Here is a 115,432-nt window from a genome sequence, read left to right as displayed (position 1 = left end):
CCCGTCTCGCTTTCAGGCCGAGGGAGCCGGCGTTTGTCCGCAGACAGTTTTCCGGGTCATGTGGCCAGCAGGACTAAACCGCTTCTGGCACAACGGGACACTGTGATGGAAACCAAAGTGCACAGAAATGCCGTTTACCTTCCCGCCAGAGCGGTACCTATTTATCTACTTGCACCGGTGTGCTTTCAAACTGCTAGGTTCGCTGGGACAGAGCAAGGGGAGCTCACCCCGTCACGGGGATTCGAACCGCCAACCTTCGGATCGGCAAGCCCAAGAAGCTCAGTGGTTTAGACCAGTGTTTCCCAACCTTGTGCCTCCAGCTGTTTTTGGACTACAATTCCCATCATCCCATGCCACTGGTCTTGCTAGTCAGGGATGATGGGAGTTGTAGTTCAAAAACAGCTGGAGGCACAAGGTTGGGAAACACTGGTTTAGACCACTGCCTGTATGTGGAGGGAGCCCCATGGCAGGACAGCTGGTCAAGCTGCTCGTTCTGACCCCCCCCCCCAAACGCACAGAGACACTGGGACAAGCAAGCTGGATATACGTATTTAATTTACAGAGGTGGTAGAAGAATCTATTGCCATGATACCACTTGCCCAGATCAGGCCGAATCCGAGTGTTTGGGGCAGGCAGGGTGGAGAGAGAGAGAGAGAGTGTGTGTGTGTGTGTGTGTGCGTCTTGGGGCTGAGGGCCGTCACAACCCCTCACAGCCGCAGCCCCCTCCCAACTGCTCCATGTGCCAAGCTTGCAGTGGAAGGACAACTGTGGGGGGAACAGGACCCTCCATTCCCCAGAGCAGCAACCCAAGCTGAAAGACCTTCCCCTGCCCCATAGAGCCATTCCCCTTCCCCGCTCCGCAACCGTAGTTCGGGCCTTCAACATCCACCTGCAAAAAACGATGGTATGGCAAACGAGCGTCTCTTTGGTTCTGCTGGCGGGCGGGCACCGCGCAGGCCAGGTTGCCGCCTGAAGCGCAGGGGGAATGGGGACGACGAGCCGGGCTGCTTTGGCAAAGTGCACCTCGGACTCCTCAATGCCGCGATCCGAAGCGGGGGTCTTTCCTCGCTTGTCCTCCCCGAGAAACTCCCAAGAGTTTGGCACGCTGCTCCAGTGTCAAGGAAACACCCCATGCCCGACTGCTGGCAGGGGGGCCCGCAAGTCGTTCCCCGCTGCCAGCCTTGGAGCCGGAACCCCCGCGTCCTCAGCAAAGCGGCGCCACACCCAAGTTGCCCTCCTGTCCGGCCTCCGTGCGAGGAAAGAAGCGCTCCTCCTGTGTTCTGGCAGAGGCGGGCAGAGGAGACGCCGAGCTCATAAGATCTGCTCAGTGCTTGACGCAGAAATGTCCAGCAGTCTCCAGGCGGCGTAAGGGTTGAGCTCGTCCGGGTCTCTGCAGAGGGCCCAAACGTAGAGCATACGTAGAACTTTCTCCTGCAAAGGGGGGACGTTCAGATTTACAGCCAGTTCACATCACGGCATGGGCACTAGGGTTATAACTTTTTGTCTCCCTCTCCCACCAAAACCCCACAATTTCCTGTATTCATAAACACTGGGAAAGGGACTACCATATTTTTCACTCTATAGGACGCACCAGATAATAGGATGCACCTAGTTTGGAGGGGGAGGAAAAAGGAAAAAAAAATTCTGAATCCCAGAAGCCAGAACAGCAAGAGGGATCTGGCTTCTAGGGACAGCCTGCGAAGCCTCCGGAGGGCAGCAGGATGAAGGACCCCGCTGCCCTGCGGAGAGTTTGCACCACTAACCCCTAAGCTAGAACAGCGAGACGGAGCGCTGCGCAGCGCTCCTTCTCACTGTTCTGGCTTCTGGGGCAGCCCGTGAAGCCTCCCTCTCCCTGTTCTGGCTTTTGGCTTAGCCGCGCAGCCTGCATTCGCTCCATAAGACACACACACACACATTTCCCTTTACTTTTTAGAAGGGAAAAAGTGTGTCTTATAGAGCGGAAAATACCGTCATTCTTCTCAGTTGTGATAAAAGTCAATCTGGAATGAAAAGCTGGAATCGCTATGCATATAACTCATAAGTATTTTTTTAAACTGTATGGAACTGTTTAGAACTTTTGCAGCTGTCTGAGACTTCCTAAACCTGTATTGGGAGAATCGCCGGAAGCAGGAGCCATCCGAACATTCCCAAGAAGTAATCGGTGCGCACAGTGTGTGCAATCCAAGTGAGGCGGGAACATTGCGTCGCATGCAGCAGAAACAAAAGACAAACCGCCACCTCGGTTTATTCTAAGCAGTAAGAAGCGATGTACGATGTGCAAAGCGCTGTACAGGTATTAGAAAACTTGAAAGCTCCGCTTTTTCTGTACACATGCTATACACATTGGATTAATACATGATACAGTTACATATAGAAAAATGGATTCATTGATTTCGGGGTGACCTTCCACACCCCACACCAAAAAAAGATTTGGAAATGACAGTTCATTCCTTTGCTTTTAGGCAAAAGTTCATCTAGCTAAGCTGCAGGAACATGAGGCTGTAAATAGGTTATAATCGTAATGGGCAGCACCCTGCTATTTGATAACACAGTGGTACCTAAGTTTTCGAACAGCTTAGTTCACAAACAACTTGGAACCTGAGCGCTGCAAGACCGGAAGTAGGTATTCCAGTTTTTTAACTTTTTTCGGAAGCCGAAAGTGCTCCCTTTTGCATCCACTTGCGTTTCCTCTTGTGCTGTTAATTTGCATTCCCCCCCCCCAATTATAATTGAAGCCTTCCGTTTCTGATTGCAGTGTTCTAAGGTGATATTTGGAGCTTATATCTGGTGCTTTTGTTTTTGCTATTTATCTTGTGTTTTTTGTTTTGAGGCTTTTTCAGTTAATTTGTTTTTGTGACTGTGTGGATCCCAGTTCAGCTACTGATTGATTGATTGATTGATTGATTGTGTGTCTGCAGAAATGGATAAAAGCCACCCATCCAAACAATGACTATCATCAGTGCAGGTAAGGGAAAGAAATAATTTTAATTTTTATCGTCTACAATACTATTTATTTTATAGCACAGTACTTTGATTATTGCTTTCATTTTATGTATCAATGGTCTCGTTAGACAGTAAAATTAATGTTAAATTGCTGTTTTAGGGGTTGTTCTTAAACGTATGGAACGGATTAATCCATTTTGCATTACTTACTATGGGAAAGCGCACCTTGGTTTTGGAACACTTTGGTTTTGGAACAGACTTCCGGAACGGATTAAGTTTGAAAACCAAGGTACAGTGGTGCCTCGCAAGACGAAATTAATCCGTTCCGTGAGGCTCTTCGTATAGCGGTTTTTTCGTCTTGCGAAGCAAGCCCATTGACAGCTTAGTGGATTAGCGCTATTAGCGGTTTAGCGGCTTTTAGCGGATCAGCTGATAAGCGGCTTAGCGGCTTAGGAAAAGGGGGGGAAGGGGGGGAACCGCAGGAACTCGCAAGACATTTCGTCTTGCGAAGCAAGCCCATAGGGAAATTTGTTTTGCGAAGCGCCTCCAAAACGGAAAACCCTTTCGTCTAGCGGGTTTTCCGTCTTGCGAGGCGTTCGTCTTGCGGGGCACCACTGTACCACTGGAATCATACTTGCTTTGGGAACCCATCTGTCAGGAGGGTTCTGTCTAGCCTAGCCCAGCAGGTTCATTCCTTTGCTTTTAGGCAAAAGTTCATCTAACTAAGCTGTAGGAACATGAGGCTGTAAAGAGGTTATAATCCTAACGGGCAGCACCCTGCTATTTGATAATATCGTACTTTTCCGTCTATAAGACGCCCCCATGTATAAGACTATTTCGGGGGACTCAAATTTAAGAAAATGGGGGGAGATGGCCCAGAATTGTTGAGCTTTGGGGGGGCAGCTGCAAAAAATTGCTCACTCACACACGTCATCAAACCCATCTCCCATCTGTCCCATCACCGGCAGAAGCTGCCAATCGCCCGCCCAACTGCCAGAGCGTCAACCAATCAACAACACATACTGACGCAGCAACCAATAACACGCACAACAGCCGCTGACAGCCGCGGCAGCAACCAATCAAACGTCCGCCCTATGAACTGTCCATGTATAAGACGACCTCCACTTATTAGCATGCTTTTTGAAGAAAAAAAACATAGCCTTATACATGGAAAAGTACGGTAATCACAGTTGCTTTGGGAACCCGTCTGTCAGGAGAGGTCTGTGTAGCCTAGCCCAGGAGATTGGATGCAACAGAAGGTTAAATAAAGGCAGCTCACAAGACCTGAGTGCGCAAGGCAAGTTGGGCAAATTTTACTCACCGGGTCTCCTTCCACGACTTCCCCTTTCTGGTTTTTGATCACCATGACTAACTGAGCTTGGAAAGTGATGATCAACACAGGTCCCTGCTCCATCATCTTACCCATTGCGAGCTGCAAAGCGGAGAAAAACTTCAAGTTACTAGTCCATAGCGGTGCTGGGTAGCTCGGTCGATAGAGCGCAAAGCTCTTTCCCCCCCCAATTTTTTTTTTATAAATTTTCAAAAATTCAAAACAAACAAACATACACACAAACAAACATACATACATACATCCTGTAACATAATTAAGTAACTTCCTCAAATCCCCTTGGCTGAATTTCATTATATATCATTTGAACAGTTTTCCAAAATCAATTCTCACAAAAACTTAACTTGATCACTTAACATCTTTCATTCTTTCTAATTTACCGTATTTTTGCTCTATAAGATGCACCTAGTTTTTGGAGGAGGAAAACAAGAAAAAAAATATTCTGAATCCCAGAAGCCAGAACAGCAAGAGGGACCGCTGCTTTCGCTCCACAGCGATCCCCCTTGCTGTTCTGGCTTCTGGGATAGCTGCGCAGCCTGCATTCGCTCCATAAGACGCACACACATTTCCGCTTACTTTTCAGGAGGGAAAAGGTGAGTCTTATAGAGCAAAAAATACGGTAACTTTAAGCATCTTAAATCTTATGCTTATATATTTAAATCCTAAGCCTATCTATTATTTGCAAGCTTTTCCAATTAAGTTATCTTTAACATATTTAGCTAAATAGGTAAAGGTAAAGGGACCCCTGACCATTAGGTCCAGTCGTGGCCGACTCTGGGGTTGCGGTGCTCATCTCGCTTTATTGGCCAAGGGAGCTGGCATACAGCTTCCGGGTCATGTGGCCAGCAGGACTAAGCCGCTTCTGGCAAACCAGAGCAGCACATGAAAACGACGTTTACCTTCCGGAGTGGTACCTATTTATCTACTTGCACTTTGACGTGCTTTCAAACTGCTAGGTTGGCAGGAGCTAGGACAGAGCAAAGGGAGCTCACCCCGTCATTGCGGGGATTAGAACTGCCGACCCTGCGATCGGCAAGCCCAAGAGGCTCAGTGGTTTAGAGCACAGAACCACCAGCGTCCTAATGGCCTAATGGGGCAGTTGTGAGGCAATTGCGCTCTTCCAGCTCTCCAGGCTCTGCTATTAAAGCTTTGCCGCTGGACAGGAGGGAGCGAAAGAAGAAGAAGAAGAGTTTGGATTTGATATCCTGCTTTATCACTACCCAAAGGAGTCTCAAAGCGGCTAACAATCTCCTTTCCCTTCGTCCCCCACAACAAACACTCTGTGAGGTTGAGTGGGGCTGAGAGACTTCAGAGAAGTGTGACTGGCCCAAGGTCACCCAGCAGCTGCAGGTGGAGAAGCGGGGAAGCGAACCCGGTTCACCAGATTACGAGACTACCGCTCTTAACCACTACACCACACTGGCCCTTTGACTGCCAGATGTCCCAGTCCAGGCCAAGAAAGAGGGGCAAGCACTCACATCTACATTGTCGACGTCCAAAATCCTGGAGTGGAACTGAAGCCCCATCGCTTTCGCTTGTTGAATCGGGTGTGCCAGCTGGCTGTAAGTCTGAAAGAAGTTATTTCCATGGTATTATTTATTAAACTTATATATATGACCCTTTCCTTCAAGGACCTCAAAGCGGCACACTTGGGTCTCTCCCGCCCCCAATCGCCCATATCTGGGCGATATCAGCTTTTCAACACTGTGGAACAGGCAGCATCAGCCCAGCAGCCATCAGGGCTGGAAGGAGGCAGCTGGTTTTTCCAAATCTGCCCCCGTTCGCAATGGTTTCTTCCTGTAATGGCTGCAGCCAACCAACAAAAGGGAGACAATAGAGGAAACTATTCTGCCCGGTCTCTCCTGATCATAGAATCATAGAATCCTAGAGTTGGAAGAGACCACAAGGGCCATCGAGTCCAACCCCCTGCCAAGCAGGAAACACCATCAGAGCACTCCTGACATATGGTTGTCAAGCCTCTGCTTAAAGACCTCCAAAGAAGGAGACTCCACCACACTCCTTGGCAGCAAATTCCACTGTCAAACAGCTCTTACTGTCAGGAAGTTCTCCCTAATGTTTAGGTGGAATCTTCTTTCTTGTAGTTTGGAACCATTGCTCCATGTCCGCTTCTCTGGAGCAGCAGAAAACAACCTTTCTCCCTCCTCTATGTGACATCCTTTTATATATTTGAACATGGTTATCATATCACCCCTTAACCTCCTCTTCTCCAGGCTAAACATGCCCAGCTCCCTTAGCCGTTCCTCATAAGGCATCGTTTCCAGGCCTTTGACCATTTTGGTTGCCCTCCTCTGGACCCGTTCCAGTTTGTCAGTGTCCTTCTTGAACTGTGGTGCCCAGAACTGGACACAGTACTCCAGGTGAGGTCTGACCAGAGCAGAATACAGTGGCACTATTACTTCCCTTGATCTAGATGTTATACTCCTATTGATGCAGCCCAGAATTGCATTGGCTTTTTTAGCTGCCGCGTCACACTCTTGATCTATCTGATCTCGCTCCCTCCTTCCATTGTTTCTGCTCAAAAATGGGTGCCACCAACCAGCAGGGCAGAAACAAGCAAGGAAAAACACGGAAGAAAGCAAATTGACTCTGAGGTGTTTATAGTAAAGTTTGGGGATAGTTCCTTGTGTGCGGATATATGAATTTTCGCATCCTGAGCAGGAAGACAGCGGGACCCATGTGCAGTGGTGTAGCCTGGGTTGCCAGTGCCCGGTACAGCGTAGGAGGAAAATGGACTGAGTATGCATGCGCATTTAACGGCCTAACGGCGTCTGCGCCACGCAGATCACAGCTGCAGAGGTTGTCAGTCTGCATTCCTTAGTGCAGACAGTATTGACCTGATCTTTCCCATTCTAACTTAATTCAAGAGGGTTCTGGAAGCTTGTGTGAAAGGAACAAGCAGAAGGTTCGTGGTGTTTGGGTTATTCCTTCAGAGAAGCTGAGTACAGCTGGTTTAAACTGGTTCTGTTATCTCTTCTGTCATGCTGACTATAATAGTCAGGCCAGAAGGAGACTGGGTTTCACTTTCTCTATCTATCTCTTCTCCTTCTGGTGTGGTGTTCTGTAAATAGTATGCTTAACATTAAGGTTTTAGTCTTATAATAAGTTACTGTAAATTTAATTCTACTGCAACTGGATTTCTTATGGACAGGGCCAATCCTGAATGTATTGGATTTGTGACCATTATGGGCCTCGGCCCAGTATACCTGAAGGAGCGTCTCCACCCCCATCGTTCTGCCCGGACACTGAGATCCAGCGCCGAGGGCTTTCCGGAGGTTCCCTCATTGCGAAAAGCAAAGCTACAGGGAACCAGGCAGAGGGCCTTCTCGGTAGTGGCGCCCACCCTGTGGAACGCCCTCCCATCAGATGTCAAAGCGATAAATAACTACCTGATATTCAGAAGACATCTTAAGGCAGCCCTGTTCAGGGAAGTTTTTAATGTGTGACATCTTAGTGTATTTTTGGTCTTTGTGGAAGCTGCCCAGTGTGGCTGGGGAAACCCAGCCAGATGGGTGGGGTATAAATAATAATAATAATAATAATAATAATAATAATAATAATAATAATAATTTGCCTTCAGAGCAGTAAAGCTCTGCTGGGTGAAATACAATTGCCTCTAGTCTATTTTTGGGAATCCTGCACAACGTGTTTTAAGTTTTACTCTGCTAGCTATACGTCGGGGTTCTGCTCTGGATCAATACTGAGTAGAATTCCTTGACAGAGGTAAGAAAAGAAGAGTTGTTCTGTTCTCAGGAGACGTCACTGGTTCACATGGAGAAGCCGTTTTCAATGGAACTCAGCTGTATAGAGGCAGCGCCAGGTGTTGAATTTTTGCGCCCCTGACAATTCTGCACCTGGGGCAACTGCCCCGGGGGGCCCGCCACCACGCTACGCCACTGCCCATGCACACGAAGTTAAAAAGAGCATCCCTGGATGTAATCTGGCAACCTACCGTATTTTTTGCTCTGTAAGACTCACCTTTTCCCTCCTAAAAAGTAAATGTGTGTGCGTCTTATGGAGCGAATGCAGGCTGCGCAGCTATCCCAGAAGCCAGAACAGCAAGAGGGATTGCTGCTTTCGCTGCGCAGCGATCCCTCTTGCTGTTCTGGCTTCTGAGATTCAGAATATTTTTTTCCTTGTTTTCCTCCTCCAAAAACTAGGTGCGTCTTGTGGTCTGGTGCATCTTATAGAGCGAAAAATATGGTGCCGTCTTGTAGACGCCAGCCAGGAGCCTTTGGGAAGCCTGCGAGCAAGGTGTCAGCTCTCATGTCCTTTTGGGACACTCCTGAATGTCAGCATGGAAAGATCGCAATTCCCCACGAACCCCGCCAGGACCAACCACGCCATCTCCCGGGGCAAACACTCACCGCCTCGTAACACCAGTCCTTGAGGATATCCAGGTCTCCGGTTATAATGGCCTAAAGAAAAGGAGGAGAGACAACAGAGCATCACACACAAGGAGCTGCGATCACAGAGGGACAAGCAGAAGGACAACGGAGAGTACACGAAGGGCCTAAGGGCTGTAGGCTTGGAGTAGAGGGACTGCTTGGCATACAGAAGGTCCCAGGTTCAACACACACCCCAGAGAGAGCTGTGCCAGTCAGGGTAGACAATATTGAGTCACGTGGACCAATACACCTGACTCTGTATGAGGCAGGTTCCGATATTCCTAAATCTAAAACTTTCCCCAAACTCTCTTCCTTGCACCCGAGTTCTAATAAAGAATCAGAGAACTGTAGAGTTGGGACACCAAGCGGCTGGAGGAGGAGGAGCTGGCAGACGATCAAATGAAGATTTAATAAGGAAGTTGGCAGAAGAGGACATCTGGTCTTCCCAGGGCAAACTGTTAGGCCTGGGATTTTGGGGGAAGGGCGGGGGGGAAGGCAGGCAAGTGGGAGAAGCCGTCCCTTAAAGACTCAGCAAATTGCTTTCCTGCGTGAGAGTGTCCCGTTTTGCTGATAGCAGGAAAAGAGAGCAGAATAACTCAAGAGCAACATGGCAAAGTCCAGCAAGTTACTGACATATTTATGACTCGGCTGGCTGGGTGGAGAAAGGATGGTGTTTAATAGCCGGGGCGGGGGGGGGGAGCAACAAAGCTGCAGAAGAAAACAATTTGGCGGGGCCCCCGGGCTTGCTGGGCATCAACAACCGCTATTTCATGATCGATAGCAGGAATCAAAGTTTTACAGGAGGGAGCGCATGGAGGGAAGAGCTTCTGGAGGATGCCGTCGGAGGATTAAAACCTTGGGAAGCAGCTATTTTTGAGGTGCATAGCGGCCAGGAGAATTTATCTGTTTTTACACTTGGCTCTCCAAGATTTCAGGTGGGAGTTTTTCTCCAAGCGCCAACTGAAGGTGCCAAGGCTGGGTGTTCATCAGAATGCGGATGATACCCAGCTCTACCTCTCTTTCAACTCAGGACCAGAGAAGGCGGTGAAGGTCCTGTGTGAGTTTCTGGAGGCGGTTGGAGGATGGATGGCGGCTAACGGATTGTGGTTGAATCCTGACAAGACAGAAGGACTGTTTTTGGGGGACAGGGGGCAGGCTGGTGTGGAGGACTCCCTGGTCCTGAATAGGGCAACTGTGCCCCTGAAGGACCAGGTGCGCAGCCTGGGAGTCATTTTGGACCCACAGCTGTCCATGGAGGCGCAAGTCAATTCTGTGTCCAGGGTGGCTGTCTACCAGCTCCATCTGGTACGCAGGCTGAGACCCTACCTGCCCGCGGACAGCCTTGCCAGAGTGGTGCATGCTCTAGTTATCTCATGCTTGGACAATTCAATGTGTTGGTGCTGACCTTTAAACCCCTAAACGGCCTCGGTCCAGTATACCTGAAGGAGTGTCTCCACCTCCAATGTTCAGCCTGGACACTGAGATCCAGCGCCGAGGGCCTTCTGGCGGTTCCCTCATTGCGAGAAGTCAGGTTACAGGGAACCAGACAAAGGGCCTTCTCGGTGATGGCGCCCTCCCTGTGGAACACCCTCCCTTCAGATGTAAAGGAAATAAGCAGCTATCTTCTCTTTAAAAGACATCTGAAGGCAGCCCTGTTCAGGGAGGTTTTTAATAGTTAATGCTATACTGTTTTTAACACTTGATTGGGAGCCGCCCAGAGTGGCCGGGGAAACTCAGCCAGATGGGCGGGGTATAAATAAATCATCATTATTATTATTGATTCAATAAATAAATAAAAATGAATAGAGAAAGATCCTGCCTCGTCCCTCCTTTTTCTGGACTTTGACACCTTCCTGAAAGCCATCAGTTGTCTCTCTCTCTCTGTCCTGTGATGCCAGGGCCACTTCCCACATTGCCGCCTTTAAGTGAGACACCCCCCCCCTCGCTGCTTGGGCACACAAGACACCCCCACACCCCAAACCTGCCTCTAGGATGTTGGGGATGATGTCGTCCTCACACTGCTTGAGGAACCGGTCCTTGTCGAAGTTTGGGTCGACGCGGAGGATCTCAGTCAGGACCCCCGACATTTCAGTCTTGGAGAACAGCCCGCCTGCCGATACAAGCAGAGGCAACAGAGGGTTGGCATTTGGAGGGGGTTCAGAGTGACGCTGGGGGGGGGGTGAGAAACCCCCGGAAGAAGAAGAAGAGTTTGGATTTGATATCCCGCTTTATTACCACCCGAAGGAGTCTCAAAGCGGCTAACATTCTCCTTTCCCTTCCTCCCCCACAACAAACACTCTGTGAGGTGAGTGGGGCTGAAGGACTTCAGAGAAGTGTGACTGGCCCAAGGTCACCCAGCAGCTGCAGGTGGAGGAGCGGAGACGCGAACCCGGTTCCCCAGATTACGAGTCCACCGCTCTTAACCACTACACCACACTGGCCTCTCTGAGAGGGAATCTGCAATGCCCAGGATCATCTGGGGAACATCATGTGCTTTAAATGCTCGCTGGATGCACTTTAAATCATAGCATCCTAGAACTGTAGAGTTGTGAGGGACCCCGAGGGTCATGTAGTCCAACCCCCTGCAATGCAGGAATCTCAACTGACATCTGACATCCTCGACTTTAAGCAAGGGCTTGGTTCCTGGGGCCAAAGGGATCGGCGAAGATGCTGGGATGCGTCCAGGGAGATGGGGGCATTTAGCAGGCCCCCCGGCTGGCTCCAGCCACCGGCCAGCAGCAGGGCGAACTCCAGTTTTCGGAACAGCATCAATCAGCGACACAAGCCTCAGGGAGCTTTAGAGACTTGGCACGCTCTTATCAGCAGTGTGAATAAATCTTCACAACGGAGGTGGCGGACAGAGACATGTGTAAGCATTATTTACAGGCGTTTATTCAGCATAAGAAGGGACGTGGGTGGTGCTGTGGGTTAAACCACAGAGCCTAGGACCAGCCGATCAGAAGGTCGGCAATTCGAATCCCTGCGACGGGGTGAGCTCCCGTTGCTCGGTCCCTGCTCCTGCCAACCTACCAGCTCAAAAGCACGTCATAGTGCAAGTAGATAAATAGGTACCACTCTGGAGGGAAGGTAAACGGCGTTTCTGTGCGCTGCTCTGGTTCTCCAGAAGCGGCTTAGTCCTGCTGGCCACATGACCCGGAAGCTGTACGCTGGCTCCCTCAGCCAGTAAAGCGAGATGAGCGCCGCAACCCTAGAGTCGGCCACAACTGGACCTAATGATCAGGGGTCCCTTTACCTTTATTCAGCATAGTTCAGGAATAAGGGAAAAAACATGTCTGCTTCCCTTCGTGTCCAAGCAAACAACTGGATAGCAAAAGCAGAAGTTCCCAGCAAACTGTGCTGGAAGTAAACAGGCGTGTGACACACAACAGTCATGCCTGTTCCTTCTAAGGTGGAACAGAACTATATCCTAACAGAAGAATCACTCAGCGACCCAAAACTCTCAGCTTTGCTTCCCTATGTCGTGAAAAACCAAGGTGCTAGTCCTTAAGACCATGGGGTGGAGGGGAGAAACCCTGTGTGTAGCATCTGGAAGAAGCCAGAGAGGAGGAGGAGGAGGAGGAGGAGGAGGAGAAGAAGAAGAAGAAGAAGAAGAAGAAGAGGAGGAGGAGGAGGAGGAGGAGGAGAAGAAGAAGAAGAAGAAGAGGAGGAGGAGGAGGAGGAGAAGGAGGAGGAGAAGAAGAAGAAGAAGAAGAGGAGGAGGAGGAGGAGGAGGAGAAGAAGAAGAAGAAGAAGAGGAGGAGGAGGAGGAGGAGAAGGAGGAGGAGAAGAAGAAGAAGAAGAGGAGGAGGAGGAGGAGGAGGAGGAGGAGAAGGAGGAGGAGAAGAAGAAGAAGAAGAGAGAGGAGGAGGAGGAGGAGGAGGAGGAGGAGGAGGAGGAGAAGAAGAAGAAGAGGAGGAGGAGGAGGAGGAGGAGGAGGAGAAGGAGGAGGAGAAGAAGAAGAAGAAGAAGAGGAGGAGGAGGAGGAGGAGGAGGAGGAGGAGGAGGAGAAGAAGAAGAAGAAGAAGAAGAGGAGGAGGAGGAGGAGGAGAAGGAGGAGGAGAAGAAGAAGAAGAAGAAGAGGAGGAGGAGGAGGAGGAGGAGGAGGAGGAGGAGGAGGAGGAGGAGAAGAAGAAGAAGAAGAAGAAGAGGAGGAGGAGGAGGAGGAGGAGGAGGAGGAGGAGAAGAAGAAGAAGAAGAGGAGGAGGAGGAGGAGGAGGAGGAGAAGGAGGAGGAGAAGAAGAAGAAGAAGAAGAGGAGGAGGAGGAGGAGGAGGAGGAGGAGGAGGAGAAAGAAGAGGAGGAGGAGAGAAAGAAGAAGAAGAAGAAGAAGAAGAAGAGGAGGAGGAGGAGGAGGAGGAGGAGAAGGAGGAGAAGAAGAAGAAGAAGAAGAAGAAGAGGAGGAGGAGGAGGAGGAGGAGTTTGGAGTCTCAAAGCGGCTCACATTCTCCTTTCCCTTCCTCCCCCACAACAAACACTCTGTGAGGTGAGTGGGGCTGAGAGACTTCAGAGAAGTGTGACTGGCCCAAGGTCACCCAGCAGCTGCAGGTGGAGGAGCGGAGACGCGAACCCGCTTCCCCAGATTACGAGGCCACCGCTCCTAACCACTACACCACACTGGCTCTTTTGAGAGAGACCCAAGTGGGCTTCTTCCTACAGATGCCTAGACAACACTTCAACCGCTAAACCACAACGCGATACAGGCAGCCCCCCCCCCCACTTATGAGCAGTCGACCACATATAAGTGCACCACTGGGAAACAGATAAGATAGGTTTGAACCGGGAAATGGCGGGAGAGAGCTCGAGAGTCCTCGTGGCTCACGAGGAGACCCTCCTGGAGTCCGGAGAGGACGTCAGTGAGGGCAGAGGAAGCCCCAAAGGGACTGGAAGCGCCACGGCTTTGTTTACATTACATTTACATTTAATGCTCTTCCTTCTGCCTTACATCAGGGCAGATTTGAGGGTAAACCATACACAGTACGGGTCTGTCCTTATGGTTCGTTGGAAGTTGAAACTGCTTCACATGTACTATTACGTTGTCATCTTTATGAGGATATACGTTTGACTTTTATTACACCTGTTTTGCAAAAGTCCAGGAAAGAATCGGAATACCATAGTTTAAATAGTCCTCTACTGTTAGAGGACAAGAATCCCAAGACTACATTAAATGTAGCTAAATTCTGTGCGTCTGCAATCAATCGCAGCAAGCAAGTGGTAGCCCATAATGTTCAAACCTCTAAATGCTAATTACAGGGGACACGCTAACAATTAATTTTAATTCTTATATTTAGAGCCTTGTTATATTCATATTGTCCCTTGTATTTCTGATATTGTTTTATGATCTGTGATATTGTGTGTGCTGATGCTGGTCTGTGACCGTATTAATAAATTCAATTCAATTCAATACAATACATTGCTCAGCCTCCCCGCCGTCTAGCAGCTGAAACGTGGGGTAGCGCAACAGCCGCAGCCTCCTTTCCACCCATCCAGCGGTCTCCAGTCAGCCCCAGAGCTTCAACTCTAGTCATAGAGGGAGCTGTGAGCAGAGAGAGGGGGGTGGAGAGCCATTTTACCTTGTGAAACGCACGGAGACCTGAGGGCAAAGGTAAAAGGTAAAGGACCCCTGGACGGTTAAGTCCAGTCAAAGGCGACTCTGGGGTTGTGGCGCTCATCTTGCTTTCAGGCCGAGGGAGCCAGCGTTTGTCCGCAGACAGCTTTCCGGGTCATGTGGCCAGCAGGACTAAACCACTTCTGGCACAACGGGACACCGTGACGGAAACCAGAGAGCATGGGAACACCGTTTACCTTCCTGCCGCAGCGGTATCTATTGATCTACTTGTTTTCGAACTACTGGTTGGCAAGAGCTGGGATGGAGCAACAAAAGCTCACCTCACCCCATCAAACCGCCGACTTTCCGATCGGCAAGCTCAGGAGTTTAGACCACAGCGCTACCCACGTCCCTATAGGGCCAGCCAGCAGCGCTTGAAGGCGAAAGGCAAGGAGAGAGACTCACCGATGAAGTCTGTCATCTTGTCCGTCACAACGCGAGAGGCCCGGATGATGGCATTGTCGCTCTCGTCATATTTCATTTTCATTTCAAAGAAACCTGCGGAGAGGGGGAGAGAATCAGCAGCGGCCTCAGCCCCATTCCCTCCACACTCCCTCCCCCCAAAAAAATCCACTCTGCATGGGGGCATTCCTCCAGGTGAAGAGGCCCAATGAGGCCTGCCTTACTTGCTTAATTACTTACTTACTTATTTCATACCCACCTGGCTGGGTGTCCCCGGCCAATCTGGGCAGCTCTCAACAGAATATTAAAAACACGGTAAAACTTCCCTAAACTGGCCTGCCTTCAGATGTCTTCTAAAAGTCAGGTAGTTGTTTATCTCCTTGACATCTGAAGGGAAGGCGTTCCACAGGGAGGGTGCCACCACCGAGAAGGCCCTCTGCCTGGTTCCCTGTTACCTCACTTCTCTCAGGGAGGGAACCGCCAGAAGGCACTCGGAGCTGGACCGCCGTGTCCAGGATGAACAATGGGGGTGGAGACGCTCCTTCAAGTGTACTGGGCCATTTAGGGCTTTCAAGGTCAGCACCAACACTTTGAATTGTGCTGAGAAATGTACTGGGAGCCAATAGAGGCATAGCTGTCAACTTTCAGATTTGAAAACAAGGGATCAGCAGCCTCACCTGTCCCGGGGACAGTTTATGGGATATCTAACAATCCGGGATAGCAGCGGGAAGCGGTGTTGGAACAAGGGAATTTCCCACAGGGAGGGCGCCACCACCGAGAAGGCCCTCTGCCTGGTTCCCTGTAACCTCACTTCTCGCAATGAGGGAACCGCCAGAAGGCCCTCGGCGCTGGACCTCGGTGTCTGGCAGAACGATGGGGGTGGAGACGCTCCTTCAGGTATACTGGACCGAGGCCATTTTGGGCTTTAAAGCTCAACACCAACACTTTGAATTGTGCTGGGAAACGTACTGGGAGCCAATGTAGGTCTTTCAAGACCAGTGTTATGTGGTCTCGGCGGCCGCCCCCAGTCACCAGTCTAGCTGCCGCATTCTGGATTAGTTGTAGTTTCTGGGTTACCTTCAAAGGTAGCCCCACGTAGAGCGCATTGCAGTAGTCCAAGCGGGAGATAACCAGAGCATGCACCACTCTGGCAAGACAGTCCGCGGGCGGGCAGGGTCTCAGCCTGCGTACCAAATGGAGCTGGCAGGCAGCCGCCCTGGACACAGAATTAACCTGCGCCTTCAAGGACCGCTGTGAGTCCCTCACGCATGGCACTGGGCCCTGCCTAACTCAGCCTGTGTTTACAGGACCAGCCAGGGGAGATGACGTGGGGAGGAGCTTTCCCTGCAGCCGCAGCTTACGGTTGAACACCACGTTGTTGTCCTTGAACTCCTTCCACTGCTGGTACCATTTGGAGTCCTTGTGGAGTACAACGCCCATCGCCTCCCTGGAAGAAGAGGAGGAGCCAATGAAGGGGAGGGAGGAATAAAAAATAATGTTTTTTCTTATTTTTTAAATTTCCATGCCGCCCTACACCTGCAGGTCTCAGTGCGGTTCGTAGCAGCATAAAAGCACAATGTAAAAGCACACCATGCATAGCAAAAATAAAAAAAAGCAGAGCAACCCAATAATCCCTTCCTTACTCCCAGCACATTTTAAAAGGGGTATCGGATGTCAATCCGCCTGGTTAAAAAGGAATGCTTTTGCCTGGTGCCTTAAAGTGTATATCCTGCCAACCTACCAGTTTGAAAGCATGTAAAAGTGCAAGTAGATAAATAGGTACCACTCTGGCGGGAAGGTAAATGGCGTTTCCGTGCGCTGCTCTGGTTCGCCAGAAGCGGCTTAGTCCTGCTGGCCACATGACCCGGAAGCTGTACGCCGGCTCCCTCGGCCAATAAAGCGAGATGAGCGCCGCAACCCCGGAGTCGGTCACGACTGGACCTAATAGTCACGGGTGCCTTTACCTTTATCTTTAAAAGTGTATTATGAAGGCACCAGGTGTGCCTCCCCGGGGAGCGAATTTCACAGACAGGGAGCCACCACATAAAAGACCCTGTTCTTGTGTTGCTGCCCTCCAGACCTCTCAATGAGGAGGCACACGGAGCAGGGCCCCTTACGATGATTGCAGGGTCTGTGTAGGTTCACAATATGTATTTTGTGTTTTAATATTGTGATTTTTATGCTGTGAACCTGAGCCAGAGAGTGGACCTGGGGCTTTCTCTGCGCAAAGCACTTGAGCTTCTCCCCACCCCGAGAGGAGCTGCTTTTCAATAATAATAAAATAATAATAATAATAATAATAATAATAATAATAATAATAATAATAATTTATTATTTGTATCCCGCCCATCTGGCTGGGTTTCCCCAGCCACTCTAGGTGGCTTCCACAAATACCAAAAATACACTAATTTGTCATACATTAAAAACTTCCCTGAACAGGGCTGCCTTAAGATGTCTTCTGAATGTCAGGTAGTTGTTTATCTCTTTGACATCTGATGGGAGGGCGTTCCACAGGGCGGGCGCCACTACCCAGAAGGCCCTCTGCCTGGTTCCCTGTAGCTTTGCTTCTCACAATGAGGGAACCGCCAGAAGGCCTTCGGCGCTGGACCTCAGCGTCCGGGCAGAACGATGGGGGTGGAGATGCTCCTTCAACAAGTCACAGCCCCCATCCATCTGTTTCAGCCTTGCCTACCACGACCAGCAGCAGCCGTAACAAAGGGGCTCCTAGCAAAGACCGTGTCAGAGCGATCCTAGGGACCAGAGCTTGCCCCCAATCTCCATCTGGGCTCCATTGACCCCCGCCCTCTACTGCACGCTGCCGGGCCTCCGCCTTCAGGGAAGAAACTGCCAGTGCCCAGACACCCCTGCAATCCGCACCCCCCTTCCCAGCCACCACTCACTCGTTGGCTTCAAATATCCTCTCTTCCTTCAGCCTCTCGCCAGCAAATTCCGTCCGCTTCCGGAGCCTCTCCGGCCGCTTATAAGGCCCCGTTTGGCCCAGGACACTCTCGTCGATCTCTTTCTTGACCGTCTCCACGCCCTGGAAGAGCAAGAGGCGGTTACAGCGGAGAGGGCAGGAGTCCCGCAGACTCTGAGAGTGACTGGACAGATAACACCTGAGTTGACAAACCCAGCCCTGGAGGGTGCATTTGTCCATCCCACAACCGCCCTGGTGTTTCACTGTGTGGCCCGAAAAAGCCCTTTTCTGCTTTGGTTGGCTTTAAAAAAATTAGATAGATCTGCATTTCTTTTCTTCTTCTTTTTAAATGATGGTTATTGATTTTTGCACAAATTTTCCAACTCCAAAACCACGCAACAAATCTTTGGCTATCACAGCCTAAGACTTCCTTCAACCCCTTCTAATGGTTTTCTAAATTTCTCTCTAATTTTGCATTTTATTGCTATGCTTATTGCAGTGAACGCTCGGGTTGCAAACGTGATCCGTGCGGGAGGCCCAACACTAAAAAGCAAATATGCCTCTGTGTGATGTCTGCTAAAAGAGCGTTCCACAGGGGGAAACGGAAGGTACTGTCTGTGGTGTAGGACAGCCAAGCCTCTCTGTAAGGGGGACAATTAACTCTGCTCTACAACTAATCCAGAATGCGGCAGCTAGACTGGTGACTTGAGGCAGCCGCCGGGACCACATAAAGGATCTTTGCTGGCTCCCAGTACATTTCAGAGCCCAATTTACAGTGTTGGTGCTGACATTTAAAGCCCTAAACGGCCCAGACCCTGTACCTGAAGAAGCGTCTCCACCCCCATCATTTAGCCTAGACACTGAGGTCCACCTCCAAGGGTCTTCTGGTAGTTCCCTCCCTGCGAGAAGCAAGGTTACAGGGAACCAGGCAGAGGGCCTTCTCAGTGGTGGCAACCTCACTGTGGAACACCCTCCCATCAGATGTCAAGGAAATAAACAACTGTCTGACTTTTAGAAGACACCTGAAGGCAACCCTGTTTAGGGAAGGTTTTAATGTTTGACGCTTTATCGTATTTTTTATATTCTGTTGGGAGCCATTATTATTCCAGGAGCGAGTCTGCAGGCTCCAAGTTTAGGGACAGACATCTGAAGGCAGCACAGTTTAGGGACGTTTTATCGTGTTTATAATATTCTGTTGAGAGCTGCCCAGAGTGGCTGGGGAAACCCAGCCATATGGGCGGGAAATAAGTAAGTAAGTAAGTACAGTGGCGCCTCGCAAGACGAAAAGAATCCGTTCCGCGATTCTCTTCGTCTAGCGGTTTTTTCGTCTTGCGAAGCAAGCCCATTGACAGCTTAGCGGATTAGCGCTATTAGCGGTCTAGCGGCTTTTAGCGATCAGCTAAGAAGCAGCTTATCAGCGGATCAGCTGATAAGTGGCTTAGCGGCTTAGGAAAAGGGCGGAAAAAGCGGAAAAAACCCCGCGGGAACTCGCAAGATTTTTTCGTCTTGCGAAGCAACCCCATAGAGAAATTTGTTTAGCGAAGCGCCTCCAAAACGGAAAACCCTTTCGTCTAGTGGGTTTTCCGTCTTGCGAGGCGTTCGTCTTGCGGGGCACCACTGTAAGGCCTCTTCACCTGGAGGAATGCCCCCATGCAGAGTGGATATTTTTGTGGGGGGTATGGATGGAATGGGGCTGAGGCCACTGCTGATTCTGTCCCCCTCCCCGCAGGGTTCTTTGAAATAAAAATGAAAATGAAAGCAGGACCTGCCTAAAAAACGGCCTGCTGTGTGAATGCAGGGAGCAATTTACTGCATTTTTCGCTCCATAAGATGCACCCGACCACAAGACGCACCTAGCTTTTAGAGGAGGAAAACAAGAAAAAAATTATTCTGAATCAAATGTTGTTGGAAGAGACTTTGCGCAGCTATCCCTGAAGCCAGAACAGCAAGAGGGATTGCTGCGCAGCCTGCATTCGCTCCATAAGACGCACACACATTTCCCCTTACGTTTTAGGAGGGAAAAAGTGTGTCTTATAGAGCGAAAAATACAGTATCTTACAGCAGTCACGGCAGTCACGTTACCCATGCACTAAGCGAGGGTATCTGTTAACACCAGGTATGGATGGCCTTACTTGGGAGTAAGGCGGCAGCCTGCCACAGGGAAATGGCCTTGAACGTACCTGGGAAATGGCCTTGAACGCTGCCGTCCGTCCCAGCTTCTCTCCTCCTCTGGTGACCGATTCCGCGGACTGCTTCGCAGTTTTGGTGGCTTCTTCCATACCTTCCTTTATCTTCCGGCCGATATCGCTCTTACTGACTTCGTCGAAGCTCTGCAGCCAAAGGGAAAGAAGCCCTTAAACGAGGCATGCCCAAAGAGGGGGACACAGGGCCACGAGCCCCATCAAACAGCAGCCTTCACCCTACTAATGATGAGCTCCCAAATATATATATAATTTTCCATCTTCTATATACTAGTACGCCACTGGTATGCAAGACAGAAGAAGAAGAGGAGTTTGGATTTGATATCCCGCTTTATTATTACCCTAAGGAGTCTCAAAGCGGCTAACGATCTCCTTTCCCTTCCTCCCCCACAATCTGTGAGGTGTTCGCAGACAGCTTTCCGGGTCATGTGGCCAGCAGAACTAAATGACTTCTGGTGCAACGGGACACTGTGACAGAAACCAGAGTGCACGGAAACGCCGCTAACCTTCCCGCCGCAGCGGTGCCTATTTATCTACTTCCACCGGTGTGCTTTCGAACTGCTAGGTTGGCAGGAGCTGGGACAGAGCAAAGGGAGCTCACCCCTTCGCGGGGATTCGAACTGCCGACCTTGCGATCGGCAAGCCCAAGAGGCTCAGTGGTTTAGACTACAGAACCACCAGCGTCCTAATGGCCTAATGGGGCAGTTGCGACGCAATTGCGCTCTTCCAGCTCTCCAGACTCTGCTATTAAAGCTTTGCCACTGGACAGGAGGGAGCAAAAGAAGAAGAAGAAGAGTTTGGATTTGATATCCTGCTTTATCACTACTCAAAGGAGTCTCAAAGCGGCTAACAATCTCCTTTCCCTTCCTCCCCCACAACAAACACTCTGTGAGGTGAGTGAGGCTGAGAGACTTCAGAGAAGTGTGACTGGCCCAAGATCACCCAGCAGCTGCATGTGGAGGAGCGGAGACGCAAACCCGGTTCCCCAGATTACGAGTCTACCGCTCTTAACCACTACACCACACTGGCCTCTCTGAGAGGGAATCTGCAATGCCCAGGATCATCTGGGGGACATCATGTGCTTTAAATGCTCACTGGATGCACTTTAAATCATAGCATCCTAGAACTGTAGAGTTGTGAGGGACCCCGAGGGTCATGTAGTCCAACCCCCTGCAATGCAGGAATCTCAACTCAAGAACCCATGGCAAGTGGCCGTCCAGGCTGTGCTGAAAAACCTCCAAGGAAGGAGAGTCGACCGCCTTCCGAGGGTTTTCCTCCCACTGTCAAACAGGCTGAGAGACTTCAGAGAAGTGTGTCTAACCCAAAGTCACACTTTATCACTACCCGAAGGAGTCTCCAAGCGGCTACCAATCTCCTTTCCCTTCCTCCCCCACAACAAACACTCTGTGAGGTGAGTGGGGCTGAGGGACTTCAGAGAAGTGTGACTGGCCCAAGGTCACCCAGAAGCTGCATGTGGAGGAGCGGGGAAGCGAACCCCGTTCACCGGATTACGAGTCCACTGCTCTTAACCACTACCCCACACTGGCTCTCTTTCTATCGCCCACATCATTCTCACAATAGTACTATTATACATTGAAGGTATTATGTCAGTCCTGCTAGTGCCTTGACCTTTTTACAATCCTTCTTTAAATACCACACAGGTAAGTAATTCCAGAAGCACAGGTTATTCACAGGTGTGCCAGTGACAATCGAGCATCAACGAAAGCGAACAAATTTCGCCCCCCTGGGTGAACTGAAAAGAATGGCCACCAGTGAAACAGTTGAACCCAAGTATTACAGCAGCACTCAGACAATACATCTTTCTGCAGCTTAAGCATTAATCATAGTCCCAACGTTTGAGAAATGCAGGCAATGTACAGTGTTCCCAAATACAGTGGTGCCTCGCAAGACGAAAAGAATCCGTTCCGTGAGGCTCTTCGTATAGCGGTTTTTTCGTCTTGCGAAGCAAGCCCATTGACAACTTAGCGGATTAGCACTATTAGCGGTTTAGCGGCTTTTAGCGGATCAGCTGATAAGCGGCTTAGCGGCTTAGGAAAGGGGGGAAAAGGGGGGGGGAACCCGCAGGAACTCGAAAGACATTTCGTCTTGCGAAGCAAGCCCATAGGGAAATTTGTTTTGCGAAGCGCCTCCAAAACGGAAAACCCTTTCGTCTAGCGGGTTTTCCGTCTTGCGAGGCGTTCGTCTTGTGGGGCACCACTGTACACATCACAAAACTAGGCCAGGCAGCATCTGTTTTTCAGCATCGTGATACATCAGCAGCTAAATATCATAATGTACCGATATATCACAATGTCTGAAATTCTAAATTCTGTTAGCACAGCGTTGGCAGGCAAGCAGATTGGAGTGAGATACGCTGTCCTTGCAGAAGCCAGGGATCTGCAACATATCACTAGCTCAGTCTGAAACCAGTACAGTGGTACCTCGGGTTAAGAACTTAATTCGTCCCGGAGGACCATTCTTAACCTGAAATGTACATAACCTGAAGCACCACTTTAGCTAATGGGGCTTCCTGCTGCCTCTGCGCCACCAGAGCATGATTTCTGTTCTCATCCTGAAGCAAAGTTCTTCACCCGAGGTACTATTTCTGGGTTAGCGGAGTCTGTAACCTGAAGCGTATGTAACCTGAAGCGTATGTAAGCACTGAAGCATATGTAACCCGAGGTACCACTGTATTGCAGTTTGACCGTCATACCAGTTTCAGGCAATTAACTGCAATACCGCCCAGCTCTACACAAAACATATTCTGAGCAGCATATGAAAATCACTTGCTTGTGCTCATTTTACTTCAAATGTCAATTTATTCCTCCTGCAATCTGCCACAGCCTTTACAGCCAGCATCCTCAGCTAGCCGGATCCAGCACAGCGCTTGAGCAGCGAGTCGATTTAATATTTGCTTTCTGCTTTTCCCCCAACAACCAATGCTGGGCTCAGAGCGGCTCACAATACCGCCAAACGAACAACAAAAATGCAGCCGCTGCGATACCAAACACGACAGCATAGAAATCAAACAAGAAATCCATTGAAACAATTGCTATGGGTCGTGGTTAGCTCAATAGCATTGCCAGGATAGAGTTGCAGACCCAGATTCAAATCCCCCGCTCTGTTATCAAACTCACGGAGTGATCCTGGGCCTGTTACAGTCTCTTAGCCTAATCTACCTCAGAGGGCTATTGTGAGGATAAAATGGGGGGTGAGGAGAGAGGAACTATGAATGCCACCTTGAGCTTCTCAGAGAAAAAGTGAGATTATCAATGCAATACATTGGTACCTCGGGTTAAGTACTTAATTCGTTCCGGAGGTCCGTACTTAACCTGAAACTGTTCTTAACCTGAAGCACCACTTTAGCTAATGGGGACTCTCGCTGCTGCTGTGCCGTCAAGAGCACAATTTCTGTTCTCATCCTGAAGCAAAGTTCTTAACCTGAAGCACTATTTCTGGGTTAGCGGGGTCTGTAACCTGAAGAATATGTAACCTGAAGCGTATGTAACCCGAGGTACCACTGTAAATGATTACATAAAACCTGAGGCTTGCTGAACTACCAGGTATACTCGGTCCAGTATACCTGAAGGAGCGTCTCCACCCCCCTCGTTCTGCCCGGACACTGAGGTCCAGCGTCGAGGGCCTTCTGGCGGTTCCCTCATTACGAGAAGTGAGGCTACAGGGAACCAGGCAGAGGGCCTTCTCGGTAGCGGTGCCCGCCCTGTGGAACGCCCTCCCATTAGATGTCCAGGAAATAAACAACTACCTGACATTCAAAAGACATCTGAAGGCAGCCCTGTTCAGGGAAGTTTTTAATGTGTGACATCTTAGTGCATTTTTGGTCTTTGTGGAAGCCATCCAGAGTGGCTGGGGAAGCCCAGCCAGATGGGCGGGGTACCAATAAATTATTATCATTATCATTATCATTATCATTATCATTATCATTATCATTATCATTTATCATTTATCATTATCATTATTTTACCAGAAAAAGGTCCATGTGGCTCTAAAACGTTTCAATGAAAACTGAAAATGTAAGTGGCACAGAAATCTGACTAACTGTGGGAGGGGCAGGCAAGTGGGAAGGAAGCAAATGGAGAGTAAGGAAAAGGACACAGCTGATTGGCGGGCACCCTTCACACTCCCAACAATTTCTTGCAGACACTGCCTGCCTTTTCTCATTCCAGCCTTCCTTGTTATCTCCCTTTGATACTTCCCCTCCCCAATCTCTAGGACAGAGAATACGTAGTGAGAAATGCGAAACAAAACCAGGGGCTGAAGAGCTGTAGCCAACTAAGTCCCGTTCAAAAGCAGACCCGTGGAAATGTGTGGACCTCCGTTAGCCATGCCCAATCGTTTCAGTGGGTCTGCTCTGAAATATAAGCAACACCAGACATAACCCTAAATATTGATCCATCATACACGGACACATACTTACGTCTTTGACAGTGTCTGTGATTTCTCCAAATTTCTTTTTAAGGACTTCAGAGGTCTTGACTGTCTCAGACTCTATTGTTTTCTGCAGCGGAAGGCAAAACAGAAGAAAATCAAACTCTCCCTCTTATTATGATCTATTATTATTTTACCATAGCATCCTATGGCTGCTATGGGGGATTGCATTGTGTGTATGTTCTTGTAACGACCAATCAAGATGGATGCCTTCCGTCTCCTTTTTAGGAAAGGTAAAGGGACCCCTGACCATTAGGTCCAGTCGTGACCGACTCTGGGGTTGCAGCGCTCATCTCGCTTTACTGGCCGAGCGAGCCGGCGTACAGCTTCCGGGTCATGTGGCCAGCATGATTAAGCCGCTTCTGGTGAACCAGAGCAGCACACACACGGAAACGCCGTTTACCTTCCCGACAGAGCGGTACCTATTTTTCTACTTGCACTTTGACGTGCTTTTGAACTGCTAGGTGGGCAGGAGCAGGGACTGAGCAACAGGAACTCACCCAATCACTGCGGGGATTCAAACCGCTGACCTTCTGATCGGCAAGTCCTAGGCTCTGTAGTTTAACCCACAGCACCACCCGCGTCCCGGCTCCTTTTTATGTTGTTGTTATTTAATTTGCATTTTGTTTACTTTGAATCATCATCTTTTAGTCATTTCATTTCATTGTACAGTGGTGCCCCGCAAGACGAATGCCTCGCAAGACGAAAAACTCGCTAGACGAAAGAGTTTTCCGTCTTTTGAGGTGCTTCGCAAGACGAATTTCCCTATGGGCTTGCTTCCCTAAACGGCCTCGGTCCAGTATACCTGAAGACCATATAGCACTGGTCCTAAAGGATCTTCACCAGCTTCCAGTTATGTTTCCAAGCACAATCCAAAGTGCTGGTGCTGACCTTGAAAGCCCTAAACGGCCTCAGTCCAGTATACCTGAAGGAGCGTCTCCACCCCCATCGTTCTGCCCGGACGCTGAGGTCCAGCTCCGAGGGCCTTCTGGCGGTTCCATCTCTGTGAGAAGCGAAGTTACAGGGAACCAGGCAGAGGGCCTTCTCGATGGTGGCGCCCGCCCTGTGGAACGCCCTCCCACCAGATGTCAAAGAGAACAACTAATACCAGACTTTTAGAAGACATCTGAAGGCAGCCCTGTTTAGGGAACCTTTTAATGTTTGATGTATTACAGTATTTTAATATTTTTTCGGAAGCTGCCCAGAGTGGCTGGGGAAGCACAGCCAGATGGGCGGGGTATAAATAATATTATATTATTATTATTATTATTATTATTATTATTATTATTATTATTATTATTATTATTTCTCTTTTGCTCTGGTCTGCAACTCCCAGGAAGAGGAAGAGAAACACACCAGAGAAATCAAGCGTCAACTGCATGAAGGAAACAGACTCACATATTTCCGCCTCGCTTCCTGCAGGGCCTCCGACTCTTCCAACTTCTTCGCTTCGTCTCTGAACCTTTTAATACTTTCCTTCATCTCCTTGTTTTTGGCCAGCTCCTGCTTAATATTTTCCACAAAGCCAGAGATAAAACCTTTCCGGCCTCCGGAGGAGGAACATCGAACCTAAAGAGAAGATTTCTGGCGTTAACAGTGTAAAGCAACTTCCTTTTCAAACTGGTCCTTTTATTCAGAACTACGAGGTCTGGAATCTTAATGTTTTCTAAAGGGAAGGGCCATAGCTCAATGGCAGATCGTCTATCTTGCATAAAACAGGTCCTAGATCCAATATCCAGGTAGGAAAGATCCATTGTTTAAAAACCTAGGGAGATGCTGCCAATCAGAGTATTTATTTATTGCTCTTGGGGGAGGGTTCCTCCCTCCCTCCCAGCCTGGCAGTTCTTTTTCTGCAATGCCCAACTCTCAGCAACTGCCTCCACTACAGTTACGCACAAAAAGGTTTGATTTGCAAAGCATACCTGGTGCAGCTCCAATGCAGGTCTGCCGGTTCGATGCACAAGGAAAGCATGGTGCAAGGGGCCTGAGCTTCGTCCGGATACAAGCCATACATTTAAAAGGCATTTCTAGGAGGAGAAAGATAAGGTGCTCTTGTTTAATAGTGCTTGCAAAACAGGCTTGTTGAGGGATGTACAGTGGTGCCTCGCAAGACGAAATTAATCCGTTCCGCGAGTCTCTTCGTCTAGCGGTTTTTTCGTCTTGCGAAGCAAGCCCATTGACAGCTTAGCGGATTAGCGCTATTAGCGGCTTATCGGATAAGCAGATAAGCGGCTTAGCGGCTTACAAAAGGGGGGGGAGGGAAAAAACCCCGCAGGAACTCGCAAGACATTTTCGTCTTGCGAAGCAAGCCCATAGGGAAATTCGTTTTGCGAAGCGCCTCCAAAACGGAAAACCCTTTCGTCTAGCGGGTTTTCCGTCTTGCGAGGCATTCGTCTTGCGGGGCACCACTGTATAGCAAAGAGGCCAAGCCTCCAAACCTCATTACCATCACCTTTCCCTAACAAACAATCAGCCACATGAGACCCAGTAGTTAATTTTTTAAAGGAATAGGTGACAAGGCTGTATTTATCTGCACCTCCAATAAAATAACAACAACAACAACAATAATAATTTATTACTTATACCCTGCCCATCTGGCTGGGTTTCCCCAGCCACTCTGGGCGGCTTCCAACAAGAGATTAAAAAATACATTAAAAATATAGAGGGAGAAAGAGTTCTCATCTTTAACACTGGATGGGTGCGTGTGCTTTTTAAATTATTTTTAAAAAGGCACTCTGAACACGCTCAATGGCATGCTCTTCCTAATGTGTTTTAAATAATACAGACCAGTATTACCTTAATATGGAAGTATTCGGCAAAAGGAATGAGAGGTACTCTGCACATGCTCAGCAGCTCTCCTCCCCTTTGTCAGGGAGCCGAAAGAAAAATCAAGGAAAAGCAAAAGAGAGGGGAACGCAGGGGTCTCTCCCCCCCCCCTCCTCATGGGGCCCGTCAACTGAAAGAGGGTCTGTTCGTTCCTTAGCAGCACCGTCTCAACGGAAGGATGGGAGGGCCCTCTGTACGTGCTCAGGGGCCATGGGGCTGAATCCCTAGCTGGAGTTAAGATTGCCGGAAGAAATATCAACAACCTCAGATATGCAGATGACACCACCTTGATGGCAGAAAAGGAGGAGGAATTAAAGAACCTTTTAATGAGGGTGAAAGGAATGGGCAAAATATGGGTTGAAGCTCAACATCAAAAAAATGAAGATCATGGCCACTGGTCCCATCACCTCCTGGCAAATAGAAAGGGAAGAAATGGAGGCAGTGAGAGATTTTACTTTCTTGGGCTCCATGATCACTGCAGAAGGTGACAGCAGAAATTAAAAGACGCCTGCTTCTTGGGAGAAAAGCAATGACAAACCTGGACAGCATCTTAAAAAGCAGAGACATCACTTTGCCGACAAAGGTCCGTATAGTTACAGCTATGGTTTTCCCAGTAGTGATGTATGGAAGTGAGAGCTGGACCATCAAGAAGGCTGATTGCCAAAGAATGGATGCTTTTGAATTCTGGTGCTGGAGGAGACTCTTGAGAGTCCCATGGACTGCAAGAAGATCAAACCTCTCTATTCTTAAGGAAATCAGCCCTGAGTGCTCACTGGAAGGACAGATCCTGAAGCTGAGGCTCCAAGACTTTGGCCACCTCATGAGAAGAGAAGACTCCCTGGAAAAGACCCTGATGTTGGGAAAGATGGAGGGCACAAGGAGAAGGGGACGACGGAGGACGAGATGGTGGGACAGTGTTCTCGAAGCTGCCAGCATGAGTTTGACCAAACTGCGGGAGGCAGTGGAAGACAGAAGTGCCTGGCGTGCTCTGGTCCAGGGGGTCACGAAGAGGCGGACACGACTAAACGACTCAACAGCGACAACAATGGCAAGGAGGGGGAGGGGAAGGCCATGGATGGGAGGGCGCTCTGCACGTGCTCAGGGGCTATGGGGCTGTAAGTCAAACGAGCACGCGGGACGCAGCAGCAAGGAGGAGGAGCCGCTCTGCACATGCGCAGGGGCACCACCTCCTCCCTCGGCAGCAGAACGGTAGAGCCCTCTGCACGTGCTCAGAGGCACGCTTTCCTTCCAAACGGGGCTTGGGTCAAATTACCAGGCCTTGGCTCGGGGAGGTTGGGGGAAGGAACGTGGGGAGCCCCCCCCAAGACACGCCCCGTCCCCGCTTACCCGGCAACCCCACAGCGCGGCCGCCGCCATCTTTCCAAGAGGGAGGGAAGGAGCGGGTCGACCTTCCCGCCGGCGCCTCCCGATGACGTCAGGGCTTGACAGCGCCGGGCGTCTCAGAGAGCAGCCGCCGCGCAGGCGCGGAGAGGCCCTCGCTCCTCGCTCCCCATTCGGTGTCGCGGTTGCCGCGGCAACGGTCATCCGGGTCTTTCTCGACACGCTCTTCATTGGCTGCCTTGAGGAGCGTTTGCACCCCTCCCCCTCGAGGCGGCGCACAGGATGTGACGTCATTGCAGAAGGTTCGCTTTGGACATGCTCAGGGGCTATATATTTATTCTATTCTATTAATTCTATGATTAATAGAATTTATTATATTATATTATATTATATTATATTATATTATATTATATTATATTATATTATATTATATTATATTAATAATAATTATATAATTATTATATTTTATAACTATATTATTTATATATTGTTATAAATTGTTTATTATATAATTATTAATTGTAATAATAATAATATAATATATTATGTAAGATTATATTAATTCTATTATTGTCGTAAGAGAATCAGGGTCAGAGAGGGGAATAAAGGAAAATGATCTTACCTATATTCAAATATATAGTATTATGCTTGAATATCCTACAAGAATATAAACTGTGCCGTGGACTTCAAAAAACGTATCCTCTGAATGTGCGGTTTACTCTTTGTATCTTTCTCATTTGACTTCAAGAATATATCTAAATGTATCTTTGGTCTAAATGGTGTATCTTTTCCCTGAATGTATGGTGTCTTTTTTTCCTATATGTATCCTTACCTGGAAGAGGGAACACCTACTCCTACCATTTGGAACTAAGGACCTGGGTTTTCAGGTCAGAGGCTAGGACATCAGGTCTGGTTTTCACTTCTACTCCTTTCCTTTTTTTCTTGTTGAAAACAGCATATTCAGGTATTCCAGTTGCTGGTTGTGGTCCTACCCTTTCGTTTATCCCCCCCTTTAGCACATATATTCTCGCAGGAGGAACCGGCTTCATGAGTCACGGTTATAAGCTGATTTATTACAAAACCGACTAAGAATTTCTTTTTAAACAAAGATCTCTGCTTGGAATGTAGGGCTAAGTAGAGACGCTTTGAAGGTGAAGCAAAACTCAGCATCTGAAGAATGTGTGCATGCACATGAAAGCTCATACCAATAACTGACTTATTTGGTCTCCAAGGTTCTACTGGAAGGAATTATTTTGTTTCAACTACAGCAGACCAACATGGCTATCTACCTGTAACTAAAACTCAGCATTCTCCCAGCCCTGAGGCTCGTCCGCATGGAGACTAATCCTGTACATAAGATTTACGTTGTCTGCTTCATGTTGCGTTTGTGATGTTCTATTATGTCATTGTTATTTACTGTTTGTAAGCCGCTTTGCGATTTGTGCGAATGAAAAGCAACAAAGATATATAATTTCTTGTGCTACAAAACAAAGAAATAAAACGGGGGAAAGTACCGTATTTTTCGCACCATAGGACGCACCTTGTTTTAGAGGGGGGAAAACAAGAAAAAAAAATTCTCCCCCTCTCTGCCCAGCGCCCCTTCAGCGAAGTGGCAGGAGGCGCTGCGCAGAGAGGGGGAGAATTTCCCCCCTCTTGTTTTCCTGCTCTAAAACAAGGTGCTGTTCAGGTGGCTACCTTGGAAGCCTGGAGAGCGAGAGGGGTCAGTGTGCACCGACCCCTCTCCCTCTCCAGGCTTCAGGTTCCTTTCGACCTGCTCTTTGGGGCTTGCGGGGGAAGCCCACCACCAGCCCAAAAGAGGTCAGGGAGCAGCGGAAAGGCGCAGCGGAGAGGCTGCTGCCATAGCCACGTGTCACCTCTCCAGCTGGGAGAGGGTCGCGGGGCTATGGCTTCTTTTGCCCCGCGCGCGCTCTCCCGGCTGGAGAGGTGACGCGCGGTTAGAGGCTCCAGCCATAGCCGCGTGTCACCTCTCCAGCCGGGAGAGGGTCGCGGGGGGCTTCTTTAGCCCCGCACACACTCTCCCGGCTGGAGAGGTGATGTGCGGCTAGAGGCTCCTTCCATAGCTGCGCATCACCTCTCCAGCCGGGAGAGGGTCGCGGGGCTATGGCGTCTTTGCTCCATAGGACGCACACACATTTCCCCTTCATTTTTGAAGGGGGAAAAGTGCGTCCTATAGAGCGAAAAATACGGTACATCTTTCACCTCCACTGCTTGAGTTACCCTGAGTTGCTGGGTCATGTTGGTTAGCTATGCTGGTGAATCTTGTCACATTACTGCCTAGATGGGCAGTATGCTCTGATGACCACTGGGTCATAAGAGGGCACACAACTGTTTGTATGTTTCTCCTCCTATTTACTGTTAATGAGACGGGAGTAGTGTTCATTTGAGTTATAATGTCCTGGTAAATGGGATGTTCAGCCAGCCTAGATCAGAAACAAGTTGGTGTACAAGTGGGACCTGCAAGTCAATGTTGCAGGGTGCTGTTCAGGGAGCCAGCCAGCAATGCTTTTTTCCTAGGATAATTCCTCCATGGTATTTCCATTTGCCCAGCCACCCCCAGCCTGGTAAACGGATGTCCTGGTAAATGTATGTTCAGCCAGCCTAGATCAGAAACAAGCAGGCGGGTGCCACTACCGAGAAGGCCCTCTGCCTGGTTCCCTGTAACCTCGCTTCTCGCAGTGAGGGAACTGCCAGAAGGCCCTTGGCGCTGGACCTCAGTGTCTGGGCAGAATGATGGAGGTGGAGACGCTCCTTCAGGTATACTGGACCGAGGCCGTTTAGGGCTTTAAAGGTCAGCACCAACACTTTGAATTGTGCTCGGAAACATACTGGGAGCCAGTGTAGGTCTTTCAGGACCAGAGTTATATGGTCTCGGCGGCCGCTCCCAGTCCCCAGTCTAGCTGCCGCATTCTGGATTAGTTGTAGTTTCCGGGTCACCTTCAAACGTAGCACCACATAGAGCGCAAGAGGTAACCAGAGCATGCAGCACCCTGGCAAGACAGTCTGCGGGCAGGGAGGGTCTCATCCTGCATACCAGATGGATCTGATAAACATTGGAGTGACAAAATGCAACTTGAATGCATTTTTGCAAAATGCCTGTGGAACCGAGCAGGGTTGAGCTGCATTGCGACGCGTCCCCTTTCCGCCCGTCCCGTCCATGTCCCACCCTTGGGGGGGCCCTGCCTTGCCTCGTGAGCAGCAGCACATCTTCGAGCGCAGCCACACGCACACACTGAGAGCACACCGCCCCCAACTCCCAAGCCCACCCCAAGCCATCGGGATAAGGGGGCGAGCTGTGCTTTGCCGGCGGCCTTCCCCCCTTCTCCCTTCATTTTGACAGTCCGGGGGAGTCTCCCCAGAGGCTCGCCTTGGCACCATCATTACAGTGGTGCCTCGCAAGACGAAATTAATCCGTTCCGTGAGGCTCTTCGTCTAGCGGTTTTTTCGTCTTGCAAAGCAAGCCCATTGACAGCTTAGCGGATTAGCGCTATTAGCGGCTTTTAGCGGATTAGCTGATAAGCGGCTTAGGGCTTAGGAAAAGGGGGGGAAAGGGGAAAAAACCCCGCAGGAACTCGCAAGACATTTTCGTCTTGCGAAGCAAGCCCATAGGGAAATTCGTTTTGTGAAGTGCCTCCAAAACGGAAAACCCTTTCGTTTAGAGGATTTTCCGTCTTGCGGGGCACCACTGTACATGTTTCTTTACCGAGGCCTTTGGCCATTAAATAATCTATGGCCTGTGAAAGTGGGGAGGGGAGAGAGGATTGTTTATTACGATGAACTATTTTACTATTAGGCTGTATGATATTCATTATGCTATCCAGTTATTCCCATAACCAGTGGCCAACACTGGTTTCAAATACTGACATGAAGCTTCTGCCCACAAATCAGTTTTGCAAAATGCACAGTGACAACCAAAACAGGACTCTTTGTCAGCCACAAGAGAACACTTTTAATATAGACATCGACTTCATACAAGACATGTGGTTTTGGTTTGACTCATGGTCTAGTTGTAGATTTTCAAAAAAAAACAACCTAAAAAAAACTTTTCATAAATTCACAGAAGTGAATCAGCATGACTTGCTTTCTTCAGAGGGTCTTTCCAAAGAGTTTCTCTAACCAGGGAAAGGGTGGGAACAAGACTTGATAGCCACCCGCCACTGGCGTTTATTTACCAAAGACATAGTGTAATGCGACGCCACTACATAGAACCAGATTGTGCATGTTAAAACACAGTTTCAATTCAAAAACAAAAACCCAGGACAGTAAAACGGGGAAAAAACAAATCTTATTTTTAAAAAGGAACTAAAATTACTCCAAAAAGCAACTGAGTTGTCTTACCATTTTCACATCCAATTTTTTTAAAAAATCCCAACAAGAAAGTACAATCCCCAAGCGCTCTCCCTTCGTATTTAAAAAGGCCCCTGCCAAAAAACAAAACTTAGGCATTCCTGTCAATCCGCACGTCTATCTCCCTGCCACGAAGCTGGATCCCGTTCATCATACGGCAGGCTCTTTCGGCAACTTCCGGGGATTCAAATCGGACCACGCCACACCCTTTGGACTTGCCGTTCTCCATTTTGATGTCTGCATACATGACGTGGCCTGTGGGAGAAGAAGACTCGCTTTAGCCCAGGTCTGTCCTCCTTGCCCAAACCTTGAGCACTACATTCCTTATCAGTTATAGCTCCACCTGATCCATTTCTGTACTGCTTCCATGTTATTTTGATACCGCCTCTCGTAGGAACGCCTTGATTTTAAGTCTGAGAGTTGGACTGGAAGTCTGGAGCAGCAGAGAGATGCTGGCACGTAGGCCACTCTGCCTTTTATTAGGTAAAGGTAAAGGGGCTCCTGACCATTAGGTCCTGTCGTGGCCAACTCTGGGGTTGCGGTGCTCATCTCGCTTTATTGGCCGAGGGAGCTGGCGTACAGCTTCCAGGTCATGTGGCCAGCATGACTAAGCCGCTTCTACTGAACCAGAGCAGCGCATGGAAACGCCGTTTACCTTCCCGCCAGAGCAGTACCTATTGATCTACCTGCACTTTGACGTGCTTTTGAGCTGGTAGGTTGGCAGGAGCAGGAACCGAGCAACGGGAGCTCACCCCGTCGCGGGGATTCGAACCGCCAACCTTCTGATCGGCAAGCCCTAGGCTCTGTGGTTTAACTCACAGTGCCACCCGCGTCCCTTCTGCCTTTTATTAGTGGTACCCAAATGATTTCCTCAAACGTTCAAGCTGTATGACTGCAAACCTGAAGCTCAGTGTCATAGCATCTAACGTCTCAGGTCTGATCTCCACGTAGGGATTGGAAAGACTTCATGCCTCCAAACCCCAGAGAGCCACTGCCAGTCGGTGTAGACCGGGGTTTCCCAAACTTGGGTCTCGAGCTGTTTCTGAACTACAATTCCCAACAGGCCTGACCACGGATTCTGCTAGCTACGGATCAGGGGTGTTGTAGTCCCAATGACAGCTGGAGACCCAAGTTTGAGAAACCCTGATGTAGACAATATTGAGACGGGTGGACCCTGTGCAAGGCAGCTTCCTATGTGGACAAACTTAATCAGCAACCCCCATGCAGAGTGAAGTTTTTAGCAAAAGTCTAACCCATGGGTAGGCAAACTAAGGCCCGGGGGCCGGATCCAGCCCAATCGCCTTCTAAATCCTGCCCATGGACGGTCCAGGAATCAGCATGTTTTTACATGAGAAGAATGTGTCTTTTTATTTAAAATGCATCTCTGGGTCATTTGTGGGGCGTGGGAATTCATTCATTCCCCCCCCCCCAAAAAATAGCCCCCCACAAGGTGTGAGGGACAGTGGACCGGCCCCCTGCTGAAAAAGTTTGCTGACCCCTGGTCTAACCCTTCGCCCCCTTGAAATGAGAGCGCCAAGCCTTCAATGATGGGGGAAGGAAGTGGCAAATCCCTCTGGCCCAATCAATGCTGGATCATACGGTTGTCAGGAGGAGATTTACCCTCACTCAGGGGCGTCAGGCAACAATCCTGGCCCCAGAAGGCCCCTCCTGGCCCCCGAGTGCCTTCTCCCAACAAGAGAACAGGCGTAGCTACGGGGTTAAGCCTGACCACTGCATCTTTCCCACCTGCTCCATCAGAAGAGCCAGCCAAAAGAAAGAGGACTGTCCATCTTCCGGCTGACTGGATGCTTCTCCCGATTTATTAAGTTCAAAATCCACAAAAGGTCTCTTCTCAGAGGACAATGCATCTGCCACACAGCCTGCTGTGGGAACTCAGAAGGAAGGAACTGGGAACTGGAGGGGTCTCCCTCCCCACATGGGAGAGGGTCATGCCTGATCTAATCCTGTCTAATAGAGCAACATGGGAAGGACAACTCAGCCCACAAAATGATCCTCTCTCCCCCGCAGGAAAATACACATAGCTCTCCCGTGACCTTTGGGAATTTCCGGGTCGCTCCTGAATTGAGCTACTCACCACACTCATTGAACTTGTCTTTCAGCATTTTCCACGTGAAATCAAAAGGAAGCTAGGAAGGGAGCGGAAAAAGGAGGAGTCAGAATCATCATCACAGGAACCCCCAACAACCACCAACCAGAAGTCAGGCACCTCCTGTTAGGATATAGTTCCGTTCCACCTTAAAAGAGTCAGGCATGATTGTTGTGTGTCACATGCCTGTTTACTTCCTGCTCATTGGGAGTTTCTGTTTTGTACAGTGGTGCCTCGCAAGACGAAATTAATTCGTTCCACGAGTCTCTTCGTCTTGCGGTTTTTTCGTCTTGCGAAGCACGGCTATTGGCGGCTATTAGTGGCTTAGAATAAGGGGGGGGAAAGGGAAAAAACTCGCAAGAACTCGCAAGACGTTTTCTTGCGAAGCAAGCCCATAGGGAAATTCGTTTTGCGAAGCGCCTCCAAAACGGAAAACCCTTTCGTCTAGCGAGTTTTTCGTCTTGCGAGGCATTCGTCTTGCGGGGCACCACTGTATATAGCTTTTGTTCTGGCTGTTTTCCTGAACATGAATGCAAGCAGTCATGTTTTTCCTTTGTTCTGATTTACGTTGAATAAAGCTGTAAATATGCTCTCCTGGCTGAATCTTCCGTTGTGGAAACTCTGCAGCAATGGTGTGCACGAGTCTTGGAATGTGTCTGAGGCTCGTGTCGCTAACTGACTGATACTGTTCCAATGGGAGACTGGGAGATCGTCCGGAGACGACGTGGAGGCCTGCTTGATGGCTTCGTCTCCCTGGCAGTATCCCAACACCTCCCCCTTGCTAGGAAACTCAAAATGCTTTCCTATCACGAGACTACATCCAGCCACACAACCTATTGAAGGTTCGAGCCTATGAAAACCTCCCAGCATGCTCAGTTCTGATTTCTCACAGGGGACGGGGTGGGGTGGGATGTGGGGTACTTGGCAGAGGGAGGAAAATCTACTTGGAGCACCAGCCCAAAGCTCAACCCAGCGGCTTGCCATCTTGCCCCCACTCACATTTCTCACAAAAATCTGGCAAGCCTTCCTGGCTACACCAGCGGCGGCAGCAGGTCCTCCGGTCCCGAGGGCGCCGGCGAAGCTTCCGGCGGCAAAGTTCCCCCGGTCCATCTCCATCGTCCTCTCGAAGGTGCCCCCCATGGCGAGCCCCATCCTGTCTAGCCCTGCCCCCATGCCCTGCCCCATGGCGGGCCCCATCCTGTCCATGTTGGTGGCGGCAGCCCCCATGCGGTCGAGCCCCATCCTGTCCATGTTGCTGGCCGCGATGCGGTCCAGTCCCATCCTGTCGATGGAGGCCGCCCCGAGGCGGTCCAGCCCCGCGGGCATCCTGTCCATCACGGGGCCCATTCCTGCGGGGCCCATCCCCGCAGGGACCATGCGGTCCATGCCCAGGCCCATCCTTTCTATGCCGGAGCTCATGCGGTCCACGCCAGCGCCCATGCGGTCCATGGTTGTGCCGACGCGGTCCATGGCGGAGCCCATGCGGTCCATGCCGAACCCTAGCCCTGTGCCCATTCTCTCCATCCCTGTCCCCATTCGGTCTATCCCGGAGCCCATGCGGTCCATGTTGGACGCCAAGTGGTCTATCCCAAGGGGAGCCATCCGGTCGATGCCGGAGCCCATCCTGTCTACGCCGGAGCCCATGCGGTCCAGCACCAGCCCCATCCTGTCCATCTCGGAGCCCACTCTTTCTATGCCATGCCCCATGCCCGAGGGGAGCCTATCGATGCCCGTGGCCATGCGGTCGAGGCCGGGGGCCATGCGGTCGATGGTGGGGATGCTGGCCCCGCCTCCGCCGCCACCTGCAAAAGAGAAAGAGGAGACGAGACACATCAGCAAGGGAAAGGCAGGAACAAGCCCTCTAGAAAGGGGCAACTCAAGAGACAGACCCAAGCACAATTAGTGTAATTTAAATATTGGAATTAATTGGATTAACAGGTTCACCCACAGCCGCTTCTCCCAGCAGAATACGGGCTCTGAGGTTTGCCTCCTTCCAGGCCCGGAGCCCCATTCTTTAAATTTTCTATTTTACAATTCAGAATATTCAACCTTAAAGATATCAATAACTTCCCTTCTATTTTCAAGTGTACACAATTTCCCCCCATGTATTCAATAAACAGGGACGTGGGTGGCGCTGTGGGTTAAACCACAGAGCCTAGGACTTGCCGATCAGAAGGTCGGCAGTTCAAATCCCTGTGAAGGGGTGAGCTCCCGGTGCTCTGTCCCTGCTCCTGCCAACCTAGCAATTCGAAAGCACGTCAAAGTGCAAGTAGATAAATAGGTACCCCTCCGGCGGGAAGGTAAACGGCGTTTTTGTGCGCTGCTCTGGTTTCGCCAGAAGCAGCTTAAGTCATGCTGGCCACATGACCCAGAAGCTGGACGCCGGCTCCCTCGGCCAATAAAGCGAAATGAGCGCCACAACCCCAGAGTCGTCCACAACTGGACCTAATGGTCAGGGGTCCCTTTACCTTTATTCAATAAACATTTTCCAATCTTCTTTAAACATGTTTTTTTCTTGTTCTCTTATTCTATATGTTAGGTCCGCAAGCTGAGCATATTCCATCAGTTTACGTTGCCATTCTTCTTTAGTTGGGACCTCGCTCGTTTTCCGTTTTTGGGCTAACAAATCATGAGCCACAGTAGTGGCATACACAAATACCCCTTTTTGACACCTGGGGATTTCCGTCTGAATTATCCCCAGCAAAAAGGACTCCACAGCCCCATTTCTCTGCCAGGTTCTGACTTGCTCCACACACTGGTGTGCTGTATCGCAAGCTCACATTTTTGAACGAAACTTCAGAATACGGTGGGGTGTGCGCTGTGGAGGGTGGCTGGGCGGGGAACCGACCTGGTTATCCTAATCGCCATCTCCTTTCTCTTTGGTTGTCAGGCGAGTAAAGACAACAACCAGAAAACACCCTTTCAAACTGGAGGGGGGAGATGTCAGTGGCTGCTTTGCCGAGCACACACAAGACCCAAGCCTAAGAAGGGTTTGTCACAGCTGGGAAGACACAGAGTGGACCACACTTACCTAGCCCCCTGTCCAGGGTGTCCCCAAAGCTACGAGGCATCCCCATTTCGTTCCTCGGGAAGTCTCTTTCAAACCCGCCTCCGATCGCACGGTCCATTTCTGGAAACGAAGAGCAGTTTTTAGAGCGGAAAACACAAAGCCAAAAGGCAAAGAAAATGCGGCTTCCCAGTCTATACTGACTGACAGTGGCTTCCTAGAGCTTCAGGCGAAGGACATTTTCATCCCTTACTAGAGACAGTAGGGATTGTTATCGCCATTGTGATAGGAATTTTGAGGTCTTAGATATATGGCAATGTTCATAACCGCACGTACATAGATCAGCACTGGAAGACCGACCTGAAGCCACTTTGATTCCTAAACTGAGCAAATGTTTTCTCTGCAAGGTCAAAGTGGGAAAGCCTCCCCATTGTCTTTTCCTTCACAAATCCTGTCTTAAGGGTATGTCTGTGTTTGAATAGGGTGTGAGCCTGTGACCTGGCCCAGGAACTAAGTATTTATCACTACAAAAGACTGGCCAGGCTCCCCAGGCAATCCAATCAAGTAACCTGCCAGACAGGAGATAAACAAGGACAAGAGAAAAACATTTAAATTTCTGTTTAGACTGCCTTTTCTGTGATGTAGGTATGATGTTTCTGGGGGTGGTCTTGATCTACAGGGTGGCAATTTCAAAAGTCTTTATAAGCCCTTGCACACTATTTTTCTGGGTCCTCCTCCTTTCCTGCGGGTGAGGGGAGCACCCTGTTGCAACAGTTCAATAAAGATCAAGCTTACTAGCTGCTTTGCTTCTCAATAGTCTCTGGTTGGCCTCTGTTATTTTCTCCTACCAATAGGGAACCTATGTAAGGACTCTATATGGGCTCTGGGATACCCCATAAGGGAAAAGGGCAATTTTTGTTTACAACACCATGCAAAGGGAGCGCTCTTGAATCCTGGAACTCAAGTCGGTAGAGCACGAGTCTCTTGATCTCAACGTTGTGGGTTCGAGCTCCGTATTGGGTGAAAGACTCCTGCACTGCAGGGGGTTGTGATCCCTTCCAACTCAACAATTCTATGATTCTTCCACTAAGCTATGACCCGTCCCCAAAAATGAGCCCAGGGACAACTTGCCTGGTACCAACACTCATCGTTTTGGCACCCTGCAAAGGCATTTCTTCTCTCTCAAGCTTTGGGACCCAATTTATCGTTTTGTGCCAGGTAGGTGGGAATTTGCTATCATTTCTATGTTCGGGCATATGTGGGGGAGGGCATTTTTTTTGCATTTGATTATTGTGGATGAACACTTTTATCAGTTGCATTGCTTTTCAATGATGCATTTGTGGCAGATTTTATTACTGTTTTCACACTGCTGTAAGTCGCACCAACACTTTATTCTTTTGCAAGAAGTGATGAATAAGAACACAATAAATAGTCTGTAAGAGAGGCGTTAATAGTTTGCTCCTCTTTTTTGTTTGTTTGCTATGTACCGTATTTTTCGCTCTATACGACGCACCAGACCACAAGACGCACCTAGTTTTTGGAGGAGGAAAACAAGGGGGGAAAAATATTCTGAATCTCAGAAGCCAGAACAGCAAGAGGGATCGCTGTGCAGTGAAAGCAGCAATCCCTCTTGCTGTTCTGGCTTCTGGGATAGCTGCGCAGCCTGCATTCGCTCCATAAGACGCACACACATTTCCCCTTACTTTTTAGGAGGGGAAAAGTGAGTCTTATAGAGCAAAAAATACGGTATATATTGGTATGTTGCATAAACTATCCTGTGGTCTTTGGATGAAGGGCAGCATACAGATTTAATTACTTTTTAATAAATAGTAATAAAAGCACCCGACAAAATAGGCCTGCTAGATGGAATTCAAAATCTACCACGGCCAGAGTCATGCTTCCAAGGGCCTTTCTCAAGCAAGAGCTCTCCTCTGTTGTCATCTGGCATTCAAAAGCATACAGCTGGACCACCTATCAGCTCCAGTCAAGAAACTTAGTGTCCAGGAATAACACGAGTCACAGCCCATCAGCATTTAGAGGGCCCCACTCAGGTCCCTCACATCCCTGTCAAGACTAAGTGAAAGAAAGACGATCAGAATCAAAGGTTTAAATAACCTCAGAATTGATACTCTGAAAATCTTGTGAGTTTCAGCACCATTCTCCTTCCCAAGCCCTATTAAGCGCAAAACCGATTGGCAATCTTTTGTCTCACCGCTCATCCTGCCGAGGTTCATCCCAGAAGGGAAACGGCCTAGGTTCTCCATTCCGCTGAAAGGCCCTTCCATCCCTGAATAACAACAATAAAAGCAACAATGAGCAAGTTCCCAATCCCTCATGCCTTGCCAGCTAACCCATCTGTGGGATTTGAGAGGGCACCAGGCTCAGATTTCAAGAGCTCCAATGGCTCCTTTATTTTCAGACATTAGCGGTATGTAAGGCTTGGGACGCGGGTGGCGCTGTGGGTTAAACCACAGAGCCTAGGACTTGCCGATCAGAAGGTAGGTGGTTCGAATCCCCGCGACAGGGTGAACTCCTGTTGCTCGGTCCCTGCTCCTGCCAACCTAGCAGTTCAAAAGCACGTCAAAGTGCAAGTAGATAAATAGGTACCACTCTGGCGGGAAGGTAAACAGCATTTCCGTGCACTGCTCTGGTTCGCCAGAAGTGGCTTAGTCATGCTGGCCACATGACCCGGAAGCTGTACGCCGGCTCCCTCGGTCAATAAAGCAAGATGAGCACTGCAACCCCAGAGTCGGTCACGACCTAATGGTCAGGGGGTACCTTTACCTTTACCTAAGGCTTGGGACTTTAGAGCTTTCCATCAGGTCAAGCCAACCACTGTCTGACCTACTCTGGAAATGCAGTGTATGAACACATTACATAAAAGTGTTGCAGAGATGGCTCGGGAATATGCACGGCAGGGGAACCTGCTCTGAGGTGAGGGTCGCGTTAAGTATCACCAGGACCCTGCTGCAATCCTGCCACCGTACACCAGTTCCGGCCCCCGTTCCCCTACTTACCTCCCATTTTGTTCATTCCAAAGCCCAAGCCTTCTATGCCCATTCCTAAAAGAGAACAGACGAGTGGAAATTAGAACCTATGACAGTGTTAAGATCGAGAGGACTGATCCACCTGAGCTGGTTATTGTCAGCCGTGGTTTGGCAGCAGCTTCCCAAGGTTCCAGACACAGAGAACAGTCTTTTCCCACTGCACAATCCTTTCACTGGAGATACAGTGGTGCCTCGCAAGACGAAAAGAATCTGTTCCGCGAGTCTCTTCATCTAGCGGTTTTTTCGTCTTGCGAAGCAAGCCCATTGACGGCTTAGCACTATTAGCGGATAAGCGGCTTAGAAAAAGGGGGGGGGAGAGCAAAAAAAACCCACAGGAACTCGCAAGACATTTTCGTCTTGCGAAGCAAGCCCATAGGAAATTCATTTTGCGAAGCACCTCCAAAACGGAAAACTCTTTCGTCTAGCGAGTTTTCCGTCTTGCGAGGCATTCGTCTTGCGGGGCACCACTGTATAGGCCAAAAGCCTTCTTCCCTAGTCTAGCAGCCCTATTATCACTGATTATTCTTGGAAAGAGGACATGAGGATTAACAGTCACTGGGGCAACCCAGTCAGATGGGCAGGGTAAAAATAATAAGATTATTGTTATTAGCTTTGCCAGCAGCTGGTATTCAGGGGCAGACTGCCTCTTGCTCCTACAGGCTGCATACAGTCACCATGCCAAGCAGTCACAGATAACTGTTCTCCACAATGCGTTGGGTCTCCCTTCCCTTTAAAAGGGAAGGGCTATTGCCACTCCCGTGGGAGTGGATTATCTAAGTGCCGTGTGAAGGAAATCAAAATCGTTTCCAGCGTGTGGCCGGACAGCAGGGACGCAGACGGTTGATTGCTCTCGATTTAGGCTCAGGCACCCTCTTTACTCCTGAGAGATAAAACTTGTTTGGGACAAACGAGGCGGCGCCAGCAGTTCGCAAACAAGAGACAGAGCTTTCGGCTCCGTCAGCGTTCTTCCATATCAGATGATGCTGGACGACAACTCCCTTTGTTCGTTTCCACCGGCCGTGCTGGCTAGGTCTGGTAGGAGCAGAGAGTCTAAACACACCTGAAAGGCCAGCTTTCCCGAGGCCCTAAACTGCCTTGGTCCTGTATACCTGAAGGAGCATCTCCACCCCCATCGTTCTGCCTGGATACTGAAGTCCAGTGCCGAGGGCCTTCTGGCGGTTCCCTCATTGCAAGAAGTGAGGTTACAGGGAACCAGGCACAGAGCCTTCTCGGTGGTGGCGCCCTCCCTGTGGAACGCCCTCCCACCAGATGTCAAAGAGAAAAACAACTACCGGACTTTTAAGAGACATCTGAAAGCAGCCCTATTTAGGGAAGCTTTTAATGTTTAATAGACTATTGTATTTTAATATTTTGTTGGAAGCCACCCAGAGTGGCTGGGGAAACCCAACCGATGGGCGGGGTATAAATAAATTATTATTATAGCAGATTTAGCTGGATAGGGTGCTCTTCAGACGCTGCTGGATTATTGTCCAAAACAAGTTTGAAGCCCATATTGTGATATCGGTTTCATAATCTTTGACCTGGTAATAGGCCACAAATCATAAGGCTTGTGTGATGCAAAAATCACAATGCGGGAGAAACCGTGAAGCCAGCCAATGCCTCTACACAGCACCCTCCTTATTTCAGACATTGTGATGTATCAGTGTACTGCGATGTTTAGCTGGCGATATATCACAAAGTTTGAAAACCTGATCCATCCTTATTTCAGACACCGGGATAGACCAGCTCAGAAAAGTAAAGAGCCCGGCCCCGGTTCCTTGCTCACCTCCGGGTCCCAGGTTGCCCATACCCAAACCCTTGTTCAAATGGTTTGCATCAATAGGTATTCCTCCTGGCCCCAGTCCCATGCCAATGCCTCCGAGTCCATCTGCAAAAGAAGAGAGGTTCAAAAACCAGCCATCAGTATCAGTGTGCATTCACCCCCTCCAGCGGCGTGGCATGGGGGGTACAGGGGGGGCCAGCCGCACCGGGCGCACCATCTGGGGGGGCACGCTCGCCGCCTCCAGAGTCACCGAAGAGCCTCGGGCGCAGGCTGTAGCAGAGCCCCATGTCTCGCGGAACCGACGAGCTGTGCGCGCGTCCGGGCTGAAGGCGTCCGGCAGGCAGCAGCTCTCAGCGCTCGCCACGGTCCCCGCGCGCCAGGCAGCCCCTCCTCACAGCCCAGCTGCAGCTGGGCCATGTTGCATTTTCCTCACCTCTCTGCCCTCCTCCTCTGGGCAAGCGGCGTCATTTGGGCGCCAGCGCCAACTCGCCTCAGATCACCTGACACGGACCTGCCACCGCCGCCCCCACCTTACCGTAAATACCCCAGCCCAGGCAGCAGCAAAAAGAAGCTGGCAGGTTAGGGGCGCAAATTACTTGCCCCGGGTGCTGACAACCCACGCTACGCCGCTGACCCCCTCCCTGGAAAGAGAAGCCAGGCTAGCTGCCCTTCCGTCGACACGTGGAAACCTTGTTCCAACAGGCTTTTGGTAACTGACCGCTTTAAATGAAACGGCTGGTGCTATGCTTTTTTTCTTCTATTGGTGTGTTTGAAACAGTTTTTATACATATATATACCTCTAGTTCTCCTTCATTGATCACTGCCTTACCGTGGCGAAGGGGCTTGAATAACTCAGAGAAGCTATGAGCTATGCCATGCCGGGCCACCCAAGACGGACAGGTCATAGCCAAGAGTTTAGACTAAATGTGATCCACCTGGAGAAGGAACTGGCAAACCACTCCACTATTTTGCCAAGAGAACTCCATGGACATAAAAAAGGAGCAGCTTTGAGAAGAAAGGGAGAGTTTCCAAGGCATGCTCTGGTTCATGGGGTCATGGAGTGGAACACGACTAAGACATCTAGACAACTAAACAACGTAGCTTTAGTTGGTTTTTTTATTTTTCTACATCTTAAGTCAGTTTTAAACCACTGCAGGATATGCATAAGTGGGGTTTTCTCTGAGCTCATGGCAGAAGCTCCTATGTACACCGTGCCAGAAATGGAGGGGAGAGATTAGGAATCTGGAACATGACTGGGAGGCAGCAAGGAGGAGGAAGACTCAAGGAAAAGAGTCATGGGGGGCAGAAAGAGAGAGATGCAGGAAGATACGGTCTGCAAGTTAATTAAAGGACAGCCCCCCCCCCGGCTCCCCCGACCATACCTCGTCTCCACAGGGTGCCACAGCACACTGGTTGACAACCAATGTCGCGTACTAATTTTAAAGTGCCCCGACAGAATAGCCCACTGAACTTGAGAATTTACCGTATTTTTCACTCTATAACACGCACCAGACCATAACACGCACGTAGTTTTTAGAGGAGGAAAACAAGAAAAAAAATATTCTAAACGAAATAGTGGATATATGATTTTTGTGGTTCATGCTGTGGCCACAGACGTGTGATCTGACAGTGAGTTTGGAGTAGCCCAATGCAAAAATCCTGAGGATCCATGTGGATCCATGCTTTGTAACCACAGAGGAGGGAAGGAAGGGGAACCATGGATCCTCTGCTCACGACTGCAGCAGATCCCCCCCGCCACCCGCAGGCATTCGCTCCATAACACGCACAGACATTTCCCCTTACTTTCTAGGAGGAAAAAAGTGAGTGTTATGGTGCAAAAAATACGGTAACTTTTTACGGTGGAAAATAGCAGGAGAGCAAGCAAATTTCCTGATGACAAGTACACACTCTTCCACAGGGCAGGTGTGCGAGCTACTTCCCATGTGGTGTAACACAGCCATTTCTTGTGTAACCTTTTCTGGAGATACTTACGAGGAAGCTGCTGCGGACGCTCCGGAGGAAAGAAGTCCCCTTTCGGCAAGGCTCGCTCGTCCTGAAATATCAGATGCAGAGATCGATACAAAGCCGAATGCAGCAGCTGACTGTAGCATTCGATTTTGTACACAACTGTGGGATGCCCTCCCACCAAATGAAAATCATAAACAGGGTTTTGAAGGCGGCTCTGCATAGGGAAGCTTTTAATGCATGGGTAGGCAAACTAAGGCCCGGGGGCCAGATCCAGCCCAATCGCCTTCTAAATCCGGCCCATGGGCGGACCAGTAACCAGCATGCTTTTACGTATGTAGAATGTGTCCTTTTATTTAAAATGAATTTCTGGGTCATTTGTGGGGCATAGGGATTCGGTCATTTTTTTTCTTTTCAAAATATAGTGTGTGTGTGTCCCCCCCAAGGTCTGAGGGACAGTGGAGCAGGCCCCTACTGAAAAGGTTTGCTGACCCCTGCTTTAATGTTTGATGTTTTTCTACTCTGGTGGATTGTAGAGCTGGGCGACACACATTGTCCAAAACCCGTTTGTGAAGTCTGTATCATGATATAGGTTTCATAATTTTTGATCTGGCAATATGCTGCGAATCGTGGGGTGCGCGCATGTGCGTGCTAAACACAAATCACGACGCACACAAAACAACAAGAAGCCAGCCAATGCCTCTAACAAGTTCCATCCTTATTTCAGACATTGAATGAATATATTGCGATGCCTAGCTGGTGAAATATTGCAATGTTGAAAGCCGGTATCACCCAACCCTAGCTAGAAGCTGCTGAGTGTGTCTGGGGCATATACATTATGTGCATGGCATATAAACATTATTATTGTTCTACTTACCATCTTCACATGCATCGGCCTATCAAACAGCAGCTGCCCATTGAACATGGCTGTGATTTGGGTCAAGGAGCGTACGTCATGGATTAGCCTGACAAAGCCCTGAAGAGATGGCCCCTGCAAGCACCTGACAGCTTTTTGTTTAGTCTGACCAGATCCACCTCCTTCTCCAACCGGCAGCTGCCAAAGTGTGACACTCGAACCACGAGTCTATCGGCAGAGGCCATCAACCTTTTGGGACCCATGGGCATATTCAGAGTGCTGAGGTTCTCTAGGTGCTTTTCTCCTACACTCCCCACCCCCATCTCTACTGCTCCAGGTCTGGGTCAAAGTCAGAGCCACTGGAATCAAAATGAATGCTCTTGAATTTGCATGACGGGGCTCCCAAAAAACCACCATCCAATTAAAGCTTACACCGGAAGATTGCACTGTTTTTTAAAAAGAAAAGCACAGGCTGATGCGTGCCTGCACCCTAAAGTTCCAATTTTGTGGAACTGCCTTCAGGCTCAATTCAGACAGGCCTTCTCCCTAGTGAACTTCAGGTGCCCGGTGGAGACTTAATTTTCTGCAGGTGTTTTAAGGAAGCCTTTCTGGTTAATTTTAAGTCTCTCTTTTGTAACACCACAGTGCATGGCTTAGAAACAATGGTGTCAAGTGGCATGTAGAAATAAATAAACGGAACCACCAATAATCACTGAAGACATCTATGGATACAGAAGTGACCCTTGATTTTTTGGTGATTTTGAGCGCACCTCTTGAAAAATAATAATAGGTATATGTGTCTCGTGTCATGTTTTTGCACCACAACAATAATCTATGATTATGATTATGATTATGATTATTCAGAAAACAGAGGCATAGAATTTCACGGTGGGGTGGTGTAAAGACTGAAAAATATATGAAATTTTAAATAAATCAGCTTTACAAATGTACACACCTAACTCTTCCTCAATACTTCAGCCACAGGTGGAGGGTCACATGGCAAAATCCTGAACCAAGTTTAAAAAGATTCCCTGCATGTAGAAAGCTAGCATGCCAGCGGAGGTTCTAGCCAAGAGATGGAGAACTTGTGGCCTGCCAGGTATTACCAAATTTCAACTCTCATCAGCCTCTAGGGGTCAGGGATGATGGAAGGGTACATCTGGAGGGTTACAGATTCCCCTACCCCATAGCTAACCTCAGCTTCTCATTGACATTAGTTTTTTTTTTCTACATAGAGATTATGAGGTCCCACCCCATGCACAGGAACAGCGAACAGTGTGAGCCTCAAACAGCCAGTCCAAAAACAGATTCCCACCTCAAATGCTGTTTGTATGAACTAGCCCTTAGATCAGGGCTTCCCAAACCCGTGTCCCCAGCTGTTTCTGGACTACAACTCCCAGCATCCCTAGCTAGCAGGACCAGTGGTCAAGAATGATGGGAGCTGTGGTCCAAAAACAGCTGGGAACCCAAGTTTGAAAAACCCAGCTTGGTTAAGGTTGGGACACAGAGGTGAAGCACCATCATCTCCACCAAAAAGCCCATAGATTATTCCCTGGGTGTATGTGCAGGAATTCTGCAACTTGTGCCCTCTTCGACTATCACCCTTCCCACCCCCAGACCCAGAGAAAGATACAAATGGCCTGAACAGCTTCAATAGCCTGCTCAAAAGTCACTGTGCCGATGCCCCGGCTCTTCCCGTCTTTGTCTTCCAGGATGTCTGCCCGGACCACTACGCCAGCCATGCTGAACACCTCCTTCAGCTTCTTCCAGCCAACTTTGTAATCCAGCTGAAGGAGGCGAGGGAGAACGGTTAGTATGTGTACGAAAATGTATTTTTCAAAGAACAGATTACACCGGGCGAAAAGGAAACCTATGTACAGTCATGCCTCGGGTTGAAGGTGCTTCAGGTCGAGCGCTTTCGGGTTGCGCTCCGGAAGTAACGGAGCGTGTTACTTCCAGGCTTCGCCGCTTGCGTATGCGCAGGCGCTCAAAATGATGTCACGCGCATGTGCGGAAGCAGTAAAACGCAACCTACGCACACACAGACGTGCCTTACGTTCTATTCAGGATGTGAACGGGGCCCCGGAACGGATCCCATTCGCATCCCGAGGTACCACTGTAATGTAATGTAACACAACTACAAATCTTGTGACTCCAATGAAGGTCACAGAAATGCTGAATCCATTGCCTTGACCATTTGTCAACTACCTGTTAAAGTGAGCATCTGTGTCTCTGAGGTAGTGATAGGGGTGGGGGCTGGCTGGCTGTTTTGCCGTTGTTTTGTTGAGCATGTTTTGTTTTTGTTGAGCACTGTGTCCGGAAGGAGTTGGTGAGGACAGAGAAGCTATAATTTATGGACTGCTTCAATGGAGTTTTAGAAGAAGCAAGAAGACCCTCTCTTGGGCTCAAGGGAGAGAAACACATTGTACAGTGGTACCTCCGGCTGCGAACGGGATCCGTTCCAGAGGTCCGGCCGCATCCTGAGGAATTTGCAACCAGAGGTGTGCGTATCTAGAGGTACCACTGTATTAGACTCGATATGCATAAATACTACTGCTCATTAATAGTCGCCATCCTGCAAGCAAAACGTCATCCTCAGAGTCTTGCGTGTGGCGTCTACTTCATCGCTAGGGCTTTGAGGGTGAAACCGCTGCATCGCTCTGCTCGACTCAGAAGAATAGCTAACAAGAACACAGTGCTTAAGCAACAGAAGAGTGACCTTTAAGGTGAAAAGCCAACAAAGCACAGATAGGACTAAAAGCCTGAGGGGCAGCTTGTATCTCAGTATCATTCAGAAATATCTCTGAGCAGAATCAACCACAACACAGCGTACAAATGAAGCTCAGCTGTGTTAAAACCACCCACAAGACCTGTTTCACATAAAGCAGGCATAGGCAAACTCTGGTCCTCCAGATGTTTGGGACTACAATTCCCATCATCCCTGACCATCAGTCCTGTTAGCTAGGGATGATGGGAATTGGAGTCCCAAACATGTGGAGGGCCAGAGTTTGCCTATGCCTGACATAAAGGAACAGCTCTCAAGCAGCATTTTTACTGCATTAAGAGCTGACCAAGTTAAAGTTAACCCGTTAGCTGGAAGAGCCCCCTGGACACAAAATTAAGACACACCTTCCCACGCCTCACCCTTCCTTTTATATAGAGTGGACAATGGTGCTTTTGAGAATCAGAAGAGCTCTCTGTTGCCACACTTTGTTGTGGTGATATATTATTGTTAACAAGGGGACCCTGATGTGTCCCTTTCCAACATACTCCATTCTTTCCCCCCAGTCAGTCAGAATGCCATTAAGTTTCTCTCTCTCCCCCCGTGATCTGTTTTCCCTAAAGGCATTTTCTACTTTGCAAAGCCAGGGATCTCAAACAGTGGATGGTGCTGTTTTGGAGACATAAGGATCCAAATGTGAAAAAGGAAAAAAGAAGACGACTGTGTAGGATTAAATAGTTCGCTTGCTTTTTCCTCTATCCTCTCATCTCTATTAGGGAGGGGTAGGGATCGCCATGCTCCCACATCTCTGTTCATCCCTTTGCAAATACTAGATGCTTTTTTTAAAAAAACAACCTATCAGTAGGGGTGGGGAGGTTCAGTGCAAGACCTCTTCCGCCCCTCACCATCACACGGACTTTTGGGCAAGAAAGCAAGCAGAGGACAGATAAGAAAATACACTCAAAATATCCACACTCAAAATATCCTGCTTCATAAAGGCAAAGGCATGTTCAGATGTTCAGCTGCCCCAACGCCAGTTGCAGAACCTTCCCAAGCAAATGCAAGATGCAAAAATTTCAAGAAGCTGCAAAACCACCAGGCTCCTTAAGGGACAACACAGATGACACAGCGACCGAGCAAAGGCAAGACAAAGGGGGCCACTCACATTGGCCACAAAGACCGTACTCCCAAGCCTGCCTGCCTGCAGGGCATGAATGATCTCATTGGGGATGTTTGGGTTATTGAGGATGCTGGGAGGGATGTTGATCATGCCGGGGCCGCCGGGACCGGGGCCGATCCCCATCCCGCCACCAGATGCAGCCATGGCCTTCTGTACGGCTCTCCTCACATGCTCTCCATCAGGATCCTAGGACAGAAAGGGGAGAGGGGGTTAGGCAAACTCTCACCCTTCAGAGCAGCCGGAAAGCCAGCTGTCTAAGAAAGCTAGAGATCAGGGAAGCATTCGTGCTCAACCTTCATGCTGGTAGGATGACTTCCGATGTAGGTAAGAGCAGTTAATCATGTGAGACCTGGAAGGGGAAATTGATACAGCCCAGACACAGGTTGCTCAGCCCTGTGGTATAGTGGTTAAGAGCAGTACAGTGGTGCCTCGCAAGACGAAATTAATCCGTTCTGTGAGGCTCTTCGTCTAGCGGTTTTTTCGTCTTGCGAAGCAAGCCCATTGACAGCTTAGCGGATTAGCGCTATTAGCGGTTTAGCGGCTTTTAGCAGATCAGCTGATAAGCGGCTTAGGGCTTAGGAAAAGGGGGAAAAAGGGGGGGAAATCCCGCAGGAACTTGCAATACATTTTCGTCTTGCAAAGCAAGCCCATAGGGAAATTCGTTTTGCGAAGCGCCTCCAAAACGGAAAACCCTTTCGTCTAGCGGGTTTTCCGTCTTGCGAGGCGTTCGTCTTGCGGGGCACCACTGTAGACTCGTAATCTGGGGAACCGGGTTCGTGTCTCCGCTCCTCCACCTGCAGCTGCTGGGTGACCTTGGGCCAGTCACACTTCTCTGAAGTCTCTCAGCCCCACTCACCTCACAGAGTGTTTGTTGTGGGGGAGGAAGGGAAAGGAGAATGTTAGCCGCTTTGAGACTCCTTCGGGTAGCGATAAAGAGGGATATCAAATCCAAACTCTTCTTCTTCTTCTTCTTCCTTATGAGAACTATCCTGTGGCACTGGAATTCTTGGGGGGGGGGGGCTCCACTAAATTGTCTTATGGAAGCGAGACAGGGCAGGGGGAGAGACAGGCAGCTGCAGCCTCCATAGGCTCACCTCTTTCACTTTCAAGGGCCGCCCGCTGAGGCTGTGCTTGTTGAGAACCTCCACAGCCTTCTTCATGCTCTCTTCCATCTTGAACTCGACAACACTGCAGGGGGGGAAGAAAAAAAGAAACCCAAACAGAATCACAAAGGGCTCCCGGATGTCACCCGTGCCCCCTGTTCCATGCCCAGTTGCTACAATAAGGTGGTTCAGCTACTTACGCACATCCCTTTCGACGTGGAAATTTCATGGCAGGCAGAGAGGAGCAGAGCGCAGAGCAGGAAGGAAAAGGAACAGGTCAGTAAAGAGCCAGATGAGCTTAAGATATTTAAAAAGGATACTTGTTTGTCTTTACAGTCGTTAAGGTCAAAATTTTGCTGTTTTAACAAGCGGCAGAACTATTTACCTGCATCCTAGAAGCTACATGGCTAGGGCTGACGCAAAAGGAGTAATGATATTCAGACAAGACTCCCAACTTCTCTCAGAGACGTCACTCTTCGAGCTCCTACTTGCCTCTAGGACATCCAACCTCTAGCCACTCTACCCCCTAAAGAAATCAGCCTTCAGGGAAGAGTCTGAAACTACCTTCCACTGAACTGAAAAGCAATGGACGCCTGCAACAGCTATCTTCATTTTTTACATTTAGACACAGACTGCCATGGAGTTCTGACATTTATGCAACCTCTCTCCTTCCACACCGAGCTTACAAAGGTCAGCAACGAGAACCACGAGAAACATTTAGGCTAAGGATTTGGACGTTCATGTACCAGTAAAGAAAGTACACAAGGACCCATGCATAAGTCATACAGCCAAACACCAAAGGAGGGCAGCAGAGGGTTGCTGCTCCGTCTAACATGCCCCATGTCCACCTCCTCCCACCCCACACCAAGCAGCTCTGGGGCAGCGCCGACGATAAAACCATACACACTACGCATCCCAAGTTCATTTGGTTCCACACCGTTAACAGTTACATTATTTATTTTTTTATCAATTTTTTTTTTTTTTTTTTTTTGGTCATGTAGTAAAAATCCACGGAAGAAATTCTCTCGGAGACTTACCCTTGACTTTCCTTCAGCGTCCATTAAGAGCTCCACGTATGTTACCTCACCAACTACAAATGAGATTCCAGACGGTACATAGACCAAGGGAGAAAGCCAAGAAAACAAGGGGGATTTAGAACAATCGTCAACAACCTTATATGGAGCCTTTGCCTTATTAAAAGCCCAGGAACACTCCACATTTGCTAGTCCACCGCAACTTGGCGTTACAGGTCTGTGATACGTATCAAACCAGAGTCGAACACATAGCCTTGATTTCCTCGCACTAGGTTACCATGCCTTTCAAGTTTCCCTCAGGCGTTGATGCCCGTTCATCTCTGGGGACCGAGACAAGAGATGGAAACCTCGCATGGGCTATTGTCACCCTCTTTAGCCAAACCCTCGAAACTAATTAACGCTTAAGAATATTAAAAGGGCCCTGCTGGATCTAGTCCAGCAGCCTGTTCCCAGGGAGGCCAACCAGACAGATGCCTATGGGAGGCACACAAACAGAGCCACTCTCCCCACAATAGTGGAGGCAGCCTTCAGGGTTATCGTACCCGTTGGCAGCCTGATCCTCTGTTAACTTATCCTCTTTTAAGGGCACCCAAGTCGGTGGCGATCGCTGCCTCTTGCAGGAGGAAATTTAATAGCTTAACCATGTGTGAGGAAGCCCTTTCTTCTGTCTGTCCTGCAATCGTCCCACATTAAGTTTCACTGGATTACTCCTAGTTTTAGTGCTATGAGACAAGGAGAAAATGTTTTCTCTATCCAATGCATCATTTTAGACACTTCTATCTTGCCTTTTCTCTATACTGGAAAACCCCTTCCTCATAGGGGAGTTTAGAGTCTATTTAACAGAAGACCAGGTTGGTTTTTTCTACTCCCAAGTTGCCCCTGAATTCAGGATTCTATTTATGCCATGTGGCTAAATCTTGAATTTACAGGCATCTCCTACTTTTCCTCAAAGGAGCTACAGATAGTGCAAAAGGGTTTGCACTTCAACCTGACTCCACTCATCCAACTAGTACAACACACTAGCCCTTTCCACTTCCACATTTCTTTCTCCACAGTGACCAGATGTGAGTTTTCCAATACAGATTTTGCTTTGCGCTGCTTTTCAGCAATCGAAAAACCTGCAATTCTGGTTTACGCCATTTGCTGCTGCTCCCCAAGTCTGGGTTAAAATCAGCGTCATGGGGGGCGGAGGGAAATATTACACTTTACGCTAGAAAGCATGTGATCTACTTAAATTATTGGGCTGAACTTCACAGCCCAAAACCCATTCCTCCCAAACACTGTCCTAAGAGAGGCTTGAAACAGGTCCCATCTCACAAGGGGTCTGAGTCCAGACTACATCACTTTACCCAAGCTCTTCTGAGTCAGCGTTTGAAAGTAGCCAGACGACAGTCGCATTTTGCAACTGGCAACGGGCCTTTTGCGACTGAATGGAGATGTCCAGGAACCACTTTTGAAGTCTAGCATCTCCACCTGCCTGTCCCGGTGAATACTCCAGTTCCCAGGAGCCACATGGCTCCTAGATTTTGTATCCCATTGCTCTGTGTACTGATTTAGGTGGAGGAATATCAAGAACACTGGCATAAAGTTAAATAATAATAAAAAAGGATAACGTACCACACACCTGTAACGTTAAGTTTCACCAACAAGTGATAAAACTGAAATGACTTCACCGAGAGGAGGACACCATTAAAAACATTTCAAAGAGAGGCATCCAAAACACACCAGGTGAGATCTGAACAGACCACAACACTTAAAAGTCTTCTAAACCATACTTACTGGCACCAAAGATGCCTCTGGAGTTACTATTATAAATCCCACGGTTGTTGAGTGATGGAGCAGCAGTCTGTCACCTCAGTTTAGCTGCTGCTCCTAAACCTGAACCTGGGGGCCCTGTAATTCTTACATACAAAAACCCAGAATGCTAACCGTTTTTAGAGCCACATTCCTAGTTCTTGGAACTATGGTGACTTGCATCGAGAGTAATTAATTTGGACTGCCTTAAGCAATCGTTTTTGGTGAATGGGGCTGGGGGGGAAAGCAGCTTTAAGCGATGCCAGATTAATCAACTCTGGGCTGCAGTCACAAAACCCAAGAACGCTCTCATCTGTACATAACACACTAAGCTATCTGCAGAGAGAACGAAGAGGATTTCTCTTTTTTTCCTCCCGGGATCACCTGCCAGGATAAGCAGCTGAGCAGAGCAACAAGAGGAAAAAGCGGTCCCACGTTAAGATTTTGGCATCCGCGCGAGCTGAAGGAAAGGCCGAAACACACAAGCTCAGCGCAGGGCTTGCAGTGGGACACAGCTATGCACACACACGTTCCTATTCGCCAATATTTCACGCACGGCGTAGATCAGTAACTGTCACGTTCCAAAGCGGCGTTCCATTCAATGTAACGAAACCATAGCTGGAAGGAGGACCGGACAGTTAGCCTGTGAATCCACCATCTGCTGAAAGCTACTGAGATCTCTGGGGCTACCAACATGCACCACACTGAGTGTTGACATGTTACGTGTGAATGGGCCACACATCCCTTGACGGGGTTGTGCGTGTAATCCCCATTTGCCTCAAGGGAACCTTCCCTGCACTTCCTTAGGCTCCTAAGCACGTTAGCCATCGTTCTCCACTTTAAGCCACAGGGACCCTAAGTTTCAAAGCACGTGACCCAAATTTATTTCCCAATTTATAATGCGTTTCCAGAGATGCCCTCCAGGAGGATAGATTCCCCCCCCCCTTATTTCCCCCCTAAATATTTGCTCTGTAGCTCATTATTCAGCTATGAACAGATTATAGTTTGGTTCCAATTCTGTGTTGACTTTTTGGATGAAAAATATGTCTGTGGGGGGGAGTTCTTTATTTGAAACGTGGTGGAATCGCTTCTTTTGGGCCAGATTTCCCTCGGAACTGTAAATCTTTGTAAGGATTTAGGACAAAGCTATGAGCGGAATGGAGGAGCCAATCAAGTCACCCTTTTGCAAGACGAAAAGGGAAAGGCGGGGGAAGGCAACCCATCCTCCTTTGGAGTTCACTCTTAAACGGTCCTGGATATTCAACAACGAAAGCAAGATTGCATCAACCAGGAGGAAAGCTGCTCCCCTTCTCCTCAGCGGCAAAACGTGTCCAGACCCATGAAAGGCTTCAAAAGCATTTCCAGTATTTGGAAAAAAAAAAAAAGAAAGCTCACACCAGGCCCCCGATGATAGAAGTCTCGCCTCTTCCAAGGGACTGCAAAGACTCTTTTGCTCTGAAGCCTTCTAGACAATGCCAAACACCTGCACACACAGGACACATCCTGTGAGGGGACAGCAGCTAGCATGCACCATCGGGAGAGCCTGTCCTCAAAAAAACCTTGCTTCTTCAACATAGCTACAGCTACCCAGAATCACCTCTGGCACGCTCCCAGCTTCAAGAGGAGGAAAAATTAACGCCACGGGGAAGGGCGAAACGTTGCAGCTCAGGCATACGCAGAGCTGTTTACCTTTCTCTTTGACTAGATCTTTGAGGTACTGCCACTTCACATCGAAGGGGATGTTGGTAATGAAGGCTCGGTATCTTTTCGAAGGGCTGGCATAGGGCTCAAAGCGACTCCCTCCTCCACGCTTGGCACTTTTCTCCTTTCTTTTCTCGTTCTGGGTTGGCCGCTCGCCTTCACTGCAAAGAAAGGAAAGAGGCCTACGGTTAAGGTATTTTAGAAGTTACTCAGCTCAAAGCCTTCCAGCATTTAGCACCCAAAGCAAAAAACAAGGGGGGGAGGGGTATATACACTGACGCTCTCGGTATATTAGTACAATGGTACAGTGGTGCCCCGCAAGACGAACGCCTCGCAAGACGGAAAACCCGCTAGACGAAAGGGTTTTCCGTTTTGGAAGCGCTTCGCAAAACGAATTTCCCTATGGGCTTGCTTCGCAAGATGTAATGTCTTGCGTGTTCCTGCGGGTTTTTTCCCCGCTTTTCCTAAGCCGTTTATCAGCTGATCCGCTAAAAACCGCTAAACCGCTAATAGCGCTAATCCGCTAAGCTATCAATGGGCTTGCTTCGCAAGACGAAAAAACCGCTATACGAAGAGCCTCACGGAACAGATTAATTTCATCTTGCGAGGCACCACTGTACCTCTGGTTGCAAATGGGATCCGTTCCGGAAGTCCAGCTGGGTCCCAAGGTTTCCGCAACCCGAGAAGAAGTGGTACAGCGCTTCTCTGCATGCACGCATGGTGGTAGACTGCTTCTGCGCATGCGGCAAAACACTTCTGGGTTTGTCGCTTTTGCAACTTGAAATTTACATTACCCGAGGTGCTACTGTATATATATTAATGTTAGCTGTGAGTCCTGGAAAATGTGCTCCCTGCCTTGCAGGCCTTTTCCCACCAGGCCAGGGAGGAGAGAGCTAGGCTACAAAAGCTGAGGCTGCTGAACAGACTCTTAGACTGAGGTGTTGCTTAATATTAGTAACAGCAGCAAAAACGCCCAATTTTTTCTGGTATCTTCAGTTTTTAAAAAATTTTCCTGAAAATTCTAAGCTACGCAGACATAAAACTCTTTGCAATGTAGCCACGAATCTCATCACTTCCGCATGCTGCTGGAAACTCTGCTGAACAGAATGCACCTTGGAGCCTCGTCAAAGGCTTGAGATCGTTAATTATTCCTCGGAGGCGATTTTGAAGGCTCGGCCGGAAGATGGAGCTTTATCAGCTTGGCCGAGTGGACAGTAAGCCCCAGTCAAAAGACAACTGCAAAAAGCTTTTCCTTCCTCCTTGCAGAGAGATATTTGAGGTCAATTTGGGAATAGTCAAAATGGCTTCAGGATTGCTCTCCTGTACTATTTCAGGCACGTGGTTTATAGACTTACGTATGTCTTTGCCTTGTACATTTATGAACATACAGTGGTACTTAATTCGTTCCTGAGGTCCGTACTTAACCTGAAATTGTTCTTAACCTGAAGCAACACTTTAGTTAATGGGGCCCCCTGCTGCAGCTGCGCCGCCGGAGCACAATTTCTATTCTTATCCTGAAGCAAAGTTCTTAACCTGAAGCACTATTTCTGGCTTAGTGGAGTGTGTAACCTGAAGCGTATGTAACCCGAGGTACCACTGTATTTTACATATATATGTGTGTGTACATATATATATATATATACACACACACATACATACATGTCTCTTTCTATATGTATGTGTGTGTGTGTGTATATATATACATATATATAAACCTCAGAATTCCAATAACCATATTATATACATATATATACACACCTCAGAATTCCTATAACCATACTATATACATATATATACACCTCAGAATTCCTATAACCATTTTATATATATATATATATATATATATATATATATATATGCAGGTTTTGGTGTCCTCGGGTGTCTTCCCGTGTAAAAGTTGGGGTGTCTAGGCGACGTTTCGACGAGGTCTCACTCGTCATCTTCAGGCTGGTGCTTTCGGCTTCTTGTTACTGGAACAGAGCAGGATCTCAGTGTTTGAGTTCCTATAAATACTGTAGAGGGGGTGTGGTGTATAGCCTCCAATGTTCTGGGCAGAGAGGAAGTTCCCAGGCTAGTGTGCCTTTTCTTCTTTTGTTCCTTAATTACTTGAGAGATATCTTGAGTGATTTCTTGAGTGATATCCTGAGTACCACTTAGGTGGGTCATTAGGTGTGGATTAGTTGTTAAAGTCTTTGTGTCTTGACCTCTTGAACTTTGTGAAGAGTTTTCCTGAGAAGATGGCTGTACTGTACTTAGTTGTGCTCTGGCTTGGCTTCGTGTATAGGGGCGAGCTGTGGTTTTGTGGCTTGTGTCAGCCAGATCTGTGTAGGGATTGCAGGGGGGTGCAGCATCCGGAGGTGCCACCATGGATTGGCTACTGGATGGTGTCTGTATCTACGAAATCTACGAAAGCATATATATATATATATATATATATATACACACACGCACACCTCAGAATTCCTATAACCATATTATACACATATATATAAACCTCAGAATTCCAATAACCCTATTATATACATATATATACACACCTCAGAATTCCTATAACCATATTATATACATATATATAAACCTCAGAATTCCTATAAGCATATTATATACATATATATACACACCTCAGAATTCCTATAACCCTATTATATATATATATATATATATACACACCTCAGAATTCCTATAACCATATTATATACATATATATAAACCTCAGAATTCCTATAAGCATATTATATACATATATATACACACCTCAGAATTCCTATAAGCATATTATATACATATATATACACACCTCAGAATTCCTATAACCCTATTATATATATATATATATATATACACACCTCAGAATTCCTATAACCATATTATATACATATATATAAACCTCAGAATTCCTATAAGCATATTATATACATATATATACACACCTCAGAATTCCTATAACCCTATTATATATATATATATATATATACACACCTCAGAATTCCTATAACCATATTATACACATATATATAAACCTCAGAATTCCAATAACCCTATTATATACATATATATACACACCTCAGAATTCCTATAACCATATTATATACATATATATAAACCTCAGAATTCCTATAAGCATATTATATACATATATATACACACCTCAGAATTCCTATAACCCTATTATATATATATATATATATATACACACCTCAGAATTCCTATAACCATATTATATACATATATATAAACCTCAGAATTCCTATAACCATATCATTTTTTTAACGGAAAACCTCAACTTCTCCTCTGCTAAGCCCCATCCCTCTTGGCCTCCCTCCCCTCCCCCTCCAATTTCTCTCTCCTTTTCGTTTCGCGGATTTGGCGGGCGAAACCCAGCCAGGCCTTCCCCTTCCCGGCGGGCCCGACTAGATGTCCCTCGGGACCCCCCTTCCGGTCCCACTTCAGACAAGAGACTGGGGGGGAATTTCTCCGTTCCCGGATGTGGCGCGCCCACCCCGTGAGGAAAGGCAAATGCCCCTTTTTTTTTTCCTTTTTCCTCGACCGGCTTCCTCCTCCTCCTCCCCCCGTACCTCTTGGGGACGCCTTCCCCGACGCCGTTGCCAGCCCCGTTGGCCGCCGCCATCCCTCCTCCGGCCAAGGCCCCGGCCTCCGCCATCTTGGCGCCGCCTTCCGAAACCGCCGCCGCCACAGCCGCCGCCATTTTCTGCTCCTTCTCAGCCCGCCGCCCGCGCGAACGACTGCGCATGCCCCGCCTCCGCGACGTCACGCCCTCTCTCTTTTTCCTCCCCCCCCTCCCGCCGCCGCTCCGCCTCAGCCAATAAGTAGCGAATCCCCGGGGAGCCACGCCCCCTGGTCTCTCCTCACGAAAGCCACGCCCCCTCTCCTCCCATTTCTCGAGATAACCACGGCCCTCCTCCGAGGGCCACGCCCCTTCTTATTCTCATCGAGAGAGCCACGCCCCTTTCCCCCTCAGTCCTCGAGGGAGAGCCACGCCCCCTCTCCAGAAACATCTCCCCCGGACGGCTGCTTCGCCATTTGGAGTGGAAGGACAGTAGAGATAAGGAAATGATAGAGCGGCAACGCAGCCCGGACTTCCGGTATTCGCTTTCCGTTGAAAAACTTCAATTCCCGTCGTGCTTGACGACGGAGAGGGAGGACAGGGGGCGTGGCTTTCGGGAGGAGAGACCGCCGGTCTCCCTCTCTAGGGATGACGGGAGTTGTAGTTCATGAAATATCCCGGCCTAGCCGCCTACACGATAACTCTCTTCGACGCAAGGCGGCCAGCCTCGATGATTGATGTGGGGTACGGAGTCGGAATCCAAGAAGGGGCGGGCCTTTCCCCGCAAATGTCTATGAGAAGTGAGAGGAGGCCGCTTTGCCGGCAGGGTCTCCATGGCAACGCGGGGGCGGAGCCAGAAGAGGGCCGCTCTGCCCCTCCAGTCTCTATGCTGCCCTTTGACCACAACTGCCAAAAGAGTTTGAACTTTAGGCGCTCTCCCTATATTGAAAGGAAGGATGTGCCATAAATAATTTCAAAATAAAATAAAATTTCAAAATAACAAAATAAAATAATTTCAAAATAAAATAAAATTTCAAAATAAAATAAAATTTCAAAATAACAAAATAAAATAATTTCAAAATAAAATAAAATTTCAAAATAAAATAAAATTTCAAAATAAATAAAATAAAATTTCAAAATAAAATAAAATTTCAAAATAAAATAAATAAAATAATTTTAAAATAAAATAAAATTTCAAAATAAAATAAAATTTCAAAATAAAATAAATAAAATAATTTTAAAATAAAATAAAATTTCAAAATAAAATAAAACAAATAATTTCAAAATAAAAAAATCAGCAAACTTAAAGGGTGCAGTTCTTTTTACTTCTTCGCTTTCTGCCTTTGTACATTTGTGAAAAAATATTATTATACTTCATTTACAAACATTTTTCTAACTTGGCTGCAGTGGGTTTGGGCTAGATGACCCTTGGGACCCGTTCCAACTCTACGATTGTTCAGGAGATTGATTTTTGGCACCCTAGAGAACCAGAAACCTAAAAAAAATTTAAAAATTCCCTGGATGATACTGTGATAGGAATTTTGAGGTCTTCGATATATGGTGATGTTCACAAGCGTACCAACCAAGCACGTACATAGATCAGCACAGGAAGACCGACCTGGAACCATTTTGATTCCTAAACTGAGCAAATATTTTCTCTGCAAGGTCAAAGTGGGAAACCTCCCCATTGTCTCCTATCTCAAGGGCACATTTAAGATATGAATAAGGTGTGAGCCTGTGACCTGGCCCAGGAACTAAGTATTTATCACTACAAAAGACTGGCCAGGCTCCCCAAGCAATCCAATCAAGTAACCTGCCAGACAGGAGATAAACAAGGACAGGAGAAAAACAACATTCAAACTTCTGTTTTATACCGCCTTTTCTGTGATGTAGGTGTGATGTATCTGAGGGGTGGTCTTAGGTTACACCCCTTCTGTGATGTATGTATGATGTTTCTGGAGGTGGTCTTGATCTACAGGGTGGCAATTTCAAGTCTTTATAAGGCCTTGCACGCCATTGTTCTGGGTCTCTCCTCTCTCCTGCAAGTGAGGGGAGCACCCTGTTGCAACGGATCAATAAAGATCAAGCTTACTAGCTGCTTTGCTTCTCAATATTCTCTGGTTGGCCTGTTATTCTCTCCCCTACCAATAGGGAACCTACGTAAGGACTCTATATGGGCTCTTGGATACCCCATAAGGGAAAAGGGCAATTTTTGTTTACAACAATACATTTTTTTCTTTCCTCCACCCTTCCCAAGACATCTCTCCCCAGTTCATCAGAAAGCACCTGCATGAACTTCATGCAAAAAGGCTTTTCTCTTCCTTTTGCAAAAGCGGCTCTCCTCAATTGGCAGAAGGAGGGAGATAATAATAAATGAATGGATGGCCTGGCTGCATTATTTCATTTAAAAACCACCTTTATCTTCCAAGGATCTCGAGATGGTGTCCATGGTTCTCCTCGTCCCTGTGAGGTAGGTTAGGCAAGTGACTCCAAAGTCAGCCAGTGAGCTTCATGGCTGAGTGGGGATTCGAACCCCAGGTCTCCCAGGGCGTAGTCCAACACTAGCCATATCTCACTTCGGGATACTAAGGAAATCAGAGCACAGGGCATATATAAATCCCTTGCAGGTTCAAACTCCAGGAATCCACAGCTGTTCTGTATTATTACCGTATTTTTCGCTCTATAAGACACACCAGACCACAAGACGCACCTAGTTTTTGGAGGAGGGAAACAAGAAAAGAAAATATTCTGAATCTCAGAAGCCAGAACAGCAAGAGGGATCGCTGCGCAGTGAAAGCAGCAATCCCTCTTGCTGTTCTGGCTTCTGGGATAGCTGCGCAGCCTGCATTCGCTCCATAAGACGCACCCACATTTCCCCTTACTTTTCAGGAGGGAAAAAGTGAGTCTTATAGAGCAAAAAATACGGTATATGTCAAAAAAATCATACTGGTGTCTCCTACCTTTAGGGTGCCAGGAAACCCAAACGCATCTGGATGATGTGGAATAGCAAAACGGATTATTACGTAGGAATAGTGATGTGAAATTGACAGGAGGCTGAATCGATCCTCTGGAAAGCTACTCAGCCTCCATATTTCCTCGCCTTTAGATATTCAAGTGCTTGGCCACACATCCCTTTTGTGAATGAAATGGTTTCTAAATAGCGTCTTTTTTGAACCGGATGATCAGGCGTGTTTTCTGAATTAATTCCAGAAATGTTCTTAGGTGCATCTCTTTGCAAGTATGAGCCAAACATCATGAGTCAATAGGACAATAGTTTATGTTTGTTCATCAATTTAATTTGTTTTCCTGGTGATTTGTTAATCACTCTGTATGACTTATGTGGGTGGCGCTGTGGGTTAAATCACAGAGCCTAGGACTTGCCAATCAGAAGGTTGGCAGTTCTAATCCCTGCAACGGGGTGAGCTCCCGTTGCTCAGTCCCTGCTCCTGCCAACCTAGCGGTTTGAAAGCACGTCAGAGTGCAAGTAGATAAATAGGTACCACTCCTGTGGGAAGGTAAACGGCATTTCTGTGCGCTGCTCTGGTTCGCCAGAAGCGGCTTAGTCCTGCTGGCCACATGACCCGGAAGCTGTATGCCGGCTCCCTCAGCCAATAAAGCAAGATGAGCGCCGCAACCCCAGAGTCAGCCACGACTGGACCTAACGGTCAGGGGTCCCTTTACCTTTACCTTTATTATGTTCTCTAACATGTTATTCTTAGTTACAGATTCTGTAACTTAGTTACAGTATCTGAAGAAGTGTGCATGCACACGAAAGCTCATACCAAGAACTGACTTAGTTGGTCTTTAAGGTGCTACTGGAAGGAATTTGTTATGTTATTCTTATTTATTGTTTGTAAGCTGGTCTGGGGTTCATTTGACTGAAAAGCAGCATGGAACGATAAGAAATCAAATCCAAATCAAAGTAGCGGTTGATGGTTTTAGAAATTAACATGTAATTAAAGCCAAGGAACCATGTTACCTTTTCTCTTCTGTAAGATTGGCCCTGCTGCAGCAAGGGATTTTTGTCTGAAATGGTCTATGTTCTTTTATTCTGGTATTTCCCACCTGGAAAACAGACCTTGAGAAGTGAAAAATTTTATGACTTTTAAAATATACAGTGGTACCTCGGGTTAAGAACTTACCGTATTTTTCGCCCCATAGGACGCACCGGCCCATAGGACGCACCAAGTTTTTTGGGGGGGAAATAAAGAGAAAAAAAATTATTTCCCCCCCCCCCAGGCGCTTGTGGGGCCGGCAGCGGGGAGAAGCACTCTTCTCCCCGCCGCCCGCCTGCAGACCAGGTCCGGGGACAGCGGGAAGACGCGCTGCGCCTCCCCGCTGTCCCCGGAGCTTGCGGGGCTGGCGGCCAGGAGAAGCACGCGTCTCCCCGCCGTCAGCCTCCAAACCACATCGGGAGACAGCGGGGTGGCGGCGTTCCGCCTCCCCGCTGTCCCCCGACCTTGTGGGACTGGCGCTGTGGCTTTCCTGAAGCCTGCATTCGCCCCATAGGGCACACACGCATTTCCCCTTCATTTTTGGAGCGGAAAAAGTGCGTCCTATAGGGAGAAAAATACGGTAATTCGTTCCGGAGGTCCGTTCTTAACCTGAAACTGTTCTTAACCTGAAGCACCACTTTAGCTAATGGGGCCTCCCACCGCCGCCACGCCCCGATTTCTGTTCTCATCCTGATGCAAAGTTCTTAACCCAAGGTACTATTTCTGGGTTAGCGGAGTCTGTAACCTGAAGTGTATGTAACCTGAAGCGTCTGTAACCCGAGGTACCACTGTATATATATTTGTCAGGTGCACCCTAAATATAGTTCCACAAAAAACCGCACACTAAAATTCCTACACGGTTAACCTGATTTCTGCTTTTAACATTTTAAACAGGGTTTTTATGGTATGCACCAGTTGCTGTAAACTGCTCTGGTTTTTTTAAAAAATGAATTAGCTTATGTAGGCTAACCACTATTAATGAAACTTAAGTTAGGCATGTTCATTCATTTACACGTGTCTGCTTTTGGACTAAACCCTGCTCGGATACAGCCCAAGTCTTAGGACACGTGTCACTATAACCCTTGATAAAAAGATGCCATAATAGGTCATGGGTAGGCAAACTAAGGCCCGGGGGCCGGATCCGACCCAATCGCCTTCTCAATCCGGCCCGCGGACGGTCTGGGAATCAGCATGTTTTTATATGAGTAGAATGTGTTCTTTTATTTAAAATGCATCTCTGGGTTATTTGTGGGGCATAGGAATTCGTTCATATTTTTTCCCCCAAAATATAGTCCGGCCCCCCACAGGGTCTGAGAGAGAGTGGACCAGCCCCCTGCTGAAAAAGTTTGCTGACCCCTGCAAGTGATTTATGTTTTTATAATAATGATAATGTACAAGTAAGCATAATTTCTTAAAAAGCACAGCAAAAGTTGCCTCAAACTTAACTACAAAGTACAAGGGAGGCTGCAGACTGGATCAAGACTGGCCCTTTTAAGTCTGCAAAGCTCCTTTGCTTCCATGAACCCCAAACATGCCCCTAGTTCTGAACACTGGAGACCTGCTTCAGTAGAACTCCCCTTTTCCCAGCGGAAGTCAGCCGGCTGCCACAACCGTCAGCCAAACCGCAAAAGTGCCTTTACACCCACCCCACTGAAGACACTATTCTGTGTGCCATTTTTTTAATTGATGGGATTTTTCAAGATGCAGAAAAAATATGTGCAGTCAGGAAAGAAGAGAGCGGACCCAGACTATGGAGGCAGCAATCCGTCCTGGGCTCTGTGCAACACAGATGTGTCAAGAGAGGGAGCTATGTGTCGTGTGGGTTTTTTTAAGGTTGTAAGGCTGGGGGTAATGGGTTTCACCGCGCTCAACTCTTGTGTTTGATTGCAGTCACTACATTTACCATTTTTAACTCTCTGAAAAGTGACTGTGCTGTTTAAGCTTAAAGACTGGAAGAAAGTAAATATTGCGATTTAAGCTTAAAGACCGTAATTGCTGGGGGGGAGTAAATAAATCAGCTGTTCCTATTACTGTACACGGCGTGTGTTTTGATGTTTTTTTCTTTTCTTTTCAGTTTCCAAAGTGTCTTTTATACTTTAGCATTCCGAAGATAAGCAGGGCAGCGGAGACTGAGGACCAACCACGTGGATGAATTGTGAATTGAACTGTGCATTGAACAGGGTCCGAACTGGTTCCCTTTTCGGAACGGGTGAACGTGAAGCAATTCCTCTTTAAAATGAACTTTCCATATGCTCTTCACGGATCAAGTGCTCAGAAACTTTTAGCCCTTTCCCCAGCGTGGACAGACCTTTCCTTCCACGCTAGAGAGTGTCGCACAGATTATTACAGCAACGAGCTGCCAAGACTTCTCAAAAACTACCACTCAGTCAGTCACAACCTTCTTTTTTTAAAAAAGAAAAACTTCTCCAGTCCCAACATTGGTTCAATTTTTTTTCTTTTTTTACTCCTCCTGGGATTATTATTATTATACTTCAAATCCATTCTCAAACGCACAGAATCCTCTGGCCGGGGAGAGAAACATCACTGACAAAGAAACAAGAGGGAGGGGGGACGAGGGAGGGGGCTCGGCGCTCCCCCACCCAAAAAATCTATGTAGTGCAAAAACAGGAAAGGGGGCTTGGAGAGACCCCGAGGAAAGAAGGGCGCAAAAGGAGAAGAAACTTCCCTCCCACCCTCCGGTTCTTCGGAAGAGCACCAATTCATTCCCAAATGCGATCAGATGACAAGCAGATCTGCACATTGCTTTCCCCCCCGCTTAGAAAGTCATTGCAAGTTCTTGAAAATATGCCCGGTGTGTTTCGCGGGGTGGATATTTATTGCAGAGGTGCCTTCGGCTTCCTCAGACATTTCCCAGCTGCTACCCACAGGGACAGCAGGTATTAAACCACTGGGGGTTAAGGACTCATCGATTCTTGAGCCTTCCCCAAAATGTGACAGTCGCAGCGGTTGCTGCATAGGAGAAGTCGGGCGGCGGCGAGAAACCTCCGCAGCAAAAGCTCCACAGAGCGAAACCGACAAAGCGCAACAGCCTTGAGGTGAGCGGGGGGGGGGGGGCGTCGAGGCAGCAGCAACGGGCAGGTCGCCTCTCCGCCTCTCTCGCGGGGACGTTTGTCGGGACGACATAAAAAAAGGGGCCTGGACACAAACAGCAACAGCAGCAACAGCGACAACACCAGGCGTGGAAATTAAGAAGAGTGATAAAATTATAATAATAACAACAATAATTATGGTAATATAATATAGATATATGGATATAGGGAGAGGCTCTCTTTCTCCTCTGCTAGGTTTCGTCTCAAAGACGGAGTCTGGCCGGCGGGCGCTCAGGGCCCACCGCCAGCCAAGCTCATTGCACACACCCCTGGGGGGCTCGGTTGTCGTTCTGTGTTCTCGCCGCAGCGGAACGGGGCAAGTGGCAAGATTCCCCCTTTGGTCGGGCTGATTGTTTAGGCGAGTCTTTAGCTGCTGTGGGCGGGTGAAAGTGCTATCCCACTCTCCTCTCTCTCTCCCTCCTCCCCGCCCCCCGCCCCGTGCGAGGGGAGGGCCCCCCTCGCCTACGGAGGGCGACTCCTGGCTCATACAGTCGTCTCGTCGGCCTTCTTCTTCAGGAGCTTGGCGGAGAGCAGCGAGTGCGAGACAGGGTGCGGGTTCCTCGAGTCCGGGATCATCAGGCGGACTTTCTGATTGGTCCTTCGCCACTCGGAGTACAGCTGGCAATGGTAGCGGAATGAAACCTGGCCAGCAGGGTGGGAGGGGGGTCACAAGCGGGGTGGGGAAGGAGAGCAAGAATAATCAGGGTTAGGTTTGGAAGTGCCCAAGGTAAAGATAAAGGGAGCCCTGACCATTAGGTCCAGTTGTGGCCGACTCTGGGATTGCGGTGCTCATCTCGCTTTATTGGCCGAGGCAGCCGGAGTACAGCTTCCAGGTCATGTGGCCAGCAGGACTAAGCCGCTTCTGGCAAACCTGAGCAGCACACGGAAACGCTGTTTACCTTCCCGCCGGAGCGGTACCTATTTATCTACTTGCACTTTGATGTGCTTTCAAACTGCTAGGTTGGCAGGAGTTGGGACCGAGCAATGGGAGCTCACCCTGTCATTGCGGAGATTCGAACCGCCGACCTTCTGATCAGCAAGTCCTAGGCTCTGTGGTTTAACCCCCTGTGCCACCCACATCCCTATCACTGACCCATAACCTGCCCACAATAATAGTAAGGAGGAGGAGTAGACAAATTTAGTGTAAGAAGAACCCCGAGAAGGAAAGCGGGCGTGACCACTCACCAGTGTCCAGAGGACATAGATGGTAAAAAGTGCTATGGTCAGGGCAATCAGGCCGATGGCCTCCAGGCGGCTATTGAACTGCAGGTGGTCTTGGGCACCGCGGAGGCAAAGCCAGCCGGAGATGGCAGCCAGCGGGGTGATGAAAAGGAAACACACCATGTCGCAGAACAGCGTCCGTTTCTCGTTGCGTGGGCCGGGGTCCTTCAGCCACTGGAGAGAAGGAAGGAAGCGACAGAGGGGGATTAATTTGTCAGAATGAAGGGGAAAGAATCGCACGCTGAAAATGCTGTCTATGAGAATAAAAGAAAATCATTGTAAATTAGTTTGGAGATGGTATTTAACGCCAGTCAGATTAAATAAAAACAAGAACGCTGATGGAGCTGAAAGCTCTGTCTGTTGTTTGAGAACTCTCAGAGCCACCTTGTTAGTCCCAAACAAGTTTTATCTGCCGGGAGTAAAGAGGGTGCCTGAGCCTAAATCGAGAGCAAGCAACTGCCTGCGTTCTTGCTGTCCAGCAACACGCTGGAAATGATTTTGAAATCAAATAAACAAGGAATATTCGGTGTTATGTTGGAGGGGATGCCGGGAAGCAGGGAATTATGTTCACATGTGGTGGGGGTGTAAATATGTACATTTGGAGAGGGGGCAAAGGGTGCTTAAGGAGATAACAGAAATCACTGACCGACAGTCCAGAGGTAGCATTATTATCTATGAAGGAGTTGCTCACAAATTTATTTGACAGCTGCCATTTGTGAGCTTCCAAGTACAGCGGTGCCTCGCAAGACGAAAATAATCCGTTCCGCGAGTCTCTTCGTCTAGCGGTTTTTTTGTCTTGCGAAGCATCCCTATTAGTGGCTTAGCGGATTAGCGCTATTAGCGGCTTAGCGGCTATTAGCGGCTTAGCGGTTATTAGCGGCTTAGAAAAAGGGGGGGAGGGGAAAAACTTGCAAGACTCGCAGGACGTTTTCGTCTTGCGAAGCAAGCCCATAGGGAAATTCGTCTTGCGAAGCGCCTCGAAAAACGGAAAACCCTTTCGTCTAGCGGGTTTTTCGTCTTGCGAGGCATTCTCTTGCGGGGCACCACTGTATGTGTATCTGCCTATCCTATCGGTGTTTCTCATCAACTACCAGCAAGGGAAGACTGCTCCCACCATGGGCTGAGATAACCCCAGCCGCCCAGTCCCACTCCCTTGCCTCAGAGGACCTTAGAGAGAACCTCCGATCTGCAGAGGGCAGGGAGCGCTGCCTGATCTATTCCGGTTCCACGGAGAGATCATGCCTTCCTGTTCCTTTTATAACACCTGAGCACAATTTCATTTTGAGAATCTTTTGCAAGGCACCGCCCAGGGACAAAGCAGAATGCAAGTGTTCCAAAGAAACAGATTTGTCGTTCTCTTTCCCACTCAAAACCTCTAGCCTGGAGATCGTGCCCTGCGGCAAGCGAGGGAGGCGCAACCCACCTCAATCAGGGGCCTGGGCCGCCGTTCCACGACAAACTCGGTGTGGCACAGTTCGCAGTAGCTCGTGTTCGAGGAGGAAAGCCACTTCTCCAGGCAGCTCTTGTGGACGGTCCCCAAGGTGCCCGTGCAGTCGCAGGGCGAGAGCAGGCCTTCTCCGCTTCCGCCTTCGTGGCAGATTCGACAGATTGGGCCATCGCTGCAAGGAGAAGGCAAAAGAGAAGGGGGCTTCAGCCACTTTCAGAAGACCAGGGTGGGGAAAGTGTGTGGTGCCTCGCAAGATGAAAAGAATCCATTCCGCGAGTCTCTTCGTCTTGCGGTTTTTTCGTCTTGCGAAGCAACCCGCTTAGCGGATTAGCGCTATTAGCGGCTTAGCGGCAAAGCAGCAAAGCGGCTATTAGCGGCTTAGAAAAAGGGGGGGAAGCGAAAAAAATCACAAGACTCGCAAGATGTTTTCGTCTTGCGAAGCAAGCCCATAGGGAAATTCATCTTGCGAAGCACTTCGAAAAACGGAAAACCCTTTCGTCTAGCAGGTTTTTCGTCTTGCGAGGCATTCGTCTTGTGGGGCACCACTGTATGGGCAAGCTATCTGGAAGAAAAATTGTATTTCAAGGAGTTAAGTGATCTGACATGGTTATCCTTCCTGCCTCTGTTCCGGTTAGGCTCATTCTACTCGTGTGTAGGACTCTGGCAGAGACACATGCCCGACTGGCATGTTCTCTCCCTCCTGGTCGATCGTTCGGGAGCTTCAAAAGCTTTCTTCAGCCCAAACATCACAGCGGGTGATACCTAGAGGCATCAGAACACTTACGATCCTGCAGTATTGGCAGTTTGCGTAACAGAACTCAGTAGCACAGCATTTTGGCTAATCTACTTTTATTTACATATAATACACTCGGAGCATTCCGACTTAGCTCTTTCCTCTTTCTCATCAGACAGCAAAGAGAAAAGGAACAAAGGACAATAGTCCCACTTCACAGAACACAGTAATACCAAAACATCCTGTCTCCGTCACTTCGCACACTGTGCAATGAAAACAGACACTGTCATGTGATAGACAACAATCCCATGACTGCAAACACGGAGCAAAAATCCTAACAGTTCCTTCCGCCTCCCCTTGTCTCTTGTTAAGTTCTTTGATGGCATGGAGAACAGCCTTTATTGTCCTAATCAGTTGGGAGGCAGTGATAGTGCTGGGTACCTTCTTGATGTTGAACGCTGTTTTGAAACAGTGAGGAATTGGGAATGGGTGGCCAATGAATGATCAGCACATAGCCAGTCAGACAAGCCAAACAGCCTACTAACTATAAATCGGATGGTTGTGGGCAGAGTTTTTGAGAAGCTCATGCACGGACTGATCTACCACGGGGCCGTGCAAACTGAGGCTGCCTGGGGGACTCACTTTGCCGTTTCTTGAGGGCTTGCAAGTGGCAGATTGAAGTGCTTGCTTGGTATGTATATACTGCTTGCTGTTTAGAATAAAACCTTTCATCTGGCGTTTTGTATTACTTCTGAATCTCATTTTGAAAGAACCAACTTGCATTTGGCAAGACAAAGGCCTGATGTCTTTGATGGCTGCGACCCGATAACACCTCTGCTGCCTTTCAGGTTTCTAGGACCGTTGTATCTGCTAACCAAAAAAGATTCTGAACTTGTGCACGATGGAGAATTTCCATCATGAAGAGCCATCATCATACAGTATGGTGCAGTGGTTAAGAGCGGTGGACTCGTAATCTGGGGAACTGGGTTCGATTCCCCGCTCCTCCACCTTCAGCTGCTGGGTGACCTTGGGCCAGTCACACTTCTCTGAAGTCTCTCAGCCCCACTCACCTCACAGAGTGTTTGTTGTGGGGGAGGAAGGAAAAGGAGAATGTTAGCTGCTTTGAGACTCCTTCGGGTAGTGATAAAGCGGGATATCAAATCCAAACTCTTCTTCCGGCCAAGGGGTTAATTGGCCATTTCTCCAAGACCACACCCACCTGTCAATCAACTCAAGTCGCCGTGTGACGTTGGATGATGATGGACATGTGGTGGGGCTCAAATCTATGCTGGCTGCGACCCCCAGTTCCCCACAGAGACCTGGCACACAGCTGAAACAGCAGGATAACGCCTACTCAACAGCTGGTGAGCAGACCCCAGAGAGTTTAGGATTTAACTCTCCTCCCACCAGCTGATGACAGAGTTCAATCCTGCTGGGTGCTGCTCTGGCAATACAGTGGTACCTCGGGTTAAGTACTTAATTTGTCCCGGAGGTCCGTACTTAACCTGAAACTGTTCTTAACCTGAAGCACCACTTTAGCTAATGGGGCCTCCTGCTGCTGCCGTGCCGCCGAAGCCCGCTTTCTGTTCTCATCCTGAAGCAAAGTTCTTAACCTGAAGCACTATTTCTGGGTTAGCGGAGTCTTTAACCTGAAGCATACGTAACCTGAAGCGAATGTAACCTGAGGTACCATGGACTGCAAGAAGATCAAACCTATCCATTCTGAAGGAAATCAGCCCTGAGTGCTCACTGGAAGGACATATCCTGAAGCTGTGGCTCCAAGACTTTGGCCACCTCATGAGAAGAGAAGACTCCCTGGAAAAGACCCTGATGCTGGGAAAGATGGAGGGCACAAGGAGAAGGGGACGACAGAGGACAAGATGGTGGGACAGTATTCTCGAAACTACCAGCATGAGTTTGACCAAATTGCGGGAGGCAGTGGAAGACAGGAGTGCCTGGCGTGCTCTGGTCCAGGGGGTCATGAAGAGTCGGACACGACTAAGCGACTAAACAACAGCAACAAGTTGCTTTGGGAGACGATAATCAAGCATAGCCCAGTTCTGTGAAGCTTGGAGGTGGGATGTGAGGCATCTGGGCTTTAGCAGTGCAGTGGTACCTTGGGTTAAGAACTTAATTAATTCTGGAGGTCCGTTCTTAACCTGAAACTGTTCTTAACCTGAAGCACCACTTTAGCTAATGGGGCCTTCTGCTGCTGTCGTGCCGCCAGAGCCCGATTTCTGTTCTCATCCTGAAGCAAAGTTCTTAACCTGAAGCACTATTTCTGGGTTAGCGGAGTCTTTAACCTAAAGCATATGTAACCTGAAGCGAATGTAACCTGAGGTACCACTGTATGTAGGGAGCGCCCCCCCCCCGGTCAACTTGGACAGATGGGCAGTCCTGCTCACCAATCAATCACCAGAAATCCTTGTGACATCAGATGATTGGCAGACGGGCGCCCCCGTCCACCAGTTAAAGTTGGCCTGCAGGGGCAGCGAGATAAAGATCCGGCCTGCCAGGCCAAAAACACCCCCTTCCCTGATTGACAGCCTTGAAGAGGCTTGCTTTTTCTCAGCCCTCGTACGAAGACCGAGGGCGCGGACAGGAGCAGGTGGGAAGGACGACTGTGTCTGCCTGCATCTTTCCATCCTGTGAAAACAAATGCATTCCGCTTTGTGTGTTCTACCTGAGAATGTGAGATAAATTCCAGCAGGCAGCAGCCGAAGCATCACAAAGGGTGTCTGCAGAGATTGTGTGCAGGGGGCGAATGAGTCGGACTAAGAAGAAGAAGAAGAAGAGTTTGGATTTGATATCCCGCCTTTCACTCCCTTTAAGGAGTCTCAAAGCGGCTAACATTCTCCTTTCCCTTCCTTCCCCACAACAAACACTCTGTGAGGTGAGTGGGGCTGAGAGACTTCAGAGAAGTGTGACTGGCCCAAGATCACCCAGCAGCTGCATGTGGAGGAGCGGAGACGCGAACCCGGTTCCCCAGGATTACGAGACTACCGCTCTTAACAGGAAAGAGCCACAGATAAGTCGCTCCAGCAGAGGAAGAAACACAGGAAGTTGCCTTCTGCAGAGTCAGACCTTTGGTCTGTCTAGCTACACTGTAGCTCGCCCCGCAGGGTTCTAGACAGTGAGATTCTCCCCACCGTACGTGGAGACGCTGGAAACTCAACCCAATTGCTTCTGAACGCAACGTCCGAGTTGCATCCTTTCTTTCTCAAGGGATTTATGCTAGAAATTCCCCAGTCGCCAGGCATGTTCTGCCCCTGGCGCAGGTCCGATCGTGACCACGCAGAGATCTCTGAGTGCCAGGCTGGCAGCTGACATCTCTATCTGGCTGGCCCCTCCAGCTTACTTAAGCAGGTCAGCAGAAGGGTTTGTTTACTAGAGCACTTCGGCTATGGGGCAGCTCTTTAGATTGAGTGGGTAAATAAGTTGGGGGGGGGAAGCAAAATGTCCCTTAGAGAAGGATCTGAAACATTTCCCTTTAAGCTTGATTTTGTTTTATTCTGTGTTGTTTTACTTGATATTTTAAACTGCTTTGAGACTGTTTCTTTAAAATACAAAGCGGTATAGGTAAAGGGTAAAGGGACCCCTGACCATTGGGTCCAGTCGCAGATGACTCTGGGGTTGTGGTGCTCATCTCGCTTTATGGGCCGAGGGAGCCGGCGTACAGCTTCCGGGTCATGTGGCCAGCAGGACTAAGCCGCTTCTGGCGAACCAGAGCAGCGCACGGAAACGCTGTTTACCTTCCCACCGGAGCGCTACCTATTTATCTACTTGCACTTCATGCTTTTGAACTGCTAGGTTGGCAGGGGCAGGGACCAGGCAACGGGAGCTCACCCCGTCATTGCGGGGATTCGAACCACCAACCTTCTGATCGGCAAGCCCTAGGCTATGTGGTTTAACCCACAGCGCCACCCGCATCCCTTACAAAGCGGTATAGAAATGAAATTAATTCTTCTTCTTCACTTGGGGGAAAATGGTACCTAGACATTCCATTGTGGCAACCGCAACCTAGGTTTAAGGTGGCATTTGGCGGTTAGGTAATATATCTGAGTTCCTAACACTGCTCAAACTACGTAGGATTCCAGTCCTCTGAATAAAAGTCTGTTTTAAGTGGGTAACACAGGAGGAGGCACAGACTTGCGTATCATTATGTTTTTGCAGATGTCCTTCCAACTCTGAACCTCCCTATCCCCCCAGCCATCACTAAAAGGCTTTCTGCTTCTTTGACTCTAAACTGAACTCGGCCCTTCAGGGTCAAAGGACGCCCCTCTTGCCGGCTAACCAGGCTCACATCCTCGGCCTCACCTCTGCGTCCCCAGGGCTTTGATGACAGTCGAGAGCAGCCGTCCGTCCTTGGCCGTGACTTGGGTGACGTACTGAGGACGCCCAAAGTCGGAATCTTCCACCGACTTGGACAATGCGGCGCTGCCTGGACAGTCACACAGCGAGCCCGGGAGGTGGCAGCAGTCGCCCGTTGTCATGGCAACCGAGGATGCGATGGCATCAGCAGCCGGAGAGCAGAATCATGGTAGGCCTGAGGAAGAGACAGAAAGGGCTGGTCAAAGTCGGGCCCGATACAAACTCACGGCTTGTCGCTTTGCTGCTCAATTGGCAATTTTCTGTTTTACAATCAAAAGGACCCAATTTTACATCCTTAAGATATCAATCGTATACAGTGGTGCCCCGCAAGACGGAAAACCCGCTAGACTAAAGGGTTTTCCGTTTTGGAGGCGCTTCGCAAAACGAATTTCCCTATGGGCTTGCTTCGCAAGACGAAAATGTCTTGCGAGTTCCTGCGGGGTTTTTTCCCCTTTCCCCCCCTTTTTCTAAGCAGCTAAGTCGCTTATCAGCTGATCTGCTAAGCTGATAAGCCGCTAAAAGCCGCTAAAAGTCGCTAAACCGCTAATAGCGCTAATCCGCTAAGCTGTCAATGGGCTTGCTTTGCAAGACGAAAAAACCGCTATACGAAGAGACTCATGGAACGGATTAATTTCGTCTTGCGAGGCACCACTGTAGTTAAAGCCATGGTTTTCCCAGTAGTGATGTATGGAAGTGAGAGCTGGACCATCAAGAAGGTTGATCGACGCATAATTTATGCTTTTGAATTCTGGTGCTGGAGGAGACTCTTGAGAGTCCCATGGACTGCAAGAAGATCAAACCTCTCCATTCTGAAGGAAATCAGCCCTGAGTGCTCACTGGAAGGACAGATCCTGAAGCTGAGGCTCCAATACTTCGGCCACCTCATGAGAAGAGACTCACGCCCTGGAAAAGACCCTGATGTTGGGAAAGATGGAGGGCACAAGGAGAAGGGGACGGCAGAGGACGAGATGGTGGGACAGTGTTCTTGAAGCTACCAGCATAAGTTTGACCAAACTGCGGGAGGCAGTGGAAGACAGGAGGGCCTGGCGTGCTCTGGTTCAGGGGGTCACGAAGAGTCGGACACGACAAAACGACTCAACAACAAGAAGATATCAATGACTTCTCTTCTTCTCTTTCCATGGTTCATTTTACATATCATAAATCCCTGCATATTTTACAAAAACTAAACCGTTCAGTATTCAATTATTACATCCATCAAAGCTTATTTACACTGTTGAATTTATCTGAATGCTGCCAGCTTTTTCAGCTGTATATATATATTTCCTATATATTCAATAAACATTTCCCAGTCTTCTCTAAATGTATGTTCTTCTTGTTCTCTTATTCTATCTGTTAAGTCTGCAAGCTGCACATATTCTGTCAACTTAAGTTGCCATTCTTCTCTGATTGGGACCTCGCTCGTTTTCCATTTGGGGACCAACGAAACATGGGCCACAGTAGTAGCATACATTTTTTGACCCCTGGGAATTTGAGTCTGAATTATGCCCAACAGAAGAGACTGGTTTTGGGAGGGAAAGTACTTTTAAACATTTTTTCTCAATTCATTATGGATCATTTCCCAGTACTCTTTTACCCTTTTACAGGTCCGCCACATATGATAGAACATTCCCTCAACCTCTTTGCATCTCCAGCACTAATCTGATTTAGTCTTATACATCTCAGCACGCCTACTCAGAGTTAAATACCATCTGTGAATCATCCCTGCTGCGATTAGTTACAACTGAGTGTAAAATAGCAGCGTTAAAGGTCAGGAGCAGGCATAAGCAAACCTGGCCTACCACATGTTTTGGGACTACAACTCCCATCATCACTCGCTAACAGGTCCATTGGTCAGGGATGATGCGGGGCACCACTGTAACACGGTCCATCTAATCACAATGCAGTCAGGTCAGCTGGGAGGACGCCTGGGGGCCAGAGGTTGAGACGCTCTGTGGATGGGTCATCCAGGTGAGAAAAGGAGACTTTCTTCAGCTTCCGTGTCTCATTCATCAAGGCAAAATGGAGAAAGAGAGACACTGGCAATCTCAAAATGACGAATGACCATAAGTGAGGCCTGTATAAACTATCAAAAAGAATCATAGAGCTGAAAGGAAGGATAACAGTGGTACCTTGGTTTTCGAACAGAATGTGTTCCATGAGTCCGTTTGACTCCTGGAACCATTCAAAAACCAAAGCGCGGCTTCCGATTGGCAGCAGGAGAACACTCACTTCCGGGTTTCGATCGTTCGGGAACTGATTTGTTCGGGAGCCAATGCATTTGGCTTCCAAGGTACGACTGTACAGTCATACCTCATGTTACGTTTGCTTCATGTTCATTTTTTCAGATTGCGTCCAGCGGTGACCCGGAAGTACCAGAAAGGGTTACTTCCGGGTTTCGCCTCTCGTGCATGCGCTTCAGGTTACACACCTTTCATGTTGTGAACGGGCCTCCGGAACGGATCCCGTTCGCAACCAGAGGTACCACCATACAAGGATATGCAGAGCTCTGTCCTTTTTAGGGATCGAACCTGCAGCCTTGGCGTTATCGGCACCATGCTCTAATGTCTAACCAACCGAGCTATCCAAGCATGTCAAGGGAAATCACACGCATCCTATTCTGCATTTGCGCAGGCCCTAGATTCTCACAAACATGACATATTAGCAACAACACGGTTTCGAAGAAGGTGAAGGAATGCAATGTGTGTGTGGCGCAGGGGAGGAGACGGACAACGTACTCAGCAGGCTTTGTATTTATGTCTTAGTTAATTAAAGAACAAAAAGGCGGGGGAACATCTCCCAAGAGGATCCCCATTGTTCAAGAAATGCGTGTGTCCTGCATCGGTCAGCAAATGTCCAGGAAGGAAGGACTGTTCCTGGAAAAATGAGCTGCCTTTGTGGTCTTCATCATTCTGAAAAGCAGCCGCTTGGATAATAAAACAGGGAACAGCTCCTCCCTTTTCATTTGGTTGATTTCTAAAAACCCGACCCAAGGAAGGCAACATCCCTTAAAACTTGGCCAGCGTGAAACTGGTCCCACAACCAGCTGAGCACAAGCTCTTCTCAGAAGTGAGGGAGAACAACTTTGCCTATGCATTCTCAAAACACACACCCCAAAATCATCTTTTCCTCTTAAGATGTGTGCTGCACAGCCCCAAGGGAAAAGCAACAAAGAATACAGTGATGCCCCGCAAGACGAACGCCTCGCAAGACGGAAAACCCGCTAGACTAAAGGGTTTTCCGTTTTGGAGGCGCTTCGCAAAACGAATTTCCCTATGGGCTTGCTTCGCAAGACAAAATGTCTTGCGAGTTTTTCCGACTTTTTTTTCCTTTCCCCCCCTTTTTCTAAGCCGCTAAGCCGCTTATCAGCTGATCCGCTAAGCCGCTAATAGCGCTAATCCGCTAAGGCGTCAATGGGCTTGCTTCGCAAGACGAAAAAACCGCTAGACGAAGAGAATCGCGGAACGGATTCTTTTCGTCTTGCAAGGCACCACTGTATTGTGGCACCTTAAGGACTTTTACCAGTTTATTGTGCCATGGACTTCTGTAGACCGCAGGCTACTTCAGCAAGGGTTATCCTAAAGTAGCGGGTATGGGGGGGGTGGAACTGTGAATTATGTAGCATATCCTTCCAATGCTAATAGCAGCTTCAAAGGAGCTGGTTGCACAGCAAGGGAGTAAAGGGTTAACTCCCACCCTACACTTCTGCCTGCTCCAATCCAGTTAATTTTCAGCATCCGCTTTCCATTGGGTCCTATTCATATTTTTAAAAAAAAAAAAACAAAACATGCATTTTAAGAATACTTGGGTCTGTAAACATAATTAAGCTTTCCCACAAATTCCACTGAGCTTCATGACGGGAGTGGAGATTCGAACCCCGATCTCCCAGGCCCTCGTCCGTCACTCTAACCATTACGCTACACTGCCCTTTAGCGTCCTTCCGCTATGGGACAAGCTCTATAAATTAAGCAATAGGTAAAAAAATAATACGGGGAAAGCGAAATGTCACTTAGAGAAGTATCTGAAATATTTTCCCGGAAGCTTGGATTCATCTCATTCTGGGTTGTTTTATTTGATGCGCCAATGGGCTGTTAACAGCTTTGAGATATGCCCGTGCCCCCCTCTTTAAAATACAACATGGTATAGACTAGAAATTAAAAATAATAACCGCCACAACACACCCCATTTTGGGGGAAATGGCACCTAATTGTGGCAACTGTAGGTTTAAGGTGCCGTTCAGCGATCAGCTTATATATCTGAGTTCCTAATGCTTCTGCCATCTTCAAGTCACCCGGACACCTGCAATCCGCCTTTCTACCCTCACTCGGGTCTTTGCTTTGCAGCCTGCACTGGAGAAATCCCAGGTTCCTGGCTATTCCTGGAACCACGGCAGTGGCGTAGCGTGGGGGGGGTGTAGGGGGGGGCCGGCCGCACCGGGTGCAACATCTGGGGGTTAGGGTTAGGGGGCGCAAATTACTTGCCTTGCACCAGGTGCTGACAACCCACGCTACGCCACTGAACCACGGCAAAGGCAGGGGGTGCCTACTGGTTCCAAAACGTTTTCCACCTCATCGTTTTAAACATGCAAAATCCAGAACGCTTCTCCTGCCCCCCCCCCTCTCTCTCTCAGGCCATTCCCTCGCCAGCACACAAAAATGGCATGGGGCAAAGGTCCCCAAATGCAGATCTGTTGTCGCCGCCTGGTGAAGTCGCCCGCAGCAATGAGGAGGTGGTTAACTGGACTGTTTCAAATGCCTGGAAGAGCCCATGCACAAAGCAAACCCAACTCTCAGGCGAGAAGGGGCTGGCTCTTGCAGTATTTAAAGGTAAAGGGACCCCAGACCATTAGGTCCAGTCGTGGCCGACTCTGGGGATGTGGCGCTCATCTCGCTTTATTGGAACAGCTTCCGGGTCATGTGGCCAGCAGGACTAAGCCGCTTCTGGCGAACCAAAGCAGCGCATGGAAACGCCGTTTACCTTCCCGCCGGAGCGGTACCTATTTATCTACTTGCACTTTGACATGTTTTCAAACTGCTAGGTTGGCAGGAGCAGGGACCGAGCAACGGGAGCTCACCCCATCATGGGGATTCGAACCGCCAACCTTCTGATCGGTAAGTCCTAGGCTCTGTGGTTTAACCCACAGCGCCACCTGCGTCCCCTTGCAGTATTTAGAGAACTCCAATTCTCACTGCCATGGATAAAAACTAACCGATAGCAGAATTAACGTCTTAGGGACATTTTGGTCATAAAAAGCTGTTGAGGAACAGCTAGGGAAAGATCTTTTCACTGCACAAATAGGGCTGCCGTACGTGCATATCAGAAGTATTTATTCTGTTTGCTGAATTTCCGGGAAAATAGCTAAGAAACATGCAGGGGGGAGGGGCTAAACAACTTTTATGTCCGGATTTTCACCTCTTGAAATATGGCAACTCTAAATTACAGTCATATCCTCCTTACAGTTCAGCCACAGCACACATCTAAAGGATGGTTGTAGCACTTTAACTTTAACAACGGCTTTTCCCAAATAATTCTGAGAACTGTAGTTACAATTCCCAAAGTTCCTGGGAAGAGGGCCTGCTAAACCACTCTAGGAATTGTAGCTCTGTGAGAGGACAGGGGGAGGGGGGGGGCGGTTTCTTTCCTAACCACTCTCAGCATCCTTAACAAACTACAGTTCCCAGGGTTCTTTAGGGAGAAGCCACGGCTGTTAAAAGTGCTACTTAGCATTTCCACGGGTGGCGCTGTGGGTTAAACCACAGAGCCTAGGGCTTGCCGATCAGAAGGTGGGCAGTTCGAATCCCCGCAATGACGGGGTGAGCTCCCATTGCTCAGTCCCTGCTCCTGCCAACCTAGCAGTTCAAAAGCACGTCAAAGTGCAAGTAGATAAATAGGTACCGCTCCGGCAGGAAGGTAAACGGCGTTTCCGTGCACTGCTCTGGTTCGCCAGAAGCGGCTTAGTCCTGCTGACCACATGATTCGGAAGCTGTACGCCGGCTCCCTCAGCCAGTAAAGTGAGATGAGCACCACAATCGCAGAGTCGGCCACGACTGGACCTAATGCTCAGGGGTCCCTTTACCTTTACCAGTGCTCAACCACCAACTGTTGAATTGCCTGGACCTTTCCTGTTATGGGTGACGAGTTCACTGGCTGGTCTTTCCCTCCCCCCTTTTTTTCAAGATGCAGGGACCTCCTTTCGGTTGGTAAGATCCTTTCAACAGTGGGAGGGTCTCCCTGGGGGTGTGGTGGTCTCCAGTGGCGTAGCGTGGGGGGTGCAGGGGGGGCTGGCCACACCGGGCGCAACATCGGGGGGGGGGGGCGCTCGCCGCGTCCGGAGTCGCCAAAGAGCCTCGGGCGCAGGCTGTAGCAGAGCCCCATGTCTCGCGGAACCGACGAGCTGTGCGCGCGTCCGGGCTGAAGGCATGCGGCAGGCAGCGGCTCTCAGCGCTCGCCGCGCGTCAGGGCCACGGAGAGCGCGCCAGGCAGCCCCTCCTCACAGCCCCGCCGCTGCCGCCGCCGCTGCAGCTGCGGGGCCATGTTCCATTTTCCTCGCCTCTCTGCCCTCCTCCTCCTCCTCCGGGCAAGCGGCGTCGTTTGGGGGCGGCAGCGCCAGCGGCAACTCACCTCAGATCACCTGACACGGACCCGCCGCCGCTGTGGCTACCTTGCCGTAAATACCCCAGCCCAGGCAGCAGCAAGAAGAAGCTGGCAGTGGCAGCAGGTTAGGGGTTAGGGGCGCAAATTACTTGCCTTGCCCCGGGTTAGGGGGCGCAAATTACTTGCCTTGCCCCAGGTTAGGGGGCGCAAATTACTTGCCTTGCCCCAGGTTAGGGGCGCAAATTACTTGCCTTGCCCCGGGGTAGTGGGCGCAAATTACTTGCCTTGCCCCAGGTTAGGGGCGCAAATTACTTGCCTTGCCCCAGGTTAGGGGGCGCAAATTACTTGCCTTGCCCCAGGTTAGGGGTGCAAATTACTTGCCTTGCCCCGGGTTAGGGGGCGCAAATTACTTGCCTTGCCCCAGGTTAGGGGCGCAAATTACTTGCCTTGCCCTGGGTTAGGGGGCGCAAATTACTTGCTTTGCCCCGGGTTAGGGGGCGCAAATTACTTGCCTTGCCCCGGGTTAGGGGCACAAATTACTTGCCTTGCCCCAGCTTAGGGGGCACAAATTACTTGCCTTGCCCCAGGTTAGGTAAAGGTAAAGGTACCCCTGCCTGTACGGGCCAGTCTTGCCAGACTCTAGGGTTGTGCGCTCATCTCACTCTAGAGGCCGGGAGCCAGCGCTGTCCGCAGACACTTCCGGGTCATGTGGGCAGCGTGACGAGCTGCATCTGGCGAACCAGAGCAGCGCATGGAAACGCCGTTTCCCTTCCCGCCGGAGTGGTACCTATTTATCTACTTGCACTGGCGTGCTTTCGAACTGCTAGGTTGGCAGGAGCAGAGACCGAGCAACGGGAGCTCACCCCGTCATTGCGGGGATTCGAACCGCCGACCTTCTGATCGGCAAGTCCTAGGCTCTGTGGTTTAACGCACAGCGCCACCCGCGTCCCTGCCCGGGGTTAGGGGGCGCCAATTACTTGCCTTGCCCCGGGTGCTGACAACCCACGCTACGCCGCTGGTGGCCTCTCCCTTCTTTTCCCAGCAGAGGAAATCCCTGTCAGGGATGCTTTTAGCTGCGATTCCTTCATGGCAGGGGGGGGGGGGTTGGACTAGATGACCCTCGGGGTCCCTTCCCAGGGAGCCTCCATACCCTTCCCCCTGGGGTGGGGATTTGGGAGCAGGGTTGTGGGTGAGGCCGGCCTGTTTTGAGGCGGGGGTCGGGGAGGGGACCCAGCAAGGCAAAGCCCCTCCAGAGCCCCCCCTCCTGCCCCCTTCCTGGAGCGCCTGTCACTCAAGGCCAAGCCCCGCCCCCTCCTTACCTGCGCCCCGCCCCTTCCGCCAGAGCCCCGCCCTTCCGCCGGCCCGTTCCTTGGCGCCTTCTTCCCCTCAGGGCCCAGGCTCCGGCCGCCCCATCTCCCCAGGCTGGCGGGTGCTGGGGAAGAAGAAGCGCGGAGGGAGGAGGAGGAGGAGGCGGCCGCCTCCGCCTGCCTCTGTCAGCGGCGTCCGCACCTGACTGGAAGCGCCCGGCACGCCCCCTGTCCCCCTCCTCTCAGCCAATCAGCGGGGACGCCCTCGGGAAGCAGCCAATGGCGCGGCCTCGAGCCAAGCGGAGCCCGCCCCCTGCGAGGGGCCGCTGGCGCACGCGCAGTCGCGAGGCGTAACGGTCACGGCCCAGGCGGCCAATCAATCCGCTGCTGCTGTCCGGGGTTGGCGGGGGAAGAAGAGGGAGAGAAGGGGCGGGGCCTCCTACGACGCCCAGCCACGCCTCCTGGTTGGGTCTTCGCCAAACCAAAGGGGAAAGGCGAGAGATTGGCAGACGTTGATTTCAGGTTCCCATTCGAAGAAGGATGCGGTTCCCTCTTTAGGTGGAGAAATACAGAGGGTGAAAAAGACCATCAAAATTGATTAGTTTTTTTCTATCTTTCCGGATTTTCATGACGAATAAAGTTCCTTTAAATAGCACTTTTTAAAAAATCCCAAAAGCAAACATTTAAGTGAAACTTAGCCTGCCCAACTGAGTGGGCATTTAAAAAATAATCATAATGCAAAAAGGACATAAAGGTAAAGGGACCCTTGACTCAAGGGTCCCTTGAGTCAAGGGTCCCTTTACCTTTATGTCCTTTTTGCATTATGATTATTTTCCTTGACCACTAGGTCCAGTCGTGACCGACTCTGGGGTTGCGGCGCTCATCTCGCTTTACTGGCCGAGGGAGCCGGCGTACAGCTTCTGGGTCATGTGGCCAGCATGACTAAGCCGCTTCCGGCAAACCAAAGCAGCGCACGGAAACGCCATTTACCTTCCCGCCGGAGTGGCACCTATTTATCTACTTGCATTTTGACGTGCTTTCGAACTGCTAGGTTGGCAGGAGCTGGGACTGAGTGACGGGAGCTCACCCCGTCGTGGGGATTCAAACCGCCGACCTTCTGATCAGCAAGTCCAAGAGGCTCAGTGGTTTAGACCACAGCGCCACCCACGTCCCTTCACAAAAAGGACATACCGATCTTTTAAAAAATAAACTGATAGCTCCTGCTGCATCTGTAGGAACGGACTGTACTGGCACTTTGGAGGGGAGGGTGGCCAACCCTTGCTCTCCCCCCCCCCCCGCAAACCCCAGGCTGCTGGTCTACTACAATTTCCATAATACGTACTGCTCTCGTTAATGGGACCTGGAGTCCTTCAAAATCTGGAGGCGAGAACATGTCACCCACCCCTTTGGGTATTGTGATAGGAATTTTATGGTCTTAAATAAATGATAATGTTCATAAGTGTACCAACCAAGCACGTACATAGATCAGCACAGGAAGGCCAACCTGGAACCATTTTGATTCCTAAACTGAGCTAATGTTTTCTCTGCAAGGTCAAAGTGGGAAACCTCCCCATTGTCCTTTCCTTCACAAATCCTGTCTTAAGGGTATGTCTGTGTTTGAACAGGGTGTGAGCCTGTGACCTGGCCCAGGAATTAAGTATTTATCAGTACAAAAGACTGGCCAGGCTCCCCAGGCAATCCAATCAAGTAACCTGCCAGACAGGAGATAAACAACAGGAGAAAACAATATTAAAATTTCTGTTTATACCGCCTTTTCTGTGGGGTAGGTGTGATGTATCTGAGGGGTGGTCTTAGGTTACACCCCTTCTGTGATGTATGTATGATGTTTCTGGGGGTGGTCTTGATCTACAGGGGGGCAATTTCAAAAGTCTTTATAAGGCCTTGCGCGCCATTATTCTGGGTTCCTCCTCCTCTCCTGCGTGTGAGGGGAGCACCCTGTTGCAACAGATCAATAAAGATCAAGCTTACTAGCTGCTTTGCTTCTCAATATTCTCTGGTTGGCCTCTGTTATTCTCTCCTACCAATAGGGAACCTACGTAAGGACTCTATATGGGCTCTTGGATACCCCATAAGGGAAAAGGACAATTTTTGTTTACAACAGTATCTTGAGATGCACGCAGGGATCCCGGGAAGAAAACTAGTGATGGACAAAGATGCGATTGCACATTTCAGCTGTGGGGATGCTCGCTCCATGGGCTCAGCGGTGACAGGCCAACATCACCAAACCTCCTCTCCCCTCGACTACCATTGCGGGCAGCCACTCCATCAGGCTGGCCCAGTGGGAGAGGTGGGGAGCAGTAAGGCTCCTCATTTCACCAGCTTTGCTCTGCCAGACACCTCCTGCCCCTGAACTGTGCCAGCTGGGCAGCACAGGAACAGCCATTTAGAAATTGGGTGTTTTGATTTTCCTCTTCCCTCCCTGTAGCGTGTTTGCTTTTGTCTGTAATCCTGCAGTTAGGGACTGTCTTGTTTTAATTTCTTGGTTTGTAAGCTACTCTGGGAGCCTTCTTGGCGAACAAGCAGGGTAAAAAGGTAAAGGACCCCTGACAGTTAAGTCCAGTCGCAGACAACTATGGGGTGGTGGCGCTCATCTCGCTTTACAGGTCGAGGGAACCGGCATTTGTTCGCAGACAGTTTTTCCGGGTCATGTGGCCAGCAGGACTAAGCCGCTTCTGGCGAAACCAGAGCAGCGCACGGAAACGCCGTTTACCTTCCCGCTGGAGCGGTACCTATGTATCTACTTGCACTTTTTGGCATGCTTTTGAACTGCTAGGTTGGCAGGAGCAGGGACCGAGCAACGGGAGCTCACCCCGTCGCGGGGATTCAAACCGCCAACCTTCTGATCAGCAAGTCCTAGGCTCTGTGGTTTAACCCACAGCGCCACCCGCGCCCCCTAAACAAGCAGGGTATAAATGCTCAAAACCAGGATTCCCCAAACTTGGGTCTCCAGCTGTTTTTGGACTACATTTCCCATCACCTGACCACTGGTCCTGCAAGATAAGGATGATGGGAGTTGTAGTCCAGAAACAGCTGGAGACCTACGTTTGGGGAACACTGCTCTGAATAAATAGCAGATAAGCAACTCTTCCTGCTTCCTGCAGAAGTCAGCCGATTGCCACATCATTTTCCAACCATTTCACTCCACAGTAGACATTGTTATGTGCTTTTTTTAAATTGATGAGATTTTTAAATATGCCTATTAAACGTGTAACCCGAATGTCAGGCTTTGAGGGGGAGAGAGCCGACCCAAACCATGGAGGTGGCAGTCCATCCTGGACTCTGTGCAACATGGATGTGTCAGTAGAGGGAGTGAGGTCTGTGGGCGGATTAAAATGATTTTTTTAAAAAATCAATTTTAGTTAAATTGGATTTTTTAAAATATAAATGCTTTTTTAAAAAAAAAAACAATTTTATTTAAATCGGATTTTTTTAAAATTTAAATCAGATTTTTAAAATAAAATGCTTTTGGAGGAAAAATCTTTCTAAATATAGTTTTCTATTTAAGTTACATTATAGTCCAAAGGCTATTCAACAGGAAATAAGGATTTGTTTTTCATGTGTGCTAAAACTCAGTCTAAGTTTTTTTAAAAAAAACAAACAAACAAACCAAAAACGTTTATCCACATCAGTTAATATGCTATAATATTATTTCTTGTTTAAATTGTTATTACGGAAATGATTCCTTTTTCTCCTTCCAATAAAGCACAGCATAAAAGTTGTCCAAATATAAACAGTTAACTTATTAAACCTCACAATAATTTCATAATTATCTGTCTTTGTATTTCTAATAGTATAACCAAATCAGTAATTTTTGATGTAACTGTAAAAACTACTCTGAAAATTTATTATTCCAAAAATGAAACCTTTCTCTGGTTGTAAATATTAAGATTATACCAGCAAGAATGAGTCTTTCTATAAAAAGAAATGATTTAAATCAAGTCTTACTGACTAGTGATTTAAATCGATTTGGTTTAATTCAAATCCACACTGGCACCAGGAGAAACGGGGTTGGAGGCTGACTTCGAAGAAGGGATTTGTGCTCTGGGGGAGCCTGTAACAGCTTGGAGAGCATAGTCAGAGGCAGGCGAAGCTGCAGGACTGGAGAGTGAGGAACAGGTGAAGGAGGAGGCATAGATAGTTCAGGCTGGCGGAGAGCAAAGGGCTTCCAAATCTCCTCCTGCTGCCCCACTGTCTCCCAGGACCAGGAGAGGACTGAAGTGAGAGGAGCAGAAGAAGCAGGTTATACGCAAGCAGAGTCTCTGCCTGCTTGCAAGTGGGGGAGATACATAAGGTAAAGTCGGTGGTGGGGCCAAGTGAGCCAGCTTGCCCTCACGATTAAGGGGGCTGTGGAACGTGATGGGTGGTATTGCCGAAGTTTTTAGTTTTTTCCTGGATGCCCAGCCCCTTTCCACCCCGTCTATTTATTCATTTACCGTATTTTTTGTTCTATAAGACTCACTTTCCCCCTCCTAAAAAGTAAGGGGCAATGTGTGTGCGTCTTGTGGAGCGAATGCAGGCTGCGCAGCTATCCCAGAAGCCAGAACAGCAAGAGGGATTGCTGCTTTCACTGCGCAGCGATCCCTCTTGCTGTTCTGGCTTCTGAGATTCAGAATTTTTTTTTTCTTGTTTTCCTCCTCCAAAAACTAGGTGCGTCTTGTGGTCTGGTATTTTGCCAAATGTGTAAAGATAAATGCACACGTTGAACACGCTTAAGTCACGAGTTACCTGTATACTATTGATGTTTACGACATCCCACGGTAACTCATTCGGTTCAGCGTGCGACGGCAGACTTACAGAAAGTTCTACAATATTTGGTTGTTTAGCCCCCAATCCCTTTTAGCCATCTGTATGATTCCGTTTATGGGACAAGTAAAAAATGACTGAAATAATAAGGTGCCCACTCATTCAATTTCTTTGTTATTTCTTTATTGCCCCCTCAGTAATCATGCTTCCAAATAAACATATAGGATCACACTACATTCCACTGTGTTCAATGGGGCTTAAAAGATCCCAGGTACATATACATGGTATTGCAGCCTTTCCTGGATCCTGGGAAATATCCAAATTAGGAGACTTTTAAACATAGCAGAACAGCTGATGCCAGGCTCAGGCTTTCGTGGGGGGGTTTAATGTGATGAGGCTTTGCAAAGATTGCTTGGGAAAACAGACTAATTTTATCAACCATGGTAAAGGGCTCTCTCTAAGTTTGCAGCACAGCAGCAGAGAGGTCGCATTGCACCACACACTAAAAGTCCTGTTGTAAACGCAGAATTCTTTCGCCAGAGACTTGTAACCGGTAACTCTAAGAGAGCCTGTCAACAGAGCTCAGAAAGCTCGAAGAGACGTATCAAAAGCCAGAAAATCAAGGCTATGTTCACAGAAAGGGAATGGGTATGCAAAAAAAAAGGACTGTTGTGCAGTTGAGAATCATAAACACAGCATTGTGGCGGGGGAGAGGACAAAGGTAATGTTATACCACAAGCACCAGGTTTTAGAAAATTTCTGTAGATCTCTAGCTTAGTTTCCAGCCGAGGTGGGAACAACGCTGTCAAATGACACAGCATTTTCGCTACTGCCTTTCTGTTCCTGGGAGCTCAATCTACGAGTACAGTCCAAGACACACTTATGTTTCACAACTCGCTTGGTAACTGGTAGATTACCAGAATTCCATGCAGCAAGACTTATCCAGCTGCCGCTATGGCTTCTCACCAGACTGTATGCACATACTTTCAAAAGTATCTTCCTTGCCATGAGGACTAGAATCTTGCTTTTTTCCCCAAAAAGAAAAGAAAAGCAAGCAAGGCAAGATTTCCAGGAAGCCGAATTCTGTTCCTTTTAACTCTGCGCCAGGCTCCGATTCAGTGTTAAAAACAAACAAAACAAATGCATCATTTGGTTTGGCAATCTTTATATATCCACAATACATAATAACCATGCACAAAAAAAATAAAATCAAATGAGTATTTACAAAGGGAATTGCACTTTTTAAACAGAAGAGTCACCAGGAAGCAAATGAAAGGAACCTCGCCTGTTTCCTCCCTTAGTCCAAAGCCATCTAAAGGGTTGACTTGTGAGAGCAAGTTTCAGAAACCTTTCTAGAATTCTTGCTAGTATCCTGCCACCTATTCCAAGACTTTTGGTGGTGCCCCTTGTTGTATTCCCTAAGCAAAGGACACTTGCACTGGCCTCCTCATCCCACCCCAAAGAGTATTGCCAGAGAGGTTTTGCTTCCCACCCTATGAGCCCTGGCATGTATCTCAAAGGGGGTTGGTTTCCTGCTGCCAAACACCACTAATACTTCAACTGGCCCTACTCCCTCAGAGAAACCAAGACATGCTGGAGTGGAAAGGATTGCTCCACACAAGAGAAAAAGGAGCAGCGAGATGAGAGTCTACAGAGATCCTTTCTCCTACCTCAAGCGAGCTTTGAAAGAAGCACGATGCAGAAATAGGGAGGTGATTCTTCCGCACGGCTTGGCTGCTTAACTGTTTGACTATAGCCTCTAACCTCTATGTGTGGAGGGAGAAGGCCGCTGAATCAGCTTTCACTTCCCTAGGCCTGGAGGCTCCACCACCAAGGATAGCGACAGTGTAGTAGTCTGCAGAGAGTTGGCAGGTGTCTCTCAAGGAAGTGTCCGGGGCAGGGAGCGCCCCAAGTGAAGGCAGAGAGGTGCATTGAGAAGTGGAGGGACTCAAAGCCTTCTGCTGCTCATGGAAAGGCGACAAGCTGCAATCGAATTGCCATTTTTAAAAATAATTCAGAACGTAGCGCTGGCAAGCAGCCCGGCTTGTTCTCCTTCCACCCTCTTCCCTTCTCTCCCAGCACTACGTAATGCGATTCTAGATCCCTAAAAAACGAAGGGGTGCCTGTAGCTTCTATTACAGCAGGTGTGCGAAGGCTTTGGCCATGCAGATGTTGCTGAGATACCACTCGTACGACGAGCCACGCTCGTCAGGGCTGACAAGGAGTTGCTGTTCAGCAACAAGTGGAGGCCAAGCAGTTAGCTTTAGAGCATCCTGGAATTGTTCCTCAACAGTGTGGTGCTCTCCGAAAGCCCAGCTGTCAAATGACTTAGGTGGGTCAGTTGTGATCTTTTCCCTAAAACCCAAAGCTGGCTCAAAATTCGGTTTGAACTGGAGCTCAGCGCCTAATAAACGCGAACACTTTAATCCCACAGAGAATGCTTCTCTCTTCCTTCAACAGGAACTCTCAGACCCACGTTTTGTAGCCTATCTGGGAGAGGCTAAACCGTAACTCTGATTTTTAACCCAGGAAGTCCTCTCAAAAGCCATTGCGGATGCCTGTTCTCTGAAGGCGTGGGTGGGCATGAGGTTATTGTACATCTAACCCGAAACGCCAATTTCCCTCATCTGTGACAGTGTAGCTTCCTAAGCTGCACAATATCGCCTGTGTTTGCACTGAGGGCAAATCCCTCAGCTCATAGTGGAAACATAGAAAGTGCTGAGACAATAGCAAGGGTCCTTAGCCCCCCCCCTTTTTTTGCAAGCTGGACACATCTCATGCAACAGAGGAGGCCTGCCCCAGGAGACATCTCCATAGAGATGACCACAAAAGCCAGAGCAACTCAGATCCACACTAGTTTTATCAAAAGCAACGGGCCACACAATTCCCAGCCCATGATCAGCATTAGTATTATTGACACCTGGGGTGGAAAACCATATAGGCAACAGGTTGGATCCAGCAATGAACCGCCTGGCCTCCTTCCAGAATCCACTCTTGATCATTTTAAGATTCTACACCCACAAAAAAGGGAAAGAAGCAGCCAGGGCGCCTCCAAAAATGCCCTCTTCATTTCTCTCGTACATTGCGACTCAGCAGTTACACCCTCAAGAACTGGCCTCATATCCCAGGGAGAGACTGCGTCTTTGTCTGAGCTCAGTCATCAGTAAGCCATCAGTTTTGTTCCCCCTCACACGGGCGCCAAGGGGTGCTCTAGAGTGGATGGAAGGTTTAAAAGCTCCCTGCTAGACAGAGCTGTTGCCTTTAACTTGGTCAACCTTGCTCCGTATGAGAATCTATGCAAGGGGTTAGAGATTGGCTGCTAAAGCGTTTTTAACCTGATTGGGAAAGCCTCAGCAATGGCAGGCAACACCCATCTCCACCTATCGGACCAGGCAGGATCCAGGATATTTCACAATCACTGCACGGTTGCTGCAAGACGGCCAATAAGCACAATCTCTCTTCCGCCTGCCGAAGCTATCTGGTGGCCCCACCCTTCAATGCGACATTCGCCCTTGCTTCAGAAACCCCCAAAACCTCAACAGCACAAGAACAGTCGGAAGGTGAGGAAAGCAACAGCCAATAAGGACTTCTCAAGCTAGCACAGGGTGGTATCAGGGAGACAAACGCTTTTCCAGCTAACTTTTTAAAGTTTGGGTGGTGTTTAGCCCTGCCAGTGGAGTGTAATCGTTGACAAAAACAGAAACCTTCAAACCTCAAGGGAGCAGGACGAGAGAAGGGAGGCGGCGGCAGCATTTGGGGCGGGGTGGGGGGGTGCAGGGCAAGGAGGTTGGAACTGAAAGCAAGTGAACCACCGAAAGATAAGAAAAAAACCCCAAGATGCTATGGTTATGCTCAAGTATTACAAAAAGGAGGAGTTATCAAGTATCTGGTTGTCTACAACTAACCATTCAAATAACCTTAACAGTGCGAGTTATGTACATAGCATGAAAAATATTGCTTCACACTCACACCAGGGTGTGTTTTTTGTGTGCATGGAGCGGAAGGGGAAGGGAATCGGGAGAAGAGAAAGCTCAGGTGGGGATTGGGAGAGAGAGAGAAAGAGAGAGAGAGAGAGAGAGCGCGCAACATGCAGAGAGAGAATCTCGGATACAGTTGAGAAAGAAGGATTCCAGGTACGAGTGAAGATGTGTGATTCCTACAGATCACAAAAAAGGCTCTAATAAAGCCATTAGGCTGGCACTTCATTGTACATTAGACTGATTAACAGAAAGCCAGAAATAAATCACTATTAGAAGCCACTTCATATAGCCTGCACACAGCCGTGCTGGCAGCTGGGGGGGAGAGAGAGAGGAACGCAGCACACAAACATACTTCATTGTTCCCAAACTGAATTGGAAAATATATATATATATGTATTGAGAAGAAAAGACTTCCCAGGGCAGAAAGCAGTGGAAACTACACAGCCAGGTCAACTCAGCATTAAAACGGGAAAGGGAAGGAGAAAGAACAAGCAACGGGGGAAAGGTTATCTTCAACGGACTAACAGCGTGTGCACGCACAAGGATAAGACCACCGCCACCATTTCCGACAAGCCCAAAGTGAGTGTTTTCTTAGTTTAGAATTTCTCTTGTGCCTGGAGAGTGGCCTGAGAGGAAACAAAGAGCAACACTCATCCTGTGCTCCCCAAATGCAGCTATTTCTTCTATTAGAAGAACAACAACAACAACAACAACCACCTCTGCATCCTTCCCGCTCTCACACTTGCACACAAAAACCAAACAAAGAGAAGTTTAACAAGTGTCTCGGGGCAACGGACCTCCGGTAGGTGTTCTGTCTCTCTTTCTCACACACAAACCCACCTGTCTGCTAAATGCTTCTATTTAAAAAACCCCCAAATAAATCACATTCGAAAGGATTTGGAGGAAAGGGAATGTAAGCCCTAAGAGGAATCTTCTAAGGTGGAAGGGGCGGGGCAGGGCAGTGAGAGAGAGAGAGAGACAGAGAGAGTCACTGAATGGAGTTGCTGTGAGGAGAAGGTGCACACGAGTTTTCCCTCTGAAGCACAGGCCAAGGGAGGGGCAGGTGGCAACCCCAGGGAGGTCACAGGTTCTGGCAACACTGGAGTTTGTTCGATTTCTGTCCGTCGGTGGTGGGGGGCACGCTGATGTCCACCACGTTGTTGCCGGGAGACTCGTCGTGGGCGGACCGGTCCGCAATCTGCTTCTGCGACACAATGCGGTAGATTTCTGCGAAAAGGAGACCAGAAGAGGGGGCTCAGATACAAGCATACGTTTTCTCCGGGGGGTGGGGGGGGGAGAAGCCACTACCCACAGCAAAGAATCCAAAGAAGAGAGCCGTTTGGGTCAGGCATACCGGTCACCCAACACACGAAACCTCGGCTCAGTGACCTGGACTTTTGCCCTGCCAACACACTGCCATTCCCAGCTGCTGCGCATTGCAGGGCCGCCATACTGCCAAGCGTCCTTGCCATTACTAAGGAGCAAGAGAATTCCGCAGAACACACCTTGAAAACTTTCTATGGTTTAGTCCACAGAAAGAACCAAAGGCACGCCTTGCCTACGGCCCTCTGCACTGAGCAGCCTGAGGAAATGATGGGAGCCAAAGGCATTCAGTCTGTATACTGTGGTGCCTCGCAAGACGAAATTAATCCGTTCCGTGAGTCTCTTCGTATAGCGGTTTTTTCGTCTTGTGAAGCAAGCCCATTGACAGCTTAGCGGATTAGCGCTATTAGCGGTTTAGCGGCTTTTAGCGGCTTATCAGCTTAGCGGATCAGCTGATAAGCGGCTTAGCGGATCAGCTGATAAGTGGCTTAGCAGATCAGCTGATAAGCGGCTTAGCTGCTTAGAAAAAGGGGGGGAAGGGGGGAAACCCGCAGGAACTCGCAAGACATTTTCGTCTTGCGAAGCAAGCCCATAGGGAAATTCGTTTTGCGAAGCGCCTCCAAAACGGAAAACCCTTTCGTCTAGCGGGTTTTCCGTCTTGCGGGGCACCACTGTACTGTGTGCCCTTGCAGAGCGGAAGCCCCTTTCCTCCCTTTTTCTTGACTGTGGACCCACACCAAGGAAGCCACCGCATGTAACAGAGGGCGCACGTGGTTGTATTTATTATGCATTTTGTTATATCTGTAGTCCACCTTTCTCCCACCATGGAACCCAAGGTGGCATACATGTGGGGTTTTAAGCAGACACGGACCAGATCCAGACCCACTTACCTTTGCAATTCTCACATGTTACAGGGAATGCCCCAAGTACAGGCACGGGTACCCCAGCCCTGCTCCACTTGCAGTAGCAAGACTGATGGTATTATCATGATCATCGCCAGAATTAAATTTGCATACTTGCCCTATTCCCACAGGTCTCAGGGCGGTGCACACCATAAAATTGCAGTATAAAAAAACACCAAATACATGATCAAAATAAAAACAAGAACAACCCAATAACCCCCTCCCTTCCACAACATGCTCCCTTTAAGGGGCATGGGATGTCAATCAAAGGCCGGGTTAAAGGGGATTGTTTTCACCTGGCACCTAAAAGTGTACACTGAAGGTGCCAGGTGGGACTCCCTGGGGAGAGCATTCCACAAGCGGGGAGGCACTGCAGAATAGGCCCCGTTCTCATGTTACCAGCCTCCAGACCTCACATGGAGGAGGCAGATGGGCTTCAGACGATGATCTCAGGGTCTGGGTAGGTTCAGTTACTGTTGGTGGAAAGAAGCCCATCATCAACAATGGCTCTTGGCATTTAGCTTGCCAAGAATGCTCAGTTCCAAGTACAGTGGACCCTCTGGATATGAATTAAATTCATTCTGGGAGTTGGTCCGCAACCCGAAAAGTCCGTAGGCAGAGGCGCCGCTTCTACGCATGCACGCGGCGCAATTGAGCACTTCTGCACATGTGCACAGCACGATTGAGCGCATGAAGTGCGCAGAGCACTTCTGTAAATGCGCGCATGACGAAACCCAGAAGTATATACTTCCGGGTTTGCCGAAAGGTACGTATCCAGAGCGGTATGTAACTAGAGGGTCCACTGTAAAGCCTTCCTGTACACACACAGAGAGAGATATAAACAGAGACCTGCCTTCTTCCCCTATCCAGGCAAGGCAGTCAGGCAGAAGTGATAAGCAAAATAATTTGAGCAATCCATTATCTCCAGCAATCTGGGATCAACTTACATGCACCTTGACAAACCACCCTAAAGGCAAGTGTGCAAGGCTGACGGTAAACATTTCAAGGCTCAAAGAGCTGTTAAGGGATGCCAACCACACGCACTGATGGTGGCCCAGGAGTGCCAACTTTAGCCCCGCAACCTGGCACTGAAATTAGTGGGTGCCTGGTGCCTTCACTGGGAATTTTGTGGGTGCTCGGGCACCCAGGGCCACAGGGAGTGGGCGCCTATGTAGTGACCACAGATCAAATCCAGGCGTGTGTTTCCTTTCCGTTGCCCCACATGCCCTTTACACATCAGGAAAGATAATCTAAACGGAAGTCCTTACCGGTAAGGATGTTCTTGAAGGCTTCTTCTACATTTGTTGAGTCGAGTGCTGAAGTTTCAATGAATGACAGGTTGTTTTTTTCTGCAAGGGCAGGGGAGGAAATCGATGCAGTTATTTTCATGTACAGATGGCACTCTCCTCAAAGTCAAGCAATAGGAAGAAAGATCATTTTCCCCCCACCCCTTAAAGAATTCAAAAGCAGATTAGATAACTGAATTCTGGAGACTAGGAGAAATGTTGGCGTAGTTAGCACGCCTAATCACATTATGAGGCTATGATTCCTGCATTGCAGATGGGTTAGGCTAATGACCCCTTGGGGTCTCTTCCCATCCTATAATTCTATGAAAAGTTACCCCGGTCCCAATCTCCTATTCCAGCACAGCGAAAAGTTCAGAAGCTTCCACTTTTGTTTTAGATTAACCACAGTTCAGTAATGCACCCAGTAGCCAATCTTGGCTGTGCACAGTGAAAACAATTCAGATTTGCAAACTAGCATAAATAAGACAGATATTTTAGTGTCACAAGTTACGAATCGGAAGTACCAGTCACGATCTAATTTGAAAACTGCAGCAACCTCGTTTCTCACTATCAGTTGTCTGCATCCCCAAATTTGTAAAATGGGGATGAATACTGGCTTACTTTTGTTATCAAATAAAATCCCTAGTTTTAAGTTATACTTCCTCTGAGTTTGGTGTGCCCTTGTGTATTCCCCACCCTATACTCAGACACATACAATTTTATCCTCGCATCAAACTTAGGAGGTAAATTGAGAGTGAGTCAGTTTACTCTCACTCCAATTTCATATCTGAATTTTACAGCTGATCAGACATTAAAGCCCAGGTCTCCTTGATCCAAGTCCAACACTACAACCAGTGAGTCCCACAGGCTCTTACAAGAGTAACCAAAGTAATATATGTACTTTGAGCAATTTCTTTAAAAAAAGAACTATATTTATATTAAATATTTTAGCGATGATCACCACACTGCTTCTACCTAAGCCTTTTCAAAACCTCGTAACCTGAGATCCTCCTCTTTTTTTTGTTTTTTAAAAATATTTTATTAAGGGTTTTCTTGTTTTACAGTGTGAGTGTAATGCCTCGTATTTTTTTTCTCCATGTAACATTTTTACAAATCCGTTTCATTTGTTGAGGCATTAGGGGGAGAAGAAAAAAAGAAAGGGGGTGGAGGGAGGGGAGATGAATGGGGGTGGGGTCGGGTAGCGGTGTTTCTATTATGCTTAATGTATGTAGAGTTTGGTGTCAGCGTGCTTGTGTTGTTCACTTGTGTTCCTTTGGTGGTGAGAGAGGTTGGGGTTCGCCTAGGGTGTGGCTGTTCACTTGTGGTTGGCTGTGGTGGTCTTTGTTTTCATGTGTGAGTGGGGTGGGTGGGTGTTTTGGATCAGGTTAGCCCTATTGATTTGTATGCTGTTGGTGGATTATTGTCGTTGTCCTGTTGGGCTGTGTATGTGATAAAGGGGAGCCATACCGGGGTGAAGGTGTCTTCTTCTATTTGTCCCCGTGTCAGTTTCAGTTTATTAGTTAATTTTTCTAGTAGGGCTGTTTCCCATACTATTTGGTACCATTGGCCCATGCTTACTCTTGACAGGTCTCTCCAGTGTCTGGCTATGGTGTTTCTGGCTGCTGAAAGAAGGTGGGTTATGAGTTCTTTGTGGTGTAAATGGGCACTGTTGTCTTGACCTGAGATTCTCTGTTGTCCACCACACTGGGGGCCCTCTTTCAGCCAAGGACCTGATGCACTGCACTAAGCACACCACTGCTGCTTTGTAAATTCACAACCTCTCAGAAGCTTTATACCACCTCTTCCAGGTGGCCAATTTGCAAACTCCCTCGGCACTTAAAAGGGAGCATGGCCAATGCTGCCACGAGAGCCAGGCAGCTAAAGAGCATCAACATCCAGAGTTTGTAACAACCCAACCTGCAAAAGCGCGGGCCTCGTCTGTAGGCACAGCCCTCAGGTGACGCAGATCGCTCTTGTTCCCCACCAGCATGATGACGATGTTGTTATCTGCATGATCCCGGAGCTCCTTCAGCCAACGCTCCACGTTCTCGTATGTCAAGTGTTTTGCGATGTCGTAAACCAGGAGCGCTCCAACGGCACCACGGTAATAGCTGAAAGAGTTATTTAGACAGGTGTTACTAAGCCTGCGGAAGGGTCTCTGGACACAGAGGTTGCTGAAGGACACTGACAAACTGGACGGAAAAGCGGATTATGTTTATATGGGAAAAGAGAAGACAGGGGCACGATAGTGGTCTTATCTGAAGGGCAGTCACATAGAAGATGGATCAGGCAGAGTTCCACCAGTCTAGACAGTGGAATTTGCTGCCCAGGAGTGTGGTGGAGTCTCCTTCTTTGGAGGTCTTTAAGCAGAGGCTTGACAACCATATGTCAGGAGTGCTCTCATGGTGTTTCCTGCTTGGCAGGGGGTTGGACTCGATGGCCCTTGTGGTCTCTTCCAACTCTAGGATTCTATTCTAGAAGCTAACTGGACACAAGCTGCCCACACAAACAAAAATGAATGCCAAGATTTTCAGGATTTGCACCAGGCACACAAATGTTTGCAGAACTCAGTTAAGTTACAGACTGCCAAAATTCTGCAAGTACAAGCCAGGCTTATCTTCCATCCTGTGTGAAAAGGACAGTGTAAAGTTCGGAATGATTAACACTTTGCTGATGGACCCTGTGAGGAGGGGTACAGGGCATCAGAACAGCAACTCACGCAAGTAAGCAAACAATTTCTGCTTTTAAATGAAACTAACACCGGATATTAAATTAAGCAAATTTATTACGATACTTCATGTTTATTCAACTGCTTAATGGATTTTTTATAGCAGCACTTGAGCAATTGTTTACTTGCACAACTCGCTTTTCTTTTTTTGAAAAAACACCTACATTCTTGCAGCAGCTAGACTGGTGCCTGGGAGCGGCCGTCAAGACCATATAACACCGGTCCTGAAAGACCTACATTGGCTCCCAGTACGTTTCCGAGCAAAATTCAAAGTGTTGGTGCTGATCTTTAAAGCTGTAAACGGCCTCGGTCCAGCATACCTGAAGGAGCGTCTCCACCCCCATCGTTCTGCCCAGACACTGAGGTCCAGCTCTGAGGGCCTTCTGGTGGGTCCCTCGCTGCGAGAAGCCAAGTTACAGGGAATGAGGCAGAGGGCCTTCTCGGTGGTGGCACCCGCCTTGTGGAACGCCCTCCCACAAGATGTCAAAGGGAACAACAACTACCAGACTTTTAGAAGACATCTGAAGGCAGCCCTGCTTAGGGAATCTTTCAATGTCTGATGGACTACTGTATTTTAATATTTTGTTGGAAGCTGCCCAGAGTGGCTGGGGAAACCCAGCCAGATGGGCGGGGTATACATAAAGTAATAAAATAATAAATTATTACTATTATTATTATTACTACTATTACTACTACTACATCTTGCACACACAAACTTCACAAAAGCACCCCCTTCCACAATTACCTCCAAGATCAAGCATTTAGGGTTGAAGTGAAAGGATATTAAAGTCAGTGCTCTTTCCAGAAGCTCTGCGCAGCAACCCTATCTTTGCCACCTATGTCTGTATAATAATCTCAGCTGCTACTCAAGCTATGGGAAGCCTCATAAAACCTTTTAGCCTCTAAAAATTCCTAGGAGCCTGTTGGGGTGGAGAAGGAGGGAAGGAGGGATGGAGATTCCCCCCCCCCCGAATTTCTATGCTGGGTGCAGATGAAGGGGCTTCTCCCCCGTACCCCCGTCAGTGCTAGGTATAGGGCAGTGTTTCCCAACCTTTTTTGGGCAAAGGCACACTTGTTTCATGAAAAAAATATCGAGGCACACCACCATTACAGCCCCGTGACGTCAGCGCGCAGCGTCACGCCGGGAGGGACGCACGAAAGTGTAAGTTTCAATTTTTTCCCCTCCCCCTTGCCTTCCTTCTGTGCCAACCGCCAAAAAGCCAAGAAAAAAGCCAAGACTTTAGGGCAGCAGGTCGACACGGAAGAAGCTCCTACCTAAGGACAGGTGCGACGGCCGTGTCCTCTTCTGCCACACTTGGCAGCCCTGCCTCACGGTCGTGACTCCCACCCTGATTTCTCCCCGCAGGTCGAGCGGCACAGGCAGCCCAATGTGTCCAGCCCAGACACAAGCCCCGCTTGCCCACTCTAGATCCTGAATGCGACCAAGTGCTCTGGACTCCCGAGCAGGGTGGGAAAGAGGACTCGCATCTGGTAGCCTCCGGGCTCCTCGCCTGCTCGAGGGATGGCATTGCAGGCAAGCTGCCGGCCGTCGCCATCGCCGCCCCCTCATGCGAGTGGACCTGCCCGGAGTGGTGGGCCGGGGGAGGCTCGCTCTCTGTGGGGATGTGGCCCGCACGCGCGGCCCCGCTTCCTCCTGCCCAGGGCTGAGCTCCTTACCCACGATCTCGGTCTCGCGCACGCGGATCCCACTTATTCCGAAGCTCGCGCCACTAGCCGGGGCTCTCACACCGTGCCAGGGCGAGGCGGTGCGGCCCACTGACGTCATCGCGGCTCGCCGCCGCCCTCGACTTCCCTGTTCCCTCCCCTCCCTCGGGTCGCCGTGGTTACCGAGGACTGCAAGCTGCTCGGGCGAGCGTGGGGCATTATGTGGGAGAAGGAAAATTAAAATTAAAACTCGCCCGAAGGCCGCCTCTCCGGATATCTTTCGAATTTTTTAATTTTTCCCGCGGCACACCAGGCAACGTCTCGCGGCACACTAGTGTGCCGCGGAACACCGGTTGGGAAACACTGGTATAGGGGAAACATACACTTCCCCTCTGTTGGCTCACTTACTTTCCTGCATGCAAGTATGTGTTGCCAAGAGCTGCCAGGCAAGGGCTTCATTGAATCCCCGGTTCAATCCCCCAGGGGCATCTCTGAGGAGGGCTGTGAAAACCTTCTCCAGGCATAGGCAAACTCGGCCCTCCAGATGTTTTGGGACTACAACTCCCATCATCCCTAGCTAACAGGACCAGTGGTCAGGGATGATGGGAGTTGTAGTCCCAATAATAATAATAATAATAATAATAATAATAATAATAATAATAAATTTACTATTTATACCCCGCCTATCTGGCTGGGTTTCCCCAGCCACTCTGGGCAACTTTCAATAAAACACCAAAATACAATAACAAAATAAAAGCTTCCCTAAACAGGGCTGCCTTCAGATGTCTTCTAAAAGTTTGGTGGCTATTTTTCTCTTTGACATCTGGTGGGAGGGCATTCCACAGGGCGGGTGCCACTACTGAGAAGGCCCTCTGCCTGGTTCCCTGTAACTTGGCTTCTCGCAGCGAGGGAACCGCCAGAAGGCCCTCGGAGCTGGATCTCAGTGTCCGGGTAGATCTGGAGGGCCGAGTTTGCCTATGCCTGGGGCCCTTCTCTCTAAAACCCTGCACAGAACAACTGCCAATCAGTGTACACAATATTGAGCTAGGTGGACCAATGGTCAGACTCTGTATATAGAAGCTTCCCGTGTCACGGGATGTTCAAACAAACACTGGCTTCTCTGGGAAATTCGTGAGCAACTGTGAAGGGGTCTGGGAGGGCAGGTTTAGGGTTCTCTCTCATTCCAATAAACAAAGGATAGGGGGAATAATTATTATTATTATTATTATTATTATTATTATTATTATTATTATTATTTATTTATACCCCGCCCTCCCCAGCCGAAGCCGGGCTCAGGGCAGCTAACAACAATAAAATAATACATTCTAAAATCATTTAATTGTAAAATTAATTCAAATCAAATTGATGGCAACCACTGGGCTAGAGTTCTGTGAAGATTGCCAAAGTGGGGAGTCAGGCTGTGCCCTGGCCAAAGGCTTGGTGGAACAGCTCTGTCTTGCAGTCCCCGTGGAAAGATGTCAAGTCCCACAGGGCCCTAGTCTCTTGTGGCAGAGCCTTCCACCAAATCGGAGCCACAGCCGAAAAAGCCCTGGCTCTAGTTGAGGCCAGCCTAACCTCCCTGCGGCATGGGACCTCCAAGATGTTTTTGTTTGAAGACCATAAGTTCCTCTGTGGGACATACCAAGAGAGACAGTCCCGTAGGTACAAGGGTCCTAGGCCGTATAGGGTTTTAAAGGTTAAAACCAGCACCTTAAACCTGATCCTGAATATTAGGTCAGGCAAGCTGAATCAGAAGCACACAGAAACGTGGTCCAGAAGAGAAGGATATCTGAGCACTGACTCAATTCAGGCTTATGACACGACTCGCAATCTTCCGCCACCTCAGCCTGAATTCCTTTATCCTGGAATGCGCCAATTTGCTGTTTGCCCCCTCAACACACATACACACACAAACCCAGAGTGCCAGCAAGGCACTTTTAAGAAATCAAATTTCAGAAGAAGATTGCATAGCCAGGATGTGAGAGTTGGCTAATCTGCATTCAGGGATCCCAAGTGTGGGCTCTTGCATAAGCAATGCCTCGTAGGCCGAGTAAGACAGAGGTCTACGGAGTCCAGCACGCTTTGCAACAGTCTCAGAAGACATTTGTCAACCCTCTAGAAATCAATCGCTGCGAGTGGGAAGGGCCCCTCGTCCCATCCTTAGGACCCCTGGGAAACTCAACAAACCTGCTGTATTGGGTGTGGAGGGGCAGCTAAATAATAATAATAATAATAATAATAATAATAATAATAATAATAATAATAATAATAATTTATTATTTATACCCCACCCATCTGGCTGGGTTTCCCCAGCCACTCTGGGCGGCTTCCAACTGAATATTAAAAACAGTACAGCATCAGACATTAAAAACTTCCCTAAACAGGGCCGCCTTCAGATCTCTTTTAAAAGTAAAATAGTTGTTTATTGCCTTGACATCTGCTGGGAGGGCGTTCCACAGGGCAGGCGCCACTACCGAGAAGGCCCTCTGCCTGGTTCCCTGTAACCTTACTTCTCGCAATGAGGGAACAGCCAGAAGGATCTCAGTGTCCGGGCTGGACGATGGGGGTGGAGATGCTCCTTCAGGGATACTGGGCCATTTAGGGCTTGAAAGGTCAGCACTAACACTTTGAATTGTGCTCAGAAACGTACTGGAAGCCAATGCAGATCTCTCAGAACCGGTGTTATGTGGTCCCGGCGGCCACTCCCAGTCACCAGTCTAGCTGCCGCATTCTGGATTAATTGCAGTTTCCGGGTCACCTTCAAAGGTAGCCCCACGTAGAGCGCATTGCAGTAGTCCAAGCGGGAGATAACTAGAGCATGCACCACTCTGGCAAGACAGTCCGCGGGCGGGCAGGGTCTTAGCCTGCGTACCAGGTGGAGCTGGTAGACAGCCACCCTGGACACGGATTTGACCTGTGCCTCCATGGACAGCTGTGAGTCCAAAATGACTCCCAGGCTGCGCACCTGGTCCTTCAGGGGCACAGTTACCCCATTCAGGACCAGGGAATAAATGGGACACAGCTGCAGGCAGACTGAGGAAGTGTCATCTACCTTGGGCCTGTACATAAAAAGCAAGTCTAAAGAGAGAGACTAAGGTGATGTTCGCTCTTTCTGGCAACTCTTTTCGTTGCGAATCATTTGTGGGTGAGCAGAGAGTTTGCCTGGACCCTGGGCAAGAACACGGAGGCTGAGAGGGAGTGTGTGTCAGGAGGAAAATGGACTGATATTGATTTATATATATTAGTAACTTTGCAATAATGTAACATTTTTACATGCAACTGTGGGGTTTTTTTTTGTAATGTTTTGTTTAAGTTGTCTTAAACAACTTAAACAACTTAGGGGTACAGTGGTACTTTGGTTCTCAAACTTAATCCGTTCCAGAAGTCCGTTCCAAAACTAAAGCGTTCCAAAACCAAGGCACGCTTCCCCATAGAAAGTAATGCAAAACGGATTAATCCATTCCAGACTTTTAAAAAGAAGCCCTAAAACAGCTATTGAACATGAATTTTACTATCTAACGAGACCACTGATCCATAAAATCAAAGCAATAAACAATGTACTGCAGTCAAACAACAGGGTTCCACAAAGTCACAAAAACAAAACAAAAAAACCTCAAAAACGCAAAATAAATAGCAAAAACAGACAGACCTCAGCATAACACTGAAAAACGGAAGTGTGGCACTCAAATTGGAAGAGTAACACTCTAATCAGAAGAGTAACACTCAAATCGGAAGCGTAACACTCAAAACGGAGGATGTTCGGCTTCCAAAAAAAGTTCGCAAACCGGAACACTTACTTCCAGGTTTGCAATGTTTAGGTTCCAAGTTGTTTGAGTACCAAGGCACCACTGTATTTTTTTAATATATCAAATTAAATAATCAATCCATGAATCAGAGCAGCTTTTGAGGCTTACGCGGAGGTGATAGCACGATATCGCTCCTGGCCAGCCGTGTCCCAGATCTGTGCCTTTATCGTCTTGCCATCCACCTGGATGCTTCTGGTGGCAAACTCCACACCGATAGTGCTTTTGCTCTCCAGGTTGAACTCATTGCGTGTGAAGCGGGACAGAAGATTACTCTTCCCCACCCCGGAGTCTCCAATCAGCACAACTGGAGAGGGTAGAAAGAGAAAAGACAATAAAGCGCTGTCAGCATTCATTTGTCAGACTGGGATTTATAAACACAGGGCAAAGTGATGGTAAAGACAAAGTATTGCAGAGAATGGTGCTCTCTCCCCATAGCAAACAGCCAGTGCTCCCCCCTCACCATGAAGTTGTTACAGTACAGTGGTGCCCCGCAAGACGAATGCCTCGCAGGACGGAAAACCCGCTAGACGAAAGGGTTTCCCGTTTTGGAGGCGCTTTGCAAAACGAATTTCCCTATGGGCTTGCTTCCCAAGACGAAAATGTCTTGCGAGTTCCTGCGGGTTTTTTCCCCTCCCCCCCTTTTTCTAAGCCGCTAAGCCGCTTATCAGCTGATCCGCTAAGCCGCTAAAAGCCACTAAGCCGCTAATAGCGCTAAGCCGCTAAGCCGTCAATGGGCTTGCTTCGCAAGACGAAGAAACCGCTAGACGAAGAGACTCGCGGAACGGATTAATTTTGTCTTGCGAGGCACCACTGTAAGTGCCACAGGTTTAACATTTTTGGGGGGGAGGGAGAAAGCTGCTGCTGCTACTGTGTACCCTTGAGTAATCCCCCCCCAAAAATGCTGCAAAACCAGTGGTGTGTAGTCAGTGAACTAGGGGGACTAAGCTAGTTCCCTAAATGTTCTCTTGCAGCCCTGTTTAGGGAAGCTTTTAATGTTTGGTGCATTACTGTATTTTAATATTTTGTTGGAAGCCGCCCAGAGTGGTTGGGGAAGCCCAGCCAGATGGGCGGGGTATAAATAAAAAATTATTATTATTATTACAGTGGTGCCTCGCAAGACGAAATTAATCCGTTCCGTGAGGATCTTCATCTAGCGGTTTTTTCGTCTTGCGAAGCAAGCCCATTGACAGCTTAGCGGATTAGCGCTATTAGCGGTTTAGCGGCTTTTAGCGGATCAGCTGATAAGCGGCTTAGTGGCTTAGAAAAAAGGGGGAGGGGAAAAAAACCCATAGGAACTCGCAAGACATTTTCGTCTTGCGAAGCAAGCCCATAGGGAAATCCGTTTTGCGAAGCGCCTCCAAAATGGAAAACCCTTTCGTCTAGCGGGTTTTCCGTCTTCTTGCAAGGCGTTCGTTTTGCGGGGCACCACTGTATTGGCACCTCCTTCCCAAAGCCCGGGAAGCTTGTGCCCAACTCAGGGAGGAAGGTACGATGCTAACACTTGTAACATTGCCCTTGCAAGCTGGCGCCTCTAGCCTTAACTGTTCCCCTAAAACAACAACAACTGCTGCACGCCACTGCTGCAAACAGCCCTGTGTGTGGCCAGCACCCTACAGCCGACGCAGGGCTTCTCAACAGAACCTGGAGGTGACCTCGCAGGGCAGTCTGGAGTGATGCAGGCTGCAACTCCAGAGCCAAGAGCTGCCCCCAAACTTTCCAGCTTCTTGAAATGGACACTCTGTTCTTGTTGCTATCATTTTTACTGCTACTGACACCTCCTACACCAGCTCTCTTCCAGTCGTTTGCATCATGCTTCTCCTCATATTGCCCAAGCCAACATCCATCCCCACAAAAATCAACCTTTCCTTCTCTGGCCTCTTCCAAGTGTCCCCTGGAAAATCTGCTGGAGCAGCCCCTTTCCTCCTTATTTCCCAAAGCCCAGCCTGGGTCCTCAAAGATGCTCTTGCCGGACACCTGTAGGTGAAGCTACTGATCGGCTTCCTCCGGGACTCCCTGAAGTTAAGCACAGCTCTTCATCAGGCACTGAATGCATCAGAGCAGCCAAGGAGGCAGGTTGGAGGGAGGGAGGGAGGGTCACACAACAATGCACCTCGAATTCACTTGCTCCAAAACTGCTCCAAACCATTCAATCAGAAGTCTTCCTTTGTACATGGGCATTGTTCCTCCCACATCAGAATCAACAGGGACAACAAGCAACAGGATGCCGGGAGAGGGACAACTGTGCAAAAAGGTCAAGCAAATTATTCGTTAGGGCCGAAGGGCTGACTCACAGGGGTTGGTCTTTGGGAAGCTTTTAGTTTTATTTAAAAACAGGTGAAGGGGAGGTGTATAAAATGACCGTATTTTTCACTCTATAGGACGCACTTTTCCCCCTCCAAAAATGAAGGGGAAATGTGTGTGCGTCCTATGGAGCAAATGCAGGCTCCTTGGCTTCAGCGATAGAAACGCGAAGCTTCCGAAGCACAGAGGGAACGCTCCCTATGCGCTCCGGAAGCTTCGCATTGCTTTCGCTGAAGCCCGGAGAGCGAGAGGGGTCGGTGCGCACCAACCCCTCTCACTCTCCAGGCTTCAGGCAGCTATCCGCAAGCCTTAGGAGCTCAGCGGGAATTCCCGCCGCGCTTTGAAGGCTTGCGGATAGCAGCCTGCAGCCTGAACCTCCAGGAGTTCCCGCTGTGCTCCGAAGGCTTGCGGATAGCTGCCTGAAGCCCCGGATAGCCGCCTGAAGCCTGGAGAGCGAGAGGGGTCGGTGCACACCGATCCCTCTTGCTCTCCATGCTTCGCTTCGCTGGAGAGGCGCTGCACAGCTTTCCCTCTCTGCACAGCACCCTTTCAGCGAAGCGGGAGGAGAAATGGAAGGGGCTCCGTTTCTCCTGCCGCTTTGCTGAAAGGGCGCTGAGCAGAGTGGGGGAGAAAATTTTTTTCCTGTTCTCCCCCTCCTATGGTCCGGTGCGTCCTATGATCCGGTGCATCCTACAGAGCGGAAAATACGGTATGCAGTGTGTGGGGAGAAAGTGGATAGGCCAGGGGTCAGCAAGCTGTGGCCCGTGAGCCACAAGTGGCCCACGGGGGTCGTTTAACTGGCTCCTCATTTCGCATCCGAACTGAGCCACTCGCTCGGCGAGCCCCCGCGCACTGCGCTAAACCGGCGCAGTGTGGCGCAGGGAGTCGCTTCTGCGGCGCCAGAAATCGTGTCTGTGCAGACGCCGGAAATCACAGGTGCATGTGCACAATCCAGGAGGGATCTCCGCTGGAGTGAACCGGCCCAGGCAAGGTAAACCTTGCCGACCCCTGGGATAGGCAGAGGTTTGTCTCCCTCTCATAAAAACAACCCAACCGCTCCAGAGAAGCGGACACGGAGCAATGGTTCCAAACTACAAGAAAAAAGATTCCACCTAAACATTAGGAAGAACTTCCTGACAGTAAGAGCTGTTCGACAGTGGGATTTGCTGCCAAGGAGTGTGGTGGAGTCTCCTTCTTTGGAGGTCTTTAAGCAGAGGCTTGGCAACCATATGTCAGGAGTGCTCTGATGGTGTTTCCTGCTTGGCAGGGGGTTGGACTCGATGGCCCTTGTGGTCTCTTCCAACTCTAGGATTCTATGATTCTATGATTCTATGATTCTATGAATGAAGAAGAGATTCACACAAGCACATGGTTAAACTCTGAACTGGCTTCCACAAGTGGATGAAACAAATCTGGGGGGGTGGGGGGTGGGACTCTATGCTTTTCCAGATGGCTGCATGATCCTCTCCAGGATCAAAAGTGGCATGCCTCTGAATTTCAGTGCAATAGCAAGAGAAGGCGTTTGCCCAGGGGAGGCATATAACAACTGCGAGAAGAGAACTGCTGAACTAGATGGACCTTTGATCTGACAAAGTAGGACAAGGGGCCTTACGGAAGCAAGCAAGGCCTTTACATTCAAATTGGCTCTGGCTGGATAGCGATATGGAGGGATGGTAATAGAATGGGGAGATTGTGCTATAAAGGGCTTGAGATGCAACATAATAAGCCGCTGTTCCTTCATTACACCTCCTTTTCATGCGGTGAGCTGCTCATCTAAAATAGCCCCTCATATCAAAAGTCTGCCCCTCCCACCGCCACCAGAAACTAGTGTGTGGGCAAGGAAAACAAAGGAAACCCTGCTTTAATATTTGGATTGGGGAATTTTCCAGCAGGACCGGCAAGTAGTATAACTGTACCTTAATCCAGTGTTTCCCAACCTTGGGCCTCCAGCTGTTTTTTTGGACTACAACTCCCATCATCCCTAGCTAGCAAGACCAGTGGTCAGGGATGATGGGAATTGTAGTTCAAAAACAGCTGGAGGCCCAAGGTTGGGAAACACTGCCTTAATCGGTTTACGAAGGCCCCAGAACTTTGGTTCTACTCTCACCTCACCCTTTGATCTATTACACCTTGATCTTTCTTGTACACACAACCTTGGACCACAGAAATATGCACAGAGACTCTGTATGTGGAGGGGTTAATCCATAAGGCATTATTTGAAAGACCCTGCCTTCGGCTAAGGAAACGAGACTAGAACATTGCCTTCTAGCCTCAGCCCAGCAATTCTTACCTGTGGAAGGTTTGTTTACTTCCAAGAAGCACAGCTGTGTGTAACTTTATGTCAGCAACCTAATTATATACAGGTATATCACTTACTCTAAGAACTGCTTTACCTTTTTTACACCCATTTTACAGGCAAGAATGCCTTGGCAAACATGTTTGATAGGGGTTAGAAACCTAGGTCTAATGCTAACTGCAGGAACTGCATCGCAGAGATTTTTTTCCTCCCCAAAGAAGTAACTGCTTTTTGCAGCGACTCTTCGGCTTTCATGTACCACTTTCACAGGAACCACCAAACATCCCAAAACTGATTTGATTCTTAGGTCACAGTTGCTCGCAGGTTAATGACACCAATTACTGCTCAACTGCTGATTGGACAATCTCTGCTGCCCAGAATTACCAGCCCTGGATCCTGCAAACCCCAAAATGGTGTCATTTCAAATAACGGTTTTGTCCTTTAACTGCTCTTTCTCTTCCCTCCCAATCACCCATTCATTGACCCCAGTTCTCTACTGCCAGATCATTATTATTTTTTAGGAAGGCTGAACCAAAAAACAGAGGCATCTGATGCACAGCTAAACACTACTGTAAATAGCACATGACAGTGTTGCTTTTGCAATTCCAGCGCACGTTGTTGGATATTGAACCAGACAGAGCCCAAAGGAGATACCCGGAGCAAAACAAAAATGTCTAGATGCAACAACTGCACCCGAGGTGGGTTTGCGTGCACTGCAATAGAGAGGACTAGGAAAATATGAATAGATTACGGATTTGGTTGAACTAAGAGAGTTGGTGACTGATCTAGACTGAATTTAGATATGCAGGAATGAAAACTCTCCGTGTTGTTCAGTGTTATAACCTCCCCTGAGCCCTTAGGTTAAAGTGAAAGTATTTAAAGCTACCCAGTACACCACACAAACCAGTCCCTAAACACTCTCGATCATGTTTATGCTGATTCTTTCCCTCTCAGTGAACCAATGCGTCCCAGCCCATCCATCTGCCAATACCACCCTGCACTGTCTCAAGCCCTAAATCTGTTTGTCCGGGCATCTGCATCTTCCAGCGCCGAGGGCCTTCTGGCGCTTCCCTCATTGCGAGAAGCAAAGCTACAGGGAACCAGGCAGAGGGCCTTCTCGGTAGTGGCGCCCGCCCTGTGGAACACCCTCCCACCAGATGTCAAAGCAATAAACAACTACCTGACATTCAGAAGACATCTTAAGGCAGCCCTGTTCAGGGAAGTTTTTAACGTGTGATATTTTACTGTATTTTTGCTTTCTATGGAAGCCGCCCAGAGTGGCTGGGGAGGCCCAGCCAGATGGGCAGGGTATAAATATTATTATTATTATTATTATTATTATTATTATTATTATTATTATTCCACCAGGGCACCCCCAGCCCTGAACACACCCTGATGCACCCTTTAGCTCTAAATACCACATCACTAAGCCCCTTCTCTTCTTCTTTCGACTGTCCATAAGCCTTAAAGCTGCACTGCAAATCCAGCCCACCGACCACCACCTGCTCCTCACTCCCACCCCACTTTTCTTCTCCGTAAGACCCAGCCCCCCCCCCCGTTGCCAGCCACCCTGCTGGTTGCTAACGCATCCCCTCAGGCCTTCTTGCTTTCAGTCACCCGCCCGCCCCCCCCCCCCGACTCACATGCTCCCTAGAAAGGTGTGGATAAGCGTCTCCAACCACAACACTTATTGCTGGAATATAATATACATATACACACTATAGATAGATAGATAGATAGATGGGATACACAGTATATGTGTTGTGTGTGTATGTGTGTGTGTGTATATACACACACACACACTATATATATATATATATATATATATATGCAGGTTTTGGTGTCCTCGGGTGTCTTCCCGTGTAAAAGTTGGGGTGTCTAGGCGACGTTTCGACAAGGTCTCACTCGTCATCTTCAGGCTGGTGCTTTCGGCTTCTTGTTACTGGAACAGAGCAGGATCTCAGTGTTTGAGTTCCTATAAATACTGTAGAGGGGGTGTGGTGTATAGCCTCCAATGTTCTGGGCAGAGAGGAAGTTCCCAGGCTAGTGTGCCTTTTCTTCTTTTGTTCCTTAATTACTTGAGAGATATCTTGAGTGATTTCTTGAGTGATATCCTGAGTACCACTTAGGTGGGTCATTAGGTGTGGATTAGTTGTTAAAGTCTTTGTGTCTTGACCTCTTGAACTTTGTGAAGAGTTTTCCTGAGAAGATGGCTGTACTGTACTTAGTTGTGCTCTGGCTTGGCTTCGTGTATAGGGGCGAGCTGTGGTTTTGTGGCTTGTGTCAGCCAGATCTGTGTAGGGATTGCAGGGGGGTGCAGCATCCGGAGGTGCCACCATGGATTGGCTACTGGATGGTGGCACCTCCGGATGCTGCACCCCCCTGCAATCCCTACACAGATCTGGCTGACACAAGCCACAAAACCACAGCTCGCCCCTATACACGAAGCCAAGCCAGAGCACAACTAAGTACAGTACAGCCATCTTCTCAGGAAAACTCTTCACAAAGTTCAAGAGGTCAAGACACAAAGACTTTAACAACTAATCCACACCTAATGACCCACCTAAGTGGTACTCAGGATATCACTCAAGAAATCACTCAAGATATCTCTCAAGTAATTAAGGAACAAAAGAAGAAAAGGCACACTAGCCTGGGAACTTCCTCTCTGCCCAGAACATTGGAGGCTATACACCACACCCCCTCTACAGTATTTATAGGAACTCAAACACTGAGATCCTGCTCTGTTCCAGTAACAAGAAGCCGAAAGCACCAGCCTGAAGATGACGAGTGAGACCTTGTCGAAACGTCGCCTAGACACCCCAACTTTTACACGGGAAGACACCCGAGGACACCAAAACCTGCATTCCTGTACCCGTGAAAATCTACGAAAGCAAATATATATATATATATATATATATATATATATATATATATATATATATAGGGTATACAGTATGTGTGTATGTGTTGTGTATATATATATATGTGGGTGTGTATACATATATATATCTATATATCTATGTGTGTGCATATATATATATATATATATATATATATATTATTTATTACTTTTAAACACTACAAAAAAGAAAAGAAAAAAGAAGAGAAAAAGAAAGAATACAATACAATATATAAACATTACACAGCACACCATTAACACAACAAATAAACCAAACAAAGCAAAAACAATTTAAAACACATCATACCATTTCAATACCCTATCTTTCATTCCCTTGTTTCAACAACCTCCTCTCACCTCCCTTTTTGTATTCCACTTCTATTAATTGTTTCAGCAATTCCTTTCCATCTTCCTCTAGTTTCAATGGTCCTTTCAGCCCCCTCCTTCAGTTTACAGTCCCCAATTTCCAAGCCTTCCTTCCACTGTCCAAGACCCAAAAATCCCCTCCTATGACTTTACAGATCCTCCAGGATGCTATGAGGGGGGTGTTACAAAATTGTATGGTGCACACACACACACAGCTGACACACACTCCACAAAACCAATCCTTCACTCTTCAGAATTTAGGAAATATTCCCTGAGAAAATTGCACTTTATTTTGGCACACAGAACAATCCCAAAAGCCATCTTGGCTCTCCTAATGACTGTAAATCATGGGTAAGCAACCTAAGGCCCATGGGCCACAAGCGGCTCACGGGGGTTGTTTAACCTGCCCACAAGCTGCCCCAAACTGAGCTGCCCGCTTGGCAAGTACCCGCGCGGTGCATTAAACTGGTGCAGTGCAGTGCAGGGACTCGCTTCCACGGTGCCAGAAGCTGCGTTTGCACATGCACAGATGCCGGAAATTGCGTTTGCGCAGACGCCGGAAATCGCAGGCACACGTGCTATCTTAAGGGCATGTTTTCTGCATGAATAGGGTAGGCCTGCGACCTCGATTGCAGAACTAAGGGATCTACCACCTCAAAAGGAATGGCCAGGTAATTCAATAATCAAGCATTATCTTGACAGACAGGAGACAAGCCACAAAGTGGCACCTCGGGTTAATCACCATATTTTTCGCTCTATAAGACGCACCAGACCATAAGACGCACCTAGTTTTTGGAGGAGGAAAACAAGAAAAAAGTATTCTGAATCCCAGAAGCCAGAACAGCAAGAGGGATCGCGGAGCAGTGAAAGCAGCAATCCCTCTTGCTGTTCTGGCTTCTGGGATAGCTGCGCAGCCTGCATTCGCTCCATAAGACACACACACACATTTCCCCTTACTTTTTAGGAGGGGAAAAGGGAGTCTTGTAGAGCAAAAAAAATACGGTACTTAATTCGTTCTGGAAGTCTGTTCTTAACCTGAAGCACCACTTTAGCTAATGGGGCCTCCCGCTGCTGCTGAGCCGCCGGAGCCTGATTTCTGTTCTCATCCTGAAGCAAAGTTCTTAATCCAAGGTACTATTTCTGGGTTAGCGGAGTCTGTAACCTGAAGCGTATGTAACCCAAGGTACCAGTGCACTCAAATTTCTGTTGTGGACCGCCTCTTTCTATGGCATATGAATGATGCTTTTTGGGTGGTCTTTGGTGAAGCGGGTTGGGCAATTTCAAAGGTCTTTAAAGGTTCTTGCACACCTTTGCTCTGGGTTCTCACCTCCATGCAGGGTGAGGGTGGGGGTGGGGGGCCTCTGTTGCAACAGAAAAATAAAGATCTGCCTTGCTTTCATTGGATCCATTCTTCTCTGACCAATCACGGACTTAAGGAACACCAAGACACCTGATGGGGAATTGGGCTGTAGAAGCCAACCCCACATTTTTCTATAGCAAGCAGGTGACTGCAGCCCATCTGCAGTGTCAGTACCTCTCTCCCTATTCCCTTCTCAAAAGCCACCATCCCAAGCCCTCTCTTCCCTATTTCTTTTCCTATTTCCATCTCCCCATCGCACTCCTACATTGTTGTTGCTGTTGTTTAGTCATGTCAGACTCTTCGTGACCCCCTGGACCAGAGCACGCCAGGCACTCCTGTCTTCCACTGCCTCCCGCAGTTCGGTCAAACTCATGTTAGCAGCTTCGAGAACACTGTCCAACCATCTCGCCCTCTGTCGTCCCCTTCTCCTTGCGCCCTTCATCTTTCCCAACATCGGGGTCTTTTCTCTTCTCATGAGGTGGCCAAAGTCTTGGAGCCTCAGCTTCAGGATCTGTCCTTCCAGTGAGCACTCAGGGCTGATTTCCTTCAGAATTGAGAGGTTTGATCTTCTTGCAGTCCACGGGACTCTCAAGAGTCTCCTCCAACACCAGAATTCAAAAGCATCCATTCTCCAGCGATCAGCCTTCTTTATGGTCCAGCTCTCACTTCCATACATCACTACTGGGGAAACCCCTCCTACACAGTCTCTGCCAAGTCCCATCTCCCAAGCCCCTTGCTTCCCATTTCTTTCTCAAGTTCCAACTCTTGCTCCTCATATTCTCTGCCCAGGCCTCTATCTTGCCTTTCTTCAGCCTCCAGCCCCCCTCCATACCTCTTCCTCTAAGCCCCCAAGCCCCCCTGCCCCAGCACTGCTGGATTTCCTCCACCACTCCAAACATGTGCCCCTCCTCTTCAAAGTAAGGAGGGGGCAAACAAGTCCCTTCTCTCCGCAATAGCCCTTTCACACACTAGACCAGCCCTCCTCCCACAACTTTTCTTACTAATCAGCCTCCTAAGGTGCCACTAAACTATTTTTAAAAAAACAAACTCAAGCAGATCATTTCAATCAATGAAAATGCACCAAGTTAGGCCCACCAGTCTCAACTGGCCAACCCTAAAAAAGATTAAAAACTTATAATTTGAACGCCACCCAATGGGAACCAGGCCATGGTTGCAATCTGTCTTGGGGACAGGAGCAGTAGGTGCAATTGTTGGGGTTCTTCCCCACTCCACTCTCTGTGGTGGTGGGAAGTCATTCAGCCCTCCAGATTTGGGATAAACTACAACTCCCATCACCACTGGGCAGTTGCATGGGCCCGGGAGCTGCTGGGAGTCCACAACTTTTCCCTGCTATGTACTATGCACTTGAGTCTAGACCAGTGTTTCCCAAACTTGGGTCTCCTGCTGTTGTTTTCCAGCCTACAATTCCCATTATCTAGCTGTAAGAGTTAATCTGGTCTGTGACCGTTTAATAAAATTTGATTTGATTTGATTTGATTCCCATTATCCCTGACTACTGGTCTTTCTAGCTGGGGATGATGGGAGTTGTAGCCCAAAAACAGAAGACCCAAGTTTGGGAAACACTGGTCTAGGCACAGTTGTTGTTTTGGTGGCGATGTGGCGAATTTGTTCCAGGTTTACTGAGTTGTTGATTTCTGCCCTCCCCTTTGGAATCCTGGGCTAATCCCTCCTCTTTGGAACCTGGGGCAAGCTCCTCCCCTTTGGAACCCAGGGCTAACCCCTCCCCTTTGGAATCCTGGGCTAATCCCTCCTCTTTGGAACCTGGGGCAAGCTCCTCCCCTTTGGTACCCCGGGTTAACCCCTCCCCTTTGGAACCCGGGGCAAGCTCCTCCCCTTTGGAACCCTGGGCTAACCCCTCCTCTTTGGAACCCGGGGCAGGCTCCTCCCCTTCGGAACCCTGGGCTAACCCCTCCCATTTGCCACCCTGGGCTAACCCCTCCTCTTTGGAACCTGGGGCAAGCTCCTCCCCTTCGGAACCCAGGGCAAGCTCCTCCCCTTTGGAACCCAGGGCAAGCTCCTCCCCTTTGGAACCCGGGGCAAGCTCCTCCCCTTCGGAACCCTGGGCTAACCCCTCCCCTTTGCAACCCGGGGCAAGCTCCTCCCCTTTGGAACCCTGGGCTAACCCCTCCTCTTTGGAACCCTGGGCTCCCTCCCCTTCGGAACCCAGGGCAAGCTCCTCCCCTTTGGAACCCTGGGCTAACCCCTCCTCTTTGGAACCCGGGGCAAGCTCCTCCCCTTCGGAACCCTGGGCTAACCCCTCCCATTTGCCACCCTGGGCTAACCCCTCCCCTTCGGAACCCGGGGCAAGCTCCTCCCCTTTGGAACCCGGGGCAAGCTCCTCCCCTTTGGAATCCTGGGCTAACCCCTCCCCTTTGGAATCCTGGGCTCCCTCCCCTTTGGAACCCGGGGCAAGCTCCTCCCCTTTGGAACCCTGGGCTAACCCCTCCCCTTTGCAACCCGAGGCAAGCTCCTCCCCTTTGGAACCCTGGGCTAACCCCTCCCCTTTCGAACGCGGGGGCAAGCCCCTCCTCCTCCGGGTAGGGGCGGGGCTTCGCCGCCCCCCTCCCAGCCAGGCGCCCCCCCCCTCCGCCCCATCGTCACCCGCTCCTTCCCCCGCTCCTCTCACCTTTGAAGAGATAGTCGTACTCGTCGTCGCGGGTTCCCATGGCGACGCCGCTCCCGCTCGCTGCTGCTGCTGCTGCTTCTTCTCCCTCGCGCCCTCGGCGGGTCCCTCCCCGGTTTCCGTCCCGCTCGCGGGGGGAGGAGGAGGAGGAAGAGGCCGGACTAGGCCAGGCCAAAGCCGGGCCGACTCCCTCTCCCCTGACAGGCACCCGGGCAGGCGGAGGGCGGGGCCCGCTCTGAGAGGGGCGGGCGAGGAGGAAAGGGAGGAGCCTAAACAAAAAAGAGAGAGAGGGAGTTAGACAGGCAGCCGTCTGCGCTTATCAAGAGCCAGGAGAGTCAGCCCGCCCTCGCACACCGGCGCAGCCAATGAAAGCCGGGGGCAGGAAGGGCGCGGGCCAGTGAGAGAGGGAGGGAGGCGGGATGTGGTGGTTGGCCGTTGGGGTTTGGCGGGGCTTCAGGGACGAGGGTTCAAAAAGGGAGGGGCTTTGCGGGGCCCTGAGGGGAAATGGCGCCGCCAGTTTTTCCTCACGGCTTCTGCCTTTTTTGTCTTTTTGGGTGTGTGCACTGTATAAAATGTTTCGATAATACACACACACACACACACACATATATATATATATTTAAAAAAAACACGGACACACATACTGTATACCCCATATATATATATATATATATATATACATATACATACACACACACACGCACGCATATATATATATTGTGTGTGTGTGTGTATGTGTGTGTGTGTATATATATGTATATAAGCACACACATAGTTATATAGATATATTTATATGTATTTATATGTATTTATATTATATTTATATTTATATGTATACACACACACACACACATATATATATATTTAAAAAAAACACGGACACACATACTGTATACCCCATATATATATATATACATATACATACACACACACGCACACATATATATATATTGTGTGTGTGTGTGTGTGTGTATATGTGTGTGTGTATGTATATATATATATATATATAAGCACACACATAGTTATATAGATATATATATATATGTACACACACACACACACACATATATATATATACACACAACACAACACATACACATATATTGTATACCCCATCTATATCTATCTATAGTGTGTGTATGTGTGTGTGTGTGTGTGTATATATATATATATATATATATATACACACAGAGAGAGAGAGAGAGAGAGAGAGATTTTAAGTTTGGCCTCATTGAGGGGAATTATTTCAATATGCTTAGGAAAATGAGAGTACTCCTAAGCATTTTTTTTTAAAAAAAGCACTGTGTGTGTGTATAATGGGTATATATATATTCATAATATATATGGATATATATATTGTAAATATATATTATTCATAAATATATATGTTTATAAAACATATTTTATTTCCTTTCATATTTTATTTTTACTTATTTCCTTTTATGTGTTTACACACGCTCACGCCCTTTTTATTTCCCAAAGTTGACACCCCGCTTGGTTGTCCAAACAAGCAAAACAAAACAACCAACCCTCAAAGTGGTTTGCCAAAAATTTCAGCAGCTAAAGCCAGAAAAGGAAAAGTCACAATCCTGCTTTGAAACACGTGGAGGTTATAAAACGCTTAAAAAATTGTTTTGCATCGCCTCGGCTTTCCGCCCTGGATGCTCAAGC

At 48.7% G+C, this 115,432-nt stretch overlaps 4 protein-coding genes and 1 long non-coding RNA gene across 6 annotated transcripts; 1 reads left to right on the top strand and 4 right to left on the bottom strand.

The window, feature by feature from the left end:
• Window positions 1–540: 540 nt before the first annotated feature.
• Window positions 541–28,550, bottom strand: TIMM44 (translocase of inner mitochondrial membrane 44). The gene is made up of 13 exons (XM_081846303.1): window positions 28,444–28,550; window positions 26,193–26,297; window positions 25,669–25,839; window positions 24,260–24,340; window positions 19,801–19,950; window positions 17,604–17,743; window positions 16,065–16,150; window positions 14,707–14,799; window positions 10,683–10,807; window positions 8,677–8,727; window positions 5,770–5,859; window positions 4,265–4,375; window positions 541–1,431 (listed from the first exon to the last, which is right to left on the bottom strand). The coding sequence occupies exons 1-13, from the start codon at window positions 28,471–28,473 to the stop codon at window positions 1,312–1,314; spliced, it is 1,353 nt and encodes a 450-aa protein (XP_081702429.1). The 5' UTR covers window positions 28,474–28,550; the 3' UTR covers window positions 541–1,311.
• A 3,828-nt stretch (window positions 28,551–32,378) lies between these two features.
• HNRNPM (heterogeneous nuclear ribonucleoprotein M) lies at window positions 32,379–58,842 on the bottom strand. Of its 2 annotated transcripts, XM_081846181.1 has the most exons (15): window positions 58,677–58,842; window positions 55,090–55,262; window positions 51,610–51,662; window positions 50,564–50,665; window positions 49,455–49,655; window positions 47,201–47,354; window positions 45,589–45,638; window positions 44,739–44,799; window positions 42,750–42,851; window positions 40,934–40,978; window positions 40,129–40,203; window positions 37,941–38,039; window positions 35,909–36,711; window positions 34,898–34,949; window positions 32,379–33,057 (listed from the first exon to the last, which is right to left on the bottom strand). In XM_081846181.1, exons 1-15 carry the CDS (start codon window positions 58,805–58,807, stop codon window positions 32,894–32,896), a joined length of 2,265 nt encoding a protein of 754 aa, XP_081702307.1. In that variant the 5' UTR covers window positions 58,808–58,842; the 3' UTR covers window positions 32,379–32,893. The 2 variants fall into 2 exon arrangements, with proteins under 2 accessions (XP_081702307.1, XP_081702306.1); XM_081846180.1 differs by lacking the exons at window positions 51,610–51,662; window positions 55,090–55,262; window positions 58,677–58,842 and adding an exon at window positions 50,773–51,285 and having other exon boundaries at window positions 50,564–50,657.
• LOC309333113 lies at window positions 34,978–35,499 on the top strand. The gene is made up of 2 exons (XR_014152393.1): window positions 34,978–35,138; window positions 35,410–35,499. It is a non-coding gene; the product is annotated as an uncharacterized lncRNA (long non-coding RNA).
• A 6,636-nt stretch (window positions 58,843–65,478) lies between the features above and the next one.
• Window positions 65,479–81,669, bottom strand: MARCHF2 (membrane associated ring-CH-type finger 2). Its single transcript, XM_081846445.1, has 5 exons — window positions 81,454–81,669; window positions 73,490–73,718; window positions 68,416–68,611; window positions 66,957–67,166; window positions 65,479–66,413 (listed from the first exon to the last, which is right to left on the bottom strand). Exons 2-5 carry the CDS (start codon window positions 73,663–73,665, stop codon window positions 66,255–66,257), a joined length of 741 nt encoding a protein of 246 aa, XP_081702571.1. The 5' UTR covers window positions 73,666–73,718; window positions 81,454–81,669; the 3' UTR covers window positions 65,479–66,254.
• Window positions 81,670–86,371: 4,702 nt separating this feature from the next.
• Window positions 86,372–114,002, bottom strand: RAB11B (RAB11B, member RAS oncogene family). The gene is made up of 5 exons (XM_081846469.1): window positions 113,765–114,002; window positions 102,004–102,199; window positions 95,614–95,807; window positions 93,679–93,759; window positions 86,372–91,412 (listed from the first exon to the last, which is right to left on the bottom strand). Exons 1-5 carry the CDS (start codon window positions 113,802–113,804, stop codon window positions 91,267–91,269), a joined length of 657 nt encoding a protein of 218 aa, XP_081702595.1. The 5' UTR covers window positions 113,805–114,002; the 3' UTR covers window positions 86,372–91,266.
• Window positions 114,003–115,432: the final 1,430 nt, after the last annotated feature.

Source organism: Podarcis erhardii (genome assembly GCF_964252035.2).
Source record: "Podarcis erhardii genome assembly, chromosome: 18".
Classification (NCBI taxonomy): Eukaryota; Metazoa; Chordata; class Lepidosauria; order Squamata; family Lacertidae; genus Podarcis; species Podarcis erhardii.
Note: the sequence above shows the minus strand (reverse complement) of the source record. Positions and strands in the feature narration are given on the sequence as shown.

Bases quoted from the DNA above. Each gene is read 5' to 3' on its own strand.
- MARCHF2 (XM_081846445.1), bottom strand. From the start codon at position 73,665: ATGACAACGGGCGACTGCTGCCACCTCCCGGGCTCGCTGTGTGACTGT. The intron at 68,612-73,489 runs GTGAGGCCGAGG...TTCTCCTTGCAG, and splicing joins AAAGCCCTGGGGACGCAGAG to CGATGGCCCAATCTGTCGAA. The intron at 66,414-66,956 runs GTGAGTGGTCAC...CCTGCTGGCCAG, and splicing joins TCTATGTCCTCTGGACACTG to GTTTCATTCCGCTACCATTG.
- TIMM44 (XM_081846303.1), bottom strand. From the start codon at position 28,473: ATGGCGGCGGCCGCGCTGTGGGGTTGCCGG. The intron at 25,840-26,192 runs GTATGCTTTGCA...TCTTCTCTTTAG, and splicing joins CTGCATTGGAGCTGCACCAG to GTTCGATGTTCCTCCTCCGG. The intron at 16,151-17,603 runs GTGAGTGGTGGC...CTCTTCTTCCAG, and splicing joins AGGATATTTGAAGCCAACGA to GGAGGCGATGGGCGTTGTAC.
- RAB11B (XM_081846469.1), bottom strand. From the start codon at position 113,804: ATGGGAACCCGCGACGACGAGTACGACTATCTCTTCAAAG. The intron at 102,200-113,764 runs GTGAGAGGAGCG...TACCCTCTCCAG, and splicing joins GTACGACTATCTCTTCAAAG to TTGTGCTGATTGGAGACTCC. The intron at 91,413-93,678 runs GTAAGGACTTCC...TCCTTTTCGCAG, and splicing joins CTTCAAGAACATCCTTACCG to AAATCTACCGCATTGTGTCG.
- HNRNPM (XM_081846181.1), bottom strand. From the start codon at position 58,807: ATGGCGGCGGCTGTGGCGGCGGCGGTTTCGGAAGGCGGCGCCAAGATG. The intron at 47,355-49,454 runs GTGAGTGGCCCC...CGCCTCCTTCAG, and splicing joins GTACGGTCTTTGTGGCCAAT to CTGGATTACAAAGTTGGCTG. The intron at 42,852-44,738 runs GTAAGTATCTCC...CTTCTTTTGCAG, and splicing joins GCGTCCGCAGCAGCTTCCTC to ATGGACTCGGAGGCATTGGC.